We start from the raw sequence: 144,179 nt of genomic DNA on the forward strand, positions 1-144,179 counted from the left end.
ATATCCATGCTTATATTATGTGTATTATCCCATATCAATGCAGACCAGCTTCTTGTCATCTTTTTTAATTATATTATTTTTTTAATTTGCTATATATGATGGCAGAATGTAATTTATTTCATATTACACATATAGAGCACAATTTTTCAAGTCTCTGGTTGTATACAAAGTACTTTCACACCACTCATGCCTTCATACATGTACTTAGGGTAGTGATGTTTAACTCATTCCACCATCTTTCCTACCCCCATACCACCTCCCTTCCCATCCAACCCCTTTTCATTATCTAAAGTTCCTCCATTTCTCCCATGATCCCCTGCCCAAATGCCATTATGAATCAGCATCCTCATAATGGCCTTTGATTTTTTGAGATTGGTTTACTTCATTTAGTATTATATTCTCCAACTCCATCCATTTACCTGCAAGTACCATGATTTTATTCACCAATTTGCACCAATTTGCAGTCCCACCAGCAATGTAAGAGTGTGCCTTTTTCCCCACATTCTAGCCAACACTCATTGTTGTTTGTATTCTTGACAGTTGCCATTCTGATCGGAGTGAGATAAAATCTTAGTGAAGTTTTGATTTGCATTTCTTTAATTGCTAGAGATGTTGAACATTTTTTTTTGTCCATGTGATTGCAAGAGTTTTTTTTTTTATTGGTTGTTCACAACATTACAAAGCTCTTGACAAATCATATTTCATACATTAGAATCAAGTGGGTTATGAACTCCCATTTTTACCCCAAATACAGATTGCAGAATCACATCGGTTACACATCACATTTTTACATACTGCCATATTAGTGACTGTTGTATTCTGCTACCTTTCCTATCCTCTACTATCCCCCCTCCCCTCCCCTCCCATCTTCTCTCTCTACCCCATCTACTGTAATTCATTTCCCTCCATGTTTGTTATCCCACTCCCCTCATAACCTCTTATATATAATTTTGTATAACAATGAGGGTCTCCCTCCATTTCCATGTGATTTCCATTTTTTTCTCCCTTTCCCTCCCGCCTCATGTCTCTGTTTAATGTTAATCTTTTCTTCCTGCTCTTCCTCCCTGTTCTGTTCTTAGTTGCTCTCATTATATCAGAGAAGACATTTGGTATTTGTTTTTTAGGGATTGGCTAGCTTCACTAAGCATAATCTGCTCTAGTGCCATCCAGTTCCTTGCAAATTCCGTGATTTTGTCATTTTTCAGTGCTGCGTAATAGTCCATGGTGTATAAATGCCACATTTTTTTTATCCATTCATCTATTGAAGGGCATCTGGGTTGATTCCACAGTCTAGCAATTGTGAATTGTGCTGCTATGAACATCGATGTGGCAGTATCCCTGTAGTGTGCTCTTTTTGAACATTTTTTAAAAATATTTTTTGATTGATTGTATATCCTCTTCTGAGAAGTGTTCAGTTCCTTGGCCCATTTATTGACTGGGTTATTTGTTTTTTTGGTGTTAAGTTTTTTGAGTGCTTTATATATCCTAGAGATTAGTGTTCTATCTGATGTGCTTGTGGTAAAGATTTGCTCCCATTCTGTAGGTTGTCTATTAACCTCACTGATTTTTTTTTTTTGTGGAGAAGAAGTTTTTGTGTACATTAGTGACAAACCCTCAGAAATAGAAACTCATAAAACCACCCCATTTAAAATAGCCTCAAAAAAAAAAAAAACTTGGGAATCAACTTAATAAAAAAGGTGAAAGATCTACACAATGAAAACTACAGAATGCTAAAGAAAGAAATTAAAGAAGACCTTAGAAGATGGAAAGACCTCCATGTTCTTGGATAGGCAGAATTAATATTATCAAAATGACCATACTACCAAAAGCACTATACAAATTTAATGCAATTCCAATCAAAATCCCTATGGCATTCCTCATAGAAATAGAAAAAGCAGTCATGAAGTTTATCTGGAAAAATAAAAGACCCAGAATAGTCAAAACAATACTTAGCAAGAAGAGTGAAGCAGGTGGCATTACTATACCAGACCTGAAACCATACTATAGAGCAATAGTAAAAAAAAAAAAAAAAAAACAAACAAACAAACAAAAAAAAAACATCATGGTATTGGCACCAAAATAGACCTGTAGACCGATGATACAGAATAGAGGACATAGAGACAAACCCACATAATTATGGTTACCTCATATTAGACAAAGGTGCCAACAACATATATTGGAGAAAAGACAGCCTATTCAACAAATGGTGCTGGGAAAACTAGAAATCCACATGTAACAACATTAAATTAAACCTCTATCTCTCACCATGCACAAAACTCAACTCAAAGTGGATCAAGGACCTAGGAATTAGACCAGAAACCTTACACCTAGTGGAAGAAGAAGTAGGCCCAAATATCCATCATGTTGAATTTGGCCCCAACTTCCTTAATAAGACTTTTATAGCACAAGAATTAAAACTAAGAAACAATAAATGGGATGGATTCTTGATATCATTGATCCTGGGAATTTCTAAGTATGTAGGCCTATAGTTTAAGCTGAGGATTTTGAGTACTGACATTTACATTTAAATCTAATATCCATGTATTCAGCTAGAACACATAGATAACAAAATACTTTTCAGTTATTGATTACTGTTGATTGTTTTCATAGAAAGTATAAATGACTAAAAAACACTGAAGATCAAATAAAAGCCAAGGGTATCAATTAAGAAGTATCACACCTAATTTTCTGTATCTTTTTTTTCCATCTCTAAGCATTAACAATGGAATGTGAGAACCACTTTACTCAAAGGTATAAATAATTACATGGAATTTTGTAAAAGAATAAATAATCAAAAAATAACTTTTTAACCAATACAAGCATTTGTCTCCATGGAGCTTTCCAAAAGCTAATGCTTAAAAAGAAAATGTTCACTTCCCCTATGTAGAGTATAAATTTAAAAAAAAATAGATAAAACTCTACTTTTGCTTTTTATTCCTTGAGGTACAGGATTTACAAAAATGTTTAGAAAGATTTTTAATTCTGGGGCCAAGCCAATTTCAGAAATTCAAAGTTTAGTGCACTTTAGTTCCAAAGGGGAGAATTACCTGGTATATAACTTTAATTTCTCATTATTATTTTGGTTTACATCTCTAAGATATTTTTTTTTTAGTGAGAACTTTTTTAAATGACAAAGATAGTTTCATTCCTACATATTAAAAATGTTAAGTGATACTTAAAAACAACTCATTCAAATGAAATGAACTGTTTTTTTTTATGTCCAACAAATTGTGACTCTGCTTACAGATCTAATGAAGCCATATGGAATATGTAGCTCATTAAACAAAAGAACTTAATACTGAATTAATTATTTAGGGTTACATTGCCTATAATTACTTATTTGTTAATAAAGTATTATCTGAGTGACAAGATAGTAGTAACTTCAAGCAATAAAATATAATATTATAAATTATATTATTATTTTTAACACAATATCTTTATTTTATTTATTTATTTTTATGTTGTGATGAGGACTGAACCCAGTGCCTCATACATTCTAGGCAAGTACTCTACCACTGAGCTACAATCCCAGCCCCTGTAATTATATTATTAATTTGACTAGTGGTATTAGATATTGTTTATCATTTATAACACCAGATTAGGTCATCTGGACATGTAGAGAAGTAGGTTATACCAGCACTTCTTTATTGTGTACATGGATAAGTGATATGCTCTGTGAAATATACTTTAATATGTCTTCCTATGTACTAGGGAAGCTTAAATATTAGCAGGGGTTCCCAGAAGACACTTTGGGATCCCTGGTGAAGATAAATGGAATCATCAATCAAGGATATGTAGACAGCTTGAGTAATATTTATACTTATTTTGAGGTAAATAATATTTATGAGTCCCCACTACATGCCAGGTATTTTACAATGTGTCTTCACATATTTAATTTCATGGCAACTCTGTGCAACATATTATGGATGAAAAAATTGAGGTTCAAACAGTTAAATGTCCTTGCACTTAACTGTGGACACATTTTTAAATTCTAGAATCTGGCCTGATTGATTTTTTTTCTTGCTTTCTTTCTTTTTCTTTTCTTTTTTTTACTAATTTACTACTATGTATTTTGCAAGGAGGGAATATTTCTAATGAATATGTAGATACTAATAATTTTCAAGCTAGAAAACAAATGGGCCTAAGCAAAGAAACATGGTAGGTATATAACACAGGAAACCTTTATTTACAGAAGCCTGTGACTATTGTGGAATAATTTGTATATCTATAATACATATACTCCCCTATTTCATTTTTCAACATTACAAAACTACAGAAACAAAGCAAAATGTTAGATGACATTGATAACTGCCTACAGAACAGGGTTTTGTGGAAAATTATGTCTTTTCTTTTTTAAAAAATTTGGAATTATGAATGGAAAAAAATTTTAGCATATTCACCAAAGTCACAAAAAGATTTGTGTATTTCTTGGAGCTCTTCTCAAAAACAGGTTATTTTGCTTTTCTGTTATCATGTTTTATTTAGAAGTGTATTAATGATTCAATAACATGTCATTAATATCACTATTTGTTCCTCAGGCTAGATATGTGTATTCAAAGTAATAAAAAAATAGTTAAATAAAGGGAAATGACTCCCCCCATCTCAGGGATCAGTGGGCATCATCACTGCTGGATTAATGTGACTATAGATATTGACATTGATTGCGAGAACAGCTGTGAAGTCTTGATAGATGTGCCTGAGTGGCTACATGTAGGTTATGTCTGTGATAACCACATTCAGGCCAAAAGTTGAAAATGTTGAAAATTATAGAGATGATTTGCCTGTTCTTGTATCAACTTTAAAAATCCACAAAATCTTAATTGCTTATATTTTAGTCAACTTCATAATCTGGGAAGGAACCCAGTTTGATTGCCCATAGTCATATAACCATTATACTGTGACATTGATATTTACAGGCTTCCTTTAGGACACTTAAGTGTCAGTCAACCTTAAGGAAGGGCAGCTCTTTCTCTCCATGTAGACACCAATGGTGATGGATGCACAGTATAGGCTGCCTTTCTTACAGATTAAAAATATACTTGCATAATAAATTCAGTAGCCTTAGTTCTGAATTTCAGGATTTTAGCATGGAGGTTGTACTTTTAGATGCCAGGTGAAATAAATTGACCAGAACAAAATTTGAAGATACTGTCAGAAATAGAAGGCAGCAAGGCAAATTTTAACTCTGATTTTTTGGTAAGTCATCTGACACACAATGATATAAGTTCATTGATTCTGAATAGATTTTAGTATATTATAGCTGACTGGGTTTGACCAAAAAAAAAAAAATGGCTGGGTCTACTTCAGTCAGAGGTGTTCAGGAACCTATCTATGCCTTCTTTTAACATTCATGTGGCTCTCACCTTAAGGGTGGAATGGTTGACATCCAAAAAATTTAATGATGAATGATTCTCATAGAGGAAAGTGACTTTTCATTGTTCTTGTAATAAAACCCAAACTCCTTACCGTGTGTTACAGGTCCTGTATTATCTGGTCTCTGCTCACATCCTCAGTCTCATTTTTTTTGTCATTCCTTATACTCCTCCATCTACTCACAGCCACAAAGAAGCTCTTTTTAGATCCCCAGCATCCTATCTTTTATAATTAAATGGTCCTACATGACCTACATGATCTTGAACTTCTTTTTTTTTTAAAGAAAGAGGGGAGAGAGAGAGAGAGAGAGAGAGAGAGAGAGAGAGAGAGAGAGAGAGAGAGAGAGAGAATTTTTTTTAATATTTATTTTTTAGTTCTCGGCAGACACAACATCTTTGTTTGTATGTGGTGCTGAGGATCGAACCCGGGCGGCACGCGTGCCAAGCGAGCGTGCTACCACTTGAGCCACATCCCCAGCCCCGATCTTTTTGTATACTAATATTACCCAATTCTTTTAACATCCATGTCTTCTACTAGAATGCAACTTTCTTAAGAGCAGAAGTAATGTCTCAGTTACCAATGCTTGGATTCTGGTAGCTCCTTTGGGAAATATTTATGAGATCATGAATTAATGAAGGAATCAATGGAAAAATGACTGAATGGAATTGGATTCTACTTTGAGAAAAAACAAAAACAAGATGAAAAACCATCCTTGCTTGCCAGATACTGAGAGGGATCCTAGAATGTAGATCTTTCGGCTTCAAGATTGGAATAGTCCCAAGTCATCTGAAATGCTCTGGTCACTCCTGAAATGAGCTTGGCCTTCTTAGCACAGAAATGTTGAATAATCACTCAGATCTTATAGACACAGTTTTCACATACTTTTCTTGATTGCTTGCCCACACAAAACTTCACTAACCAAGCAGACAACTACAACAAAAATGTTTTTCTTCAACACCAGATATTTCAAGGCTTGAGTTTTCCACATAATTGCAAATCAAGCAATCTTTCCTTCTTTAACTCAGCCAAATTATCATGAATATTTATGATTATCTGTTTCATACAGGATTCATCTCCATGTTCCTATTTTCCAGAAATCTGGGTTTGGAACCAGTTGTTTTGCATCTCAACATTGACCTATGTCTTAAAATATTGAAAAAATTAAAAATAATCTTAAAATATGTAATAAAGATAATAGTTTTTTGATCCTAGAAGAAGTGAGTTATATGGATCAATATACAAAATTACTTTTTAAAGTCATTTTTTGAGAGGAAGTAAGGCAAAAATAAATGGTAGTCTTGACTTCAAGGTCTTTTTCTACCTCTACAAGTTCTCATAGGATGATAATAATTACTTTGTAAAATTGTACTAAAGGTGTACTTTCTAAAATTGGCTAATTAGTCTTGACCCATAATATGGGTCTTCATGGATTTCTTCATTAATTCATGGTTTCAGTATATCTTTACTAAGGGGCTACTGTGGTCCAAGCACTGAGCTAGTTGCAAAAGTAATAGGGGTAACTAAGATGTTATTTTAGTTTGATGATGCTTTGCAATACCTTTAATTTACTATGAAAATTAATACTTGGGGCAATTATATAAATTTTAATTTTCTCTATTAAATGGGGTGTATGATACATTTGGTAGCTGTTTTGGTTTTTGGTTGAAGATTTGGATTAGTTACATTAGTTAAAATAGAGCAATGTAATTTTATAGCATTTGTAAAAATTTGGCATTATAGAGAACCAACAGGAGCATTTACACAGTGAAAACATAAACAATCTTATTTTTATCCACCAAATTAAGCCATCAAGGATAAATTACAATGTTTTAGTTTATATAGTAATTCTAAAAAAGTCTTAAGTTGTCATTGAAAAAAGTCTATGGTAATATGACCTAATAAACTTCCAAAGAGTTATATTTATGATCTTCATATTTACTATTCTAAACTCCAAACTTCATGAGGTAAATATCTATAATTTTTCAATTGTCTTTTTCAAAGCCATAATTTCAGCAGATTTAAAGCCACAGGGGTAAGATTAAGTAATATATCATCAGACTTTAAAAAACAAAAACAACTGAGTAAATTAAAATATGTAGGTAAGAAAATGTTTTCAAATAAAAGATGCCGAATAATTATTTTTCCCTCCATGTTTGTTATCCCCTTCCCCTCGTAAACTCTTATATGTTATTTTGTATAACTATGAGGGTCTCCCTCCATTTCCATGTGATTTCCCTTTTTTTTTCTCCCTTTCCCTCCCGCCTCATGTCTCTGTTTAATGCTAATCTTTTCTTCCTGCTCATCCTCCCTGTTTTGTTCTTAGTTGCTCTCATTATATCAAAGAAGACATTTGGTATTTGTTTTTTAGGGATTGGCTAGCTTCAGTAAGCATAATCTGCTCTATGGAGGGAAATGAATTACAGTAGATGGGGTAGAGAGAAGATGGGAGGGGAGAGGAGGGGGGATAGTAGAGGATAGGAAAGGTAGCAGAATACAACAGTCACTAATATGGCAGTATGTAAAAATGTGATGTGTAACCGATGTGATTCTGCAATCTGTATTTGGGGTAAAAATGGGAGTTCATAACCCAATTGATTCTAATCTATGAAATATGATTTGTCATGAGCTTTGTAATGTTGTGAACATCCAATAAAAAAATAAAATAAAGTTGTGACTGACTAAAAAAAAAAAAAAAAAAAAGAATAATTATTTTTATAGCACACTTAAGAAGAAAGGCAAACAGCTGCTAATTTTCCAGCAGCTAATCCCAATATTTGGTATAAGACAGAATCACGTGGAAAACATGTTGAAAATGCATATGCCTCGTTCCATCCCAGAGCTCCTGAATCAAAATCCTTGGGGCTGCTGCTTATGTGCATTCCTGGTTAAGCAACACTGCTCACTATTGCAAACTCTTGGCCTCTAGGGGGAGAAAAGCAAAGCAATCAAACAAACAAAACAGTGAAAAGACAAAGGAAAACAACTGAAAAAGCAGGTTAGTAATGCATTTAAACAACCAAGTTACTATCCCATTCTTCTCTGCTCAGTGGTCTTTGTTGATCACCCTGAGCAAAGTCCAGGATGATGAAAACTAAGAATCCACTAGTAGAAGTGTAATTAAGAACTTTCTGTGACTTTAAAGGGAACAACTTTTAAAAACTGATGAAGGTTGATTTCCAACTGCAGAGGGCAAGGAATGGAAACAGGAGAAATTAGAATCTTCCTTTAAGAAAAGTGAAAAGCAAGGAAATAAGCATAAAAAATTAGCAGGGCTGAGCAAAGTGTTTTTTGTTTTTTTTTTTTTTTCAGGGTGATGAAAACCCAACTTAAATATCTTTTTTTTTTGTATTTGTGTCTGTGAGCTCTGTAAAGTGTTCAGTGTGAGTATTTTATCAGGATTAAATAAGAAATCAAAGTCAGGTTTATGACACACCCTATTCACCCACCAACTAGCTGCTGTTTGTTTTTATTTCATATTCTCATTGGGGAGGTTTTTTGTTTTATTTATTTATTTATTGTACTGCCACTACTTTTCATTTAATGTGTGTTACATCTACATCATAGCACTATCTTACTGATTCTAATCCCTTTTAAAATTATTTGTCTTACTCGTTAGACCTGTGATTCTCGAGTGGGGGCAACCTTGCCTCTCTTTCCTCCAGGACACTTATCAACACCTGGAGATATTTTTGACTGTAATTACTGGAAGACAGATGCTGCTTCCATCTAGTTGGTAGAGTCAGGGATGCTGCTAAATATCCTCCAATGTGTAAAGTAGTTTTCAACAACAATTATCTGCTCCAAAATGTCTATAGTGCTAAATATCTTTGTAGAAACAAGGAAGAAAACAATTGCAGTCAGGTAGAAAGGAAGGGGAATGAAGGAAGGAAAGAGAGAACAAGGGTGGGAAGGAGAGAGGAAGGAAGGAGATCTTGGTCCATTTGAAATGTCCTTTAGAGTCAAGCTTCATCACTTGCTACCATTAGCTTTGTGGCTATTAATAATTTACTTAAACTCTAAGCCTCAGTCTCCTCACCTACAAAAGGAATATTAGAGCAAGATCTACAATGCTGTTGATATGAGAATTAAATAAATCATGTAATGTAAACTACTCAGTTCAATGCCTGACACATAGTAATCACTTCATAAATGGTCACTACTTTTATTACTATTATTGATGTTGCTCAGTAATTAACATGGATCCTCCATCACCTCTGAACAAATATGAGATGAATAAATGAATGATGTTGTTAGACCACGACACAAGAAAAGACCACTGACTCCAATTAAAATCAAATTAAAGCGAGCTTATTATTTTGACCGGCCGGGCTACCTTGCCCATCAAAATCGTGGGAGCCAAGGACAGTGGTGAGGCTTCTTTGCAGCCCAGTTTTATAGCCCAAAAAGCTGAACAAAGGGGGGTTACAGATAACAACACTCTGAGGAGCATAACACAAGTTTACATTTTTTGCTGGCCCCGGCATCAGAATTTATGGAGATCTTAGAGACTCAGAGAGGGTCGTTATCTGGCCAGGGAAGGCCAGAATTTATGAGGCGTCACCAAGGTTTAGGAAAGGGTTGTTATCTGGTCAGAGAAAAACGGACATGGGTGAGTTCAGGGCACGAGCAGGCATTCCAACCAGCTTTACAACATCAACTAATGGCCAGGCCATACAGACATCCTAATATTTTTACAGAAAACAGAAATGAATCCTTCATAACTTGTGACAAGCTGGCTTCTGATCTAATGAGACAACTAGGCTAGGTATATCAATGTGAACAATCAGACCCTCTCCTTTCCATTTTGTAACAAAGGGATATTAAGAAGTGGTGACTCAAAGGAATGTGGTGAAAATGGAATCTGATTGTGTACAGTTGAGACATCAAGTGTTCACTATGATGTACTCTTTCTACTATGACCCCAATTTCTCCAGCCTATCATAATGATTGCTTAGAATGCTGCTTTTAAACATCTTATTAGTAGCTATATTTCTGTCTGCTCTTCCTCTCAACAATGTTAATATACTCCATAATACTAACACAAATAATTCTTATAATTATCAGTATAAAGTGAATATTCACCCATGCATATGCAAACGAATAGGCCATTACATACAGGCAAATAAATGAATATATGCATAAATTCCTTAAGGTTAATAGTTCTCAAACTTGAGCATACAAGAAAATAATTTGAAGAATTTATGAAAACAGAAAGTCTGAAATACATAATGCTTTAGTAAGTCCAAAGAGCAATTGAAAAAGCAAAATCTAATGGATTGAATCTTAAAATCATTCTTCTCTCAGTTTACTCAAATTCTTTTTGTTGTTTTGTTTCCCCAGGGAAAGTTATATTTATCATGCAAATTCTGAGTATTATTTCATGAACCAATTCCATGGATTGCAAATAGCCTAAAAAACTTGAAAACATTACCAGAATACTCCCTGCCTGATATATATTTTTTTTTAAAAAACTTTGAAAACAAAAGCAAGTTACCTGGACCTTTAAAACCCTGTATGGTCCTTGCATTGTTTATTGAGGTACTCTTCTATGATGGGTAATTCATAATTTGAATGTTAATGACATTTGGCATAAATTCCTGAACTTGGTAATAGATGTCAGTTTTTCTTATTTCTGTTTTCTCATGAAAATGCATTCTTGCTTCTTGTGCTTCAAATTGTAAGGGGAAATGTGCCTTGAAGCACTCAGAAATATATCAAAACTGAACTCACTTGACAGTTGAATCATAAAATAATAAGAAACTCGATGTTTCACAAAATGATTTAGTTGGTGGGCATTGTTTACCACTACGAAATGTATTTTACTGCATATGCTTAGCTACCTCACTTATCCCCAAAAGATTTTCAAAAATACCTTCTCATTTAAACCAATTTTCCTTGTTCTTGTGATGTGACCCCTAAAGGACAAATGAAAAAAAAAACCTTTATTTTGGAATATTATTACATTTTAGACTTTATATATCCAATATATCCTGATGTCCTCTGACATATACCCTAACCCCTCTAACTTTAGGAAACTATAAAATGCAGAATGCCACAGGACATAAGGAATGAAAAAAGTTAGTTTGTAGTTTCTGGGATTCAGAAGCAAGTCACTAAACTAGATAAAGGATTGAGATAGATATCTCTTTGCATTGTCCATCTACCTACACAATTTAAGAGTGATTCAAAAGGTAAGATTCAAAGACAACAGACTGGAAATTGGTGGGGGATTTGGAAAGGCTCCAGACCTAGAAAACTAGTGAGATTGAAATGTCTGTAAAAGCAGGAAAGAAGAGGACTTACAGGCAGTCATGAAGATGTGTCATTAGATGCCACCATGTCTGTCAGTCCTATTCTTTCCTGTTTCTAGGGACATTTTGCCAAATAGGGGCTCCTAATCAAAAATGAGTTAAAGAAAACTGAGGAATGCATATCTCATCTTGTGGAATTGAGACTATCATCCATCAAAATTCAATTTGGGGAAAAAATTTAAAACTTCTTATATTGAAAATACACATAAGCATGCAGACACAAGTTCTAAGTCTTCTTTGATAGTGGGCATTAAGATTGACTTTAGATAAGTGTTTTATTTACAAGTTGTACATCTTTAAAAGAAGATGGAAAATAGGCTAGATTCCATCAGATTTCATATATCTTTCAAACTTGATTCATGATTTAACCATTTGTAAATAAGATGAAAAAAATGCGCCCACCAACCAAAAACCCTAACTACAAAATAGTTTAAGTTCACCAAAGAATTGGTAACTGAGGTTTTAAAAATATGTTCTGTGTTTATTTTTTTAAGGATCTGTCTGTTTCCAAAATCCTTTATTCCCAGTCTTTCTGCTGTAGTAAGTTTAATACATGCATTTTATTTTATTAATTACCAAGGGAATGAATTGTGACTAACAAATTATTCTTCAGTAAATATGACATTTAAATAATAGTTAACAAAAAACCTGGGTCAAATGAAAATGATTAAATTCTCTTCCTTGGAGCCATGAGTTCTATAAGTTACCTTCCCTGTCCACTTCCTTAATGGGGCTCAGTGGATCTCCTGGGGCTATTTAGAACACATCTTAAAAACTATTATTCTAAATCATATTTTTAAAAAATAGGAGAATGATATTTTTAGGTGCTTATGATAACTCAAATTACAAAAACATAATGTTACCTTGTATTGGTCTCCTGGCGAATACATACAGTTTTATATAATAATTCTTTAGGTGGATGACTTTATGTAAAGAGCTACTCTGAGAGTGACTAAGGATACTGGCAGCAATCTAGCCTCTTAAAAAAGTTTAAATACCACCCCTCCTGGCCAATTTCTAAGCTAATCTTTATATAGTTAAATAACTGCCACCCAAACGTTTTCTAAAATGATGACTATGTATTTATAGCCCAAAGAGGCATTTTTTCTACTCTTATATTTAGAATTGGACTTGCATTTTGAACTAAGTTGCATTATTAATTGTATTTAATTTAGCACAAATTGCCTCTCTTTCAAGATTTATCAATTAATACTTAACTAATTCCAAAGTTAGTATCCTCAGAGTCTAGTAATTGTACATACTTCACTTAGAATTCACTGATATTTCCATGGGTAAAATCGACCACAAAAACATATCTTCTTCAAAGCTTACTATATAGTTGTCTGGTTAAAGGTGCCTACAGAAATTGGCTGATTTTCCTATCAGGCAGAAAGGTGCAGAAATTTCCCTAGAGGCTGGCCACCTTGAATAAGGAAGTAACAATGGTGTGGGTGGCCAACTCAAATTACTTGATGAATAAAAACCAGTAACTATTTCTGACCCTCAGTGGTCTGTCAAAAAATGCAATATGTCATTCATTGTTTCTCTGGAAATTGGGAAAACATCATCTCTGTACTCCAATCCCACATTGGCAACAGTTCCCTTCCCTTTGCTGTCCCTCACTTTATCCTTCCCAGCCCTACCATCTCCTGATATTCTTCTCTTAGAAAAGACCAGTTTGATTCATGGCTACACATAGCTCCCCATGGCAACATGTTCATTTTTAGTGTTGCTCTTATTTAAACCAATATTTCTGCTTCTTTTAAAGATCATTAGCAATTTATAATTTGACATGCAGTCATGTCACACTGCTTTTCTCACAAACTTTGCCCTTTCCCCCTTCTGAACTTTTTGTTTTGTTTTGTTTTGTTTGGTACCAGGGATTGATCTCAAGGGCACTTGACCACTGAGCCACATCCTCAGCCCTATTTAATATTTTATTTAGAGACAGGGTCTCACTGAGTCGCTTAGAGCCTTGCTTTTGCTGAGTTTGGCTTTGAACTCTAGATCCTCCTGCCTCAGCCTCCTGAGCTTCTGCACCACCACACTTGGCTCCCCCACTTCTGAACTTTTATGGCATAATCTGACTATGCAGAACAAAATAAATCCTATTTGAAGTGGCTAAGGAAGAATAGTGGCTCCTGAACTTTATAAATCATAGACAATCCAAGCTAGGGAAACTAGGAAAGCCCAGGGGGTCACAGCCCTATTCTCCAGAGCAGGACAGCAAGTTCAAGAGCACCTGAGAGAAGTGCTGTTGCTCCTCCAGAAAGATTTTAAGATAGAGGGAGCTAAGTACTTCTTAATTAATGCAGAACAATCAGTTACAATCTGTGGGGCCTCAATGAGTGGTCCTCAGTCATCTGACATTTGTTTTTCCAAATTCAAAACCCTTCTTTGGATACAAGGCAATGACATAGCATGTGATGACTAAGGCAAAGTGCTGTCTTTTGCTAAAAATGTAAAGTTTCATACACACTACCTAATCTAACTTTCATCATTTATTGTTTCTTTATTAATGACAAGAAACACACTTTTCTGATATTAATGTAAACATGAGTTTATCCATGAGTGCCAGTATTTCACAGTCATGAAAACTTTGTTATTCTAAACCTGGTAGTTGAAAGCTTATTGCTTTAAACAGAAATACTTTGTTTTATTTATTTAACATATACAAATTTATGAAATAGATTGTTCTCTTCTCTGGCTTTATAAAATAAGAAGAGTAGATGTTAACGATTGCTATTGCCTTAATGTATTGACTATGGCATGTCAGTTGTGATGTAATTTGAGCTCTTGGAGGTTATTGATACATAATATAAGATTATTTATCTTACATATCTTTGAAGTTTTTGGATACTGACTCACATGAACTCATTATATCCACTCTCCCATATGTTAGCTGCTTGCCCTCCTACAGATTGTGTGATCTCTCCCAGATTCATGTTTGGATCACCTGTAAAATGAGAACAATACATACATTGGAAGATCATTGGGAATATTAAAAGTGATATGTCACAAGAAGATAGTTAATATATAATAATTATTATGGGACTCATAATTGTTTTGCTTAACTTGGAAGCTAGATAAAACTCAACTCAAATCTCAACTATTTCTTTCACTAGCTGTGCAATCTGGGACATGCTAAACCTGAACATTTCTGAACCTAGGTTTCATCACCTGTAAAAAGTAGATTATGCTTACCTTTTAGTGTCATTATGAATATTAACCAAGATAATGTTTATAAAGTGCTCATTATAGTTTTTCACTCTGGTTCAGCTCTCTGAAATAATTAGCTTCTTTCTACTCACCCATTGAAGAGCAGATGACAGAGGGATTAAGAATGCATACTAACTAAAGCTTTATTACCATTGTATGCCTCGCAATGATGCAAGTCAATGACCATGAAGCCTCCTGTTATCTTACTAGGAAAATGAATACATAATGGGACATGAGATGAGGATGGAAAAATATCATGGGTAGACAGACTTAACAATATATATATTTTTTACTCCAGTACTCAGAAATAACTGATGACAACTACAATATGCAAATGCTTTGTGCCATTTCAAGCTGTAATGATTGATTCAAAAATTTTACTCAAATTAATATGGGTTTTCAAAATGTATGTAAATCACATTTCTGCTGTTATATACTCAGCCCTTGGCAACTCTCTGTTTCACACCAATGAATTTGGTCATCTGGTCACAAATAGAACAGAGAACAGTGCCCAAAATGATATTAACTTTTTTTACATTATTTTTTCAGTTTAGATAATTCTGTCTTGCAGCTGGGAAGGTCTATATTTCCCAAAGCTTAATTTTATGTTATTAAGTGATGACATGTAAATAGAACACCCAGGAAATGCTTATAAATTCAGGAAACAATAAATGTTGGTGAGAATGTGGGGAAAAAGGTAAACTCATACATTGCTGGTGGGGCTGTGAATTGGTCAACCACTATGGAAAGTAGTATGGAAATTCTTCAGAAAACTGGGAATGGAACCACCATTTGATCCAGCTATCTCACTCCTCAGTTTATATCCAAAGGACTTAAAGTCAACATACTACAGTAATGTAGTCACGTCAATGTTTATAGCAGCTCAATTCACAATAGCTAAACTACGGAACCAACCTTGGTGTCCTCCAATAGATGAATGGATAAAGAAAATGCGGTATATATGCTCAGTGGAATATTACTCAGCTTTAAAGAAGAGTGAAATTATGGCATTTGCCTGTACATGGATGGAGTTGGAGAATACAATGCTAAGCAAATCCCCCCCCCCGAAAAAAAGGCCAAATATTTTCCTTAATATGTGGATGCTAATTCACAATAAGATTGGGGGCACTAGAGAAGAATACCATTACCTTAGATTAGGTAGAGGGAATGATAGGAGGGGAGGGGAGGGGATGTGGGGATAGTAAAGAGAGTAGAATGAAACATACATTATTACTGTAGGTATATATATGACTGCATGACCAATATGATTCTGCAACATATACACTCAGAAAAATAAGAAATTATATCCATCTATGCATGATACATCAAAGTACATAAATGCATTCTACAGTCATGTATAACCAACTAAAACAAATTTAAAAAAAATTTTAAAGTCTACTGTGAAACTTATCCTGCACATGCCCTTCCATTGCTCCTGGCAGACAATACTTTTATCTTCCTGGAGAGTGTTTGAGAAAACTTTAAAATTTGATCTTCATTCTTCCTATTTCTCTCTTCTCTATTATTTTTTTTAAATTAGTATGCAATGAACATCTAGAATGACTTGTGCATCTTGCCCAAGGAGAAGGAGTGAGATGGTAGATGCTACTAGAGAAATGTATTTACCATCATTACACTTATATCAAATGATAAAACCAACGAAGAACCTTTTTGAGTGAAATGGTCTTTGAATGCATCAGAGATTTCCCTAGTGATAGGCCTCAAGAAATTAAAATGAACTCTGTGGCTGTGTAATACAGCATTCTAGGACATTCCCAAATAAATGAGTCAGTAGCAAATATGCCATAGAAAAGCAGACATTCTCCCAGGGAAAATGTTTACCTTGACCTCTCAAATAATCTTGTGTTCGTTAGTTTAAAGAAAGTTCAATTTTCTCTCCATAAATTCATTTGAAGTTATCTACTTAACTCAGTGTCTTTTCAAAAATTGGCATTATTCGTATATTTTCAAAGTTAGATTTTGGCCAAGAGAATCATATGAAATAAACTTGTCTCCTATAACCAATATTCCTTTCTGAGGTTATTGATTTTATTGCAATAAACTGTGTAGCATAATTAAAGTTTTAGGTAACTTAAGAAATTGAAATGTATTCTTTGGAGTCAGAAAAAAATGAATTCAAGTGTGGCTTCTTCACTTGTCAGATGAATCTCATTAAGTCTCAATTTTCTTTCTGTAAAATAGGGATAATACTACCTATGTGCAGGATTGTGGCTATGCATAAAGAAAATAAACATTGAAAACATTTTAAAAATAAATAACATAATTTTTCTATGTACAAATATGAAAATACCTAAGTGATCCCCACAACCGTGCCCACCCACAAAAATGGGGCACTAATTAGAATAAGATATACTCCATGCTTGTATAATTTTATCAAAATGGATTCTACTGCCATGTATAACTAAGAAGAACCAATAAAAATAAATAAATAGCACTAAAAAGCACTCAAAATGAAAACATTATTATTTTAATTACAAAAAAATGAACACTTGTTTTGAGTGCATTTCAGCAAGTATAAGTGGAGACATGCTGTACTTATGAAAACATATTATGGTGACTCTAAATTCCTTAGAACCAACTGGCTGGAGTACATTAGTCACAAATTTAGCAATTCAAAAATGAGAGGAATTTCAATATAGGATGGCTAATAGTGTATTGAACAACATTGAGGATTTTACCATGGTAACAAGGGAATGCTGAATGAAGTGAAATATGTACTAGACTTTTTGGGAATTTTTTTTTTTATTTCAGTACTTGTCCATATTTCTCTACATATGCATGACCTTTAGCAAGTCATGCCTCCAATTAGGTTTCCTGAAGAATCACAGTAATCCCCAACCCTTTTCAAGTAGGAAACTTTCAATATCTGCCATTTTGTGAGTCTCTGACAATGAAGATTTTTTTTTAAAAAAAGATGGAATTGACTTTTTTAAAGTGTGTATGTATAAAGATATTATAACAAATCCCACTGTTATGTATAATTATAATGTGTCAATAAAAATGTGTATGCTTTGGAAAAAATGGAATCCATCCCTTCCTAACAAAAATTTATTATGCTCCACCAACTATCGTAAAGGATTAATACAAGACCATTTAATAAAATAATTCAGTTATCCACCTCCTATGGAACAATTAACTCAGAATTTAATGAAACATTTTCATTTCAATATCCTTTAATTTTCATAACAAGCTGTGGAATAGATATGATTATCCATGTTTTACAAAACAGAGACTTTTCAAAGTTAAAAAATATTCTCATGATCATGGTTATACTAATCTGGTCTTCTGGTGGCAAAATTCACAGCAACATTGTATAAGACACTAGTTTTTAAAGATACCATTTGGACTATAGAGTCAGACAGTATGTGACATGGGAAGAGGGAGCAGGTGGCAGGAGGTAGAGAGGGCAGGGAGCATGGGATTGAGAACAAAGGTTTGTTAGGGTGGTTATGAGGAAGTTCTAAAATAAGATTTTTGACGCTGACTTCACAACTTCAAATATACTGAAATCCATTGAATTATATACTTTAAATGGATGAATCTTATGTTGTATGAATTACATCACCATAAAGCTGTTAAAAGATCAATTGAAGGGGCTGGAGTTGTAGCTCAGTGGAAGAGCGCTTGCCTAGCATATGTGAAACACTGGGTTTGATTCTCAGCACCACATATCACTAAATAGAATAAAAGTCCATCAATAACTAAAAAGCATTTAAAATTAAAAAAAAAAAACAATTGAAGGGCTGGGGTTGTGGCTCAGTGGCAGAGTGCTTTCCTACCATGCATGAGGCACTGTGTTCAATCCTCAGCACCACATAAAAAAAGAAAATAAAGATATTTTTAAAAAATCAACTGAATATTGAGAGGAGTAATGAACTTTTGTTATTTTGTTAAAATATTGAAAGACTAAATGAATACCATTTCAAAAACTAAAAAAAAAAAGATGGTATTGAACTCATGCAAAAAAACAAAAGTGGCGGAGTGTTAATATTTCAATGCAAATGGTACAGCACCTAATAAGCAAATGAGTATAAAACCCATCGATCAAGGAGCCCCTGTCCTACAGGTTCAACCCATTGTCTTTATGCTACATTTTCCTCTCAGTGGCCCAGAGATTTACTGCAAATGAAGATGGCATACTGTGCCTCAAAATATATATCTTTGATGGATAAAGGGTGAAGTTAGATAGCATTGAAAATTTCTAATATTTTATAGCACAGTAAGGTAACTATGGATGACAACCATTAATTGTAAAGTAGCTAATAGAGAAGATTTTCAATGTCTCCAACACAAAGAAATAAGTACTTGAGTGGTGGATTCGTTAATTATCATTACTTGATCATTACACATCGTATATACACGTATATACACATATTGAAATATCACACTGTGCCCTATGCTTCCCTAATATGATTATCAGATGTCAAATACATATATTATATATTTAAAAATTGGCATCTTCTATATTCACGTAATAAAACATATTGAGCCGTTTGAAAATCCAAGGGAGACATTTGTGTTTTGTATGGCATGAGAAATCACTCTTCATAAAGTTCTTTGTAAATACGAACTACTTTTGCATTGTCTCAAGTGAAAAAGGACCCAATCAAAGTGGCTTCAGTTTCCCATTGCCCTTTTCCCAGTTTGAACAAAATAACATCTGACTTGTGACAATGACAGTGTGATAATTAGCCTTTGCAATGGATTTTCCGTAGATTACACTTTTAAAAGATGTATTCCTTTTTGCTTCATTCCTTTGAAAGAGTTTTGAACTGGAGATTGGGTAATAAAATAGGTTGCTTTTGCCTTTAAATGTGAGAGCTTTAGCTGTTACACTTTTTGTTGAGTATAGACGATATCTTTGCTGATCTAGTACTGTATGATTTTTTTTTTTCATGAGAATTAGAGTAGCGTAAGTATATATTCTGTGGTGTGCAGGAGCCAGCTCTTCCTGCTTTAAGAGACCTGATTGTATTTTTTTTCCAACTAAACATTCAATGTCAGATTGAAAGCTTGAAATTGGCCATGCCTGAAATAATTATACCATGAAAATCAGCAAATACAATGCATTGGAATTTCCCACCCCATCCCCAAAACTAGTTGTTAAACATTTACCAATATAACATTCATTGCTTACTTCACATTTTTGTGAGAAAGTAACATATTTAAATCCCCTAGACATTGGATATTTACCAATTTAGAATGAGCTTTACAACATATCTTCCAGGGATCTCTGATGCCCTAGATCCAAGAGATAGGTGATTGTGTATAGAAGCAGTTAATCTAGAGGCTTCTGCAGCATTCAAGCTGCTATTTTAGTTTCCAACATAAAACATATCTGTGTAAAAAATATCTGGTTGTTGTAAATGTGAGGTGAGTGGTAATATTCTTTATTTGGTATTGCCAGAACAGAGCATGACTATCATAATAATAAGTAATGTGCATGGGACCACATTATTTGTGTTCAAATTGCACAACTGTCTATTAGAAAATCTGCAGAAAATAGACTTCCCAAACATCAGTAATAATTTACAGAAAAATTAAGGGAGAACAGGAGCCAAAAGAAAGGCTCAAAAGAATGCAAAAAATTGTTTGGCATTAGTCAATATTTACTAAGCTGCTAATTAGGTGTCTGAAACCAGGGATAGGGTAGGACATTAGGTGGGAGACAAAGAGTATATCAAACAGAAATGCTTTAGTATTTACAAAATTTGTAATTCCTGAGTCATTGAGATATGCAATCAATTCACCAATCAAAGAAGTTTCAAACTTGGAATAATTTCCAAACCATTAGTCAATTATAAGTTGACACAGATGATTAAGGACTATGAAGTGATTTTCAACAGAGCAAAAATTAAAAGGTTAATCAAATTTTAGAATAAAATCTCAGGAAAAAATAATAAAGAAAATCTGTACAGGACACAAAAGCTCTTAAGTCCTGTGAATGCTGAGCTCCCAGTAAACCAAAACCCAAATCAAGAAGTACTTCTTGCTTTAGTACATTGGAAGTTTCTTAAGATAAGGCTATTTTGAGGTAAATCAGCAGTAAATAAACATGATGATACAGCTCCTTCAGTTCATTTAAGTGCATTTAAAATTCAGTGGAAACAATAAAGCAAAAGTTAGACAAAGTGAAAAATTTAAGTCAGTTACATAGTCAGGTTGAATAAAACACTTGCATTTTTTAAATAGAGCTACAAAATGAAATTATATCAAATTAATTTGTAAATTTATGTGTGCAAAACTAGTTATTAACATTTACTGTATGGGTACCAGTGCTACTTTGTATTGAGCTATATGCTAAGTAGTAGGTACTTAGCACATTGTCATTCTGTCATGTGGCTCTCATAAGAAATATAAGCCAGGGCTGGGGGTGTGGCTCAAGCGGTAGTGCGCTCGCCTGGCATGCGTGTGGCCCGGGTTCGATCCTCAGCACCACATACCAACAAAGATGTTGTGTCCGCCGAGAACTAGAAAATAAATATTAAAAATTCTCTCTCTCTCTCTCTCCTCTCTCCTCTCTCTCTCTTTAAAAAAAAAAAAAAGAAATATAAGCCAGACCCAGATAATAAAAGGTTGAATTTTTTTTCTGATACACAAAATCTAGTCTAAAATAAGGAAGAGAGAGAGAAAAATGGGAGAGGAGTGAATTCCATCAAAATAAAAGAGCGAGCCCTGGACTAGATGAAGGGGATTGAGAGGAAAGGGAGGAGAGATGGGATAAGAAAAGAACAGTGAAATGAATCAGACCTAACTTTCCTACGGACATGTCTGAATACACCACACTGAATCTTGACATCATGTGCATCCACAAGACTCTAATTCAAAGAAAAATTTTAGAAAAAAAGAAATATGACACAAAAGGCATTATTTCAATTTTATAAGTAGGAAATTTAAAGCCCAGAGAGGCTAAAAAATATTAAGATCATACAGCTGGCAAAGATAAATGAACCGCTCATGTTATACTCTTTCAAGTTTACCAGTGACTAAGCCCTTTTAAATAGATTTCATTTTTCATTAAATATTCATATAAATAGAAATAAGTCACAAATTAAGATAATTCTTTATAGAGCTCAAAAAACTGCAAAGTAGAAACAAAGCATGACTTGTTTTGAGAGAAGAGTCCTACTTTCACAAACGACTAAATGGGATTGAATACTGCTCATCAACTAAGTGTAGCAAATGCTTTACCTCTTCTGCTGTATGTAGCATCCAATTCCCTAAAGTATACAATATATGTGTGATGTCATGTTTTCCTTGCCTCCTAATTTTAAAACCAAAGTGGAATAGTGTTGCTTTTCTAGTTTTCTGGCAGTGGTTTTGGGTACTTGGTAAGAAAAGGTCAGTTGGACACTTCCATCTAATACTTTGAGTCTGAAATAAATGACAGAAAGATAAAAGTTCACTTCAGGCCTTTTCATGGTAAATGTTGTGTTGCCTCTTTGGCAGTTGCAATAATGACCAAGGATGAGAGAGTTCTATGTGGCAACGTGAGGAGGATAGTAGTTGCCCTTTCTGCTTCTGAGCTCTTTCATAATTGCCTTCCTACCCGCCATTTCCCAAGCCTTGTTCTCCCAGATATTTGTTTAATTCTAATATCCTTCCAATGGCTTTCTTTGTTTTATTTGGCAAGAGTCAGTATCCATTGCTTGTAATCAAGGAACCTAAAGAGTGTATTATGCTTGAAGTGCAAAAATGAGGCTTTGAGGATAATCATATTCATCAAAAAGGTCATTATTATTTTTCCTGGATTTTTAATTATAAAAACATCTTGTAATTCAGATAACTTTAAAGATACTCCAGAGATTATAGCCCGAATACCACTGGTCCTTACCCAAACCACAAATTAATGCTGGGTAATTTGAAAAACACATAAATCTTTGTAGGGCAGAGAGTTTCAGACTGGTTGTTTTTAAAAATTGAAATACACATAAGAAAAATAAAACACTTTTAATGTACTCTATATTTGAGCTACTACATTACACACTTCATAATTAGGAAACTTTGAACCTTATGTACAGTATCAAAGAAGTTCCATTCAAGTATTCAATGTCATTCATATAATAGCTACAAGTAACAATAGTGCACAGTTTATAAAGTGACAGTACTTATTGAATGCAAGAACCCATGGCTGACAGCCAACAGATGGTCTGTCAAAGTGAAACTGATGAAAAACAAAAACAATTTTGCCTGAGAAATCAGCTTCTTGAAAATCAGAAGGCACATATATTAATTGGTCTAAATATGGATCATATTCCACAACGTTTTAAAAAGAATTCATTCAGATTCTTCCTATTTTTGTTTAGGAAAAATTATTCAATTCAAAAATTAATGTTTAACAGATGCACATAAAGCAGGTATGTGGGAAGCAGCTCCAATTAAAACAAATGGGTCTAAGAAAAAGAGAGAAAGTTGGAGTTTCACCCCAACTAGAGAATTATGGTCAAGTCCTCTCCTCTTCCTCTTTTTGGAACTTACAACCTTGCCTGAGGAAAGCAGTCCCAAAAAGCAACGTTTGAGAAAGCAAGAAACTTTTTTCTCAAAGGCCTTTAATAAATTTGGGATATAGGCCATCATTCTAGGGTTCCTCATCCTGGTCCTAGTGAGCTATTCCAGGACATGGGGGAAAAAAGTATCAGGAGGACCCAGAGGTAGATAGATTTCATGCGTATAGATAAGAACAAACAGAGTACTAAGCAATACAGACAAAAAAGAAATGACTTGAAAAACAAACAAAAGCTGAGGTATGAAATAGTAGAGGTATTAAGAATACTAGTTCACAAGTCAGTAGGCCTAGATTTCTTTTTTTATCTCTAAAATGTAAATAATTATAGCATCTACCAACTTTAAAATGTAAATAGTCATAACATCTACCAAGAGTAAATAAAATAAAAGAAAAAATATATGAGAATAGTGTCTGATGCATAATAATAACCTAATAAATGTATAACATCTCTGATCCTCAGATTCCCCATCTATAAACTGGTATGAAGCAACAGCACCCAGGTCCTTAGGAGTTTTAGCTTCATCTATTTCTTCTAAAACTTGGGGACCAGGAAATAAAGGATATATTCCGAAAGGGCAACCAATCATGTTTTGGAAGAAATTAGCAAGAACTAAGACTGTAGGCAGAATGTTGAGGGCCTGGAACACAAGCTGTGGAAGTTGAACTTTATTCAAATAATTTGAGCTGCCATATTCAGCAAAGGTTATGTTAAAAGTATGTTTCCACCACGTTTGCAGTTGTATAACTTTATCAACATGTCTAAAGAAAAGATAAAGAAGATAAAATCCATAATACAACATCCTTGTTGACGTTGATGGACATTAGTATATGCTGGAAAGCTATAACATTTCCAATATTGCAAACATTTCATTCTACTCCACTGGGACATGGGTCCTTGGTGGTCATGCTTGAAATTTTCAAACTAGCAAACATTAGATCCAGAAAATGCTTCACATAATACACTCCCAAATATTCCACCAACCATCATATCTAAAAGCATGTTGCATTTTCCTTAGGTATTATGTGCATTCTGCCTCTTGGAACTCTAGATTCTGGATTCATTCCAAGCACTGCTTTCAGTCTACTATTCAAGTCCCACCATATTGTCAGAGTATTCCCTAGGATTCTCTTAAAAATATTTTTTAAAATTAGGCCATATACCCCTGTAATCCCAGTGACTCAGGAGGCTGAGGCAGGAGGATCGCAAGTTCAAAGCCTTGCAAAAGCAAGGCTCTAAGCAACTCAGTGAGACCCTATCTCTAATTAAAATACAAAATAAGGCTGGGTATGTGGCTCAGTGGTCAATGCCCCTGAGTTCAATCCCTGGTACCAAATACATTTTTTTTAATCAGAAACTGAAAATTTACAATGAAAGATTGAAGTACTTAAGTTACTCTTTGAAAATGTGGTATTTTGGTAAAACTACAAAATAAGACTTAATATTTAGCAATCTTAATCATAAAAAACAAACACCCCTTTCTTTCTTCCTTCCTTCTTTCCTTCCTTCTTTTCTTTCTTTCATTTTGTGTTGCTGGTATTTGAACCCAGGGGCCTTTTGCATGCGAGGCAAGCACACTACCAAATAATCTATATCCCAGCCCTCAAACATCCATTTCTAATAGCACAAGAAAAATATTTTCCAAACAAATATTCTAAAGTCATCCTTCCTAGTTCCACTCAAACCTAGGGTTATTTTTATTTATCAGATTCTAATCTGAAGGAATATGTAAGGCTAAGTTATAAAACCTTAAAGTAGCCCTTAAAGATGTGGATAGAGTCTTAATTACAACAATAGTATAAGTTATAAATGTGCCCTAAGACTATGCATTACTTTTTATAAATGCTTATAATGAACTCCTTTATAGAACCAAGCCATCGCAGAGTAATTTAACTTGGTTTTCAATTAAAACTGAAGAGAACTATAATCTATTGCCTACAATCCCTTTCTCAAATACAATGCAACCAACTTTCATTTTAATTATCTGGGAGTTTATACAGAAGAAGAGTGCTAACATTTGGGAAAAATTAAGTAATCTACAACTTCATGTTATCAGCAATTTCATATAAGATTCAGGTTTTAATAGCTATTAAAGAAGGCATCTTAGTAATGGTTTAATTCCATTTCAAAAATTGTGTGTGTGTGTGTGTGTGTGTGTGTGTGTGTGTGTGAGAGAGAGAGAGAGAGAGAGAGAGAGAGAGAGAGAGAGATAGAGTTGTATGAATGCATATCTAATTAAATCATAGTATAGAGAAACATTTGGCAAACTATTGCACTTCAGCCAAATTCAGATTACTATTTTTTTTATAAATAAAGTTTTATTGGAACAAAACTATGCTTATTCATTTATGCATTGCCTATTATTACTTTTCCAATACAATGACAGTGTTGAGTAGTTTTAACAGAGACTATATATCCCACCAACGCTAAAATACTATCTGGCTCTTTACAAAGGAAGTCTATAGACCTCTGGTTTAAAAAAAAAAAAAACAGATACCACCTACTGGAAAAGTATACCCTCTATCTAAAATATATGCATGCAAATAAAATAAAAACATTAGGCAAGTAATGTTTCTGGCAAGGGATTACAGTTATAATCATAAGTAATTACTAGTACTACATGGGCACATTGATAATAGATAATATGTACCATATGTACCATATGTCTCTTGTATTTATATAGACTAGGAGAATTCATAAATCACATTTATTTTCCTCCATAGTTCTCTGGATCTATACACACAAGAGCTGCCCCCATACAGTGTACAAATATTTTTACAGAAAAACTCAGTCACTTGATCCTTTTGTGTTTAAATTAAGTGTGCCCAATATTTATTGCCCTTATAGCACACTTTGTCATCTATTGACATATGACAGAGTATTCTCAAGCAAAAGTTCAGCAGACAGTCCATTGAAGCTTTATATAAAATTTAATGATTCAAAGTCTGCCTTATTTAGTAAATAAAACTTACAGATTGACTCAGAGAGACCAAATCTCAATTCCTGATTATGCGTCTTTGTAGTTTTATAACCTTTAGCTCTCTGAGCATTTTTCTTCACCTGCTGATAATATTACCTGCTTCCCAAGATTGATATAAAGATTAAATGAGACACTGTATAAATAATACCTATCACAACACCTGACATATAGCCAGCTTTCCTTAAAAAGTCACATGCTTCCCTTTATAAAAAAAAAAACCTTTATTGTTCTCAACCATTCACTTATATAACAAACTATTGAAACCTATGAGTCTACTTTGACAATTATGACTACATAAAAATATAATCCACATAGCCAGTGAAAATTGATATAAATGTCCAAGTGACAGAGGACAGGGGGCAGTCACTGCTGCTGGAAGTGTTTACTCAAGTAAGTAGAACTTTCACATTACAGTCAGCCCTTTCAATCTGCTGGTTCTGCATCCATGATTCAATCACTGTGGATCAAAAAATAATTGGGAAAAAAAGTTTTTGTATAGAGCATGTACAGACTTTGTTTTTGTTGCCCTCATTCCATAAACCATAAAGTTTAGAGTGTAACAATGATTTGTATCACATTTACATCACAATAGGTATTATAAGTAATCTCAAGATGTTTATATATGTATATATGTGGTATATATATATATATGCATTTATATATAAAAGAGTGTGCATAGGTTTATGTGCAAATATTATGTCATTTTTATATAGAAGACTCTAGCATCTTCAGATTGAGTATCTGAAGAGGGTCCTGGAACAAATCCCCCTTGGATACCAAGGGATGATTGCATTAATTGCTTGTCTTATAAATGATACATAATAAAGAGGTTGTTTTTGTTTTTTGTTTGAAAGAGGCTACATGCCCATATATGTCATTGAGACAGAGGCCACAGTCTTGTCCAGTGATTGGAAGAAGCCCAAGTGAAATCGCTGTTTTAAATGGAGTCTGGTTTAAACAGCAAGAATAGTTATCCTGAATAATGGAAATAATTCCAGGAATAATTTGGTTAATGGTATACTGTTGAACACTTGACATATACTTTAATAATATATACAGTAGCAGAATTGCAAATTTTGAAAAGTTCTGCATAGAATCAGAAAGAACACACAATAGCACTCATGTCATTATTTTGAAACTATAAAAATGCCCCCTAGGACATAAATTATTTTGAGTGAATAGAAATATCAAAATGATGAGGAGAAAAGAATCTCCAAAGGTAAATACTTACAGCAACATCTCTTGAGAGAATTATTTTCATATCTACTCGAAGATATAGATTAATGTATTTTTTATTGGTGAATTAGAGATGCAAAAGAAGGGGAGTTTCCACTCATTTCATTCAATTATTTGAGGAAAACAAAAATAACATCTTTGGGGACTGAATAATTTGATGATAATAAAGGCAATCTCAGTTGACTGTTCACAACCATATTCATTTCATATCCATTAAAGACAAATTATACCATCCCATTTAGCAGAAAAATTAAGATTTGGAAATGCTTTCAGAAAAATAGCAGCTCTTATGTGTGGCCTCTTTTCTTCAAGTACAATCAACTACATCTGTTCATGGAAGAAACAACAAATATGTGAAATAATTTTAAGGTAGTAATAATAAAGGTTAAAATACAAAACACAAATTCCTTTCTTTTGGACATGGGTATCCAACACTCCATTTTAAAAGGAAATGTTCACATGGGACATTATTTTTGAGATCCTGTTTATAAAAAAAAGTTTAAATATGTCTATAAATTAGATACTTGGAACCATAACTCTATTTTTATAACAACATGAGAAAGCAAAAGTCTGTCACAAATTAAAATCAAGCTTGAGATTCTATTTTTGAAAACTGAGAGTACTTTCTTTTCCCTTGTTTCTTGTTTAAAACATCTCTATGGGGAACATTTTAATGAAACAACGTACTTATTCTCCTGGCTGACATTACATAAAGATGCTGTTAGAACATAAGTGGTTAAAAGTACAGACTTCTCAGTTGAATGAAATCACCTTTGCATCCCTTTTGGCTGTGATCCTTACCAAGTTTCTTTACCTCTCTGAACCAACATTTTTGTGGCATCTCTTTCAGATGCCATAGCTCACTCACTGGTCAGCACTTATAACTAGTCAAATTTTTGATATTGTGAGCTCATTAAGATGCTTCAAATTTACCTCTAAATGATCCACCTAACCAAACTACAAGCACTCATTTGTTACATACAAATATAGTTTACAAGTTAGTGGCCCTCAATGCTGTTACAAGCTCTACTGGCTATAGCTTACTGGTAGAGCGCTTACCTAACATGTGTGAGGCACTGGGTTCAATCTTCAGCACCACATAATAAATAAATAAATAAAATAAAAAGTATTTGGGTTATCAATGACAACAAAATATTTTTTTTTTAAATTCCACTTTGATGATTTTTTGATTTGGAACTTCTGAAGGAAAGATTCAAATAACTTTGTGATTTATACATTATTTCATCTCTTTATAATTAATTTATCTCTCAATTCTTTCTCTGGGAAGTCCTTAATTTAGAGTTAACACGAACCTATCTTAAGAGGTTTCACTTTTATTGCGTAGTATGATTATTTTTATCCCTTTATTCATAGTTATATCTTTTTTTTTTTTTTTGGTACCAGCAATTGAATTTAGGGGCACTTAAAAACTGATCCACATCCCCCACCTTTTTTTTATATTTTATTTAGAAATAGGGTCTTGCTGAGTTGCTTAGGTGCTAAGTCCTCACTAAGTTGCTGAGACTGGCCTTGAACTCAGGATCCTTCTGCCTCAGTCTCCCGAGCCACTGGGATTACAGGCATGAGCCACTGTGCCTAGCCATAGTTATATCTATTTTTATGGTTGAGACTTCCCCTTAAAAGTCTTAAAATGTTTATGTTATCCCAATCTTGGGTACTTATCCTAACATACCATTCTTAAATTGGTAATAAAAGTTTTATACATTATAATAGCCACTGTGAAATTATTTAAAATATAAAACAACTATGAAATGTAGTTGCAGAATAGAAAATTAGTAAAATAAATCATGACACATATACTGAAAATTTTGTGTCCATTTCAGTGATATTTATAAATAATTTAAGAATACAGAGAAATATATTTAATTCTGTATCATATGAAATATAAAATATACATATATATGCTATATGAGCATGAAATATAAAATATTTAAAGTAATAATAAAAGACCAGTAAGAATTACACTATGTAAACTAAGTTTGCTTTGGGGGTAGATGATGAATGATATTTTTCCTTCTCAACATTATAATTTTCTTTTATTTCCAATTTTTCTGAAATGAGCATGTCTTACTAAAGAATAGAAAAAAATGAATAAGTAATTTTCCAATAAGCTTTTGGAATACTCATTTCTTTCTCTTTCACAATTCGAATAAATGAAACAACTTTTCTTCCTACTCCTCCACTTACTTCTCATCTTTTTCCTTCAGGTAGGCATTAAATTTAATTTGACTTCAATTAAAAGCTACAAATAGTTGAACAAATGTATCCTATTATGTTATTTTTTATCTGATGACTAAAATTTAAACTTTCCCACCAGCTATTTTAGTATCGCACTGGCAAAGCTATTATATATCCAAACATGCAGGAGCTGCTTTGTGCTATCATAGTTTTTTTTTATTCTACAATATTGAGTTCTTAATTTTTGTGTGCCATTTTAAAATTTAGTCTTTTTGTCTTTTATAAAAGAATACTAACTACAGGCAATAATAGCTGGCATTTAGTAAGGACCATTGCCCTCATCAACTATGAATTCCAGAGTAGTTTCCTAAGGAAACTGCTACTATTTCTTCTACCCAGCCTACCTGCTCCACTCTTACCATGTAATAGTCCATTTTTACTAAGTATCCTAGGTGAGACTCTCTGGCAAGTCTTAAAGCATGTCAGGTCAGGTCATTGCTCTCCTTCAAAACTTCTCAATTATGTTCCATCTCATTCAGAGTAAAAGTGACTTCTTAATGTACTTAGCATTTAGGCTTGTTCTTTATAGGTGATAAGAATCAGTAAAAATGATGGTTAATGAGACCCCTTTGTAAAATTGTATCTTTTTTATTAGTAAAAAGAATGCTTTAATGATGTCTTCATATCTTTTTTATAATTTTTATTGGTTCTTTTTAGTTATGCATAACTTTAGGATTCATTTAGACATAATTATAAAAGCATGGAATATAATTTGCTCTAAATCAGTCTCATTCAGAATAACCTCAAAAAATAAAAATAAAATACTTGGGAATTATTCTGTGAAGGAGGTTAAGAACCTCTACAATGAAAACTATAGAATGCTGAGGAAAGAGATTGAAGATGAAAAAACCTCCCATGTTGTTGGATAGGCAGAATTAATATTCTCAAAATAGCCATATTACCAATTCAATGAAATCCTCATTGAAATTCCAATTGCATTCTTCACAGAATTAAAAAAGGACCTAAAATGCATTTGGGAAAGAATAACCAAAGCAATCCTTAGCAAGAAAAGAAGAATCATAAAACCAGACCTCAAAATATTCTACAGAGCTATAGTAACAAAAACAGAATGATATTGACACCAAAAGAAACAACAAGACCAATGGTACAGAATAGAAGACACAGAGACAAACCCACATAAATACAATTATCTCATACTAGACAAAGGTGCCATAAACATACATTAGTGAAAAGATAACCTCTTCAAAAAAGAGTGCTGAAAGAACGGGAAATTCATATGTAGCAGAATGAAACTGAATCCCTCTTTCTTTTTCGATTTTTTTTTTTTTTTAGTTATAGGTGGACACAATTTCTTTGTTTTGTTTATTTATTTTTATGTGATGCTGAGGATCAAACCCAGTGCCTCACATATGCGAGTCAAGCGCTCAACCACTAGGCTACAACCCTAGCCCCTAACCCCTATCTTTCACCATGCAAAAAAAACTCAGCTCAAAGTGAATCAAAGACCTAGCTATTAGGCCAGAAAACCTGCACATACTAGAAGAAAATGTAGGACCAACATTCCAACATGTCAGCTCAGGAACTGACTTCCTTAACAAGACTCCTAAAGTACAAGAAATAAAAGTCACTTTTTATAGCAGACCACCAAACCCTTAATGACCAAATTCCATTATCCTCTTTTGGCCTCATTTCCTACCTTTCTTCCCTCCACCAAGGTCATTCAGATGTAGCCAGGGGTGGCCTCCTTGAGCTTCCTGAAAACCTCAAGCTTGTTGCCTCAGAGTCATTACACTTGCTGTTTCTTCTGCCTGCTATGCTCCACCTAGCACACATGGCCTATCCCCTCATACTCTTGAAGGTCTTTTTCAAGTTATCATTGCAGCCACCCCTGAACACTCTATATAATTAGTATGTCCTCTAACATGTACTACTTTTGTTTGATTCTATCTCTTCCCTTACTGGTTGATTTACATATAATGTATCACCTTCTGAAATACTACCCATTTTACCTGTCTTAGTGTTGTCTTCACCACTAGAATGTAAGCTATGTGAAGTTGGAGGCTTTGTTTTGTCCATTGCAGTGAATAATAATAATAATTGTGCATATTCTGATGGTGACTAGCCAGCTTTCAAGAAGGATGTAGTTTTAGTCTCCTTTGAGAATTTTCAAAAGGAAACAACTAAACTAAACTAAGTGTTATAGACTATGTGAATGCAGGGTTTACAGAATTGAATCTTTCCTTTAGTGAGCATTATTGAGCACTCACTGTGCAGGTGTCTAGGAGAGAAAATCAAAGAAGATCTGATCCTTGCCCTTGATTCATTCACAATCAGGAAGGAAGGAAGGATCTCCTCTGTGTGTGTATGTGTGTGTGTGTGTGTGTGTGTGCACGTGTACCTTGGTAATGTGCAGAAAGTTTGTAGCATTAGGTAGCAAGTGCGTTTTGTTGCATATTATTTAATTTATAGTACTAAAACTGAGGAGAAATGATAAAACACATCTAAGGAAATTCAGTTTTATGCCTATATACTAACATGTCTCTTACAAATCATTGTGAGCAAGAATATTCTATTGTATCCTTAATGTTACAAGTATTTACTACCTTAGGTATATCATTAACCCCATAGAATTTCTTTGTCAACAGTCTGCAAAGAAAATCACTCCTACTATTAGCTCTCAGAGATTCTCAGTATAAAAATGCTCTGCCCAGAATCAGGTAGCAGCAGAAGTCACCTTTACTTTTTCTTTCTTCAAACTCAATCCGAATGGAGGCCTAACCTTTACCAAGCTTCTCCTTACTCCCTCATCTCTTCTACTTTAAAGTCTACATAAAGATGCCTGGGCCTGCCTGTTGCTGTCACCATGGCAACCCTCCCCTGCAGTTCATCTGTAGAATATCTCCAAGTTTTAGTTAAGTCTACAGTGGTGTTACGTGGGTCACTTAGCTCCGTGGAATCTACAATTAGACAAGCTCATTAATGGTAAACCATTGGCTTCAAACAATCAATTGCCTAATTATTTCCCTAAAATAAATCACATTACTCATTGTTCAGATGGAGTAAATAGATGCCAATGTTGACAAAGTTCACTTAACTTTTTGAAATTGCAACACACAAAGTCGTGAGTTTGCATTATTTATAAACCAGTTTAAAACTGTGCTTGGAGTATAGACAGTCACATTTAGTAGTTCTTGAGAATGTCAGAAAATATACCATCTCTTTCCAAATAGTATAGCTGATAGCTAAGAAAAACAAACATCCAAATGATTGGCTGAATTTTTCTGCTTTTCTTCCTGATGTTTGACAGTGTATGCACAGATAATTTTCAGAGATGCTCACTAATTCTGAAACACAGGACCAATAGACTTCCAGCAAAAGTTCATGGGATTTCTCCCTTTAAAAATACCAACAGTGCTATGTTTATAACCAATTAACTAGAGCTAGTTCAAATTTATTTACTGCTAATCAAGTGTTCTTTGTTTAATTATTCACTGTTGACATATTTGCACTAAAATACTAAATTTTAAAATAAATGGTCAAGCACAATAGTGGATTGAATCGATCATAATAGAACAGGCATTTTGTTTGTTTTCATGGCAGCAGAGCAGTCAGATCGAAGAGTCACCTTAAAGTTGTGTTTTTACACGCAATTAAGTTAGTCATCTGGACTATGACGACTTAGATCTTTCAGTATGATGTCCCTTAGTCATTGTTAATCTTGATTTTCAATAATGTCTGAAATCCTTGAAATAGGGGTTTTTCAAGGCATGTGATTACTACTGTCTGATATTATGACCTAGATGTTTAAGCCAGGGCAGTTGAACTTGGTGTCTTTACATTCTAAGAAAGTTTTTTATAAACAATGTACACTGGTCATACCTATAAATTGCAGTGCAGACTCATAATGAAGCCCTGCGGAAAATGGAAAAATCAGCAACAGTAATTCTACCTTTATTGAAAATGTTTATATTTTAACTGTGGATTTTTTGAATTAAATTTGATTTTTTAAAACATTGGATTAATATGTTATTTAACTTGTACTGAGATTTTTGGATCTTCTTTAAGTTTTGCATCCCAGGCAACTGCCTCATTCACTCTACCCTGCTTTGGGTCAGGCACCAGTCAATATAAACCTGAATCCCTAGCTTTAGGATCACTGAGTCAAAAGCGCCTTTGAGGCACTTGACCGCAGTTTGATTTATAGTCACTAGATGGAGACCTTTTCATTAGGTAGACAGACCCCTCCTCTTAATGTCTTGAGTTAAAGGGGATGACAGAGATAAAAGAACTAGACTAAAGAAAATGAAGTTTTCATTTAATTCAAAACACGAGTTAGGACAAAAAGTGGTAAACAGTAAAGGCGAAGATCTGATTCTTGCCCTTGATTCATGTTTATTGCCAGTGGAGGAGTTTGGTATGTATTGCCAGTGGAGGGGTTTGGGTTTGACTCTCAGATCTATTGCTTTCAATTCCAACTGTGTTCACCTCCCTGAGCCTCTGTTTTCTCATGTGTAAAAGGTAAATAATCAGAGAACCTACAATTTAGGGTTTTCTTAAATGCACATATAATATCTTTAAATGACTTTCATCAATAAATATTAGTTTTCTTTCCTTTATCCTTCTCTTACAGAAGATATGAAATACAACAGTATAGTAGCACCAAAGGAGCTTCAGTCAACATTTTGCCCTTTCCCAATCATTGCTACTTTAAACCTGGTTTAGGACAGCAGAGCAGTAGCAGCCCTATGAGAGCTTCCACTCTGGCTAATTTCAATTCAGAGACCAGCTCAAGACTTTTCTCATAAGCTGACCTTCTGTCTGCAGATGTTGACAAATTTATTGTGATCCAATGATATTCAGTCAGCACCAGAACTTTGTGTTCAGGATTTTGCTAGGTGTTGAGGTTATGGAAATTAGACAAAACACTGTTACAGGGAGCTCACAGTATTTACATTAGATGTGAGGTTAAATAACATAGACATTAAAACATATGATTATGAACCCCCAATTTTACCCCAAATGCAGATTGCAGAATAACCCACTTCAATCTAATGTATGAAATATGATATGTCAAGAGCTTTGTAATGTTGTGAACAACCAATAAAAAAAACAAAAAAACCCATATGATTTAATTCTATAAATATTCATTGAAATTTTATTAGATGTACATCACTGTCTAATCACTGACAGTCAGGCCAATGCTTAGTAGAGTCAGAAAAACACAGATCTACTAGAGGAAGAGATGAGCATTCAAATCTCAACTCTTGCTTATTCCTGATTTTGTGACCATTTGCAAGTTCCCAACTTTTCTGAATGTTGTTTACTCATAATTGTAAAATGCAAGTAATTGTCTCGTGATTGTTGTGAGGATAACACATTATTCTGCACACTGCCTACTGCTTCAGACAGGTACAAGACCTGGCACATACTAAAAATCAAAAAAGTGCCAGTCATTCTTATGAGTAATAATAGTAATTTGGGATCCACTAACCAACTGTGTATTCTGCAGCTTCCTGTGTAGAGGCTTTAACACAATTACTTCTATCTCATTTCCTCTCGATACAGTCTTCTCACCAGTTCAGAGAATAAGAGGAAATTGTGCTATTTTCTAATAAGCTTATGGAAGATCTTCTAAAGAAGAGTTCCAGGACAATTTTCCTTATAGCTGGGTATGATGAAGAAAGCAGTAGCAAATTAGCAAACAGGTTGGGGGTGAGTATTTTGTTACTTATGTGGATTTCCTTGGTGGGTATAAATAGCACCATCATAGCAGATTTCAAGCTATCAAAGGTTTAACAATCAGCTGTGCAATTCCTGAAAATTTAAAAATCAGTTTTCCTAGGCCAATATATACACAGCTGGCAGAAATCTTTTGGATGCCAATCAGCCTTGTTCAAGGTCTTGTGGACTTCTTAAAAAATAGAAAGGAGGATGAGGGTAGGGGAAGGTGTAGGGTATCAGGTACAAAAACACAGTTAGAAGGAATAAATTAATTCTGGTGTTCTGCAGCACAATTGGATAACTATAGTTCACAATAACTCAGTGTATATTTTTTTTACATTTTATGAAGATGTATAAGAGAGGAGCATGAAGGCTCAAAATGATGGAATTATAAAGAGATGGTACCATTAATTATCCTGATTTGAGTAGTGCACTTTGGATGTATGTGTTAAAATATCAAACTAAACTCCATTAATATGTACAATTTATACCTGTTAGTTAAAAACGAACTAAGGGGGAAAAGAAATTTAAGTCAGGTGTTTTCAATGCATTGTGAATTTTTAAGAACTTGAAATCTCTACTATAGAACCTCCCAACATTTTTTTTTTAACTAGGGATTGAACCAAGGGGTGCTTAACCACTAAACCACATCTCCAGTCCTTCTTTTTTTAAAAAAAAAAATATTTAGAGACAGAATCTTGCTAAGTTGCTGAGGGGCTTGCTAAGCTGCTGAGGCTGGCTTTGAACTTGTGATCCTCCTGCCTCAGCCTTCTGAGCAGCTGGAAATTAGGCATGCATCACCACACCCTGCTTATTTAGTTATTTTTAATTGAAAAATAATAATTGTGTGTGTTTATTGAGTACAATGTGATGTTTGGATCTATATAAACATACATTGTAGAAAGATTCTATCAAGCTAATTAACATATCCATTTTGTTCCTGATATTTTGTAGTAAGAAAATTAAAAATCTATTCTTTCATTAATTCAAAGCACACATCATTATTAACTGTGATCAACATACAGGGTAATATATCTCTGAAACGTATTTATTTTGTGTAACTGAAACCTTGTACCCTTTGATCAATATCTCCCCTTTCCCCATCCCTTCCTGTCTCTCTAGCAGCATCAGATAACCACTTTTCTGCTCTTTTCTCAGCCAACAGATTGTATTTTGAATTACTAGTCCTGAACCCCTGACTTACAATAGTGTCTACCTTGTCCATATATAGCTTGTTTGTATACTGAAAATATACATTCTTACATTCTTTCTACCCTACTCAATAAAAGAACAGAGATGGCACCATACTATATTCCAGATTGCCCAAATCTCTCCTTTAGAGAGGTCAACTCAAGATTGTGTGGTTCATGGGCTAAGGCTGTAGCTCAGTGGCAGAGTGCTTGCCTAGCATGTGTGAGGCAATGGGCTTGATCCTTAGCACCGCATGAAAAACTAAACAAAGGCATACTGTCCATCTACAATTATAAAAAAAAAAAAAAATGTGTGGTTCTTGCTCCTACAGCCAGGAGGATTTGACTACATTTTCACAGGAAAGGAAGCACTTTCTTATTTTTAATGCTGCCTCCCAGTGTAAAGGGAACCTGGATTAAATTTCTTACAATTGCAATTGAGCAAGTCTCCACGATTAAAGTTCAACTGGTAGGAAATTAATTAATTTAATGACTGTTTATCTGTTACATTTACCATCATGCTGGCTTTTGCTGATAAATACTTAAAGGGAGAAAACTGTCTATGATGGGGCTAATGATTGCTACTGGTTGTTCCCTGCCATATATTGACTAATCACAATTTATTAGGAACTACATATACATTCATTTCACTTAACCCTGATAAGATTCTACATGTTTAATAGGTATTCATATCCAATTTTTTACATAAGGAAATTGAGGTACAGAAGAACAAATTACTCCCCAAAAATCATGCAACTAGGAAATATAAATTGAATATGATTAGAAATTGGATTTAAATTCAGTCTGTTTGATTTCAAAGTCCATGCTATCAGTATTCTGTAAGAAGCTTACAGTCCAACAAATCTTTATGTACCAAAGAAAACCAGACCTCTTAGCAACACAGTTTAGGAAAATGGCCATCTTCAAACATCTGATTTTACATTTTTTTATTAACATTTATTAATTCTACATATTAATGGGGTTCAGTGGGATGTTTCTATACATGCATATAGATTTCACTGATCCAATACCTAAAAAATAGTGACAAATCTATCTGGCCATGACTTCAAGAATCTCAAACGAAATGTCTATAAACATAAGCAAGACTGCAATGTCTCAAATAGGACTTGGAGAAAAAATACAGGACACTCAGTTAAATTTGAAATTCTACTTAAAACAAATATTTATAGCATAAATATTTCACAAATATAAAATATACTAAAGAATATGTATACTTATGCTGAATTACTTATACTAAAAAATCATTCAATTATCTGAAATTAAAGTTGAACTGAGTGCCCTGACTTTTTCCTGACTAAATTAATAACTCTAGTCTCAAAGAAATATGGTTAATAATTCAATAGCCTTATAATGCTCTCTCACCTTTGTCCCAAGTTCTCAAGTAGCCTAGCATGTTGTATTTCAAGCTGCTGAGAAATATGTAAAATTGAGCTCCTTACATGTCCCAGGCAGAGAAAAAAATAAAATTTCACCGTTTACCCAACTCCTACAATTACTTCTCTAACTTGGACTGTTTTAAGACCTGGTTATGTCCCAGGTATGTTTACTTTTAGAAGTTTCATCTCATGTCATACCAAACATATGTAAATGTATTCACATTAGTATCTTTATATCTACATATTGAAATTGAGTTTAGTTATAAGTGATTAGGTTTCATAATATTAATATCATTCAATTGAATATGCATTCATTTTGATTTTTCTTTTTACTTTTTTCCTCCTCTGGAGCCAATATTTTATCTAATAAAATCCAATATTTTATCGCAACCTTTTTTATCATCCCTTGCAGAGCTCAGACTTCCTATGTGTAGTATGTTCCATACTATATGTATGAAATGAAGCTCCTCCATCTTAGAAGGTATAGTGGAGCATGGATATTCGAGCCATGCTTGATTAAATCCTACAGGTGCTTTTTGAAACATCAATAGACAATGTTGATTCAATGAATCCTTTCCAAATGCACTGGACAAGGAATCATGATACTTGACTAGGAGTAAAATCTTGGGGTTCACCTTTTACTGACTTATCCATTTATAAAACCAGTGATACAGACACTTCCCTGAGACTCAATAAAAAACTAGATCTTGCCTTATTTCTTTACATGATTATTTTAAAGATTTAATTAGATCAGTTCTGAGAAAGTGCTTGGGAAACTCTAAAATACTTAAAGGTAATTATAATGACCCTGTGTGTTTATATCAAAAGACTTTCAGGGTAATAAAATATATTAAAAACACAAATACCCATTTTATAAGCTACAAATTTAAATTTTTATAACAGATTTCCTCAAAGGAAGTCCTCTCTGTTTAAATTACAGTACCACAATCAGTAAAAATATCAGTGTCTCCATGTAGATATCTAAGTCAGTTAGTAGGGTATTTTGGTCTGATTAGACTCATTTTGAAAGCTGTTTGTGAAATATATTTAATTGGTTTGTCTGTTTTGATTTTGAGTGTGAGTCTCTGTAGCTATCCATGTAATTATGGCAGTTTTGCAACACACCACAGAAAAAAACAGTTGTTCAGTCTGAAGGCAATACAGAGTTTCTGTGTGTACATTGTATATAAAGCCTTCTGGCTGTGAGTATTAAACTCTGGTATAATGAAGACCTTGTATTTCTTGTATATGAGGCCAGAACTCTTCTTATACTGCCAGGGATCCGGCAGCCTCTAAAGACTGGGAGTAGCTGCTGCCAAAAATGACTGAGTATCCTGAAAGCCCTTGTACTGTACAGTATGATCATGGAGGGGGTCCATGGGAACAATCTGAGTTTGCAAATAAAATATTTACAGTCTCTTTAAGTAGTTCCTGGAAGCTGTGTGTGTGTGTGTGTGTGTGTGTGTATTGCACATGCCTGCCAACACACACAGGTGTGCTCATTTTAATACTGTGTATATACCAATATAAGTGAAATGCAGTATTTATATAATTTATATTGAACAATACCATCAGAGAATTGGGACTTGTGAAATCTTTAAAGGCCCTGTTGACTGCCAATAATGGATATTGTGTATTAAGGCTACTGTTTTATTTCAAACACTTGACAATTTGGCTGTTCCATTTTTAGTGTTTTCTCTGTTGTCTCAATAGGTTTTTTTTTTTAGGCTAAACTACTTAAAATAGGTTCACAGCTTTAAATTTTCCCCATCACTGAATGTGAACTTTCTTTGATTCTTTTTTAATTCCTAGAGATCCATTTGCCATTTTTATTTTTCCAAATGAAATTTCAGAGGAAGTATACTAACATTTTTGAAAATGTAGCATATTTTTAACAACTACATGTTAGATGACTTTTATGTACACTATTTAATTCCATTTAGAAAACTGTAAGGCAAGAATAATCATTACTTTCAATTTACAGGTGAGATACTTGGGCTTGAACTTCAAAACAGATGATTAAGCATTCTCTATTTTGAATAGTAAATTCATTTTTAGTTTTATTTTATATAGAAAAACTATTGTTCTTCTCTTTCTTGCCAACTGCTGTTTTTATCCATAAAAGCCATTATATTCTTAGAGACGTAATTAAAGAAAATTTGGAAAAGAAAAAAAAAACTTATAGTGTCCAAAATCAGAAGAATCTCTTAATTGGAGACAAATTTAGGTGTGGCCCTAACTAAAAACCAGGGACTGACTGAAATGTCCTCTTTGACAGATTTACAGTTCCCAAATCCAGACCACTGAGCCACCTGCATTTTCAGAGCTCTGACTCACTCACTCTCTCACTTAGCATTAAGCATTTGCTGAGCTTATAGTCTCGGGAATCACTCTGGAGACGCAGAGGACAGAATGTAAATAACAGGGCCAGACTTGCTTTCTTCATTTCTACATGAGGCCACTGATGCCAGCCTCACAGAGTGGTCATAAGGTCTCACTTAGAAAATATCTCAAGATTGTGAGTCCCATAGTGGAAAAATAAGAAAGTCACACGTTTCAGTGTGTAAGCAGTTAACTCCTCCACAGTGATTTGCATAAAGGCCTCATCTGGACACTTGTTTTTTTGATTTTTGCTTTTTGATTTGATTTTGAAAATGCCTTCATGCTGTTTTAAAACAAATTCAAGGTTTGGCTCACTTTTTAAGATAAATGTTGAAAATACAAACTTCATAATAAAAGCAGATTTTATACAGTTAGGCAGTTATGATAAAAAAATTAAGAGAGCAATAAATAAATTTGCTTTTATATTATAAAAATTATTCCCAATATTAATTTTGGAAAGAAATATAGTATTTAATATATAGAATCTAATGATCTCATTTGTTTGATAAATTTGATGATCTTGTTAAAGCGAACTCTGTTCAAATCATCCTGTGTTGCCCTATATCTTCTAAAATTATTACTGAATAATATATTAGTATAGTTATTTTCATTAATAGAGTACTTACTACCTGCCAGGTACTGTTCTAAGAACTGTATATTATTTAATTTAGTCCTCAAAATAAGTTGCTACAGCTTGGATTATTATTCCCACTATACAGAGGAGAATAAGGAGATTCATAGTAAGGTAGTTCAGCCAAATTATCAGACCTGAAACTTATACTATTAGCTTTCAGAACCCACCAATTAACTGCTAGACCATAGTAATTTAGGCTCAGATAGAACTGGTGAGTATGCTCACCCTTGAGTGTTTTGTAAGTCCCCCACCTTTCAAGAAGGTCTTTGTTTTTAATCTATAAATTGAAATAGAGAGATTTGCTAAACACTAAATAATCTTCCCAGACATCTGTGGAGAAAAAAAAAAAAACTAAAGGGGCAAAACTTCCTTAATGAAGGTAAGACGAGGGATATGTGCCCAAGGAATATATGTAGCCCATATGTGACCAAGGAGGAGGGGGTATGTGATCCTTACTGTGATATTTAGCCCAGAAGGGACATCTGGATCAAGTATCCTCAGTTCATATCCAGTCTCATGTCTATGGTTGATATTCTACTCTGACTGTACACTTTTCCTTACTGATTCTTGACTCCTCAAAATCTTTCTAAGCATAGTACCCAACATTTGTTTACCAATTTATAAGGACTACCAAATACAGGGATTTCCTTTCAAAATTAGCATGTAAAATGAAACTATTTGCTCATCCCTGAAAAAAAATTCAAATTTACTAAAGCAATGTATGTTTCTAAACTATAGTGTTCTAAGTTATAAGTGCTAAGAAAACCTGTGTTTAAGTTATGAAGGTAAAATTGAAACAATCTCTTGTAAATGAGAAACTGAATTTGATTCTTTCCTTTAAGGAAAATTTGGTCTTAAGTCCTTGTTATTTTTCACAAAGCATATGGATAATTTTGTTTGGTCACTCTAGTATCTCTCTAGGTTTCAACCCCTTTAGACACTGAAAGAACACTTGTCACCAATAAGGGATTTATATGGTTTTAAGAATGTTCTGTCTCCATGAAGACTAAGTCTATAACAGATCTACAAATGACATTGAAAGTATAGTCCATGAAGTTTCCAAATCTATGTTAAAATGTCTGTGAAGGGGATCCATACCTTCTCACAGAGTCATATAATGATTTTTTCCCAATCCTTCATGAAATCCCCTAGTATTTTCTGAGTAGATATTGAACACTAGGCACTGTAATCAAATTTAGGTATAGAGATGGTAACCAAATAATCAACAGCCTAACTGAACTCACTGATGTCAAACTTTCTGCTCTGCAGGCACTGGTTCTTCATTGGCAATACATTTTTGAGGCCCATGAGGTTAGTGTCCCCTGGCATCCAGTGAGTTCCCTAGCACAGCTCCCTAGTCAGGCCAGCAGAGACAGTCTGCTGAGAATTGCTTGTTGCATCCCTCTTAGAACACATAGCCCTACCTACTCCTCCTGGGAGATGGAAAAATGCCTTTTATCCCTTCCAGATGAGTTGCAGAAGAGGGAAACAAAGCACTAGGTAATTTCTCAATAGGTTGCCCTGCTATATGAAATTCTCAATAAATCACACTGCTATATTTATAAAGATCACAGTTTGAAAAATGGTTTGGAATGAGAAGGTATTTGAAGCAGAGAAACCAGTTAAGAGGTATTGTAGTAATCCAGGGGAGAGATTATTATGGCCTGCAATAGGGAAGTGGCACTGGGGGTAGAGAGAAATAGAAGGATTTTGAAAGCTATTTTTGTGGGTAGAACTGACAGCAGCTACAAGAATCAAGGCTCAAGATGTAGGCCTGAAAGTTTTCAAGAAGGACTTTATTTACCACATTAAGTGACTCAGATTTTATCCTAGTGGATGGATATTACAGACCTGTAGCTCATAATCCCAGGAGCCTGCAAATCCATTTTATTTTCCCTACCCCCAGAGATTTAAGAAAATGAATTACTTGTCAACATTTAACTGGAGATGAATAGTGTTTACCTCCTTTAAATAGTGTGTGGACTTTCCAGTTTGCCATTGTCTTCCCCTGAGGCCACATCTACTTAATTTCTGTTGTCTGCCTGTCCTCTATGGACACTTGATATCCCTTCTCTTATTGTAGGTAATGTACAGCAGGAGGTAGGGGCAGGGAATTTTTAAAAGATACATCACACTGGTATCATGAGTATAAATTGAAGAGAGATAAGATCAGACACAGGAAGACCATTTAGGAGACTGGCAGTCTTATATCTGAGAGAACAGGAGGCCTAAAGGAGTATACTGAGTAGTCCAGATGGCATGGAGAGGGCAGCTTCTAGAAGTATTTAAGGAGCTGAACCTACAGGGCTTAGTGATTGATAAGGATGCAGAGAATAGGGGAAAGCAGTCACAGATGACTGTCTCTCATGTCTCTGGCTATGAGTATCTGGGTTTAGGTTAAAATACAGAAGAAAAATCAAGTTGAAAATGCAAATTCCTATCTTAATTTTCAATTCACAGGGTATTTTCTGAGGGGAAATTACAGTTCTTCAGTAAATTATGTATTACATGGAAAACTGACCCAAGATATTCTAGAAAATCAACTTCAGAAAACAAAATCTAGATTCAGATGCAATTGTTTACATAATGGATCCCTTCTCCCATGTGGCCACAGATCCTGTATACTGTAGCCAAGATGAGCATACAGAATTCAAAAGCAAAGTGAAAGAGAACAAGATAAGAAAGGATAAAGTGAGAACACAAATACATTCTATTATTCCCATTATTTATTGTTCACTGAAGAAGCAGCTGCATACCATCTATAAGATGCTTGTAGACGTTTATTAAAAGATTACTAGTACAAGTTGACACATAAATTTAATTCCATTTTCTTCTATGTTAGCTAGGTCTTCCAGTGATAATGAATGTTTCCTGTGGGGGAAGATTAGAGATTAAGGCAAATGAAATTGCTGTTAAGTGATTTCTTTCTACACACACAATAATATATAGTGCTATAAAGATGAGGGTTCACACAGATTATAGAAGTGTAAATATTTACTAACACTGAGTTTAAATGACTTTAAATTATATGTCAATGGAGAGTCTTCAATTCTTTATCAAAAAAGGTTGAATCCTGGTTTGCATTTTTATCATTATTTACTATCAGTGGTAGACCCATTGTTAGGGGAAAAATACCTATCTCAAACTGGAAGATTTTGTGAAGCTGACTTAAAGTGAAATAAAATATCCACTTTATTATGACCTAGTTTTCCCTCTGTTTCACCTCTCAAAGGAAGAGATGAATGGAGGTGGAATTGAAAGAAATAAGCATATAAAAGCAACTTTTGGGCAAGTTACAGACATAAACCTTTGATCATTTATATTAAAAACTAACACTTATCAAATTCTCTTTCCAAGTCAAATAAGCAACTAGAAAGAGGTACTGCTAATTTGTCAAGCATACTTCAGACTGAATTATTGTATGTAGCATGAATTGAGAATCTTATTATGCTAAATTTGCAGCTTGATGTCTTCAAATCAAATTTGTCTCTTTTTTACTAGAAATGATGTATTCTTATCTAATAGTTATTTTTCAATATTATCTATATCTAGACGCTATTCTTCCATTTATATATCATGTTGCATGTCAACAGTTTACATTTAGCCCTTAATATCACCACCATGATCAACATAATTATACTAATTATATTGCTGTGAGACTCCATGGCATCAGACTAAGGTGATGTAATTATGAATTCCAAGCAATGACTTTTATAGTTTTTTTTTTCCTTTCTACTTACTGCATATCAAAAGAATACAATCAAGTGGAGATAGTAAAATGATACCTATGTACTAACCTTAATCCCTAAGCCTAATTTAAGATAGGGTTGTTTTAGTTCCAACAGAAGTTACATTCCTTGTGACTGTATTATGTTGTTATTATTTTCATCCAGCACTTCTATCTGATCCACTTATATGGGCTTGGAGCCTTCATACTTTCCCTCAGTTGTCTTCACTGGAATGTCATCAGATGTTCCCACTCTAACCACAGTTTTACCTTGGCAGGACCACAAGCAATTCAGCTAAAATTCTTGGAAGAACTACTCTACTTCACTGATATCCTTGTAATGTTCTTCAATTCCATTTCTGACCCCAAACCCAAAATCAAATCAGGACATGAAGTTATTTGAACACAAATATACATGAAAGACTCTTCATTTTTTCTTTTGTTATATTCTATACCACGCATTAAACCAAATAAATGTGACTTGAGACATTTGGGGAAAATGTTCTCTTGATCTGAAATGTAAGTATTTATCTTCATCCAGGATGAGAGGAGTGTGCTCATGTCACTTAGAAGTTTGCCTGCTTCAGTGATTTCTTTCGGTCCAACACTAGTTCCTTGTTTTTAATTTATGAAGAACATTCCAAGGAGCTTTTCTCCATAAAAAGAACAGTTATATATAGATAGACTCAATGAATGCTTTCTTCATAGTGTTCCATTTACTAAGGACAACAGATGGACATTCTAAGCCTTTAATAAATGCAGACGAAAGATGATATGCTAGCTGGCTGGCTGGCTGGTACATTAGCAGAGTTTTCCCAAGATGAAACGATGACTTCAGCAAAGATGAATGCTCCCCAGTTGTTTAAATAGATGGGTCAACACTTGTTTTACTAGTAGTAAACACATGTAGTGTTAAATGATAATTTATAAGCATTTAATAATCATATATATGTATTATGCACTGATTTCATTATTGGACAGTTTATTGTCATTCTCAATAAATGGTTTTGGAGGCAGAACACATAATTATTTTGTAATTCCATTTAAAAGGGTATAGGGCTAATCAAGCATGTTGCTAATAAGAAACAATCAAATGAAGAGATTGCACAGCTGCTAATTTCCATAATCTATACTGCATATTCTGGCTGCAATTTTAGAGCACAACTCTATTCTGAAGTCTTATAGCATTGTGGCTTCATACAATCTCACATTTCTGTCTCTACTTTTCAGAAATACAGTTAAGGCAAAAATGTAATATACGCCCAGACATAGACTTGAATCGATCTGGTTTACGTAAGAAGGATGATTGCCTAATCCAAGCCCATACAAGGTTAACAAATTTAGGCATGCCTACAGTAACTGGATACTTGAATGCCAAATTAGTGTAGCTATTTTCAAATAAGCTTGAGAATTAGGTTCTGAAATGTTTGACACTGCCTAATGAGCCATCATCATAAGCAATAGAGTGTTAAAATGGAAAAAGGGAAATACTATTTGAGATGCAGTTTTCCTGATTATTTTTAGATTTTCCACAGTATTATTTCCCTAATGCAAATGGCATGCGACTGACTACTTCTTCCTAGTTTAGATCTGAAATTGATGAACTGTGACCAAATAACCAGACATCAAATTTTAATCCAGATTCTTTGATCCCAAACATACTTAGGACTTTTCATATTCTTCTTTATTTAATAGGACTGATCATCTGGCATGCATAAAGGCCATTCCAAGAAAGCCCTGTGATCCTATTTGACACATGTAGGTAAATGTTGAGAGTCACATGAAAGAGGCTTTTTTATAGGAACTGATGACAGTTGTGAAGAATTTCACTGATATTTTCAATCTGACTTGAATTATTAAAAATAATCCATAACAGTCTTTGTAGTTAAAAGAGTGGGATCTGGGGAGGAATAGTACTTGCAGCAGATGGCAAGAGGCCCCGCCCCAGAATTGGAATGAGTAATTTGCATCCTTGCCTAAGGGGCCATTTCAGGGATCTCCAGAGGAATGAGAGGTTGGGGCTGTTTCAACACAGCCTGGCTTAGCAGGGCAGGCTGTCCACTGTAGGACAGAGTTGCAGTCTCCATTTTGTTTGGTTACTTCCCACAATTAGCCTTGTGTGGGTGTTCTTTCTTTAATTCCTTGTTCCAAGAAATAGCCACTTCTCTGTCAGATTGCCTTTCATGAATAGCTATTTTTTTTTTTTTGGTTTGTTTGTTTTAAATCATTTTCTTACTCCCTGCAGACCATCAGTCTAAAAATCTATCTGGCTGAAGTGTGCCAACATTAACAAAACAAGGGATAATGCTGTCAGGTTCAGTGGCCTCAGACCTCTGACCTCCACTGTTCAGCTGCTTGTTTATCAAACTTTTGATCTCCCTCCCTTCAGGACTGGCCAAGTTTATCTTTCATTAGAATTCATTTTCAATTGCATGTTCTTTTCTTTTCCTTTTTTCCTGGATAAGATGTTCCATTTCCATAACTTTGAAAATATCTATCTGATACTTTGTTTTCTTTTTCCCTAGATCCCTGAAAACATCTGCTTTGGCTCAAAATCAAAACGGATTGGTTAGCAGGGTTAATTCTAAACCAAACAGGCTTTGGTTAGGTAAATATTGCATAGGTAAACAAAATGTATTTTCCATGTTAATCCTTTTTGAATCCTGCAAGAGGGCATTTTGCACAAGCTTGTCAATCAATTAAAAAGGCAAATATCAGGGAACTATAGAATGTAAGAGCTGGAATGGAGGGTACAAGGAGGTCATCTAAAACAATGCCCTCATTTTTTCTTGGTAGAAAATCAAAGCCTAGAGCTAGTGAGTTGCCGAAGTTTTCATTGAATTAAAAAAAAAAAAAAAGAACAGAACCAAATGAAAAGTATTTATCAGGAAGTGTAATGATGTCTGTAATTTAGTTTGAAAACACCCCAAAACAAGACGGTAGAGTGATAGATGGAAGGATGGATATGGGACCAATCAAGTACAGTAAAATGTTAATCATAAGACCTTAATCGTAGGTTTATGATCAGTCACTATAAAGATCTTTCAAGTCTTGTGTATGTTTGAAAACTTTCAAAATAACATGCTGAACATTTGAATATTACAACTACTTTATAAAGCTAGTAAGTCAATAAAATTGGGAATGGATGCCTCATAGTATGCATGGGTGAATGTTAGCATCAACAGATAACGTAGAGAATCTGATGTGGACTCTTATGCAGAGAGCATACTTTTTTCAGGATTGGAGGGATTCAGAAGTAAAACAATTTTGATTTAGTTAAGATTTTTGAGATTCCAGGTGAAAAAAACTGACTGCAGACTGGCTTAATAAAATAAGGGATCTGCTTTCTTTTTCATAACTGAAAAGTCTAGGGGTAACCCTAATTTGAAATTACACATACCCAGACTCACTCCAATTTTGCAACAATTCTGTTATCATTCAGCCTTTGCCTTTGTAACTACAAGACCCTCCACACCTCCTTGTTCATATGTTCACAGATGCAAACCAAAGGAAAGTGAGCTTGACTCTCTTAACAGTAGAAGCAAAAGTCCAAAGAGTATCTTTCATTTGCTTGGCCTGAACTAGGTGGGGAGGATGATATCCTAAGGGACATTCTAATTTGTGTTCAAAAATTCTGGGGATGGTTACCAAAACCATTAACATGAAATATTGTACCACAGGTTTAGTATCAGAATATCTGGTGATTACCGAGGAAATCATCTTAAGGTCCAACATGGCAGCAAGGACTAGAGGAATAGACTCATCTTACAATTTCTAGTTTCTTTCTTATTTGAGGAATATCATTCCAAAGAATCACAAAGCAAAGGCTAAAAGATACCTATTTCAAGAAAGGTGCTCTTGTAGTTCTAAAATCAAGAGCTCTTGATTTAAGAACTAAAAGAGCTCTTTGGAGAATAATCTAAGACTTGGTGAAATCTTAGGATAATCTAAGAGTTTGAGCTTTTGGGATATCTGAATTTCATAGAGGAAGGAAAATGACATATTTCGGGTATTAAATAGGATCCTTAAGGCACAGCTACTCTTGAAGCCACTTTCTTGGATACCTTAGCTATTTTTAGAAATCAAATTGGAAGGCAATATATTGATGGTTCTTATCTCTGGCTTATATAAATTAATTTCCAAACAAATTTAACAGGGTTTATTAAGATCAGATATTTCATTAAATAAGTTTACATTAGCTATTGGAGTACTTATTCTGATTTGGTGATTATATCATCAAATGCACTGTTCAATCAAGACCATTTTTATCTTCACAATCATAAACTACATTAGATAGGGTTGTGAATGCTATAGAAAGGCAATAGCTATCTACCCATTCACGTACCCAGGGTAGAACTGCTGGACCCAGTAATGCTAGCCAGCGGAGCCAGGTTGCCATAAGCAAGCCAGAGTCTTGCCCACAGCTGTCATGTTTGGAGCCAGAAGGCAGCAGCCACACAGCCTCCAGGAAAGCTTCCCAGGCTAATGCCAGAGGAATATATCTCTAGTGGGTTATGAGAACATGCAACGCCAGAAGCTAAAGACAGAAGTACAGGATAGAGCCAAAGGTTTCAGATTGCTTGAGAAGATTAGAGCACGAGACACCAAGTCATGACTGGATACATCCTGAAGATAATGCTTCTGGCAATGGATTAGGTGAACTGGTTAATGTGTCCAGGGTGAGGAAAATTACTGACTAGTTTCCAGTAATGTCTGGCAGCAAGCTCAGAAATCTAATTTGATCCATTTAAAAATACACCTCCAGACCAAATCTGACCTCAGAAGAATAGAATGATAGCATAGAAAAGGTCTTGAAGAAAGTAGTATGCAAAATTGCAGTTTTAAAGATACTTCAATTCAGTATTTAGCCCCTGCCTTATGCCTTTGTGTAAATTGATAAATTTTGTCTTTTCTACATTTTTTCTTAGCTCTCCAGGAGGAATAGTCCATCTTTCATTTCAATATGACCACCAGGTTGACAAGCAGTGTGAATGCATAAGTTGCAAAAAACAGTACTTATTTTTCATTCATTCTAGAACTATTTGCAGAGCATATGCTATGTACTTAACCTCATGATAGGTAATGTAATGGTGCATAAAAATAGACACAATGACAGGAAGTATTTGTACATGATGTTGACAGGTTAGCCAGGATCAGGGAATCCAGAGCACTTTTCCTCCTATTAGGGTAAACCATATTCAATTATGGGAGTTGATCTTTTTTGAAAGATTAATAGAAAATCTTTGCAATATCTGAAATTTTGAAAGGTATAGTTATGACATGATCAAATCTGTTTTCAAAAAGTAACTCTGGCTGCTGTGTAAAGGATGTGTTGTTAGTGGGGAAAGGGATAAATGGGGAACTTGGAAGGTAAGCTACGGAAGAAATGACTGCAGTAGTCCAGATGAGATATGATGACAGTTTCAAGTAAGGTGTTGATTATGGAAAGTGAAATAAGATTTTAGAAGTAGGATTAACAGACTTGATGGTTAATAAGATATAGAAGATGTTGCCTAAAGACAAAAACTCCCTCCTTTGATCAAAACTTTAGTCAGCTCCTCTGAGTACTCTGTTTAGGTACTACCATGGTCTTCACTCTCTGTTCTTGTGGAATCGCATTTGAGAAAGAATCCTGCTAATATCACTCTAGGATTCTTTCAATAAGAATTCTGTTGAGTTTGTCTAGCAAGAATTCTTATTGCTAATGTCTCCTCTTTGTAATTTCCATCTATTGACTCCATTATCCCCACCTGTTAAAAGTCAGAATTGAGTATAACTTCTCTTGGCTACTGCAATACCCTATTGCCATTGTCCTCATACCTATCTCCATGTGCCCTGCTCTTGAATAAAGTCACCTTACCATCTTTAATAAGTGTTATTGAACATGTTTTTCTCTAACAGGAGAAAGTATATGTTAAGGGTATAATTGATACATTAAGGCTAACATCCATGGAATAATTTCAACTTTAACAGCCAATTGATCCTCTTTGTATGGGTTCCTATATAATACAGAATAGACCAATATCAATTTACCCTACACCTTACAAATAAACCCTATATAAGTGTTCACAATACATTATAAACACATCAGCTTTGAGAGAAGGCTTCCTGCATTTTGCAAAGATCAGAAAGGACATTCTGTGCCAACTATAGAGAAATAAGAAATGTGATATGGAAGAAGATATAGTAGTGTCTTTAATTGATGCCATGTTCAATATTCTGGTGGAAATGTAAAAAGTCCAAAGTTCTTGGTCATTAACCATTATAGATTAATTATCCATGGCTTGGTCTCAATTCTTGTTAAACCTAATTCAGAAGCCACAAAGCAGGGAATGAGAAATTGGCAGGACATTAGAACTGATGTAACATATTCCCATAGAGAAATATTTTATTATAATTATCTAGATATGAGGGAGGGAGAAAGAAAAGAGCAACAGCAGGAGCAAAGCAAAACTAAGTTCAAATCTTGGTTCTGTCACCAAGTGGGTGTGCAGACTCGGGACACATTAATTTTGAGCACATCACATCTCACAAATATGTACAAATATTATGCCAAAAAAACAGATCATAAACTTTAAAGTAATTTAGAAACATTTCAGTCACAGGTTGTGTTAAAGGTAGAACTAAATAACTAAACATACTTTCCCTGAATTCTCTTATATTAAGATTATAGCCATGCCTATCTTTCAGTATCATTTGGGGGTCAAAAGATAGAGTAATATATATTAAACACATAGAGCATAGAAGATAGTAAATAAAACAGACATATTAAGAGGAAAAGAAACCCCATGCATATCCCAGATAAACAAAATAGGAAAAAGTCACTGTTAGAGAAAAATTCTCATAATTTAAATAAAATGGACAAACTAGCTGGGGTTGTGGCTCAGCAGTAAAGTGCTCACCTAGCAATGTGCAAAGTGCTGAGTTGGATCCTTAGCACCACATAAAAATAAATAAATAAAATAAAGATATTGTGTCCAAGTACAACTAAAAAAATTAAAATAAACTGATAAACTAATTACTATCCCTTTGATTAAATTTGAATTTATTTCAAACCAACATTTCAGGCACATTTAATAATAATTAATAATAAAATTGTTTTCAAATCTTAGGATCATCTTAACATCACAATGCAAAAAATCTCAAATTTACCTTATTTTAAATGGTACCTTATCATAGAGGTCTTCTCTGATTATCCTATATAGGTTAGTACCTCTTCTTTCAGACATAACTCCATCACCATAACTTTCCTCACCCCTCCATGGCACGATTACCAACACCTGATATGTTGGATAATTACTTGTTGCCTCTTATTTTCCATCTTCCCCCAGGTAGGATAAAAACTAAATGAAGATAAAAGTGTTTTGTTTTGTTCACTGGCTTATTTTGGGCACCCAGAACTATGCCAGGTATAAAATAGGCACAGATAAACATGTATTTTTGAATAAATAGTAATATTTGTGTATGCTTAGCAAATAAATATGTGTACTAATGTGAATTGAAATGTTCACAAAGCTTTTGTGCAATCCACACGCACTTTAAAGTTTATGTGTTCATTTTTCATAACTCAAACTTCATATGATGAGGCTAAGGAAGGTCTATTGGACCTAATTCTACAGTTGAGTAAACTGAAACCTGAACAATTTTTGTGATTTTCCTGATATCACACAGGAACGTGTGATTCGCTCATTGAAACATGATTCTAGAAGAAACCAGTACAGTTGCAGTGCTATAAATGCTTCAGAAGTCACTTTGAAGATGCAAAATAACACAGTTTTCAGTGTGTGTATCTGTCATTAAATGAATTGCTTACATTCCAACTGAATTTCAAGTTTCTTGTATTAATGTAAGTATGTAAATAGTGACTTTTTCCTTAGCCCATATGACAAAGGTTAAGGGCAAAGAACAAGTACCTGCTGTGTGGTATTGCTTTTGTAGAGATAAAGCAAAAAGATTTATAAATAACCTGCATGATGACAAGGCATGATAAACAAAAATGACTAACTTCCATGTGACAAAAAAGTGACAATAGTGTACTATGTTCCTTTGAGATCTGTGTTCTTCCCCTTCCTCACAGAAAATATAGTCAAAATCACAAACTCAAATTTGCCTTCTGTGACCCGAGCAAAGTTCACTTCTCTGAATCTCAGACTCCTTAGAAAAAATGGAAATATTTCTTTCTTTCCACAATCAGATAAAGGATTTTTAATAGCATATAAACTATCTAGAATATTTTCTGATGCAAATGTCACTTATGATACTAAATATCATTATTTGCAACTTAAAAGGGAATTGTGTCATATATGAATCTATTCTAAAGTAATCAGTGGGTTAGTGGCCTTGAGGTAGTGGTATCTTTTACACCTTCAAGTTATCCTTTAAATCAGAGCAGCAATTATGACAGAAAATTATTGTTTAAAACTTTGTGTGACAGGTTGTATTTCCCAAGGAGGGTCACAGCAATATCTCCTATTTCACATACTCTTCTTACCATGTGACTTTGATATAACTTTAGTGTAGACATAGGCTATATGATCCCTTATCTTGAACTTGGATCTTTACAACTGTCTTGACCACTAGAGATGCTAAGTGACTTCCAAAACTAGGTTATGAAAATGTGATGCACACCTGTGTAATTTGGGGAATGCCAGTCACCATGAAAACAATGACATTGCCCCAAGGCTGCCATGGCATAAGGAACACCAAACTCACGCTTATGGAGAGAAACTTAGAGAGAGGCCTTGAGAACACGTGATAGACCTGAGCTAGAATTTCCCAGTTAAGCCCTTCTCAAATTCCTGAAGCTTGGAAACAGTGAAAGATAGTAAAACAACATTGTTGTTTGAAACCACTAAGCACTACAGAGAGGTTTGTTATGCAATTTTAGATCAAATATTTACTATTCAATGGTTTTCTTGTGAGTTATTCTGTGGAAAAATCTTTTATTATCCTATTTGACACAACTGCCCCCATGAAATAGATATTGTTCTTTTGTAGCTGAAGAAATGAAAGTTCTGAGAAGTTAAGTGAACTTTTAAAGGTCACACAGCCAAGAGCAGTGACAGAGCAGAAACTCAAACACAGATTTCACGTTGAAAATTATTGTATTCATATTGCCCATCTAAGAGTAAAGGGCTTTTCAGAAGACCAATATAAAACTAGTTGATGGTCCATTTTTTTTTTCTTCAGTTCTAAATACCTTTTAGAAACTGAGATTATGTAATCTATTATGTGATTTATTTCAAGTTTTGTCCAGTGTTTGGTTGACAGATTTCCATAGTTTGTACTATAATTATGAATTAGTGTTGTTTTTAGCTACTTGAAATGAAAAACTGAAGCATGTTCAATATTTACATTTCATTTTAGTAGATCTTAGTCATTTTATTGTTATTCAATTTCACGTTGCAGTTTTATGATTTCTCACTTGCATGAATATTAATCGGAATGGGAAATGTACTCACTGATTTAAATGTAGGGTTCTTTTTAAAGTATTTGAGGAAAAAAATCTAATTAGAGTAATATGTCCTAGAAAAAATATCTTTCTGCAGAAGTAGAAATTACTACTATGTTGTTGTGCTCTGTGGAACTGCACAGTGAACAAAGATAGCCAATTAAGGAGCATGATAACCACTCTCTTTAAATTCCTGCAAGTAATTAAAAATGTCATGCTTTTATTTCATTGTGTATGTTTTCAATGTACAAAATGTTTTTTATCCTCTCAATGATTCGGACTAATCTTTATTTCTGATTGGTCACATTGACTGGAGACTGTAGGCAGGGCACATCAAAATGAGCACCAAGATTCATCTGTCTTCCACACATTGCCCCATATATTTTTCAAGTCTCAGTTTATAGTGATGGTGGGGGGGGGAGTGTTAGACCAAGGACTTTATTTGATTTCTGCTTCTCAAAGTCTTCCAATTCATAATTCTGTTAATCTAGTACCCTCCATCTTTTTCTCTTCATTAAATGATTCAAAAAAGAAGTATCTTGAGGATAATATCTGTTGAAATTTTGGTTGTATAGCTATTTTTAGAAATCTCTGACATGACATTTCTTAAAATTCAGATTGACATTGCCAGCTTGCCTAGGATTACAGAATTTCAGTGCCAGAAGGGCCTCTTAAATTCATAGAGTTCACACCACCTTTGTCAAACAGGCTAAAAGAAGCTCCAAGAAAAAGGACCTTGTTTACAAGAGAGAGCTGGTGGTTGGCTGACTTTTCCTACCTCTAAATATCTGCCCTGCTGGCTATCCTTTGTTCACTGAACCCCCTCATCTACTGTGGCCATTGGGAAGTTTAATTTCTGCAGGTTCACATGAATGAATCATATAGCACCTGACCAGAACCACATATATGATTCTCAATTTCTTTTCTATGTAGTTCATGATCCAATATTCATATTACCACAAGCACAGCCAAAAGACTGCATGAAACTTACAGATTGAATTCCATAATGACTGAACTCAAAGATGCACTAGTTCCACCTTATGCAAAACATCTTTTCTGTTCTCTAAAATGCTCCTGCCAATATATGGGCAAGGCTATAGGTACTTAATGAAATAGTTTCTTCTTAGATTGAAGGCATAAGGTTCTTCCTCACCCCAGATTGCCACACACTAGAGAAGATTCATTTTGTACTTGTCCCTCAGGCTATTTTCAGTTGTAGATCAGAAACCTTCAATTCAGATTCTTCTCCCACTTCTGGGCTTAATATTTGATTTGAAAACTTCCTTTGCCTCTGGTATGGCTACTGGGAGAATCTCCTTGTCTCTACACCTACTGTCTTGAATCAGGAGTGAATGATAGCCTCTTGATCCTATTTGCTAGAGAAAGAAGTTTGGATGTTTCTTAACAACAACAACAACAAAAGATATTAAATTTGAACTATTAGTTTGATTTTAATATTAAAAATTTAGGGCTGGGATTGTGGCTCAGCGGTAGAGCACTCGCCTAGCATGAGTGGGACCCGGGTTAGATCCTCAGCACCACATAAAAATAAAGGTATTTTGTTGTGTCCATCTACACCTAAAAAATAAATATTTGGGCTGGGGATGTGGCTCAAGCGGTAGCACGCTCGCCTGGCATGCATGAGCCTGGGTTCGATCCTCAGCACCACATACAAACAAAGATGTTGTGTCCGCCAAAAACTAAAAAATAAATATTAAAAAAATTCTCTCTCTCTCTCTCTCTCTCTCTCTCTCTCTCTCTTAAAAAAAATTAAGTGGGGGCTAGGGATATAACTCAGTTGGTAGAGTGCACAAGGCCCTGGGTTCAATCCCCAGAAACACAAAAAGAAAAAAAAAAGATTGTATATATATATATATATATATATATATATATATATATATATATATATATATATATATTATTTTCATACAAGTTAACCTAGATTTTGTCATTTGTATGGGACAAATAAAATTTGAAGAATAAAATTAACTGGGTGATTCAGGAAATAAAACTTTTATTTGGGAAGGAGTGAGTACTTGAATAGACCTGAATTAGTCACACTTCTCTTCTATCTAAAGCAAGTTTAATACATATTACCTCATTTCTTCATGTGCTTAGGTCATTACCCCAGACCAAATGGAATCTGTTCAATTTAGCAGCAACCATGAATGTGACCCTGAGTGAGGTGTCAAATTTCCCACCATGAACTTCATCCCAGAGATCAACTGTCACAGCTGCAAGTTTAAGCCATGGTCCCAGGCCAGTCATCATGTATAGGAATGTCCACAATGCATGTATAATGTGCCCTTGTAAAATGGAAAACAATTAAAAAATGAACCCCACACATTACATAGAAGTCCATCAATGTAAAAACAAACTCTTGCAAATTTCTCCATATGCCCAGGACATAACAGATACAGTAAATACATCATGGTGAAAAGCAAAGAGAAAAGAAGAAATAATCATTTCAAATTTGGCATACATATGTTAGCTTCAATGAATATTGGTTATTTTAAAATTTGCACAATAATACTATAAATCAGTTATTCTCAAATTTAAAAGTACAAAGAAATCACCTGGGGATCTTATAAAAACTGATATTCGGATTCACTTGGCACAAAAATCTGCATTTGAAAACAATTTCCCAAATAATGCTTATGCTTCTGGTCCATACAGTATACTTTAGGTATCAAAGCTCTAGAGACTAGAACCACTCAATCAGTTTGATGCAATACTGTACTGAGAATGGGACACTATGGCCAGAGATATTTATGCCTACATCCCTTGATGCAGCTGAGCAAGACCTAGCCAAGCAGCTCAGGCAGTGAAGTTTACCAGTGTTTTTACAAATGTTTTTAATGTCATTTTTTAAGTGTGCCAGGATAGAGGAAAGGTTTGGGGACACATCTCTAAATAACAATAAAGATCTTCCATAATTTCCTTCATTACAATAACAATAAATTCTTAATGAAAGATAATCATCACTATAGTGATCATATTCTTTACTCTGTGCTAGGAATTTGTCAAATCCATCACAGGGGTTTAATTCCTATAACATTGCCCAAAGATACAAGCTATTATTACCCCACATGACTTCTACTATCTCCGTGGCTTTGCCCTTTAAATATTATGCATATACCTGTAATTTCCCAATTTATATCTGCAGCTCTGACTTCTCCCCTGAAGTCCAGATGCATTATCCACTGCCTGCTTGACATCCCCACTTGGAAATGGTCAAAATCTTTAATGTGTTCTAAGCAGAATACCTGGTCCTCTCCCAAGTTTCTTTTATTCAATTACTCTAGCCAGAAAGCTAGGGCACTTTTTAAAATGAAATTTATTTGTTTATTGTGGTTCTCTTCATTACTGATGCTACATACATAATCCATTAGGAAATTCTGTCAGCTTTCAAAATATAATCTGAGGGACTGGGATTGTAGCTCAGCGGTAGAGCGCTCACCTAGCATGCCTAGCACGGGAGGGGCCCAGGTGCGATCCTCAGCAACACATAAAAATAAAGGCATTGTGTTAAAAAATGTATATATAATCTGAGTCTTTCTACTTCTTTGCATCATTGTGGAAGCATCCCATGGCTTTCCTCAGTTGCATAACCTCCTGACTGTTCTCTCTCTGTTGTTCTGTTTGAGCAGCTTTAGTTGGTAAGAGGGAGGCTGCATGTTGGAAAGTGGCAGCTGGTGAGGCCCCATCCAAGCCAGATAATATTAGTGAACACTTGTGTACCCCCATGCTCCAGAAAATTTGCTAAGTTATTTGCATATAAGTAGGACATTTAAAACTCTCAATACCCCCCCCCCCGTGTTTTATTCTTATCCCCATTTTACCCATTTTACAGATGAGAAAATTATTGGATAGAGAAATCATGTAGCTTGCCTAAGTTCTTACATGTACTGAATACTAGAATCAAGATTCAAACCAAGACAGTCTGACTCTCCAGTATATGATTTGAGTTCCTCTACTATATACCCTTTGGTGAAAAGTTTTGTATGCCACATTAAGGAAGATATACTATGACCTGAGGTCCAAGCAAAGAAATATTTAAATTAACAAATCCACTAATTAAATCATGTGGTTCTTCTGTCTACAGAGTAACAGACAAAGCTGAACAAATAATTTTTTCGTAACTACATTGAGGAATTGAATACAAATAGTCAGGCTGCTTAAGCAAACAATTAGTTTACCTTGGAAACTATATATATTGGTAATTCTGTTGGTCCATTCCCATATCCTCAGGGACATGTCCTTACAGAACCTCAACTATTTTAGGTAAAGAACACTAGTTTGGTGCTTCCATATATTTAGACAAGTGTATAGTTTTATACTTTTCCTCAATGTATAATTGTAGTTTGAATAAGAAGTACAAAAGTATGAATACCAATCTCTTTCATGAATGTAACCATATCTTTCCTAGTCTGAAAAATATTTCCCAAGAGACTTCGCTTATACTTAACTCACCTCTTAAGAAATAAACCTGAAATGTTATTCAGTACATCTCTGGCAGCAATCAGTGAATGCACTATGCTAATAAAAAAAGAGATCTATTCACACCAATCACCCTGAAGGGTCTGAGAAGAAAGGCATATAACAGAAAAGGCACATATTACTTTGGATAATGATGTGCATCGCATTCCACCATCCTTGCTAATTCCCTGCCTCTTTCCAAAGTACATGTGTGAAGACACAAATTAGGTGTCAACCTACTTTATATAAAAACAGAGATATGAAAAATTGTGCTCTAAATGAGTAATAAGAATTGTAATGCACTCCACTGTTGTGTATTTAAAAATGAGATCAATAAAAAAATTTAAATAAATAAATAAATAATAAAAATTAAAAAGAAATAAAATGACCAATCCAAAAGAAAAAAAAAAGAAAAGAAAAGAAAATGCACGCATTCCTCTGGTGCCTTAAGAATGTGGCTCTTTCAGTACTGTCCATACTCTTGGCCATACCCTCAACTGGATTGTAAGCTCCTCCAGGGCAAGAACCTTCTGTTTTCAACTGTGGATCCTAGGTACCAACAAGAGTGGCTAGAAAAGAATGAGTCTTTAATAATCAATTATTGAATAAATATAGTGGCCTTTGATATAGCTGACCACTCCTTTCTTCTTAAATATATGTATTTTTATTGGTGTCTGACACACTGCTCTTTCTTTGCTTCTCTTCTCTGCTTACTGGCTATTTCTTTTCAGGCTCCTGAGGTGTTTTCTACATATGTCCCTCTTTCAAATTTACTCAGACTCATAACTTAAAATGCCATGGTGAGGGTTTTAAAATCTTTATCTTTAGCCCACACCTGTCACTTGAACTCTAGACTCATAGTCAACTGCATACTCTATATCTACATTTAAATATCTAAACACAAACTTAATGTATCCAATGTCTAGTCCTTAAGTTTTATCTCTGAGCCTTCTACTTTAGTCGTCCCCATCTTTAGTAAGTGACAATTTCAAGAAAAAATTTAGAGTCTCACGGAAAGCCCATTCTGTCATGCAAGTTGCATTGCCTCTATGTTTAGACTCTATCTCTAAATCAATCATTTTCCACCAGACACACTGCTACCATTCCAATCAAACCACCATTAACATCTTGCATCATTTATTGCAAAAACCTCTGAGCTAATCTCCCTGCTTCAACCCTTGTCTCCTTACAAATATTCCAAACACAGCAGCCAGGGTAATTCTTTTAAAACCTAAAGCAGATTATGTCACTTCTCTGCTCAAGACCATCTCATGCTTTCCAAGCACACTTAGAACAAAATCCATCTTCTGTACTCTTTCGTCCAAGCCCTACATATCCTGTCCTGTCTCTACCTGTCTGACCTCAGCTACAACTGACCACACTCCCCTGACTCATTCTTCCAGTTGCACTGGACTACTTACTGTTTTGGGACTCTACCAACAACTATTTTATTGCCTGGAATTTTTTTTTATCCCATATCTCCATCATTTCCTTTAGGTCTCTTCTTTCAAAAGAAGCCTTCTCTGATCACCCAATATAACATAGCCTAATCTTCATGTCCACCAAGCTTTTTCTTCTTTTTTATGCATTTATCTTTTCTTAGAATCCGTCACCACCTGACATGTTGTAAATATTTTTTGTGCCCCCCCAGCTGGATATAGGTTCCATGAGAGCAGGGTTTGGTGTTTTTCTAGTATGCAGAATAGCCAGTGGAACAGAGTGGGCACTCAGTTATTCTAAAAGAAATGGATGAATAAAGTAGCAGATTCTAGAATGTAAATGATACATTATAATTTATACTTGTAATTGATTAAATAAATTTCTAATCCTCAGAATCTCTCAGTTTCAAATGCACTTATCATCTAACTCTGTAACCCAATAGCCTGTTGATTCTGTCTTAATGCATCTTTTTACCCCTAGTAAGATGTTTAATGTATTCAATAAATGTTGGATGAATGAACATATTTTATTATAAGAATGAAGGCCTAGCTATTTCAACTTGTGCCCCTTGGGTTGATGTGAGGCATGCTTGTTAAGGTAATTGTAAAACACTTTACAGTTGTTGGGCACTAGGGCCATGCTTAGTAGCAGTTGGATTTTTATTTGAATGGAGTAGCCATTAGCACTGTGGTTAATTCAGTGATCTGATTTGTCCACAAGGGCTCCTTCATGTGGCTTTAACAGCCCTTCTCTTATGAGGGAATTAACCTGCTTGCCTTTGCATAATAGAAACATGGGACATTACAGATGAAATCATAGCACTGTAAATGAGTTAAGTCCTATAAAGCTTTATATTAATGCCAAAGTAGAATCAATTGGGAATGACTCAGAATCATAAAATATGAAAAAATTACTGCTGAACAACAGAAAAAATAGTTAATATTAAAATGCTTATTTTTAAACAATTATGCATCAATATGAAAAAGAAAAATTCATGCACATACTCATTTATTGGCTATATTATTGTGATTTTTATTGCTTGAATGTTATTTTCTTAAACTTCAATATTTTCTAAATGTAGGGCAACCATAAAATATATTATTCAAACTAGAACTCTTTTAGGGTGTAAGGGTGCTCTAATAATATTTTTGGCTGACTACAAGAGCAAACAGACTACCTCAGGCCATCTGTGGCATAGGGTACCTCTGCCTAAATATTGGTCAGCTCTTATGTAGATAAATTCAGTTTATCATCCAGACTTTTTAGTTGCCTGACTTGTTCAGGTTATTTTTAAGAAGTAGATTGCTGATACATTTAATCCAAAGAACTATATTGTGTATTTGTGTGTGTGTGTGTGTGTGTGTATGTGTGTGTAGTTTCTTTGTCTACATTCCATTTAATTTATGATGCACACTCACTCTATCATTTTTGACAGAGGAGAAAACAGATTATGAAATCAGTTCAATACCCCATAGATCAACTGGGAGAACCAGTATTCAAACCCAAGTATCTGGATTCCCAGGTCAGGTAATAAATGATACAGTTGAGAATAAGGTAAAAATGTGTCTCTTGTGGAAGTTCATTATACTATTCTAAATAATTTTTTGCTTATTTTTAAAATTTCCATAACAGAAATATGTGTTTTACATTGTTTTTCCTCCTTGCATTCCACTAATTCCAACTTCCCTTGCATATTAGCTTTAAGTTTTAAGCGTTTATGTATTACTATATTTTCTTCAACATTTTATGTTAATAAAAGTAATTCATGTTCATTTAAAAGGTTCTAGAAAGTATAAGAGAATAAAAGACAATACAAAAGACAATACAATTATATATATTTCATTCACCCAGAAAAGAATATTCTAAAGTATTGATGTTTCACTTTTTACTATATTTTATTGTGGTATAAAATACAAAAACACAAAGTGTATCATATAAACCATTTTTAAAAGTATACTACTTAATGGCATTAAGCATATTTACATTTTATTGCAACCATCAACACCATCTAGTTCCAGAAGTTTTGATTAACACAACAGAAATTCTAAATCCAATATATAGTTAATATTCCTTTCCTCCAGCCTTGGCAACCACTAATTTGCCTTCTGTCTCTGTGGATTTGCCTGTCCTGGATATTCTATTTAAATGTGATAATATAGTATATGCTCTTTTTTGAATGGTTTAACTTACAATTTTAAGGCTCATGGATGTGTATCATTTATTAGTACTTCACTTTTTATGGTTAAGTCTTATCCTACTTTATGAATATTCCACATTTGTCTATCCATTCATCACTTAATGGAAATAGGTCACTTTCACCTTTCAGTAAGTGTGAATAATACTGCCATCTATAATATTTATAAATCCACTTATTTTTCAATATCATTTCATTCACTTTGCTGGTATGATAAAATATTACAGAGGACATATCCTGTACTCTTTACCTGCTGTTCCCTTATGGTACCAGTGCTCAAATATATACATTATACTACCAAGCTATTGACATTGGTATAGTCAAGATACAATTACTTCATCACCACATAATACCTCATATTGCCATTTAATAGTCACACCCACCATTCTACTGCTACCATCTCCTTACCACCCCTCACAATTACTAATTTATTCTTTTCTATAATTTATCATTTCAACAATGTTTGTTAGATAAATGAAATTATATTGTATATAACCTTTGGGATTGGCCTTGACACTCAGCAAAATACTCTGGAGATCTATCCAGGATACTGTGTGTATCAATATTTTATTTTTATTGATGAATAGTATTCTAAAAGCGTTGATGTGAATTATTAATTCATTTAAACATTGATGGATATTTGAATTGTTTCCAATTTGGGACTATTATGAAGACAGCTTCTATAAACATTTGTGTACAGGTTTTTTTTGTGTGTGTGTGAACATGTTCTTACTTCTCTATCACAAATGCCCAAGAGTGTAATTACTGGTCTTATGATATCTGCATGTTTACTTTAGCAGTTTTAAAAAATATTATTTTTTTACCTGTTCAACAGATTTATTTTGCAAAGGAATGGATTGAGAGAAAAAAACATGGGACACAGAGATGGAATGAAAAATGAATACAAGATAATGCTAAGTGAAGTCAGCCAATCCGAAAAAAACAAATACTGAATGTTTTCTCTGAAATAAGGAGGTTGACTCAGTGAGATTGGGAGGGGGACCATGGGAGGATTAGATGAATTCTACATAGGGAAAAGGGGTGGGAGGGAAAGGGAGGGGCAGAGGATTAGCAAGGATGGTGGAATGTGATGGACGTCATTATACACAGTGCATGTATGAAAACTTGAATTGGGTGTCAACATACTTTATTTACAACCAGAGACACAAAAATTGTGGTATATATGTGTATTAAGAATTGTAATGCAAAAAAAATAGCATTACCTTAGATGGGGTATAGGGAAGTGAAAGGAGGGGAAGGCAGGGGATGTGGGGATAAGAAAGATAGTAGAATGAAACAGACATTACTACTGTATGTATGTATGTGACTGTATGACCAATGTGATTCCACAACATGTAAACTCAGAAAAATGAGAAATTATATCCCATCTATATAATATATCAAATTAATTAATTAATTAATTAATTAAAGATTCCTAGTAAAAAAATAATAAAAATAAAAAATGAACACAAATATAAGATTTTTTCCTAATTGTTGTATAACTACAACAAACTAGTACAGAAAATTACCTCTATGAAACATAATAAATGTTCAAATAGCAATGTGTTCCCTTAGAAAGACTAAAGATTTTGGTTTCTGGTGTTTGAAATCTGGGTTGCAGTTATTTTTGGATGGGTCCCTGGTTTTGTGGCACAGTACATGCTTTTAATCATGTTTGAAGAGAATGGCCACTTGGTCCATGAAGAAGTAGATGAAGTATTTGGTTTCCTGTGTCACATAACTACTGAAGTTCTTTCCCACAATGTAGTGCCAGATGGGATCATATTTCTTTTTTTTTATTGGTTGTTCAAAACATTACATATCTCATGAGATATCATCTTTCATACATTTGATTCAAGTGGGTTATGAACTCCCATTTTTACCCCAAATACAAGTTGCAGAATCACATCGGTTACACATCCACATTTTTCCATAATGCCATATTAGTGACTGCATATACAACAAAATGAAACTGAATCCCTTTCTCTCGCCATGCACAAAAGTTAACTCAAAATGGATCAAAGAGCTTGATATCAAATCAGAGACTCTGCGTCTGATAGAAGAAAAAGTTGGCTCCAATCTACATATTGTGGGGTCAGGCTCCAAATTCCTTAATAGGACGCCCATAGCCCAAGAGTTAATAACAAGAATCAACAAATGGGACTTACTTAAACTAAAAAGTTTTTTCTCAGCAAGAGAAACAATAAGAGAGGTAAATAGGGAACCTACATCCTGGGAACAAATTTTTACTCCTCACACTTCAGATAGAGCCCTAATATCCAGAGTATACAAAGAACTCAAAAAATTAGACAATAAGAAAACAAACAACCCAATCAACAAATGGGCCAAGGACCTGAACAGACACTTCTCAGAGGAGGATATACAATCAATCAACAAGTACATGAAAAAATGCTCACCATCTCTAGCAGTCAGAGAAATGCAAATCAAAACCACCCTAAGATACCATCTCACTCCAGTAAGATTGGCAGCCACTATGAAGTCAAACAACAATAAGTGCTGGCGAGGATGTGGGGAAAAGGGTACACTTGCACATTGCTGGTGGGACTGCAAATTGGTGCGGCCAATATGGAAAGCAGTATGGAGATTCATGGGAAAGCTGGGAATGGAACCACCATTTGACCCAGCTATCGCCCTTCTCGGACTATTCCCTGAGGACCTTAAAAGAGCACATTATAGGGATACTGCCACATCAATGATCATAGAAGCACAATTCACAATAGCTAGACTCTGGAATCAACCTAGATGCCCTTCAATAGATGAATGGATAAAAAAAATGTGGCATTTATACACAATGGAGTATTATGCAGCACTAAAAAACGACAAAATCATGGAATTTGCAGGGAAATGGATGGCATTAGAGCAGATTATGTTAAGTGAAGCTAGCCAATCCTTAAAAAACAAATGCCAAATGTCTTATTTGATATAAGGAGAGCAACTAAGAACAAAGCAGGGAGGAAGAGCATGAGGAAAAGACTAACATTAAACAGAGAAGAGTGGTGGAAGGGAAAGGGAGAGAGAAGGGAAACTGTATGGAAATGGAAGGAGACCCTCATTGTTACACATAATTACATATAAGAGATGGTGAGGGGAAAGGGAAAAAAAAAAACAAGGGAGAGAATTGAACAACAGGGATCATATTTCTTGTCAAACTCCTGAATGTGGGCTACATTATCCTTTTTATTATATATTTCTTAAATGCTTGATTACCCACTTAATCCATTCCTGTTGCATCTCTTCTGAGATGTCTGCACTTTTGATCACCTCCTTTCCATTGCAGATGGCTACCACGGGGCAGGCTGGTGGACTGCAACAATCTCTTTAGGAAGGTGCCAGGCAACTCAGGTTCATAGGAGTAACTGTCACTATTGAAGCCATCCATGGTGCATCTTATGTTTAGGTCAGCTTTTCAACTGCTGTGATCAAAAGACCTGACAAGAACAATTTTAGAGGAGGAAAAGTTTATTTGGGGCTCTCAGGTCAGGGCCTCAGTCCCCAGATAGCCAACTCCTAATCCATTGTATTCTGAGTGCAGACATTGTATATTTCTGTTCTTTAAGTTTGTTCTGATGTGTTTTTTTTTCCCAGAATGTGCTATCTTAGAAAATGTTCAATATGAGTTTAAGAGGAATATGTGATTTGCTGTCATTGGATGAGTAGCCTATAGACGCAGCTATACCCAGGTGATGAACACTATTGTTGACTTTAGCTATGTCCTTACTGATTTTCTGTTTCCTGGGTCTGTCCATTTCTGACAGGGGAATGATAAAATCTCCAATTACAACAGTGAATTCATCTAATTCTCCCTGTACATATATCAGTTTCTTTCCTCAGATATTTTGATTCTATGTTGCGAGGCATATATACATTATGGATTGTCAAGTTTTTTGGAGTATAAACCCATTTATCATTAGCAATATTTCTTTAATCTTAGTAAATTTACTTGTTCTAAAATCAATCACATCTGATAGTCAGCCCATTTCCTCTTGATTAGTTGTTAGCATGTCATTTCAGCTTTCTATAACTCATACTTTTAGTATCTATGAGTCATTATATTTAAATTCTCTATATTAAAGGACTATTATATGATTCAGCAGTCCCACTTATGGGTATTTATTCAAAATAACTGAAATCAAGATCTCAAAGAGCTACTATAATTTTCATGTTCATTGTATTTATGATACCCCAAATGTGGAGACAGCCAAAATGTGTACCAATAGATGAATGAATAAAGAAGATATAGTATATACATTCAGAGGCTGACTATTTAGCCTTAAAAAAAGAACATTTCAATATGTGAAAATTTAGATAAAACTTTAGGGTGCTACATTAAGTGAAATAAAGTAATCACAGAAAGATAAATAGTATATGATTTATTTAAAATAGGCAAATTCATTGAATCAATAATGAAATAGTGATTATCAGAGAATGGGGGTAGGGAAAGTAGGGAGGTGCAAAAGAATGGGCATAATGTTTTAGTAAAGCAAGAAGATGAAATAGTTCTAAAAATTTGCTATACAACATTGAACCTGTAGTTAAAGTAATATACATTAAAAATATGTTAAGAAGATAATTTTATATAAAACATTGTTACCATGATAAAGTTTAAAAACTAAAGTGGGAGGGGAGATAATAGAGGATAGGAAAGGCAGCAGAGTACAACATACACTAGTATGGCAATATGTAAAAACGTGGATGTGTAACCGATGTGATTCTGCAATCTGCATATGGGGTAAAAATGGGAGCTCATAGCCCACTTGAATCAAATGTATGAAATATGATATGTCAAGAGCTTTGTAATGTTTTGAACAACCAATAATAAAAATTAAAAAAGAAAAAAAAACTGGGTTTTTTTAAAAAGTGGGTTTTAGTAGACAATATATACTTAGATCTTGTTATTTGATCGATTCTGACAATATCTCTTAGTTTATTTAGTATATATCAAGGGATTATTGATATATTTAGATACATATCTAGTATATTTGTTACTGTTTTTTTTGGTTGCTCTTTTTCTTTGCTCCTACTTTTGTTTTCCATTCTTTTTTGCCCTTTTTGGTTTTAATTGAGTATTTCATTTATTTAAATTTTCTCATTTCCTGGCACATCATTTATACTTTTCTAAATCTGGTTACCCTAAATTTTACCATATTCATTTATAACTAATATAAATATATTTTCAGATTAAAATATACTGCTTCCTTACCAGTGAAAGTGCCCTATAAACTCAAATTATTCCTAATTACTCCCCTTTATCTGTTTTATCATTGTTCATTTCACTGATAGACAATCATTGTTATTATTTTGAAGAAACTCCTATCTGTTAAATCAATTAAAAATTAAAAAAAATTCCTTTGACTTTCACTTATTTTGTTTTCTTACAATCTTACTGTCTTTATGTAAATCTGAGTGTCTGGCCTATATTCTTTTTCTCCAAATGACTTCTTTTAAAATTTCTTGCAAGGCAGTCATGTTAGCAATAAATGTCTATTTCTTCTTTATTTTGAAAGAATTTCACTGGATATAGACTTCTAGGTTGATAGTTATTTTCTCTCAACATTAAACATTATGCTCTACTCTTTTTTTGCTAACATGATTTCTGAGTAGAGGTTAGATGTAATTCTTTTTTTTTTTTTTTAAAGAGAGAGTGATAGAGGAGGGAGAGAGAGAGAGAGAGAGAGAGAGAGAGAGAGAGAGAGAGAGAGAGGGAGAATTTTTAATATTTATTTTTTAGTTCTCGGTGGACACAACATCTTTGTTGGTATGTGGTGCTGAGGATCGAACCCGGGCCGCACGCATGCCAGGCGAGCGCGCTACCGCTTGAGCCACATCCCCAGCCCTAGATGTAATTCTTATCTTTGCTCTTCTCCAGGAAACATGGTTTTTCTTTTCCTCCCTTTGGCTTCTTTTAAGATTTTATTCTTTATCTTTGACATTTTGAGGTTTGAATATGGTATGCCCAAATGTAGTCTTTGGGTCCTTTGTCATATAGCATTGCTTTTTGAATTTCTGGAATTTGTCATTTTGTAATTTGGCAGAGATTTTTCAGTCAATTAGTGCTTCAAATATTTACTCTGTTTCTTTCTCTCTTATTCTTTTGATGGTCCAATTACATATATGGTGCATACTTTCCAGTTATTATTTTACATTATTTTTTTTCAAAAAATTTCCAAAGGCTTCTTAGTTTTGGAACTTTCTATTTTTGCATCCTTAAATTCAGAGATTATTTCCATAAGGGTGTTTGCTAATGACTCCATCAAAGACATTACTTACTTCTGTTATACTATTTTTGATCTCTAGAATTTGAAAAACATTCCTTTTAGAATTTATATCTTTATGCTTACATTATTCCTCTGTTATTAAATGTTACAATTTTTCCATTGGACCTCTTACCATATTAACCTAACATTTTAATTTTCTTATATAATAATTCCAATGTTACTGACATACCTAACTGTGGTTCTGATATGCCTGTTAGTCTCTTCAAAGTGTATTCAAAGTATGCCTCGCAATATTTTAGTTATTAAATGTGGGAATAGCATACTACAAAAACCAAGTTGGAGTAAATAGGACTTCAGTAATGTAGGGGTAAGATTTGGAGGGGAAAAGAAGCTTTATGTAGTCTTATGATTAAGTCTCAGTCTCTTTTTGTGCATGCACCTCTAACTTGCAAACTACACAAGTGAGACAGGATGGTTAAAGAGCATTGAAGATGAATGTTTTCATTTGCCTAGGTAAATTGGTCTTTGATAAAACTCCTGTAGATTAAAGTGGTAAAATATTTTCTCCTGATGTTTTCCTGTTAAGAAGAATAGAATATTATGGTGTATTTTCAAATGGCTAATTTTCTGGAAACTTGAAAGGATTTTTCTCCAATATTATCTCTGAAGACTCAGTAGAGCTCCTAGAGGCAAAACTCATAAGAATGTGGGACCCAGCCATGGTGAGTCTACATCATTTTTCCTCTCAGACTATATACGTGGAAACACCAGCATTTTGTTAGATACCATTTATATTTTCCTACAGTGGTATTGGGTCTCATGGAGATTTCTTTCTACCCATGGGCATCTGATCCAGAAAGTTGTGATTTTCTGTGCATTTGGCTATATGTCTCTTCAATTTGGGAGGGGTCAATAGTTTGCCCTGTGACTTTACTTCCCTGATATATCTATGAATTGTTGATTTTTTTATTTGTTCAGCTTTTTACTTGATGTTAAAAAGAGTGGATAATTGTGAACTATTTATATACTGAACCAGTAACCAGAAGTCAGATTATTTATCTTTTAATGAGGAGTCTTGAAAGTACATTATATATTCTGAATAATAGTTCTTTACTTATACATTGCTTGCAAATATTATCTCACATTATCTGGCTTGTCATTTCTTGGTATTACAAAGGGAAATTCTAGAGCAAAACTTTCCAATTAAGTCCAGGTTACTATTTTTTATCTTTTATGGATCATGCTTTTGTTATAAAATCTAAGAACTCTCTGCCTAGTTCAAGGTTATGAATATTTTTTTCTACAATTTATATATTTCTGCATGTTTCAATTGTCACTTGATTCCACAGATCATCTTGAGTTAATTTTTAAATAAAGTGGAAGTTTTATATTGTTCTGCCCCTTATGGTATGAGTTAATTGTGTCTTTAACTTCTTTCATTAATATTTTGTCAGTTTCTGAACAGATCTTGTAAATATTTTGATCACTTTATACCTGAAGTTTCATTTCCTTTGAGGGCTATGGTAAATGGTATTGTGGTTTTTAACATTTTGTTTTCAAATTTTATTTGACCTCCCGTGGTAGTCTGCTGGTCAGAAGGGGAGGTCCTGTGCCAGTGGCTAGGCTCAAATACAAATTTATTTGATTTTTATGTTTGAACTAATGTTCTATGATCTTGATGAACTCATTAATTCTTGCAGATTTTCTGCAAACTACTTGCAGTTTTCTATGGACAATCATATCATGTGAAATTAGGAGCAGCTTTTTTTCTTGAACTCCCATATTTATGCCTATATGCTTTTTATTTTCCCACCATTCTTTCCTTCCCTCCTACTTCATCCTTTACTCTGTCATCCCTTCCTTCCCTCCTTTCATTATCTTTGCTTTATTTTTTTTCTGCCCTGAATGCATTAGCTATAACTTCCAACACTGTGATGGTGGATTTCTCCAATGGAACCATCTAAGCATAGAGATTTATATTATTTTTGTTCTTTTATTGAGATTTTAATTATGAATTCCATTTCTTTAATGGTCAAAAGACTACCCAGGATACTATTTCACTTTGGCTGATTTGTTGCAATTTCTGATTTTCAAGGATTTGATCCATTTCTTCTAAAATGTTTCATTTATAAGTTTAAAATTGTTCATACCATTCTTTTAATATTTTAATGACTACAGGGTATTTTGTAGATATATCCTAATTCATGAATCGTAATTCATTCCTGAATTTGGGGACTTTTATATTTTATCTTTTTATTTCCATCAGCTTTGCTAGAAATTGATCATTTTTATAAAGATTTTTTCCAAAGACTCATATTTGATTTATTGATTTCCCCCATTACTCCATTTTCAATTCATTGATTTTTTAAAATATTTTTAAAGAGAGAGAGAGAAGAGAGAAGATAGAGAGAGAATTTTTAATATTTATTTTTCAGTTTTTTGGTGGACACAACATCTTTATTTTATTTATTTATTTTTAATGTGGTGCTGAGGATCAAGCCCAGAGCCCCGCACATGCCAGGCAAGCACATTACCGATTGAGCCACATCCCCAGCCCCATTGATTTTTATTCTACATTATTTTCTGTTTTCTTGTTACTGCATTTTTGATGGATGTTTAAAATCTCTTTAATCACTCTCATACACAAAGAAAGGAAGGCACCAAGTTGCACAACTTTATTGCCATTTGGTAGACATATAAGTTTAGCTCCTTGATAAGGTTTGACTCATATAGTTTGGTAGTTTCAGGGTAGGAATTGAAGCTAAGCTTATTGCTGAGCCCTGCTGACACAAGAAGAGGTTAAAAGGGGAATGATAATGACAATTTGTCTCACCTTCCACATCACTCAATCTTGTTGAAGCTGGGATGGAGGTTCAGCTTCCCACTGAGCACAGCTGACTTCAGAGGGTGCAAGTTGACCAGCCCTGAATTGCATAACTTTGTTCATTTTGCTGATGCCAGGTTGCTTACCAATGAACCCACTAACACCAGTGGAAATGCCTAGAGGAGAGTAATTGTGCTTCAAATCACTTCATTAAATCTTATTGCTTCTGAGTAGCACTAGAGGCTTAGCTCTTTGCTAAATCCCATTAATGCCATCCTAGAGGTAGAGGCAAAACCCCAACTGTCTCCACTGGGTGAGGGATAGAAGATTTGCTTTTTGCCAGGTGCTGCTGACACTGCTCTGCAGAAAAATCGGAGCAATGCCATGTTTACCTGCTGTGTGAGGAATAGAAGATTAGCCTACTGCTTCTCCCCCAAAATATCACATAGCAGATGAATTAGAAGTGTCATCTACTTCAGTGGCGTAATGAGGTGAATAGAATATTACCCCCTGACTCAGACCCACTAGAACCAAGGGGGTAGGTCTCTTTTTCCACTGGTGTTTGTTTGGAATAAGATGGGAATTGTTAAAATATTCTGTTATAAGGACTAGGGTTGTGGTTCAGTGGCATTGTGCTCACCTAGCATGTGTGAAGCACTGGGTTCAATTCTCAGCACCACATAAAAACAAATAAGTAGGAGACCCAGCCCAAACTGCCCACACCAACCTGCATGAGACCCAGGCTCACAGTAGCCCCATGTCCACCCCTCCACTCACAGGGCAGACACCTACTAGAGCCTAGCCTCTGGCACAGGACCTCCCCTTCAGACCAGCAGTCTACTGTGGGAGGTCAAGCCCAGTGGCCCAGATCCACACACACTGATCTGTGAGGAGTCCAGGCTCACAGTAGGCCTGGGTCTACCCCTCCACCTGCAGGCACAAGCCAGAGCCCAGTATCCGGCATAGGAACACCTCTTCTGACCAGCAAACTACCACAGAAGTCCAGGCCCGACCCAGATCTGTCCATGCTGAGTTGTGCAGGACCCAGGTTCAGGGTAGGTCAGAGTTCACTTCCCCACACACACCTGGGAGCCTAAACCTAACCCACTTCAATCTTGGGACACTGTAGTTATCACCATAGGCCTCCTCATGCGGTAGCTCCTAACTTTTGACAACAGACAGGGCCTAGAAGCAGCTGCATCTCGGAGCAGGAATCCCAAAGTGAGTGTGAGGCCCACTCTTTCAACTTCATCTCTATAAGACATCATTTCTGTCCTGGAGCATCTTAAATATTATGTCAAGTTACCTTCTGCTATTGCTACCACCAACTTTAGATGCAGTAGCATACACTGAGGGACACAAACAGGGTCTGGAAGCCCAACGCCAAGGTGAGGTACAATCTGCATGGGTACTACAAGAATATAGGGAAGAAACTGAAATATCTCAGATCCACAGTGCAAGAAAGGAAGGCACATAGACCACATGAAAAAACAAGGGAGGACAGTGCCCCAAACAAACCAGGACACTACAGTAACAGGACCCATGGACAGCGAAGTTGATGAAATGTCAGAGAAGGAGTTCAGAAGGTTCATAATTAAGATTATCTGTGAAATAAAGAATGACCTGAATGAGCAAATACAGGCAAAAATTTATCACTCCAACAGAGAGATAAGAAAGCAAATACAGGTAACAAAAGATTACTCCAAGAGAGAGATAGAGACTCTGAAAAAAAATCCTTGAAATGAAGGATACAATAAATCAAATAAAAAACTCAACAGAAAGCATCACCAACAGACTAGATCATTTGGAAAAAAAGAAGATAAGATAATGAAGACAAAGTATACAATCTGGAAAATAAACTTGATCACACGGTGAAGATAGTTAGAAAACATGAACAGAACATCCAAGAATTATGGAACAGCATCCAAAGATCAATTCTAAGAGTTATTGGGATAGAGGAAGGCACAGAATTTCAAACCAAAGGAATGCACAATCTCTTCAATGAGAGAATATCAGAAAATCTCCCAAGCATGAAAAATTAATCAGAAAACCAAATACAACAGGCTTACAGGCACCAAATGTACAAAATTACAACAGATCTACACCAAGTCACATGATAATGAAAATGCCCAGCATACAGAATAAGTATAGAATTTTAAAAGCTACAGGAGAGAAGAATCAGATCACATGTAGGGGGAGATTAATTTGTATTTCAACAGATTTTTTCAACCCAGACCCTTAAAGCCAGGAGATCATGGAACAATATATACAAAGCTCTGAAAGAAAATGGATGCCAACCAAGAATCTTATATCCAGCAAAATTAAGCTTCAGATTTGATGATGAAATAAAAACCTTCCATGATAAACAAAAATTAAAAGGATTTACAACTAGAAAGCTTGCACTACAGAACATCCTCAGCTAAATTCTCCAAGAAGAGGAAATGAAAAACAATGATGAAAATCAGCAGAGGGAGGGATTACACTAAAAGAAAAACTAATTAGAGGAGAAACCAAGTCACATTTAATACCAAAAGTAAACAAAAATGGCTGGGAATACAAATCATGTCTCAATAATAACCCTGAATGTTAATAGCCTAAACTTACCAATCAAAAGACATAGACTAGGAAATTGGATCAAAAAAAAAAAAAAAGACCCAACAATATGTTGCCTCCAAGAGAGTCATCTCATAGAAAAAGACATTCACAGACTGAAGGTGAAGGGTTGGGAGAAATCATATCACTCCCATGAACTGCAGAAGGGGTTTCCACCCTCATATCAAATAAAGTAGACTTCAAACTAAAGTTGATCAAAAACGATAAAGAAGGACACTACATACTGCTCAAGGGAACCATACACCAACAAGACTTAACAATTATAAATCTATATACCCCAAACAACAGAGCATCTACATTCATTAAACAAACTCTTCTCAAGTTCAAGAGTCAAATAGACCACAACCCAATAATTTTGGGTAACATAAACACACCTCCTTCACCACTGGATAGATCTTCCAAACAAAAGCTGAACAAAGAAACTATAGAACTCAATAATAGAATCAATATCTTAGACTTAACTGATATAAACAGAATATTTCATCCTTCAATGAAATAAGATACTTTCTTCTCAGCAGCACATAAATCCTTCTCTAAAATAGACTGTATATTAAGCCACAAACCAACTCTTAGCAAATATAAAAAAGTAGAGATACCACCCTGTATTCTATCAGACCATATGGAATGAAATTAGAAATAAAAGATAAAATGAGAAATAAAATCATTCCGGCACCTGGAGACTAAATAACATGCTACTGAATGAACAAAGGGTTGCAGAAGACATCAAGGAGGAGACTAAAAATTTTTAGAGGTGAATGAGAACACAGACACAACATATCAAAATCTCTGGGACACTATGAAAGCAGTTCTAAGAGGAAAGTTCATTGCATGGAGTTCATTCCTTAAAAGAAAAAAAAGGAAATAAATGACTTAACAGTATATCTCAAAGCCCTAGGAAAAGAAGAACAAATCTATACCAAAAGCAGGAGAAGGCAGGAAATAATTAAAATCAGAGCTGAAGTCAATGAAATTCAAACAAAAGAAACAATTGAAAAAATTGACAGAACAAAAAGTTGGTTCTTTGTCAAAATAAATAAAACTGACATACCTTTAGCCATATTAACAAAGAGAAGGAGAGAGAAAACTCAAATTACTAACATATGTGATTAAAATGGTAATATCACAACAGACAGTACGGAAATACAGAAGATAATTAGACATTATTTTGAAAACCTGTACTCCAATAAAATAGAAAATATTGAAGGCATAGACAAATTTCTAGAGTCATATAATTTGCCCAAGTTGAATCAGGATGATATACACATCTGTTTTAAACAGATCAATTTCAAGTGACAAAATAAAAGACACCATTAAAAGTCTAGCAAACAAGAAAAGACCAGGATCCGATGGATACACAGCTGAGTTCTACAAGACCTTTAAAGAAGAACTAATACCAATACTCTTCAATCTATTTCAGGAAACAGAAAAAGAGGCAGCACTTCCAAACTCATTCTATGAGGCCAATATCACTCTGATTCCAAAACCAGGCAAAGAAACATCAATAAAAGAAAAACTTCAGACCAATAATTCTAATGAACATAGATGCAAAAATCCTCAATAAAATTCTGGCAAATTGAATACAAAAACATATCAAAAAGATTGTGCACCATGATCAAGTGGGATTTATCTCAGGGATGCAAGTTTGGTTCAACATACAGAAATCAATAAATTTAATTCATCACATCAATAGACTTAAAGATAAGAATCCTATGATCATCTCAATAGATACAGAAAAAGCATTTGACAAAATACAGCACCCCTTCATGATCAAAACACTAGAAAAACTAGGGATAACAGGAATATATCTCAACATCGTAAAGGCTATCTATGCTAAGCCTCAGGCCAAAATCATCTAAACAGAGAAAAATTAAAGGCATTCCCTCTAAAAACTGGAACAAGACAGGGACTCCCTCTTTCACCACTTCTATTTAATATATTTCTTGAAATACTGGCCAGAGCAATTAGACAGATGAAAGAAATTAAAAGGAAACACATAGAAATAGAACTCTAATTGGCACTGTTTGCTGATGGTATGATTCTATACCTACAAGACACTAAAAGTTCCACCAGGAAATTCTAGAACTAGTAAATAAATTCAGCAAAGTAGCAGAATATAAAATCAATACCCATAAATCAAAGGCATTTCTGTATATCAGTGACAAATCCTCTGAAAGGGAAACAAGCAAAACTACTCCATTTATAATAGCCTCAAAAAAATACTTGTGAATCAACTTAAGGAAAGAGGTGATAGATCTACCCATAAAAACTACATAACCCTAAAGAAAGAAGTCAAAGAAGACTTTAGAAGGTGGAAAGATCTACCTTGCAATTGGATAGGCAAAATTAATTTTATGAAAATAACCATATAACCAAAAGCCTTATACAGATTCAATGCAATTCTGATCAAAATCCCAATGGCATTCCTTATAGAAATAGAAAAAGCATTCATGAAATTCAACTGGAAAAATAAGAGACCCAGAATAGCTAAAGCAATCCTCAGCAGGAAGAGTGAAGCAGGTGGTATCATTATACCAGATCTTAAAGTATAGTACAGAGCAAGAGTAACAAAAACAGTATGGTATTGGCACCAAAACAGGCTGGTAGACCAATGGTACAGAAGAGAGGACACAGAGAATAACCCACAAAATTACAACTACCTTATATTAGACAAAGGTGCCAAAACCATGCACTGGAGAAAGGATAGCATCTTTAACAAATGGTGCTGGGAGAACTGGAAATCCATATGCAACAAAATTAAATTGAATCCCTTTCTCTCACCATGCACAAAAGTCAACTCAAAATGGATCAAGGACCTATGAATTATATCAGAAAGTCTGCATCTAAAAGAAGAAAAAGTAGGCCCTAATCTTCCTCATGTGGGATTAGGCCCCAACTTCCTTAATAAGACGCCTTTGGTGCAAGAATTAAAATCAAGAATCAATAAATGGGATGGACACAAACTAAAAAATTTCTTCTCAGCAAAAGAGATAATCTGTGAGGTGAATAGAGAGCCTACATCTTGGGAGCAAATCTTTACCGCTCACACATCAGATAGAGAGCACTAATCTCTAGGGTATATAAAAAAGTCAAAAATCTAGACACCAAAAAACCAAATAACCCAGTCAATAAATGAGCTAAGGACCTGAACAGACACTTCTCAGAAGATGATGTACAGTCAATCAATAAACACATGAAAAAAATGTTCATCATCACTAGCAATTAGAGAAATGCAGATCAAAACTACTCTAAGATTTCATGTCACTCCAGTCTGAATGGCAGCTATTATGCATACAAACAACAATAAGTGTTGGTGAGGATGTGGAGAAAAAGGTACACTCATACCCTGTTAGTGGGACTGTAAATTAGTGCAACCAATATGGAAAGCAGTATGGAGATTTCTTGGAAAATTGGGAATGGAACCACCATTTGACCCAGCTATCCCACTCCTCAATCTATACCCAAAAGACATAAAAACAGCATACTACAGGGACACAGCCACAACAATATTTATAGCAGCACAATTCACAATAGCTAAACTGTGGAACCAACCTAGATGACCTTCAATACATGAATGGATTAAAAAATGCAGCATATATACACAATGGAATACTATTCGGCAATAAAAGAGAATAAAATCAAGGTATTTGCAGGTAAATGGACAGAGTTAGAGAAGATAATGCTAAGTTTAGTTAATCTATCCCAAAAACCCAAATGCTGAATGTTTTCTTTGCTATAAAGAAGTTGATTCATAGTGGGATAGGGAGAGGGAGCATGGGAGGAATAGATGAACTCTAGATAGGACAGAGGGGTAGAGGGGAAGGGAGGGGCCATGGGGTTATTAATGATGGTGGAATGTGATGGGCATTATTATCCAAAGTACAGGTATGAAGACACAAATTGGTGTGAATTTACTTTGTATACAACCAAAGATATTAAAAATTGTGCTCTATATGTGTAATAAGAATTGTAATGCATTCTGCTGTCATATATGAATAATAAATAGATAGATAAATAAATAAATGTATTGTGTCCATCTACAACTAAAAAATAAAATAAAAAAATAAATCTGTTACGTTTGTCTGCTCTTTTTGAATTTTGTTTTTGAGGGGGGCTGGACAAACTAGGATGAGGAAACCCTGGGAATTTGCCAGCTTGTTGTTTCTCAAGTAGCAAAATCAATATTCAGTCTGCCATCTTGTTTGCATATTTAAGACTCTACTTGTGTTTATTAGTTGTGTTACATCCAGAGTATTTTAGTTATAAGAAAAATACTGGGAGGAATAATGTTGGTCTATCTTTATGTAACCAGAAGTAATCACTCAGAGTCTAATTTTATGCATATAAATATATATCATGCATAAATTTGCTCAATCTAGAGTACATTTAGTTCTCTAAGAAGAATTTTTAAAAAGATATTTAAAGGAAATTTAGAAGAATATTATAAGAAACATTTAAGATATAATAGTTGGTTTGCTTGTTTCTTTAATTTTTAGAAAATTAAATTGATGACCTCTAGTATCTTTCCAGCTCTGGAAATCTAGGACTCTAAGTGCATTCTAGATATAGAATAAGTAATGGTTCCAAGACACTTAGTATACACTTTCAGTCTTCATAATTGCATTGAATATATAGACATATGATTTGACCTTTGAACTTCAGGATCTAAGATTTTCTATTTGACAATCTGTTTAGTCTACATAAAAGGTAAATTTAGTTTCTACATTCAATTCTTTAGAATCATCACAAATAAAATTTAATTGAATAAAAATAATATCAATATAATTATTGCAATTATTAGAAGAATTTTTGATAATGGAAGCACATATAGTCAGATGAAAACTTCAGCTTCCTGTGATGTTTCAGAGAGGAAGCGTCATCTCAGTTAAGGCAATATGAGCTCTAAAGTACAACACTTATGTTACTCATTGCAGTGAATTCAAACTTGCTCATTTCTTACATGTGTGAATTATATTTCTTGTATTTACTTGTACAATAATTTTGTTAACAGAGATGGAAAAGTACCTCATTTTAGAAATGAGAGATCTGTAAAGGTTTCACTTAATTCAGATCTCTCATCTCTAAAATGAGGTACTTTTCCATCTCTGTTGACAAAACTATTACACAAGTAAATACAAGAAAAGCTCTAAGCAGCTTCTAGACAAGAATGCAACTAATAATAAAAATTTTCATCAGAAAAATACATATATATAATCATCATCGTCTTTATTTCTAATTTATATTATAGATAGTGGTTAGTAAGAATAAAGGTTCCTGATTTCTGCTGTCCAAATTCAAATACCTAGTCCTTTACTATGACATTTTAAGAATACTACTTAATCTCTGTCTGCTTCTGTCTCCTCACCATCTTTCAAATAGAAATGATATGAGTACTTGCCACATAGGGCTATTGTTGAAGTGAAATAAGCATAAAGGATGAAAACTAATTAAAATCATGCTTGGCATGTATTAATTACTCAATAAACTTTCCAAATTGCTTACATCTCTAAACATATAGCAGGTTTCTGTCTACTTGATATTGGAATATTAAGACATTTCAATCAACATTAAAAGGAGCATGATTTCTTACCAAGTGGCCTGGCTATTCAGTCATGCTCCCACTCTGTCTGCTATGTAAATAATTTAAGTGGTCTGAATTACTCCAGTGAATAAAAGATATTTGCTTTAACCAGGAAAGCACTTCCCACAATCATCATGCTTAGTTTTATTAAGAAACTAACCTTTTTAGGTGCCCAGGATCTGGAAGCTCATTTGAATTCACCAATTTTTGCAAAGATACAGAGTTCAGAGCTTCTGTAAAAGATTTTCCATCAACTTCAACCTCAATGCCTTGATAAAGGTATAAAATTTCCACCTAGTTCCACAAAAATAGTGGTGAAAAGTCCAAAAGTTTTTAGAGAATATCCAAATCAAAGCCTCAATATTGTTCCTGGAAATATCTTCCTATGAAAGCAATATAGCTAAATCATATATATATAACACATAATGATTATATTGAAAATAGTGACCAAACTACATTCAGATTCCGATGATGGCAATAGAAAATTATGGTACAATTTTTCAGAAAATGATCTGCAGTTTTTTGCAAGCACCATGAAAAACTTTATTATATGAAGTTTTACTAATCATGCCCATTTTTATCATCCCACACAGGTCACCTCTGAAACCAAAATTTATGATTGGTTTATTTAAAACAAAAAATGATCACCTTTGTTCACCAATAGAAAAATAGTTAAGAAATTAATCTATCCAAGGGCATATTTTTAAATAATGAAAATGCTATCTCTGCAGAGTTTTACAGCATGGAATAATGATGGTGTTATAATGTTACAAAGCAAAATATTGTGCAAAGATGTATCCAGGCCTTGCTTTAACTAGGTAAAATGTGAATATTGTGAGCAAGTGGTAGTGCACACATCAAACAAACAGAAATGACTGATTTGAGTGACAGAAATGAAGATACATGCACTTTCATTGATTGTCATTAACAGTTATAGTGACAGCAAAGTAGAATGAAATCTTCCAAGAGATTTCTATTTATCAGTTTATTCCTGTAACCACATTTCTATCTCTTGTGTCAAGGCTACAGTGACAACACTGGGCTTTACAGATTTTCAGTGAGAACTGCAAAAACCTGGCTCTTCTGTCCCTCTGCTAGTGGAATTCTCCCCACACATTGGAGCACACCAACATATAGTGTCAATTCCCTTCCCCAGACCACCAGGTTCTGGCTATGTAACTTCCCTAAATATCATAATAACACTTCATCTATATTAGAGAACACCAGGACATTCCATAAATTCTTTCCTAGCTTATCAGTCTCTCTACACACATCTCGGCCCTACTTTCATCCTTTGTCAAATACAGAAGTACAATCTCCACATTCAAGTATGGATTTCTCACAGTTTCTTTTCTCTCCCCAAAGCTGCTTTACAAAATCCCCTACCCTTGTTCTGTCATCGATTTATACTCCCTGCTCTTCTGAATTCACAGATCTCTAATTCATAAGATTCTCTCCACACATGATTGGAAGCCTCCATATCTGTGGAATGAATTATAAGAAAAGTGTTTCCCGGTGATGCCATAAAATGTGCATAGCCATCCCATCACTTTAGCTGCAGAACCAGGTCATGGGCTGTGGTTATGCTAAAGAGCAGTGGATTTTGTGAAAAACCATGCTAACTATCCTGGAAGTTTTATAAGATGAACAATTATTCGTGTCATTATTATTTTGAGAAAGACAAGATTATTGGTCATCTTGCTGTGGACACAAAACATATACTTTTTATATAAAAGTCACCAGGTGGGTTTTCCAATTTGTTCAATTTCCTTGAAACTACTTTAGAAGAATAATAAAAGATCCTCAAGAAGAGAAAAGCTGTCAGAATCATTACTCATATAAACAACATATATACGAAGATGACGTGACACTGTCCCTCCAGGAATGTTCCTCAAATAAAAGCAAAGTCTTTGGTCATTATATACATTCAAAACCAAATTATATTCCTTATTCCATCTATAGTATAGTAGTACAAAAGTGAAAGCTTAGGATTCATGGGTTAAAATATTTTTTCCACAGCAAGTCAATTTCCTTTTCTCAACCTCACCTTTTCCATCCACAGAATGGAAAGACAGATAGTCCAAAACTCACAGGATTGTTGTAAATGAAAAATGAAATAATGTGATGTATTTAGTATAGTGCCTTGGCTATAGTAGCTTTCCAGTGAATGCCAGCAATATTAGCATTATTCCAAATAGTTGTTGAAACACATCAATGAAAGTATGCAGTCATCTAGAATGATATTATGACAAAATTTTAAATGTATTTAATATAGCTATCAAGATTGGACATACTGAAAATAAGGAAATTAAAGATTAGCATAAAAAAGAGAAAATAATACAATCTGATGACAGAAGAAAGAATTCTGTCATAAGTTACTGAAAGAAGATGGTTTTAATATATAAAAATTGATGTTAGTGCTAGCTTTACTGAAAAAGAAGGTGTAAATACTGCCATTTTGCTTTCCATAGTCTACAAAATCTGATTAAAATTCACTTCTTTCTTGAGAAGACGGATTTTATAGAGTTAACCCCAGTGAAGAATTTATGATAATGGCTAAAATTTAATGGATGTCTTCAATGTGGCACTTGCAAAAAAAATGCATATCCTATATAAAAGTATCATGTCCAGACCATCTTAAGCTAATAACCCATAATGCAGAAAGATATTTTAGACATTCTTTCTTAGTGATCAATCTTCCTAACTACTGAAAAAGCATCTAGAATAATATTCCAAATTTCTGTGTGGTTACAATTATGGTCAGTAATTTTGAAAGTTGTAATAAATGTAGGAAGAAAATAATTTTTCTCAGAGAAATATAGGATAGTCGTCTCTAGGGCAAATGTAAATAAATGAATGATATATAATTAAATAGTCACCAGGAATACAAGTATCTTATCTCCCTATCATCCCAATATGTGAATCACAAAATGTGAATGTATATTGTGACAATCTCAATCAAATATCTTCTTTTTTAGTTTTATCTTAGAAGTTGAAAGAATGAATTTATAGGAAAAAGGAAGAGCAGTAGACAGTATTTCCTAAGATTGTCACAACAATTAGTTTTTTCCTCCCAAAAGCTCTTCTTACAGTGTGAATGTATCTTGCATCTGAGTGGGAGCTTGTCACTGCCCCAAATGGTGAACTCTGACAGAAGTGATGCAATAGATTATGGCACTAGATGAAATATGCATGAATCTTCTACCTGGCTCTCTCTTTAGGGGCACACACTCTTGGAACACAGCCACAGTGTTATGAGAAATCCTGGGCTACAGGAAGAAAGATGTTGAGACAACAATTCCTGCTATGGTGAAAGCCTACATGCAGCTCAAGTTGTCAGACATGTGAGTGAACAAGCTTTCAGATGATTCCAATCTTGAGTTGTCCGAGGCTTCCAGCTGAGGTTCTAAATATCATGTAGCAGAGACAAGCTCTACCCACCATGGCCTGTCTGAACACCTGAATCAAAAATATTGAAACTAATAAATGATTGCTTTTTGATACGCAGTATTGAGATAATTTGTTATGTAGTCAATGTAATTCATATAAGAATTTAAAGTATGTTGAGGTGAAAAACTCTCTAATTTCTTGGTTATCCACTTTTATGAACACACTACCTTTGGGGAGTTGCTCTTTTTAATAAGCAACCCACCACTGGTTGTGGATTGGCTAAGGAAACTGACAACTGGCCACCTTGCTTCTTGGGAAGACTGTTTTTCACTGGTGAAATTAGCAGGAAAATTAAGCCCCACAAATGTAAAATTACAGATTCTCCTACAAATAATGAACTCAAGGCCTATGACATTGAAAATTTCCAAAGCAATATTATGCTGATTTTCATTATCATCATTATTTTTAGGGACAAAATAGTTTTAAAACAGATTTGGGGAGTGTTGCTACTTCATGACACAGCAATGTGTGTCTTCTAAAATTACTTAGTTTCTCTCCAAAGAGTCTTATCCAATTCTTGGGCCTGTGGTATGCTTACTTTCTTTCTTTACATCTAAAATGAGATTAAATTCATTCATAGTGATGTATAAATTTGGCTGATAACTAAAATGGATGCATTTCTGCTGTGACATTCCACTCAGATTCCCTTTTTTGAACCAATATACTTATTTTCTTGATTGCCAGAGTGGTTGCTGCTAGCAGATCAGAGCTGAGTTTCTCCATTTGAATTAATATTTCATGTCCAAGGTCACACCTATTCTCACGGTCAGACCAAATGCAGCAACTGATTCATGTGAGGATAAAATGATTTGGTCTTATGTGAGGACACATCCAAAGTGTCATCCCAGCTCCAGAGCTATCTATGGGCTCAACTGCAGACTCCATTGCTATTACATCAGAGTTCAATTTCTCCCTCTGCCCAATCCTGTCTTTCTACCTCCCTTACAAATGCTATTCATCAATAGACCTTCAGCACATAAATCTTTGTCTTAGGATCTCTTTCTTGGGAACTCAACCTTCAGCATATCCCCAGTGGAACATTTATCAAAAGTCAAAGACTGTATAAAAAGGAGTAAAACCTTGACTGTGAAATCTCAGATATTAGCCAGCAGGTGGAGGGAGATTCAAAGTGACTACCAGGAAAGGTCATTCTAGTACAATGTCAACTTTTGTAGTTTTTTTATTACTAGTAAATGTTTGGAATCTGTAAAATTCTGAGACCAACCTGTACTTTGGAAGACATATTCTACAATTTGCTAAGTGATGTCTGCCTTGGATAAGAGATGGGATGAGACAGCACACGTCACACGTTTTCCAGTTTAATAGTAATTATCTTCCAAATAATATTTTGAAGATGCATAATTTTGTTATTTCATTATTTGTGAAACTGCCGTAAAACTCACATGACATAAAATGAACTAATAACTAATAACCTTTTGAAAGCAGTTGAATTAAGTATATTCTCAGTATTCATCCCTTATTTCTGTCCAGTTCCAAGACATTTCATCACACCCCTAAATAAAACCTTCTACCTATTAAGTAGTCATTCTCCATTCCCCTTTTCCCTAACCCCTGACAACCAATAATCTGCTCTCAGTTTCTATGAATTTACATATATCTTAGTTTGTTATATATTCTTGGAGAGTTGACCCCATTATCATTATGTAATGCCCCTTTTTAATCCCTGAAAATTTCCCTTACTCTGAAGTCTATCTGAAATTAATATAGCTATTTCAGGTTTCTTTTGATCAGTGTTACCATGTTATATATTTCTCCAGGTTATATATATATATATATATATATATATATATATATATATATAATCTTTTAAATGTTTTTCTAGTAGACAAGAAGATTTGGTCTTGCTTGTTAATCCAATCTATCTCTTGTTTTTTATTTGCTATGGTTAGATAATTAACATTTAGAGTGATTATTGATGTAGTTGAATTAATACCTACCATATTATTTAAAGTTTTCGATTCATTGCCCTTGTTTTTCATTTCTTTTTAAAATTCTTGACAGATGATAATCACATATCCTTATAGGGTGCAATATGCTCTTTCAGGATATTTACACATTGATCAACTCAGGATTCTTAGGTTATGTTTCATCTTGTTCACTTATCATTTGCCTATGATGGGAATGTTCAAACTTCTCTCTTCTAGATATTTTGAATTACCCAATATAATATTGTTTACTATAATCATACATCTGTATAGTAGAAAAAGAGGAACTTGGCTATTGTGAATAATACTATAATAAGTATAAGGGTTCACATTTATTTGAGAATTAGATATATATACAAGTATGAGATTAGTGAATATGATATTTTTAATTTTCTGATGAACTTTCATGTGTTTTCTTTAATGACTGTACTAACAAATTTCAAGTAACAGTGTACCAGTGTTCCCTTTTCCTCATTAGAACTTGTTATCTTTACTGTTCTTTGAGAAATGACTAATCAAGTCATTTGTCCATTTCTAACTAAACTGTTTGTTTTCTTGTTATTGGGTTACATTCTTCACATTTTAAATATCAACTCCTTATCAGATGTATGGATCATAAATATTGTATCACATTCTGTGAGTTGTCTTTTCACTTTGTAATTTGTTTCTTTGGCCTATGCAGGTACTTAGTGTGATATGATCCCATTGAAATAAATTTTATTTTGTTTCTTGGTGTCTTATTCCAAAAATGTGTGCCAAAAATAATTCCCACACATTTCCCCAGTTTTTTTTCTGGTAATTTCATATTTTCTTTTCTTTTGGGGTGGGGGGGTGTACTGGGGATTGAACTCAGGGGCACTCAATCACTGAGCCACGACCTCAGCCCTATTTTTTTTTATTATTTTATTTAGATGCAGGGTCTCACTGAGTTGCTTAGCACCTCACTGTTGCTGAAGCTGGCTTTGAACTCACAATCCTCCTGCCTCAGCCTCCTGAGCTGCTGGGTTTATAGGCATGCACCACTGGGCCTGGCATATTTTCTACTCTTAACTCTGAGAAATTGGTCCATTTTGGGTTGATTTTTCTAAATGCAAGACATACGGATCTAGTCTCATTCTCTGTTCTATATGTCTTCCATTTTTCTACCTTTCCTGGTTTTAATTGAGCATTTTCTGTGATTCTATATTCTTTTTTTCTAATTATATCAATCATATATTTTTAATTTTTTTCTTTAATTTTTAATGTTTGCTCTGCAGTTTGCTATGCACACTAATAACTAATCCAAGTTCACTTTGAAATAACTGTAACTCTATACTACTTTGTTCAGATTTCAGTGCCTTAAAGTATTGCTAATTCATTCTTCTAATCCCATGTATCACTGTTGTCATTCATCTTAATTATTCATAAGATATATGTTGACTTAATTGTTGCTATTATTATTTTGAATAAACAATGTTCTGCTAGCTTAGGAATGTCAAAATTTCTATTTTATCTTTATTTTTTCCTTTTTCTAATGATCTTCTATTCATTATGTAGATCTGAATTTCTAATCTATATTATTTTCCTCCTCCAAGAACTCCTTTTAACAATCCTTGCAAGGCAGATCTATCAACAAGAAAAAAATTTTGGTTTTGTTTGAGGAAGATTTTCATTTGTCCTTCACTTTTTTTTTTTAAGGGATGACATTTATTCCTTTTCCAAATGTTACAGTAAAACCAGGTGGAAGAGAATGGTTTTAGCAATTAGAAAAAAAAAGTACAAATCTGGGGTTTGGCCATTAAAAGTTATTTACAACAATGGGAGAAAAAAAGACAACAAGAAGTTGTTTCACTGTCCTTCACTTTTAAAAGCCAATTTCACCTGATGCAGAATTCTCAGTTGGTGGTTATTTTCTCTCATCACTAAACATTTCATTTCACTCTTTTCTTGCTTGTATGATTTCTGAGAGGTCATATGTATTTCTTATCTTTGTTCCTCTCTAGGTAGGCCATTTTCTTCCTCTGCAACTTCTTTCAAGTTTTTTTCTTTTTCTATCTTAATAGTTTGCTCCTGGAATATGATAATACTTAGCTGTAGAGCTTTTTCTTTTGACATTTATCCTTCTTGATGTTCTTAAGGCTTCCTGGGTCCGATATTAATTTTGAAAAATTTTCCGTTGTCATTATTGCTACAAATATTTGTTCTTTTCGTTTTTCTCTTTCTTCTCCTTCATGATACCATTATTTTAGTTGTTTCAGAGTTATTTGATATTCTGTTCTGGTTACACATGTTTTATTCCCTGTTTTTCATTTTTGGAAGTTTATGTAGACATATCCTCAAACTAATTCTTTCTTCAAGTGTGTGTAGTTACTAATGAGCCCATTAAGAGCATTATTAATTTCTCTTGTAGTGTTTTAGATCTCTTATGTTTCTTTTGGATTCTTTCTTCAATATCTTCCTTTTTGCTTTACATTGCCCATCCGTTCTTGCATGTTGTGTATTTTTTTCCATTAGAGTTTTTAGCATATCAGTCACAGTTACTTTAAATTTTTACTTTAAATTCTAGCATTCCTTCTATATATGAATCTGGTTCTGATGCTTTCTCTGTCTTTTCAAACTTTTTTTTTGTTTTTGCCTTTTAGTATGCATTGTAATTTTTGTTGAAAGCAAGGCATGATATAGATGGTAAAAGAAACTGATAAATACAACATTTGTGTTGCAATGGTAAAGTGTGAAGGGAATTTTTCTCTGATCTGACTCTCACAAGACAACTACTAGTAAAACTCAAAAAAGTGCCACTACTAAAACTGAAAAGTTTTAAATGTCAGACTTGTCCACACTGAGTATGTAGCAATTTATCAATTACAGTTTTGGTGTTCCTACTCTGGTATTAATTAGTTCCTACAGTTTTCTGCTAATGTGTTCTCTCTTTTTTTTTCCTCCAATAAGTTGTGATGTTTTGTATCTGCCTGTCTGTCTCTCCAACTTGGGGAGCAGTAACTTTCCCTATAACATCAGTTCCTTAACAAAGCAAAGAATTTTTGGTGATTTTCAGTTTGTTCAACTTTTTAGTTGTTAGAAGGGAATAATGACTTCCAATCACCTCATAAGCCAGATGAGGTCCTCATTTTTTTTTAATTTGAATTAACTTTTAGGTATTAGGTTTTAAGGTATCTTTAAACATTCTAGAAACTAGACCCTTGTGAGATATATCATTTCCAAATATTTTTTCTCATTCTGTAGGTTGTGTTTTCATTTTCTTATTTGAGCCCTTTGATGAACCGAAGTTTTTCCTTTAAATGATGTACAACTCATCTTATTTGTTCTTTTGTTGATTTTTCTTTTTGTGTTACAAGATTTAATTGTCAAGAGAAATGTCATAAGATTTCTTCAGCTCCGGTATGCAGGTCATTGATTTACTTTGAGTTATTTTTCATACATAGTGTGTGTAAGAGTTCAGATTCATTAATTAGTATGTCTTTATCCATTTGTCACACCATTGTTTGTTGACCTAATATTATTTCTTCATTAAATGGTATCCTTGTGGAAAATCAATTATTCAATAAATGTATGAATATATTTTTGGACTCTAAATTTTACTCCACTTATCTGTATTTCTATCCTTCAGTAGACCACAATTTTCATTACTAAAGCTTTGTAGTAGGTTTTTCTGTTTGAAGATTGTTTTAGCTATTGGAGGATTCCTTCTATTTCATATTAATACTAAGATCAGCACTACATTTATATAGAAAAATCATGGAATCCTGATAAGGATTGCTTTGAATTTGTAGGTTGTTTTTCATACATTTTTATCTTAATATTTTAAGTCCTCAATTCAATGAATACTCAATACATTTCTTTTTATTTAAGTCTTCTTAAATTTCTTTGATAAGTATAATGTCATTTTTAGTGTAGAAATCTTGAAATGCCTTCTTCATATTTATTCCTAAGTAATTTATTCATTTATATGCTATTATAATTGGGATTGTTTTCTTAATTTCTGAATAGTTTGTTATCTATGATAGATTTTATAAACTCTTAGGCACCAGAATCTGGTGGAGACATCTTTGTTCATGGGACAGACCCAAGTTTTGTCCACATCAGTTTCAGATCTGGAAGAATACTTGGGTACACCCACTCTTCTCCAGAGACTGTGCAGGTCCCTGTGGCTGTGAGACTCTGATGTAACCCACATTAGCATCAATGTTGGTGGCAAAGGGACTGCCTTCACCAACAGTACCCCAACTTCAAGCAGCATAGCATGGTGCCAGACCCATTTCACTGAGTGTAGGACAGGATAGTAAGCACTACTTTGCTGCTGCTTAGTGCTGGACTGGTGAAAAGTAACATTAGACAACAGCCCCCAAGGCCTCCATCCCCAGGCCTACTTGCCAACAATGCCTCTGGGATCACTCTAGTGCCAGGAGAAATCACATGGCCACAGTCTATTGAACTATTCGGTGAGGCAAAGAACCTCACCCCCCTGCTGGTACAAAGACCTCTCCACCAGTGTGGTTGTATACTGGACCAGTAGTCAGTGACGGGTAAGATCCAATTGCAGTGGTACAAACCTAAGACAGGAGGCTGATGCCTTGAGGTCAGCTCATCCGATAATGGGTAAGAACCATATGTAGTATTGGACAACCTAAGGCAGGCACGGTCCCCAAGCCACATGCTTGTTGTTTAAACAGAGGGGGAGAGGTTGAGAGCCACAGCCGAAGGGACCCCAGCAAACTTCCAGCTGCCAGCAAACTTTCAGACTGCCAGCTGATGATTGGCTCACAGTGGCCCCAGCAACATCTAGCTGATTGGCTCCTCTGTGGTGATGCTCATTGGGCTGTTTCCCCACCCTTTCAGACTGCCAGCTGATGATTGGCTCACAGCGGCCCCAGCAACATCTAGCTGATTAGCTCCTCTGCGGTGATGCTCACTGGGGGACTTCTTTGGCTCCGCCCATGCAACCCAGCCAATCGGCCTCAAGAGCAGGAGGATTGTGGGACGTGGAGAGGCTGGTGTTGGGGAGAGAGGCTTGTGGGAAGCCGGTGGTGGCAGTTGGGCTCTGAGGGTTTTTCCTGAGGAGCTGTTTGGTTTGGCGTGTGTGGTTCTAAAAATAAAGTTAGTTTCTTTTGACAAGTGGCTCCTGAATTGTGCCTAGCCAGACTGTGGCACTATTCCAGCTAACATTGTCTGTGGCTGGTTGCATTGATCTTGGACCACCAGCTCCCCTGAGGAATAGGCATCCCATGCACATGTGTGTGGGCCTGGTTGCTAATCCAGTATGTATCTGGTCTTAGCAGGCTTTGGCCTAAGGCTGTGACACAGCTTGTAGGCATTGGTAGCCACATGTATGTTATAGGTCCCAATTTTGGTTAGGTTTTTGTTCTACTTTACATTATTTTTTCTTTTTCTTTTCACTGTACTATTAATCAGTTAATAGAAAACAAAATGAATATTTAAGTCAGCACACTTAGCTTTACAAGGGCTAGTACTAAATGAAATATTTCTTAATTTATAACAAAATATTGGTAGTAAATTTTTATTGTCTTTTCCTCTGATAACATTTTAGAAATTCAAACTTGATATAAAACACAAAGAATACCAAATTAGATGCAGAGGTTATCTAGCCTCTTGATCTCAAATCCATATTCAGGAAAAGATGATGAAAAAAATCATAGAAAATTCCTTTCCTATTTAAGGTTCTTTTGTCCTGCAATGTTCCCTAATAAATAAAAAAAGATATTTTTGGCATAGCACATTATAATACAGAATTTAACAACAAATCTTTGGAGAATGGTACACCTCAGACTTGGGAAACAATTTTGCTTCTCTGAGAGTCATTTGATCTGTAAAATGGAACTACTACTTCTCATTGTTTTCCCCTTGATAATTAAATGATAAAATTCCCCTCTAGCTCTCAGAGTAACAACTGATTGTTGGTTTATTAAGATTGGCTGGAAGTTTCTTTCTTGCATGTCAATTTTACAAAGAAGAATGAAAGTTGCTTAGTGTCATATTAAATATTACTGTGGGTAAAGAACACCTTAAAAAGGTGTAACCACAAAAATAGAAGAGTAGGGCACTCTATTCCTGATTCCCTATCCCCAGAATGCAACTAATGAGCTAGTAAAACTGAACTATCATGTCCAATCTTTTTTTTTGGTTTAATTTATAACAAATTTTTTGTTTTTGTGTTACTGAGTATTAATTACAGAGGTGTTTGAACACTGAGCTACATCCCCAATCTTTTTTTTTTTTTTTAGACAGGGTCTCACTAATTTGCTGAGAGCCTCACTAAATTTCTGAGGCTGGACTGGATCCAACTTGTGGTCCTGCTGACTCAGCCTCCCAAGTCATTGAGATTATAGGCATGCTTCACTATGCCTGGCCTGAATTAATCTTTTTTAAAAATATTTTTAGTTGTACATAGACATAACACCTTTATTTTATTTATTTTTACATGATTTTGAGGATCGAATCCACTGCCTCACACATGCTAGGCAAGCACTCTACCACTGAGCTACAACCTCAGCCTCCTGAATCAATCTTTACTGAATTCTGGAATCATGTTAAAAACTACAACAATCAGGATTAGACTTGGTGAAAAGAAGCTATTACTGTGTGAGAGAATGAGAGAGTGCTGGGATATTTCAAATAGCCTGTTTACTATCAGCCACACAGCAGATCTACAGAGTAGTGATGAAACAACTTGTACTTTATCCTTAGTGAATATTGTTAGCTCCAGAAACAGCAATACAAACTTTATTCTCAAAGAATTTAGTTGTGGATTGCAATCCGTCTAGCAGCTTCTGTAAAGACTGGCAGAAAGGTTTCTTTTGTTTTGCCCAAATTGGAATATGTCCAGGGTTTGAGCATCTTGTTTGCTGGCTTTTCCTGAAAGCATTCAGAGGAAAAACACCGATTGCTGTAATATAGAGCAAAGAACATATATGGGACAAGCATAGATCAAGAAGCCAGGGAAAGAAGATATCAGGAAAGGAGATACATATGAAAATAAAGGACTTTAAGATTCTATGTATGCTGTGGAATTCAGAAAGCCATGACTATGCACAGGGTGAGACATATACTCATAAAAGGACAGACACATACTCATAAAAAGAACTAAGAAGAGAAGACGTCAAGCTTTTGCTTCTGGTCATCCTACTTCCTGCAGAAATAGGAAGGGAAAACTAAGGCAGAGTTGTGAATAACTTGGTTAACTCCTTATTGAGTGCCACAACACAAAAATAATCTGCTGACGCTAACAAAGTATTTTATTTCCTATTTATTTTTCTTGGCTCCAGGCACTTAAGTTCACTCTGTTCAAACATTAACTGACCACAAAAGTTACAGAACAAAGACTTCAGGGACACACATTAAAAATTCAAACTTTACAAAAAGAGTTTTAAAAGTTACTAAATAAGGAGACAATAATAATCTGTTACAGGCAACAAAACAAACCATGAAGGGATAAAAATTGTACTTCTACAGTTGCCATTTTACAATACACAAATGTCCAGTTTTCAATGAAAAATCTATGATAAAGAAAAAAAAACTAAAGTATGGTTCATTCACACAAAAAACATAAATTAATAGAAACGTGCTTTGAGGAAGTTTAGGCATTAGAATTCCTGGCAAAAATTTTAGATCAACTGTCTTAAATATGCTCAAATTGTTTAAATAAAATGTGGATAAAGAACTAAAGGAAACCAAGAGAATGATGTCTCAAGATAGATAGTAAATGTAAAGAGTAATGAAATAGGAATTCCAGAGTTAAAAAATACAAAAAACAGAAAAGAAAATTTCACTAGAGGGTTTCATTAACAAATATAAACATGTTTTTTCTGATTATTTTATGGATTTCAATGAATATTTTGTTTATACCAATAAAATTTGAACTATACAAATTTAGATATAATATTATGCAAAAATCAATACTTATATTGTTTTTGTTGAAAATTTAATCTGGTATTGTTAATATCTGTTTTTTCCAGAAATACTAAGAAGGCTGCTTATTTCCTTTGAGTATAGTAACTTCCACTCTTTCAAGGCCAGATGACAGCCACATTCACATTTACCATAGTCTATGGTTAATATGTTGTTACCACTAAGTACTAAGGGCAATCCAAGCCAAAGATTGCCCCTAATATACTATTGATGTATTCTGCAGAAAGAAAGAAGAGACTACCTAGCAAGAATAGTAAGTCTGCACAAGCCTCTTCCTAGAGCTACTGTAGTCCAAACAGCCTCCTCCATCATCCAGATTCTGCACAGCTGTGAACAAAGTCACCACGGACAGACCATCCTGAAGTTCTGTGTTACACCTGTGGCTACCAATGCCTACAAGCTGTGTCACAGCCTTAGGCCAAAGCCTGCTAAGACCAGATACATACTGGATTAGCAACCAGGCCCACACACATGTGCATGGGATGCCTATTGCTGAGGGGGGCTGGTGGTCCAAGATCAATGCAACCAGCCACAGACAATGTTAGCTGGAATAGTTCAATAGACTGTGGCCATGTGATTTCTCCTGGCACTAGAGTGATCCCAGAGGCATTGTTGGCAAGTAGGCCTGGGGATGGAGGCCTTGGGGGCTGTTGTCTAATGTTACTTTTCACCAGTCCAGCACTAAGCAGCAGCAAAGTAGTGCTTACTATCCTGTCCTACACTCAGTGAAATGGGTCTGGCACCATGCTATGCTGCTTGAAGTTGGGGTACTGTTGGTGAAGGCAGTCCCTTTGCCACCAACATTGATGCTAATGTGGGTTACATCAGAGTCTCACAGCCACAGGGACCTGCACAGTCTCTGGAGAAGAGTGGGTGTACCCAAGACTTCTTCCAGATCTGAAACTGATGTGGACAAAACTTGTTTTCTCTCCACTAACTGGTTGGTATTATGGTAAAAGGAAAAAGGAAAAGTAATGTAAAATAGAACATAAACCTAACTGAAAATGGGACATATAACATACTAAAATTTTCAAGTGCATAGGAAAGATATGAAATTCTCTTAATAAAAAAATTCTGTTTTTCAGAATAACAGTCAGGAGCAGATTAATCCCACATGTAAGAAGAGCACACAGGGATTCCACCTCTTGGGTCCCCTTCTTCCTCCGGGAGAAGTCTTTTCTGCTGTCCTTTAATAAACTTCTAATTTCTACTCTGAAAAAAATAAAAAAGAAGAGCACACAGACTGGAAGACAGACAACCCTTGTGATAAATGAGACTTACCCTGTGTAGAGTGTCATAAATCAGAGAGCATGTCACACATTTATTCATATATATATTTGCCAGAACCAGTACTACATTAGTTTATATTCATAACTATTGGTTCGTGATAGTTATTCTCCATTAAACCAACTGTTCTATCCTGCAAGGGAATTTTATAAATGCATATATATTTACCAAGTAATAATTAAAATGCATGATTTTAAGTAATTTTAGGTGTCAATGCAAAAAAAGGTAAAAATCTATGATACAGGCTCTCAAATTAAAGTATGTAATACAATCCTTGAACATGTATCATGATAAAAGGATGCATTTGTTATTAGCTCTCTGAAGGTAAGTCAACCGATGATAATATTTACTATGTGCCCTCTCTCCTTCATCCTCTTCAGACAGTGAGAGAGTAAAACTATCAATGTCATAAAGTTGGTTGGGTGGGTTATATTATATTATGCATGTGAAGTGCTTGATATTTAATAAATGCTAAACAAATGTTAAATATAATTATTTGAAAATGTTAGATATTATTAGTATTAGTGCTGTTCACTGTAAAGCATTTCAATTCATGGGAAATAGTTTCAATATGTATTAGTTTGAGATTTATTGAAATAAAATTGTTTGTGGTCTTTTGAAAAATTAAGCTTGTTTAAAATGAAAGTAATGGGGCTGGGGATGTGGCTCAAGCGGTAGCGCGCTCGCCTGGCATGCGTGCGGCCCGGGTTCGATCCTCAGCACGACATACCAACAAAGATGTTGTGTCTGCCGAGAACTAAAAAATAAATATTAAAAATTCTCTCTTTCTCTCTCACTCTCTCTCCTCTCTCACTCTCTCTTTAAAAAAAATAAAATAAAATGAAAGTAATATGAATAAGGTAAATATATCTTCTCTCTATGTTTAGAACATTATTTTGGGCACAGTTCTGCCTTGATGTTCCTACTATAACTTCAGCTAGAAAGACTCATTTCATTAGCTTGGGTGTCTTGGATGTCTTTGTACTCAGATGGAATTTTTACATAGAAGTAGAAGACCCCAATTATTGATGACTAAATGTAGATTCATGGAAATAAATAATTGGGCATCACCTTAAAGTTCATTTAACTAGCCCTAGATTATATTATTAGCTATAGCCAAATCTGGTACTAGAACTATATCTAATATGAGTCACTGTCTTTTTTTCCAACTTCATATTTTCCTTCACTTACCATGCATGTACCTTCATTCAGTAAATATGTACTGGTTTCCCATTGTATGTCAGACTCAATGCTATGTCCTGATGATACTATAACAAATTGGGTCAAGTGCAAATTGTTAGGGGATAAGCAGTGAAGCTACCATATCTCCTTGCCATTGTTCAGGTTTCTCCATTACAAAATTATTTTTCAAGGGAAAACAAGCTTAAAACCACAAACTTTCTGCTTTTTGCCAGAGAAAACATAGTTGCAAATGTTAGATATTTTGATATAGAGTGACAAGTATGGTGAGATATTTATGCCTACAGGAAAGAGCATAATGTTCTCAAATTACAATTGAACATTTTCTAAATTTTCCAGATTTAACTCTTCCAAGATCAACTGTTTAATGGACTCTATTCCACTTGCGCTCAAGTTCCCTGTTGAGGTACTTCTAATCAGAAGTAAGACATTCAACAGGTCTAAGGATAGCCTGCTTCTTCATGTCCACATACATATCAGAGAGAGAAAGAAAGATTCTATGATCTCTCTTGAATCTTGTTACTCTGATTTCAATGTTCTTAGCATATTCTCTTCTCTACTCTGCCTTGTGCTCTCACAAGTCCAACTGGTATGAACCATGGTCTATATTACCAAACTGTCTTGTTCTCTAACATCTGTCTATTTTAGTCAGTGGAAGACCCCTACAGATGATTGGAAGAAAGAAAATTAAGTCAGAATATTTGGTCCTCAGGTTCCCTTCTTGCAGCATTTTTCTGGCCTTTTTCACCTTTTATCTAGATCATTACTTTTTGTCTTATAGTTCTCTCACATCTCTCTAGTTTTCTACCACTCCCTATCCAGATGGGTTGGTAGCAGATGCCCTCTTGTTTCCCAACCTAAGTTATGTCACAAGTTTTTTGGTTTCCCTATGTTCTCCCATAGCTTTGCAATTAGTCTTCTCAAATAATCTTATCTAAGTGTATAATCTGTTTCCCATAATGACCCTTCCTGATAGTTTTTTTTTTCTTTCATTTACCCCATGATGCTGTTTCAAGTCCCATTATCACCCAAATTTATTCTTGTCCTCTAATGCTCTTTACTTTGCATCTATTCCCTATAATCAGATCAACACAGTATAGGTGGAGAATGTCATCTCTTACTTGAAATACCTGTCCATTGAACTTAAAGGACTGATAGTTTTTTTACAGCCTTCTTACCCATGATTACATTAGATTTAATATTAATTGAAAATCTCTGAATTTATTTTTTATATTAATGTTAAACCAAAGAAACATGACAGTTTTCCTAAGTAAAAAAAATCTCTTTGTTCTAGTAGTAGTTCTAATAGTCCACAGTCTAGCTTATTTAAACTCATTGCACTTAGATTCTATTATCAGAAGAATCTTCCAATTCTTGTGTCATTTTCAAACTTGATACACATGTCAATATCATTTTTCTAAGGCATTATCATTAACTTTTGAAAAAGAAAAGATTGAGAACATACAGGTGGTAAATAAGCACATGAAAAATACTTTCTGCAATATTTACACTCAGGGAAATAAAAATTAAGCACAATTTAATGTTGCTACACATTTATCAAATTTTAAAAGTGACAAAATCAAATTCTGTTGAGGATACAAAGAAACTGAACTACTTATGCACTGCTGGTAGGAATATGAAATAATACAGCCCTGTTGGAAAGTTTGAAAATTTTCTTATGAAACTAAGCATGAGAACTATCATACTACCTTGAAAAAAACATCCTTGGGTAATTATTCCTGAGGTATTAAATCTTACATTCACACAGAATTCTGCATGTAGATGGTTATAGTGGCTTTATTTGTAATTGTCAGAAACTGCAAATATTCCAGATATCTTTCAACAGGAGAATTGATTAAGTAAAGTGTGGTACATCTATAGCATGGAATGCTATACTCAGGGATAAAAATGAATAAACTATTGATACATGCAACAAAATGAATGAATCCTGAGAGACTGATGCTGAGTGGAAAAATCAAATTCCAAAAGACTACTTCCTGTATGATTACATTTATGGAACATTCTCAAAATGACAAAATTATAGAGGTGAAGATAGTATGTTCAGAACATTCAGTGTTGTTATTAAAAGACAACATGACAGATCCATTTGTTGAAGAAATGCTTCTGTATCTTTACTTCTATACTACTTTGGTGAGTTGTAACTTGAATCTACCATATAATAAAATTTCACATAAATAAACACACATACACACATACACACACACACACACACACACACACACATGAGAACATATAAAACTAGGAAAATCTGATGGTTTGCATCAATGCCAAATCCTTGGTTGTGACATTGTATTATCTTTTTAAGGTGTTACCATTGGAGGAAACTGAGTAAAAAATATACTGGAATTTCCCTATTTCTTTTTTAAGCTTTATTTGAAAATTTATTTTTATATGTCGCTAAGGATCAAACCCAGTTGTTCAAACACACCAGGCAAGTGCTCTACCATTGAGCTACAACCCCAGTCCTCTATATAAATTCTTACAGTGGCATATGAACATAAAATTATCTCAAAATAGAAAGTTCAACATGAAAATCAATTATGCTTCTCTACAATAAAAATGAACATAATTACAATAATTAAAAATAAACATTAAATAACTGGGAATATAGTTTAGTTGGTTGAGTGCTTGCCTCACATGCACAAGACCCTGGGTTCAATCCCCAGCACCACAAATAAATGAATAAACAAACAGACATTAAGGTATAAATCAAACAAATCTTTCACAGAAGAGTGAAAGCAAAATTTCAAAATCAAAATATCATTCTGAAGATTTCAAAGTGAAAACAATGTATCTAACATAGTCATTTACAAAAGGAAACAGATTAGAAATATTCATAGGAGGATATATAGGTCTTCAAACCAAACCTAAATGAAACATTAAATATTCACAACAAAAACAAATTTTTGAGATGCTAACAATAATATATATTTTATTAACACTCACAAATGAAAATATATGCTGAAATACATTAGAATGATTGAGAAGAAAGGGAAGGAAATTGAAAAGTAGAAATAAGGAGAGGGAATAAGTAAATAAACAGAAGAGAGTCTTACAATTAACTCAAGGTGTAGGATTAACTGAACCCTTTGAACTCAATGTCTAAAGCACTCTACTGTACCCTGCCCCCAACAAAAACAACATCCCTCCCCGCCAAGGAAGAATATTTAATTGTAAATATTAGAAATGTTGGAGTATTGAAGTAGCTTCTACTTTTGTATATATATATATATATATATATATATATATATATATATATATATATTGCTGTAGACAATATTCCCCTTTATTGCCTACTTTGGTGGCAGACCACTCCACTGCCCTGCCCTCTTTGGCAACTGTTCCACATGAAGATTCTTAAAAAAGAAAATGTCCTTATTTTGTTGGGATTATAGTCATCAAATTCCATTATTTTAGTGTGTGGGTGCCACTAGTTACTTTCTGGAGGGTGAGATTGTTGGTCTCCCTTAAGGCTTCCAGTTGCTTAGAACACTAGTTGGATTATAATAGACACCATTGTGACATAGGCAATCTGGATATGATTTTGTTGCCTGCCTTTTGGAAAGTATTCACTGCAACTCATGTATATTACAGATCTCCCCATCTGACCCTCTCTCCTGAAATACACATACACCTTTCATGAAATACACTATTCTTTACTTCTCCACCTGTGAAGTAAAATTTTAAGAAAATCATTTTGGTGCTCTTTCCCCTGTGATTATTTATATTTGGCTATGAACCCATGCATTCATTCCCCACCCTGTGGCCTTCATTTCCTGTTGTGTCTCAAATACCTTCCCTTCTTTCCTTTCCCACCATCAGAGAACAGAAATACACACAAAAATCTTCATTTAAGACTTATTCTCACTTTATTTATCAGATTTAATTTTGTACATCTGACCATGTCTCCATAGTTTCCTGGAGATACTACAGACACATTCAGCAGTCTGGGCATTTCCTCTCAGGAGTGTTTTGAGGATCTGTAGAATTCTCAAAAGAAATCCCTTCATTTTTCTCCAGCTGACTCAGATTTCTTTTCTTATCGGACTGATAGTAAAACACGATAATTGTTGACATTTTTCTTTTGTTCAAACTCTTTTCAAGCACAACTTTTACTCTTGTAAGTATTTTCTGTATCTGGCAATGAAACAGAATGTAGAGAGCATTAGTTTTGGGTAAAATAGAAACTATGTGGCCAGGGGAGCTTTATGAGAAGTAGTGCAGACTGAATAAGGGATTCATGTCATGGAAGGACAAGGTACAAACCCTGGGGTGGGGAATCTATGGGGGAAAAAGCGGAGGAGGAAAACAACAGGGTCATCTGACCTTTTCACTTTCTCTGTTTCGGGGTTGGCCAGAAGACTCCATCTCTTTCACTTTGATGTTCACTGTTGGCTCTCCCATTTTATGGTGAGTTGTATAGCTATGTTACCTTTGTCGGATATGGGGAGTTGATGAGCTAAACCTAAATCTCTCAGCATCTATATTGGAAGGGCTCCTGCTCGCCCTTTTTATACTAGCCAGTGAGTAACCACACCCATAAGCTTTGTTTGGTTCCCCAGCAACTATTCCAGCCAATGGGAGCTCTGTGGTGGCCAAGACATCACACAGCCTTATCCCTGATGCTTCCATTGTGATGGAGGATATTGGAGAGGCCTAAAAGCTATGGTTGTTTTTTAACCACTCCCTAAATATGTGTGCCAAATTTATCTGTCACTCTTTCTTGTCTTCTGAAGTTCAATTTTCATGATATATATTGACAGAAAAAAATGATTCCTTCAAGCCTTCCTTCATAGTTATTAATATCATATGGTTCCTTTTTGTTGTTCCAACCCTTACCACTACCTATTTTGTATGGTATTTTATATATCTCATCTAAAATCCTTCCAAGATAATATAGTCACATTTTGGTATTAGTGACTATGTGAATCATCCTACATTCCTCCTACAACTCTTTTTTTTTGAGAGAGAGAATTTTTTAATATTTATTTTTTAGTTTTCGGTGGACACATCATCTTTATTTTTTTAATGTAGTACTGAGGATCAAACCCAGTGCCCCGCACATGCCAGTGAGCGCGCTACCACTTGAGCCACATCCCCAGCCCCTACAACTCTTATATACATTAAAGAACATTTATTTCGTTGATACTGTCAGATGGGTTTTTTATCTTGTCTGATTTTCTCCAATGGCAAAGTAGAACTCTTCGAAGTTTTCTGTTTCCAGTCTGAAATCACAGTCTAGTCTTTTAAGACTTCAGTGAATACTTTCTCTAATGCATATACTCATCTTATTTTGAATTAGGTAGTGTGTTTATATTTGTAAATGAACTATCTGGACATGGATTTTACCAGTGTGTGCTGTGGGGGTGGGGAAAGGAGGTATTCATATGCTAAAAGTTGTTTGGGGTGTTTATATGAGGGATATTATAACCTAAGACACCCAGGATGGCTGTTTACCTAGGTGCTAGAGATTCTGTCCAGTGTAAAAATGGGGAAAAAGGATTATGATTGAAAAGCAGAGAACATAAGAGTCTTTCGTCAAAGACTACAAGAGAGTCTTTGGAGAAAATTTAATCCATACAAACCTTCTACCATTAATGACTGAGTTTAACTAGATTTCAGGACACAAAATCAATACACAAGAAATAATTATATATAAATACAAGCTGTTTTAGTTACTTTTTTCATTTTGTAATCAACAAACCTGAAAAGAACAATGTGGAAGATAAAAGTTTATTTTGGCTCACAGTTTCAGAGGCTCAGTCCATGGTTGTCTAACTCCATGGCACTGGTCCTGAATTGAGGCAGAACATCATGGTGAAAGGAAGCAGCTCAGAACAATCAGGAAGGAGAGAGAGAGAGAGAGAGAGAGAGAGAGAGAGAGAGAGAGAGAGAGAGAGAGAGAGAGAGAGAGAGAGAACACACTATCTCTAGTCACCACGGAAAAGTATAGCCCCCCAAATATAATGCTTAGCATACTGGGACCATGGCCCACAGTGACTTCCTCCTGCAGTCAGTCACATTTTGCATACCTATACCTATATTGGTGAATTAATCTATTGATTAGGTTACAACTCTGATAATCTAATCATTTCATTTCTGAATATTCTTGCATTGTCTCACACATGAACTTATGGAGGACATTACATATACAAACCATAACATTCTTCCTCTGGCTACTGAAAGTTCATGCTCATGCCAATCTCACAATTCAAAACATATATATTCCATTTCCAAGAGTTCCCATAGTCTTAACAGTTCAGTATTACTAAAAGTTTAAGACCAAACTCTCATCTGTGACTCAAGACAAAATTCACGAGCAAAATCTCATCTGTGACTTAACACAAACTGTTACCTGATAAAGATCAAAAGCAAGTTATGTATATCCAATGTATAATGGTACAGAGTAAACATTTCTCTTCCAAAAGTGAGAAATAGGAGCATAGAAAGAAGGAATGAGATCAAAGCAAGACCAAAATGCAACTGGAAAAGCAAGTTCTGTAGCTCCACGTCCAGCATCTGAGGCAAATGGCATCATGATGTTCTTTGGAAATGGTGTGTGTAGCTCTGCCCCTATGGCCTTGATGGTTAAAGCCCACATAGCTTCTCTCCTGGATTATCTCTGCTTGATTCCTGTAGCTTCCCTTGGCACACATTCCATATTACTGGCCTCTCTTAATCTCAGGGCTCTCCACTGCAGCTTAGGTTTCCTTTTCATATCTTGGTGTATCACCCTTTTAGGGGTAGCTTGCAGAAACTTCAACCTTGCTATACCTTACCTGGTTTCTGCAGAACCAGCACCATGTGGTTGATGCCAGGGTCTGACACAATCTCAAGCAGTAGCCCAAACTCCTGGAACCATGGCTGCAGCAGTCTCTGAGTGCCTGGGAAGATAAGCATGGTGAAAAAACTTCTTAGGCCCCACTATGCAAGCAGGGTACCCTCGTGGTCTGTTTTCAAAGAAATTTTTACTTTTGCGTTCTTGAGCCTGAGATGGGTTTGATCTTCGTCAATTCCTGAGATCCCCTCAAAACATCCTTCTGATTGTCTCTGTGCAAAGTAATTGGTATCTCTTTATCTACTGTAATGTCTTTAACAACCCAAACTTCCTTACCCCCAGTTTTACTTGCCATTTTCAGGACAAACTGCAAGTTTTTCAATTTTTTTTTCTTTGCTTTATGTTCCTAAATATCACAGTAAATTTGGCTTAAAGATGCCAGCAATATCTGTACCACCACTTGAATGCTTTTCTGCCTTGAAATTTTCTCCCCCAGAATAATTAGTACATTGTCTTTAAATTCAGTGTCACAAAAAGTCTCAGGACATGGTCAAATGTAGACAAATTATTTGCCAGAACATTATATGAATGATCCAATAGTCTTTCTCCTCTGAAACCTCATAAGCCCTTTATTATCTATAGTTCTTTGAGCATTCTGGTCTTCTGAGCTCCCACAAGAATCACCTATTAATCACCACTTACTATATTCTAAAGCTTTTCCAACTTGCATCTCTAAACTTTTTAAATTTCTTCTCCCTGCAAAGTAGCTCCAAATGCTTCTGAATCACATGTTCTTTTTAGTCATAGCAATAACCCCACTTCTGGTATGATTTCTATTTTAGTCATCTTTTCAATGCACTGGATAAAAGACCAGACAATAACAATGTAAAGGAGGAAAAGTTTATATTTTGGCTCATGGTTTCAGAGTTCAGTCCATAATCAACAAATTCCATTGCTTTGGGCCTATGTGAGGCAGAACATCATGGCAAAAGGTCATTGTGGAGGGAAGCAGCTTAAAACATGGTAACCAGGAAGGGTGGGGAAAGAGAGAAGGGGGAAGGGAGGGAGGGAGAGAGGAGGAAAGAGAGAGAGAGAGAGAGATCCACTCACCAGGGACAAAATATAAACCCCAAATGAATATCCCCCCACTGACCTACCTCCTCCAGCCACATATTATATGCCTACAGTTAACACACAGTTACTCCATCAGTGGATTAATTCACTGATTCTGTTAGCCCTTTCATAATCCAATTATTTTACTTCTGAACATTCTTGAATTGTGACACATGAGCAATAACACTTGCAATGAACAACTGTATACTAAAATTGAAAACAATGCAATTTCAAGTATCATACATAAATTTGAAATAATTGGGGCAAAACTGATCCAAAGTATAAAAGATTGGTACACTAAAAACTAAAAATAATACAGAGCTAAATTAGTGGTATAAGAAAATAAATAGAGATGTGTATTTTGTTTATGTGTTAGAAGATTCAATACTGTAAAATCAGTGCTCTTCAAATTCATCTGCCTATTCAAAACAGCCCCAATCACAATCCCAGAAAGTCTTTTTAACAGAAATTGACAAGTTATTCATAGAACTCATATGAAAATTCAAAGGACCTATAATAGCTAAAAGAACATTTTAGTGAGGTGTGGTGGTACATGGCTATAATCCCAGTGGCTCAAAAGGATGAGGCTGGAAGTTCTCAAGTTCGAAGCCAGCCTCAGCAACTTAACAAGACCTTGCCTCAAAATAAAATAAATAAATAAATTAAAAGGACTGGGAATGTGCCTCAGTGATTAAGCAACCCTAGGTACAATCTCTGGTACCCCCAAAAATTTTTTAAGTGATGAAAGCTGATTATCCTTCATGGATTGTACCAATGCCAATGTTGTAATATTGGGAGTATACTGAAGATTGTACTGCTTGTGAGGGCAGGAGAGAAGATATGTAAGATTTCCCTGAACATGTATTTTAAACTTCTTGTAAATCTATAATTATTTCCAAATAAAAAGCTAAAAACTTAGAAGAAAAAGAGAGACAAAGATAGAGAAGGCATGTCCTTAGAGTCCTCCAAAAGGTTCAAACTTGTCCCATTCCCTTCAGGAATTCAGACAACTCAAAACACCAAAAAGGAAAACAAAACAGAACTAGAACTTTGTTGTTGTAGTGCTCGTTTCAAACACCAGAACATAAAGAAAGACCTACAAAAAGTGTCTTGCTGAACTCCAGACATATTAAACATGTACAGAAGGATGCTCTCAGTGTGTATTAGTCAGCTTCCTGTCACAAAAAAAAAAAAAAAAAACCTGAGGCAATAAATTTACAAAACAAAAAAAATTATGTTAGTTCACAATTCTGGAGACTCCAGTCTAAGATTGAGTAGTCCATTTCTTTGGGCCTCTAGTAAAAGCAACACATAATGATGGGAACACATGATACAACACACTGCTTACATCATGATCTAGGAAGCAAAGAGAGAGACAAGACAAGACATTTCCAACAGTTCCCTACAAGCAAATACATCAATGACATAAGGCTCTCCTATAAGGTACCTCTTTCCTAAAGGTTCTGCTACCTCCCAACAATGCCATCCTGGGTACCAAGGCTTTAACACATGGACACTAATCTAAGCCATAGCAAAAATTATATCCTTTTCTTAGTGAACCCCAACTCTTGCCTAGTGATTACTACTTCAGACTCACAAATTCTTAGTGGGGATTCCTTGCCTGAAATTAATAGTGAAAACATCACTGTGAAATGAAGAAACAGCAGAAAAACTCAGACAAGCATATTGCATGAAATAGGAAGGTCAAAAACTAAAGTTTGGGAAATAATGGGCTTTATATTTTTTAATTGGAAGAATACTGTCCCCATTCAACCCCAAAGAACACAGCAATTCACTTAATCTGAAGAATCAGCCTAAAAATGTGGTATTTTAGACAGGCATAAGCCATAGAATGAAGACTGTCAAGTCTCTCAACAACCCTTGAAGAGGCACACACTCTTGTTGAAGTACTGTGGTGGGCAGAGGAGTAAAAAGACCCCTAAGGCACAATCCATGCCTTGCACTTTTCAAAGAAAATCATTCTGCTCTGTGCTTTTCCAAATGTATATCCCATTCCTGGCACATTGAAAAAAATGCTGCAAAGTAATTTCCATTCTTATAGAAAAAAAAAACCCGCCTTCTTAAAATCAAGTAGTCTGACTAGTCAGACAGTTTGTACAATGCTCAATACATTCATGCTAAAATGCCGAAGGCTAAGAGTGTGATCCTTTATTACTATGCCCAATATGAAAAATGTTTTAATGCCACATGATAGATGGAAATAATGTGCAATGAGAAATACCTTCAACTGTACATATCAAAGGGACAGGAAAAAAGCATTGTGAGTTTTTTTCTGTCTTATTTCATAGAAAACTTGAAATAATTATTTTTATTTCAAAGAGGATATTTTGAGGATCTTTTCAGGGATCAATACAAATATCTAGGTATTTTGAGGGAGAAAAGAAAATTGTGCTATTAGAAGGTTTTTGTCTACCAAGTTTCGTACATTACATTTCTCCAATTTTAATTGGATCATGTGACAATAACACAGTTGAAATTGTAATTTTCCTATGTAGTTTTTTTTACCCCCCCCCACCATCTATCCTGAGAAGAGCTTCCCATTTTTCTCATGGTTGAGACTCAGTTATGGTTAAAACATCCTCTGAACTCTAAACAGAAAGGCTCTATCTGAAGGTCATTCAAAGACAGAAACTAAGATTGCTTCCCACAGAACCCCAAGGTGAATCCCCAAGGTCTCTGGTCCCTCTAACCAATGTATAAACTTGAAGAAGTTTCCCTTTTTACTATAAATATCACATTGTTTGACATTTAAAACATCGGTTTATCAATAGCTGCATATCTTGTTAAATGATAAATTTCAGGACATTATCATACTGAGCAGAAATGCCATAAAGCCAAAAATACACGTCAACATAACAGATGATTTCCACCCATGTTACATGTGACCCACCCACTACTGGGCCCTCCTTATTCAGGTCAGAAAAGAGCTCCTCATATTTTATCATAATTTTTTTTCCAAAAAATGGTGTTTTGAATGCTTCCACTTTGCAGATATCAACGTAGTGGAAAAGTCATGTGTGCCTTTGTTAAAGAATATAGAGGCCATTACCCCCATGATAAAAAACATTTAAGATGCACTGAAAATTTTGTTTTACAATTGCCTTTCCAATCATTGCATTATAAGCAACTTTCCCCTGCTGTTCACTTTCACATTCATGTAATATGTGTATGGCTTTACATTTATAGAACATTTGCCCATTATAAATCCTCTATTTCTTTTTTGGCAGGGAGCAGGGATACTAGGGTATGAACACGGGGGTACTTGACCACTGAGGCACATCCCCATCTCTATTTTGTATTTTATTTAGACAAGGTCTCACTGAGTTGATTATCACATTCCTGTTGCTGAGGCTCGCTTTGAACTCACAATCCTCCTGCCTCAGCCTCCCAAGCTGCTGGGATTACAGGAGGCATGCACTACTGCATCTGGCTAAAGCCTCTATTTCTAACATAGGAATTTAGAAGTACAGGGTGGATGAGGCAGTGGTGATTTCTTCCACATGTACATTGACTGGAGCACTGTTCTGCTTTGTGTAGTTAGATGAACATATACAGATGTCCATTCCTAACAGAGTCACTTTAGGTCTTCCATGGAGGACATGATCCATCTTTCACATGTGACACTCATTCGGAAGCCTTTTCAATTAAGTGACAATCAGGCACAGTTATTCACAAAACCTGCCAAGATGTCACATAGTGGAATGTGGACAGGACTCTGATGGGGTGGTGGGTGGACTCCACTAGGAGAAAAGTCAGAGCAGGGGTCTCCAGAGCTCTAAACACTGAGCTTTAGCCAAGTTTCATGTGGTCAAGCTTGGTGATGGAAAGAATGACAACCACTCTTAGTGACAGTAAAATGTGATTTTCACTAATAATGTTGTGTTTTCAGCAAATGTCTGCAAATACATATATTTTGTCTTTAAGTGAGAAAATGCAAACATTTTACTCAGATCAGTCTGATTGCTTAGAAAAATTGTGGGTGCATGGCTGAACAATAACTAAGATTACAAATGGCCATAGAATCCCATGTGGTTCCCCAATAGAAACCTCCTGTTTCAGTCACCTCTAATCACCCCTGTTTTATTTACTGCACCAGAGCACTCTGATGGGAACAGCAAAGGCATTTCAGAACATATTTCCATTTGAAATCCACAAACATCTACTGAGTTCCTTCCCTGTGCTGAACTTGCAAAGAAGCAGGGTGGGAGAGACTTTTTCCAGGGGCCAATCTTGGCAGGAAGAGGCACCTGGAAGGAAGGAATTCACATGAACAGCTTGGCAGGAAAGGAGAGTCCCCAGGTCTACAATAAAGAAGGAGGAGGGTACAGGAAGCCAGTCTAGGCCACTGTAGCCCTGGGGCCCAAGTGAAGTTGCAGGCACATATTGATAAAAGCATCAGGCTGGGCTGTGGAGGTATTTCAGTAGTAGAGCACTTGCTTAGCATGAGAAGACCCCGAGTTCTATCCCAGCACTACCAGAAAAAAAAATCTCAGAAGTGGGTGATAGTGTACAAATGTCATTTGTCTGATATGTAATTTGTAAATACTTTCTCCTAGTGTAGGGCTTTTCTTCTAATTCTTTTAGGTGGCTTTCTAAGAGCAAACATGTCCTAGCCATGAATATAAGAAGGGACAACAGGTGTGCTTACTTCAGTCTACCAGTGTTCCAGTTGAAACTCTTTCAAATGGAGAATATCAGGGTTATTATATTTGACTATAAGCATCTGGGTGATAAACTGATTCTTCACTGAAATAAGTAATTAAAAATAAATAATGTAGAACTGGGTTTGTGGCTCAGATGAAGAGCCCTCACTAATCAGCATGCATGGGGCACTGGGTTTGATCCTCAGCACAACATAATAAAAATAAAGGTATTGTGTCCACCTACAACTAAAAAATAAATGTTTAAAAAAATGACTCAACTAAAAAATTAAAAAAATGAGGGCTGGGGTTGTGGCTCAACAGTAGAGCGCTCACCTAGCACATGCAAGACCCTGGGTTTGATCCTCAGCACCACATAAAAGTAAATAAAAAATAGATGTATTGTATACAAATAAAAAACATAAAAAATGAATAAAGTAATTCTGGTAACAAATAATTTTATGATTTTATCATTGTTAAAAATGTTGAATAAATGCCTTTCATACAGCTTCCTGAATGCAAATATTGCATGTTATCTTAATAGCATCCAAAGATGCTAAAATATTTTAATCCCTAAGGATCTAATTTTCAAAGGAGCTAAAATAAAAACATGTTGTTATATTATTCACTATACCTTCAACTACGAGGAAAATTATCCATTATAACTTCCTATATTCTATGCAGTACAGAGAGCCCCCAAATCTTCCAGCAGAAGGGTTATGGATGTTATCTACTCCAGAGGTCACAAACCTGAGATATGACCCACAGATGGGTTTTCTTGGGATTTTCTTTAATCTCCAAGGTAACTGTTTTTTAAAATTGGAGGAAATATCTTAAAATATAGGATTTCACAGGGATATCTGAATGTGTAGGTTCTTACAAATGAGATAATGTGGCCACGGTGAGCATGAAGGTCAAATTTCAATCTGGGTTCTGGGGCTATGGCTCAGTGGTAAAGCACTTGCTGAACATATATAAGGCCCTGGATTCCATCCTCAGCACTGCCATAAAAGAAAAGAAAATCTGATAGTGGCCACCCTAGGTGGGCTTCAGTTCTCTCTTATCCTGATCCCATCACTAATGAGCATGGAGGCAGCCAAGGATCCTTTATCAATGTGTATCCACAGTTATTTTTTCTTATGCTCATCAGATATCATTGATTTTTTTTTTTTTGCCTGTCTGGTCTCTGAAGGCTTTGACTTTGTACTTTTGTTCTAATTTAATTTCATCTTTTTCGAGATAAGAACACAGTAGTCTATATGGAGGCATAAGGTCTATCGTCCCATTTTATGGCTGGTGGGATTATAACACATGTCCCTGGACTTCCAGTTTCATTCCCATACAGCATCATTTTGTTTCACTTTCTTTGTGAAAAATCTTTTATGCATGTTTCACACCCCTTATTTTCTTCCAAAATAATCAAGAATATATTCAAGTTCAGCAAACATAGAACATGTGCAGAAAGTCAGTGCTACCCTAGACACTATTGGGGCCAAGCTAAACAGAGCTGGCCTCTGCCAGAGGGAGATCCACAAGACACAGACGTAGGTCCAGAGAGGGAGAGGCAGACAGAGAAATGCTGCTAATGTGGACAGAATGAAGCATTCACTTAGCAGAAAGTCAGTAGGAGAATAGATGAGCCAGAAAATTTTAGTACAGATGGAAAGTCAATCATCTCCTTCTTTTTAAGTTTTTCCTAGCATAGCAATTTAAGAAGCTAATTTTTCCATGCAGATTAATATTCTGTATCCAAGCAAAATGTATACCCAAAGGTGGGGTATGGAGTGAAGTATTTGATCTCATTACTGGTCACACCAACAGAATATCTCCTCTTAAACACCTTTTAAATTCAGATCTTTAACCCTCCATCAAATTAGTAATTTTCCATCCAGTGAGAATCTGCTCTGTTAAATCACCCTCTGGTGAAAAAGGAACATCTACCTCTCAGTAGTGAATAGTGAATAGGACTACCTCTGAATGAGTATATACTGGCCAAGGTAAGTATCACAAAAAGAGAGTTCAGAAATGACTACAGATATATATGGACAATGAACTTTCAAGAAACATGCAAAGGTAAATCAAAGGAGAAAGATAATCTTTTCAACAGATGTTGTTGGAATAATAATTATGTGTAAAATAATGATAATGATAAAAGGAGAAAAAGAAAAGAAAAAATCTTCAGTCTAGACCTCAATCCTCATGCAAGAAAGTTTGCAACCTAGGACTTGATGAAGAGTTAGATGTAACACCAAAATGTGGGCTATAAAGAAAGAATGGATGAACCAAAACTAAAATATAAAAAATGCTGCTCTTAGAAATCCACCATTAAGAGGATTGGAATACTTGCCATACAGTAGAATAAATTATTTGCCAATCACATATCTAATAAATAACATTTATCCAGAATATATAAAGAATTTTTGCAAATAAATTTAAAAAGAAATTGAAAAAGGCAAAGAAATTAATATACATTTCAACAAAGAAGATATAGAGATGACAAACACATGAAAAGATTCCATTTGGAAAATGTGAATTAAGCTCACAATGAGAGACCATTGAATCTGTTAGAATGGAAACTAACAACCAGGCAATACCAAGTGCCAAACAAGGATGCAGAACAACTGGATCTTTCATCCATTGCTGATGAAATGCAAAATGGTTCAAACTGTTTTTAAAATGGTTTGGTACTTTCTTAAAGTTAAGCATATATTCACATGTATAATATGCCAAAATAGACTCTATTGTCATGTATATCTAAAAGGAACAACACCAACAAAAAGATGGTCCGCAGCTTACAATGGATCAACTTATGGCTTTTCAACTTTATGATTGTTCAAAAGTACCATACAATCGTTCTGTTTTAAATTTCCATACAATTGTTCTGTTTTAAATTTCCTGTACAGTATTGAACAAATCACATTTTATTCAACACTTTATTATAAAATGTGCTTCATGTTAAATGATTTTGGCCAACCCCAAGCTAATGTAAGTTATCTGAGCATGTTTAAAGTAAGCTAGGCATAGTAAATGCATTTTCAACTTTTGATATTTTCAACTTATAATTTATATATTGGGTTTCATACCCATTATAAGTCAAAAGAGAATCTGTATTTAGGTACTCTGATGTTGAGTACATATATATTTAAACTTGTTTGATCTTACTGTTGAATTGACCCTTTTATCATTATATACTAACCTTCTTTATATAAAAAATACTCACAATATGGACAAGCAATCCCACCTGTAATATATTTATTTATGGTCATGAAAATCCTTTATGTGAGTATTCAGTACCAGCTTTATTCATAATTACCATATACTGTAAACAACACAAAAGCCTTCAATGGGAGATAACAAAAGTGTGGAACATCTACATAGTTGAAAAATACTCGAAAATAAAAAACAAGCTACTGATATAAGCAAACTTGATTGGTTGTCTATAGAATTATGCTGAGAGGAAAAAAAAGAGAAACTCAATATACTTTAGGAGAAAATTTACATAACATTCTAGAAAACACTAAACTATGAGAAGGGGACCAGATCTGTGATTATTCAGGGTTTCTAGGTGAGGGAAGAATCTGACTCAAAACAGGAAACATTAGAAAATTTGAGAGGTGATGGAACTCTTTTGTATCCTGATTGTGTTGGCAGTTACAGAAATCTATACATGTGTTAAAATTCCTAAAATTGTACACACAAAAAGTTGATTTTAGATGATGTTGATTAAAAATCAATCACAAAGAAATGATTTGAGTTGAGAATATATAATTATATAAAGGAAGTATCTAACTCCAATAGGATTTGCCAAAGAAACAAGATCCATATAATGTATATATTTAGAGAGAGAGAGACAGAAATGATTTTGTGGTAAATAACCGTTTCATACAATTATGGAAGCTGAGAAGTCCCAAGACCTAATGGGCAAGCTGGAGACCCAGGAGAGCTCATGGGTAGTTTCTGTTAAAGTCTGCAGACCTGAGAAATAGGAAAGCAGATGATGTAAATTCCAATCCAAAAGCTGGCAATCTCAAGACTCAAGTAAAGTTAATGTTTCAGTCGAAGTCCAAAGGCCAGAAAAGACTGATGTCCTAGCTCAAGTATTCAGGCAGCATAAGTTCCCTCTCACTCAGCCTTTATTGTTGTATTCAGGTGTATAGTAGGTTAGAAGAGTTCCACCCACAGCATGGAGAGCAATCTACTTTACTTAGTCACCTGATTCAAATGTTATCTCATCCAGAAACCCCTCACAAACAGACTCAGAATGATATTTAACACATGTGTGTAGCCCAGTCACCATGACACATAAACTTAATACACTAACTTCAGGAAATTGTATGCAATATGTTATTATATGAGTTTCATGAGGGCTTACAGATGAAGCTTTAGTCCATGTCCTACTAGTGATGACTACCATCTCTGGTACAAAGTCAGTGCTCAGGCCATGTTTGTTAAATAAATGAGTGATTTTTGAAGTCTATTCAGTATTACTTTATTGTTTGTGTGCCTATTCTGAGACTGGTCAGCTCCAACAATTAAATCTACCTCAAATATGGGGGTGGTAAAAAAAAAAATACACTGGAACCGACACAAATCCCTTTACCTTCTCAGACAGCAAAACTTGCCATACATTTCCCCAGCTCCAGCAAAAATATAAGCCCTTCCAAGAATAAGGAATAGATAAATAGTTCAGAGTTTGGCAGCTTGAGGCAAAGGGACTTAAAAGAGAATCCAAGTGAGGATGTCTGAAGCAATTGAGTCTCTGGAAGAGCGGTCTGATCTGAAGATTCAGATGTGTGGATTTGGTGGCAGGGGAGGTCCAGTGAATGGTGACGTCTAAGGGTAAAAATGACAAGTGGACCCAGACCAGAAATCCAGGAAACGCAAAGTTGAAGTGCAGGCACAGAAAGAGAATTCTGCAGCAGAGCCTGAAATAGAATTTCTCTCAAAGAGAAAAAGAAAATCAGGAGGGAATGGTGTCATATAAACAAGAATGAAGTTGCATCAAGAAGAGGGTGGTCACATTGTCAAGGACTACAAAATTTCTGTAAGACTAGAGAATGAAGACAAAAGAAGGTGTCATATTCATGGATTATTTGAGAAAATTCCAACTATTTTTTTGTACCAGGGATTGAATCCAGGGATGCTTACTCACTGAGCCACATCCCCCATCCCTTGTTTATTCTTTTATTACTATTAATTTGTTATTTTGAGATGGGGTCTTGCTAAATTGCCCAGGGCCTTGCTAAGTTGCTGAGGCTGGCTTTGAACTTGCAGTCATCCTGCCTCAGCCTCTCGAGTTTCTGGAATTACAGGTGTGCACCACCACATCCAGCCCAACTACTAATTTTCTATTAGGTACCCGTTTTATCCAGGCAAGACAATGTTCTTCTAATTAGAAAGGACCAAGGAGAAAGGTAAGGTGGAATTGCAGACCCAGATGAACCAAGATATAGCCAGAATTTATTGGACTATGTACTACAAATAGAAGCCCTCAGGTTCAGTCTAACAACATTCCCAGTGTGGAAGGAACTTACAGGTGTAATTGTAGTCACTGTCAGTAATTTTTGATGGCTTGTAAAACATGAGAGAGATGTAAAGAGTGGACACAGGTAAGAGTAGTTTAAAATTTCAAGAATAGGCAGCAAATGGAGATTTCAAGAATCATAGCCAGTTTGGCCCTGAATCCTAACATGGTATGTGGTAGCAGGAGGTACCAGAGATGACTCATTTTAGAAACAGGTCACCGATGGACAGCAAAAGCATCAAAACAAACACAGCAGCTGCGCACCAGTTTTTCAGGAAAAGTGAGGATATAGCCTGAACTAATTATGTTGGGCTATGCATAGCAAATGCTGGTGACAAGACCTGTCATTTAAGAGGTATTCCATGACCCTCCCTACATGGGTGCCCATGTAGGGATGTTCTTTCAATTAATGGTATTTTTGAGAAGTTCTAAGGAAGTGGAGAGAAGAGATTCTCTAGCCACTGGGTTAACCTTGAAGAGTTCTTAGTGTGAGGAGTGAGGACACTAGGGATACTCATGAAGGAAGATGAAGAACCAGGACCATGGAGGGACAGGCGAAAGGTATGAGATTAAGGAATTACAAGAACACATTATTGCCTGGAGCACCCACTTGTGATACTGAACAAGTTGTGTCCTCCACCTGGCAACAACCCCAATCACCAGGTCAACTTATGTTCATCCTTAAAAGTGCAGCTCAGGGCTGGGGTTGTAGCTCAGTGATAGAGTGCTTGCCTTGCACATAGGAGGTACTGGGTTTGATTCTCAGCACCACATAAAAATAAGCAAGCAAAATAATAAAGATTAAAGAAAGAAAGAAAACTAAAACAAAACAAAACAATAAAAAACAAATTGCAGCTCAGATGTTCACCATCTCCAGACAACTCTCCCAGAATCTCTCGTATTACTACTTTTTCAAAGAAAAAGTAACCACCGCCACCACTTGCTTCCTCTGCTATGTTTTCAGAGGAGCTCACAAGAGTATGAATTGGCTGTTAAGAGAAGGATGTGTGCCAGGCCACTCTCGTTGTCTTATAGATTGCTGTCTTCTCCTTATATTTCTTCAGATCATCTTTCTTCTGTGAATTTCTGTGTCCCAATTTCCCCTTATTATAGGGTCACCATTCATATTGGCCCTCATTGTAACATGATTACCACTGTAAGGACCCTACTTCCAGGAGTAAAGATTTCAAGAGCTGAATTTTGTCCAAACTGTGCAAACTTATCCTTATTGCCCAGAAACATAACAACAAAAATAGTAAGTGATGATATCCTACATGGGAGAGTCCAGTCCTCAAATCTTCTGCATTTTAATTGAAAGAAAAATGGAGTGAGGGATAGCCTCATTTATACACATGTACATACAAACCAAAGAGGTTCTGGAACTTCAGCATATTCTTGAAATTCATGCCTGTGACAGACTCATCCGTGATTTCATCCATGACTCAAGTCACAGAGTTACCTATTTATCATTTGCACAGAGTCAGCAGGAATTCGGAAAAAGTGAAGTCCTCAATATGCCTGAGAGAACAAGGTCACAGGAAGCCCGCAGGCAGGGAGAGCAAGAGTGGAGTCAGACCAGCCACGGGCCAGTCACTTCCCCTTTGTTTCTGCATCTTCTCTTCAGTGACCAACATATGAAAATAATGGTAGCATCCTACTGTGGCTCTCTCAAGATTAAATAGGGTATGGAACAAAGATGTACATGGCGGTGTCTGTCATAGAGCAAGCAGTCAATAAATGCTTTAAGTCTGCTTTCCATGGACAAGTGTGACGTAAATTCTCCTCGTGTCTAGGTCACAGAATTCAACAATGACAACCAAAGGCTGCTACTTACTGCATTTAGCATCCCCTGAAGGCCCAAGTTCTAGCCCACTTCTCTGAGAGGTTTCCAGTGTGCTGAGATCGTCGCCCTCTAATGACCCCTAGTTTTATAGAAGGCTTAATTGGCGATCCGTGGGCCTAAACGGGGTTATTCTAAACACATGCAAGCAATACCGTCAAAGGCATGAAAGGGCTCTGTGAACCTCACCTCCGTCCCCATGTCCTCACCCCCTCCATTCTGTCTTCTCTCCAGCCCAAGTTCTTTGCTTCATGGTTTGGAGAGGTTGAAAAACCCAGGCTCCATTGGAATATACACCACAGAAAAGATATTTAAAAGGCAGGTGCAGGTGGCCTATGTTTGTGAATTGCTCTCAGCCTTCCCTCAGATTAATGGAGATGCAGATGAGGTGTGAAGAATGTCTGTGGAGAGGACTTTGATGGTTTATAATTCAAATGTCTGTTGAAAGAATCAGTGGGGATAGAAAATGAAAAATGCCATTCTTTTGTCAAAACGTCTGGTGAGGTACACTGAGGTGCTGCGTTGCTCTACACAGTCTTAGAGGAAGTGTTAGATCCTCTAAACTAATGGTTTCAGACCATTGGATACTCAACCTTTTCATATCTTTCTTGAGCACAGCAGCACTGGGAATGTCTTCGCAAAACCAAACCAGCCTTCCTGACTTCCTGGGTCACACCACAGAGGTCCTCAATACATGGTAGATAAACTGAACACAACAGTACATGGTGGACAAACTGAACACAGCTGAATAGACATCTCTTCACTAAAAGTAGAGTGACAGTATCACTTTGACCCTTTCCTCAGCACAAGTCACCATCAGCCAATTTTGCCGTGTACCTATCTTTGGGATCTCATCAGCCTTCTTCATATTCGCTGTCACAGCCTAATTTCAGGCTCTGATCACTCATTTGTCCTTTTCAGTCATTCAGTCCTAAAGATAAAACTAAACTTGAAATCTCTGGCATGGCATTCCAAGGCCCTCCACAGTGGAGATCGAAACTCCGTTTCCAGGGCTGTCTGTCACCACCCCCCTGTGCCCCAATCAACCTGTGGGCCACCCACAAGGGCCATCCGCCTCCCTGGCTTTGAAAATCACAGGCATATTAGTTCTTCATTGCTTTTGCTCATGCTGCTTTTCAACCTTTTACAGCGTGTCACCCCTTGCCAATCAAAGCCTACTCAACCATCAGCGACCTTCTCTGACCCCTGGGAGAGAATTAACCAATTCCTCCTCTAAACTCCCACATCCCTTTAATTATACTTTTTCTTATGACACTAGGAGGTAGTGTCCTTTGAGAAGAAGAGTGGAGTCAGATAGGTTTTGTTTAAAATCCTGGCTCTTATACATTTTAGGAGTCTGACCTTAGACATGCCATTTAACTCCTCTGAGTCTTAATTTCCTCATCTCAAAAGTAATTGGTAAGACATAAGCACATAAGTACGACTTCCCTCATTCATTCTTGGCATAATCTGTGTGCTACAGCAGTCTCTATTTCTCTTTCTCAGCACAATAGAGGTATTCAATAAATATTAGTTGAATGAATGAAAATTTAGTATATTTTCAAAGGATGCTTCCCAGATGCTCTGATTAACCCCATTAAACATTAATATTCTGTTCACTGGATGAAGCTAAACTATAGAAATGAAAGACATGTAATTGCCACTGATACCCAGTCCAGCATTCACCAACTTTGTCATTGTCATTAATGTCACCATTCCTCTGTTCTTACTGCATTCTTCTTCCTACTGAACCTTTATTCCAAAGAGATAAAAGCACCTAATCACACTAATTATTCTACCTTATAATTAATCAAAACCAACTGGGAAAGCAAGTGAAAAATTCCCAATTTTTTTCAGTCAAAATTCTTTCCTAAAATTGTATGTGGCATAAATTCAAAAGAAAATCTATAACTCTAAAAGTGCAGATCTCCGATTCTGCAAATCACAGATGTGGATCAGTTAGGGACAGATGATGGTTGTGGGCAGTGTCCAAGGACGAGGAATGCACTCAGTAAATGTTCACAGTTATGAGGAAGAACAAAGAAATGCACAAGACAAAGAGTCCATAGATAATTCATTCTAGTGTTAATCATCCAATTCATATTCCAGTGTCAAATAATTAGTAAGGGCTGTCAAGGACATTTTTACTTTTGCAAAATAATTCAGTATTTCTTAGTTACTACAAATACCTTGTGAAATAAAAAGTCGAACAATCCATGAGTCACTGAGAAGCTTATATCTTTTATCTAAATAATATCAATCCTTAGAATTTGTTCTCAAAAAATTATTTGAAAAAAATTAAAAATTTTGTATGCACAGAAATATTTTATGAAGTTTTCTTTTAATAATAACAAAGATGGAAACATTTCAAATGTCCAACTATAGGCAAATTATTATTTTTAAATGATGAGTTATGTTACCTCTTTGAGTCTTAGTTTACTTATCTGTTAAATGGGTACAATATGTACTCATAATTTTAAGAGGATTAAATTAATACAGGTACATTATGTACATTCTAACTCAGGTTCCAAGAAATTGCCTTATTAATAAATTCCTTGTTCTCACTCTGTTAAAGATTTCTGTTTCTTGTTCTTTGCAATCAATTGATCCCATATTCACATGGGGAGAGGAGTTACGGGAGAGAGGGACACAGGGACACAAACAGTTTGTTTTACATGACTGTATCTTTACGTGTGTAGAAAAATGCACTAAATATAAAACTAGAGGAAGTACCGGGTATTTTATAAAGCCTATAAAATCTCTTTTCATTATTTTTTTTGTTTTCCATAGAGATGCATGCTGACAAAGCTAGCCACTGCTAAGCATCATATGTGCAATATCTCATTCCACTGTGTATTATTAAATTCATCTTGCAAATGAGGAAACACATTCACAGAAGCTATATGTCATTAATTGAGGAGACTATATCTCCATATGGAAATGTCTAGGCTTATAATCTTTGGGAATGTGTGAGTGTGCATATATACATGTGGGTCAAGAAACAAAAATGAACAAGCTGAGGTGGCAGTTGTCCAAAGGACTTATCTGCTTTGAAGTCATATTTGTTCTGAAGTGCACCATTTTTACCCATTCTTTTGTGTGTTTTAATTTTGGAGTGTGTGTGTGTGTGTGTGTATGTGTGTGTGTGTGTGTGTGTGTGTTCACTTGCACATGTTTTCATTTAGTTTGTGGAAATTACTCATAATTAGAGTAGCTGTCTTTTTAAAGCTTCATTTGTATAACAAGCAAAGTATCTTTGCTAATGCTTAGGTATGTGTTCCTTTGGAGTACATTGTAGAGCATAATGATGTTGATATCATATGTGTGCAGTTAAAGTCCCAACATATTGTTCTCTCTGCCTCCCCAACTTGGTAAAATCTAGCTTAGCATCACGTAGAACTACCAGACTTGAAAGCCAAAATGCCTAATCACAATTATAATCTCCTGCTAGATTTTACAGGAAGAAAAACACCTGTTTTTTTTAATTCATTCTTTTTAGTTATATCATTAGGATTATAGTTATAAAAGTATGAAATATAATTTGCTCTAATTCAGTCCCTACTACTTCCCCTTTCCCTTTCCTCTACTCTAAGGATCTTTCTGTTATTTACTATTTTTTTTTTGTTAGTGTCTTGTAGATACACATGCCGGTGTGATTTACTGTGGTATATTTATATATGTACATAGGCAAGTTAGGTCAGATTCATTCCATTGGTCTTCCCTTATCCCATCCCCCCATCTCCTTCATGTAGTCCACTCATCTTTCTTCTATTTTGATTGAATCCTCCCCTTTCCATCATTTCTCTCTTTCTCCCCTCACTCCCTTATTTTGGACTAGCTTCCACATATTAGAGAAAATAAGCCAGACTCATAATACCTGTTTTTAAATCTGATATTATTGATGTGTTTAATAGTATAAAAGGGCTTTCTGATCCTTGATCTAATTTACATGTGAACACCCTTGCCAAGAAACAAGATTCTTATTTTAATTAATCTGATTTCAAACTATCTTAATGTAACCCAGATATCCCAGATCTCACCATCCTGAAAGGTCACATTTTTTTTTTCCTCATTTGAGTGCCAAACATATATTTCTGTCTCTTTTGTCTTTCCACATTTTTGTTGATGCATTATAGTTATACGTAATGATGAGATTTGTTGTTATATATTGATACATGTATACAATATAGTAATATTAGTTGGCCAATATCATCACTTTTGCTTTTCATGATCAAAGCATGGAAGCCTGAGCTTCCACTAGCCTGATTACTGGAAAAAAGGACTCAATTTCTAAAATATTCCTCAATATATCTTAGAGTGCTATCCAAGTGCTTCTTATGAGACTTTCAGTGGCAGCCATGGCCCAAAGTCCACTATTTATTCTGCTTTATCTCCTCTAGATTGCTACCAAGTCAGTGGGAACAGGCTTTCCAATTATCACTGCCCCCTTGCAATGCCTAAGGTTCACATCAAGGATCAAGGTGCCATAACAAGATGCTTTCCCAAGTTTCCATACTCAGGATATCATGACATTACAGGAAAAAAGAAACATAATTCATATTCTCAACTTAGTCAGGAAGTAGCTCTTGCTTGCAGTCACATTCTTGTTATGGAAAGCTCAGACCTCATCACTTATGCAATCCAATAATGAAGACAAGATTTTGAAGAAAAGGAAAAAAGAAAGTTTGATTGCTTTGCTAGCAAAGGAGAAACACAGGGACTTCTGTCCCAGAGGCTGTGATTCTGCCCATCAGGGGGAACAGAGGTTGTTTTTGAAGAGTGATTCAAATGCTATATTCAAGTGTGCCCTAGGTGAGGCGAGGTAGGTGGGAAGGAGGTGGGATGTCCTAGTTCACTTTTTAATTTGGGAGATTTCTTAAATCTTCAGGTGCCCCATCCCAGAAATCTGAATCACTTCATTCCTGTGGTGGGTGTGTGCTCAAGGACACAAAACTCTGACTAGGATGGGAAAGAAGAGTCATCCTATTTACCAAGATTATGGAGGGGCAAAGGAAAGGAAGAGAAAGAAACATGTCTGTTTTAAAAACAAGTCCCAGAGACAGAGCAGCAAGGGCTGCATTCAAAGCATGAAGTGGGGCACTATTACAGTCTGATAATAAGTGAAGAGTTTTCAAGGCTTCAGGCTAGAATTTCAACCCTTTCCTAGAATCTGGAAGATTATCTCATAAAAATAAAGTTCTTTACATTTTTGGTGACTGGACTTTTAACCAGAGAAGTTCAAACCCAGTTGACTGGGCCAGAGGGCAGATTGTCTTAGAATAGGAAACAGACCCTGAGATATACAGTTGTTTGCAGAAGGTTGACTGGGGAAAGTTCCTGTGAGTGACAAAAGCTCTGGGTTCCAGAAAGCAGTGACAGTTGGGAAGTCTATTGCCACCATCATGACCACGATTGTTCCAAAAGCTTGGTCCTTGTCCCCTTATGCCAATCCAATAGTGAGAAAACAGTTTTGAGAAAAAAGAAAAAGAAGGTTTATTGCTTTGCTAGCAAAGTAAAAATACAGGAGACTCCTGTCACAGGCTATGATTCTGCCCATCAGCAGAAGCATGGGGCTTTAAAGAGGTGACTCAAAGGCTATATTCCATGTGTTCTTTGTTGAAGTTGTAATTCACTTGTTAATTTTGATATTTATTTTTTTAGTTTTCTGCGGACACAACATATTTGTTTGTATGTGGTGCTGAGGATCGAACCCGGGCCGCACGCATGCCAGGCGAGCGCGCTACCACTTGAGCCACATCCCCAGCCCAGACTTGTTAATTTTGAAGATGATCATTTCTGAGATTGGGTACCATCCCCAAAGTCTGGATTACTTTATTCCAGTGGTGGGTGGGTAGGTGGGTTCCTCTGTATAGGATGGGGAAGAAAGGCAACTCTGTTTCCCCTAAGAATAGGGAGGAGGAGAGATTAGGGAGGAGCAGGGAGAGAGCAAGAGAAAGAAACATACCAGTTTTAAAATTAGTCCGAGTGGCAGAGCAGCAAGGGCTATGTGGACCACTGTTACACCATTGCAACATTTTTTTTTTTTAGTTGTTATTCTGGAAATGGCTAACAACAAAGGATCACCCCACCCTTACATGTTTTCAGGTTCCCAAATAAGACTAATTTACATCCTTCCACTTGACCCTCATGACACTCCTGGGGGATACAGATGACTCTCTGGTCTCTTACCTTCATGAAACACTAACACCTCTTCTTTGCTTTGAGAAGTTAATGCAGTCTCCATATTGCCATGACCTACATGAAAGAATCTCCGAATCTGCTAGGTACATTGACAAGAGACATGCCTGTAGGGGGCAGGATAAAGAAGGCAGGATTGAACAGTTGGTGATGATAAGTTGTGATGAGGCTGCAAACAGGGCTTCAAGTAATTGTGTGTAATTCCGTTGGAACTCCAGGGTTGAGGTGGACCTTCACAATTGTCCCAAATTGAAATAAGTTTGCTTAGCTTTAAAAAAATATTCATTTTTTATTTCTTCTAATTAGTTATACATGACAATAGATTGCATTTTGACACATCAAGCACAAATGGAGTATAACTTCTCATTTTTCTGGTTATATATGATGTAGAGTTATAAAGGTCATGTTATCATATATGCACATAGGTTAATAATGTCCAATTCATTTTACTATCCTTCTTATTCCCATACTATAAGGTCCTTGCTTAGCATCTGGATGACCACTTTAAGTGAGAGCTCCATTTTGAGGTAAAAGTTTCACTTTCCTGCCCAAGGGGATTTCTGCATAGGCTCACCACTCCCTCATATCAATTCCACCCTTAACTGCCTGCATTAGGACCTGTTTTGCCTCTCTCTCTTATAGAGAGATGGCCTTTATTTTTCAGCTCTGACAAATAAACTCCTGTGTGTATTTCTGCCTGGTCTCCGTCTTTCATTTCTTGCTCCCTTCACATACCCCCTGTTTCCTTCACTCTCCTCTTTCTAGTCCAATGTACAGAGGTACATTCTTCCCTAGCACACATACCCCCTCATGAATTAGCATCTACATATGAGAGAAAACAAAAACATTTGACCTTTGTTTTGGGGGGTTTGACTTATTTCACTTAGCATGATAATCTCCAGCTCCATCCATTTACCTACAAATGTCATAATTTTATTCTCTTTTAATGATGAGTAATATTCCATTGTGTATATATACCACAGTTTCTTTATCCATTCATCTACTTAAGGACATCTAGGTTGGTTCCCATAGTTTAACTATTGTGAATTGATGTGCTATAAACTTTGATGTGGCTGTGTCAATGCAGTATGCTGAATTTAAGTCCTTTGGGCAGCTTTTGTATCCATGTATTAACTAGTTATTGAGCCCTGTTGGAGAGGAAATGACTTAAGGCAAAGCACTTCTCTGAGTCCCAGGGCAATTTCCAGTCAGGGGAGGCTTTTGTGAGCACCAGCAGCCACATTCCCTAGCTGTGAGGATGGTACCCACACAGTGGTCTAGGTTCATGTATCCACTGCACTAATGAATAGATATCTATGAATATCAGTGAATTAAAAGGTTATACACAAATCTTGGATGCCAGTAATACTTAGAAAATAGTGAAGAGAAACTGGAGAAAGGAGATGGTGGTTTCTCTAGGAGAATTTTAGAGCTCTCAAGGAGTTTTACTAATTTTTAAATTAATTTTTTTTGTTGTTTTGGATTTTTGCAGTACTGGGGATTGAACCCCTCTAGAGTCACACACTTGATAGGCAAGTACTCTACTACTGAGCTCTATGCCTAGCTTTCAGGTAGTTTTTTAAACTGAGGTTCACAAACTTTCCTGAGATAATCTTTTAAAGCATTAAACTTGATAATGAGCCACTCCGTACACATTTTTTTCCTAAAGAAATTAACAACTTATTCAAAAATATTTAATGCAAATAAATTTAAAAATCAACTGACACTATTTGTTGCTACTTAGTCAAGTCAGCTCCAGTCTCCTCATTGATTCCAAAGAGAAGTTTTTCTTACTGGATTTCACATAACTTTGTTGCAGCTTGGGCTCAAGACAGAAATACTGCAAGTCAACTCTTTTGTTGTAATGAGCCTGACTCTTTCAGCATCTTTTTCCATCTCCTTAGAAGCATTTTCTGAGTTCGTGCTGCATGGCAAAGACATAAAAGATTTTCCCATATCTTTCTACTCTTGATGACTGCTACTTTATCATAGTTGATTCATTTATTCTCCCTCCTTTATTCACCCATCCACTAAAAAAGTTCCTTGCAAAGTCATCAACATAACCCTTGATGCTAAAGTTGATGGATACTTTGCACTCCATATTTAATAGGGCCTTGTGGCAGCATTTAACACCTTTGACCATTTCTGCCTTCTAAAGGACATTTCCTTTGGCTCTGCACTAACATCTACTAAGTCAGGTACTGTACTACTTTGTGTCAGGTACTATTCTAAGTGCTGTACATTCAGTATCTCATGTACCTATACTGTCAACAGCTCCATTTTGCAGATGAGAAAAAGATGCTCAGAGAATTTGTATTCAGCTTAAGTCACAGTTGCTATGAAATACCAAAGTCATTCCCAAGCCCCTTCATACCCAGCATCCTATTACAGCTGAGATGGAAACACTAAGACCTCATTTTTAAGAGGCAGACCCAGGCAGAAAAGTCTGGTTTTATCTTTTGTGCTGCAAATAAAGGAGCGTCTAGTTTCAGTCCCCTGAAAATGAGGATGCCTAGTCATCCATACTCTTCAGAAGGTGTTAAGAGTGGGTCCTCCAGAATTGTTGTGACAACCCACCTATATGTACTAAGGCCACTCAGGGAAACTTGGCAGTGATTGCTGCTGTCATAAGTAATAAGTACCATTCCATGATTCAGCATTTCTCTATGAATGATTCTTCTGAAGATTATAAATAATTCACACTAAATTATAGTTACTAGAAGTATATTTTAAGCTTAAAGTTGGAATTAATAATGTTAATGTCTAAAACCACCTTGAAGCGGGGAAAAGCAAACATTTTGACTATCCAAATAATACTTTCTAAGGCCATTAGGTAGCTTACTTAACATTCTTTAAAGTATTGGTGATTTCTACATGAAAGTGAAATATTATGTATAATTTTATGTTAAAATGAAATATTATAAAGCATAATTAAAGAGGCTTATCAGCATTCTCACATTTTGGGGGTAGAATTCAAAGGACAAATTCAAAAGCTTATTAAACTGAATGAGTGATTACTATATCTTTTTCTTAGTTATAAAATATTTATACTCCTGAGATGTCATGGACCATACACTATTTATGCCATATGTGCAATGAAATCTGTATTCAATATTTGGGCAATGTGACAGGGGAGAGAACCTATCCCCTAAATTGATTCTAAAATTATCTCCAATTTAAAGCATTATCTCAGAATTGCACATAAAGCTCTAATTCAAGAGAAAGTAAGATTTTTTAAACTTGTCCAAGAATTTGCTTCAGGTCTCTAGTCACTTTGCCAGTAGAATTAGCTAGTTTTATTAAACGCCTCTCCACCTGAATCATAATTTTGCCATAGACCCTCACTCTCCCCATCCCCACTTGCCTATTTTTAGAAAGAAATCCATTTGTCTTTAAACATTAAAATGCAACTGAATCTTTTATCATCAATGCCAGATTTGGAGGTCTTCCAGCAGAGATTCAATTATAATAATGAGTAAAAAAGGTGGCTTTTTATAAGTATCTTAAATTTATTCCTTTTCAAATATACAGGTGAAAATTTAAGTCATAAGACAGAGAGTTACTAAAACCATACTCTATATAGCCCACCCTCTGCATACTGAATCAGTGAGTAGACATAGGGTGAGGCCAGGGAACCTGCAGGCTAATGTCTCCTTTGAATGTTTCTGATGTAAGTGGTCCACAGATTTCACTTTGATATGATTTCCTTGACACTCAGGCACTATATTTTATTGTACCTTTCAGGTCATTTTGTATAAGAGAAGCGTTTGAATACTATAGCAAACAGCCGGGGTTGACTATAGATTCTACCATTCAGCAGCTTTAAGGCAAATGTGGCTTTAAGTAAATTACTTCACTTCTTAGATCCTGTTCCCTCACTTATAAAGGGAGGTATTAATACTTGCCATGTATCTCCCAGAGTTCTCATGAGGATTTAAAGACCTAATAGCCATGTGTGGCAGAGATGACATTATGTGTTCACTAACCTCTTTTCACTTTCTCCTGAGCACATGCTTAATCTGCCTTTCCTAGCTGCCTCCCTAGTACAGTTAATGGGGCCATGAATCTATAGAATGAGTCAAGCATTACATCACAGACTTTCCCCACAACTGATTTGCTTTCCTATTCACCATCTACATACATGTCAATATCCAGCATAATCTTGGGAGACATGTGTGGAACATGGACAACATTGGACCTGAGTGACTGTTTAGAGCTAAGCCTGCTCTCAACCTTCCTGCATTGGATTGAAGCATGGGCAAGAAAAAAATGTTGACATGTTAAACCCACTGAAATCTGGGGTTTGTTACCCAAATTCATCTACCTTGTGAACCATAAAGTTATATATAGATATAAGAGATGAAATCAAAGAACATCTGGGACAGGGAAAAAGCAGAATTATAGGCCAGGTTGGCTTTTGCAAAAGAGGTATTAGATCCAAGAGGGGCCTTGTGTTCACAAATCCATCTTTACTACATGTTTGCCTGTACCACTGAAATGAATCACAGTGACAACAAGGCATTAAGATGGGAGAACAAAGACATTAGAAGCAATGGAAAGTAGAGACCATATATGACAGCATGGATGTCTAGAAGGAGGGTGCAGGTGGAGAAAATGGATTAGAATTCAAGAAAACTGTTTCTGCTTTTTTATTCTGTATCATTTGAATGCAACCTCTTTTATTCAGTCTCCAAACAAATCTAGAGTGTTGAAACTGGAGTTCATGGATCTCAGGGGTATAAAAATGAACTTTCAAAAGATTGTTGAATTCTCTGAATTTGAATGGAAAATTATATTCACATATTTATGATGATAGAGTCCCTTCTTTTCTTCAGCTCCTATTTTCTTTAGGGAGAGTGGAAGTGTATAGTTGTTTTATGTATTTATTTATTATTTATTTATTTACTATTTATTATTTCTTTTTAAGAAATATTTTTATTTTTAGTTGTAGTTGGACACAATACCTTTATATTATTTATTTATTTTTATGTGGTGCTGAGGATCTAACCCACGGTCTCGCACATGCTAAGCGAGTGCTCTACCGCTGAGCCACAACCTCAGCCCCTATTTATTATTTCTTACTGGGGATTGAACCAAGGGGCTCTTAACCACTGACCCACATCCTCACCCTTTTTATTCATTTATTTTTAAAATTTTTAGATAGGGTCTTGCTAATTTGCTTAGGGCACCACTAAATTACCAAGGCTAGCCTTGAACTTGTGATCCTCCTGCCTCAGCCTTCTAAGCTACTAGGATTACAGGTGTGTGCCTCCATGACTGGCTGGAGTCATCAACTTCTTAGACAGACTCTATGAAGAAAAAAATGCTTAATAATTGCTTTGCTGGTTTTGTGAATATATTAAAAACAAGTGTTTCTTATAATCCATCTCTTTATTTTCATTCTCAGTATACAATAGGTGTTCAGTAAATGATTACTGAAGACAAAAATGTGTCTTTCTCTGATTTTCCAATTTGAAATTGCCCTCTGGATCTTTATGATTACCAAATGTCTTAGTATGTCATTCCCTGTGGAGTTGCTGACAGAATGCTTTGCATCTAAATTCATTGTTTACTTACACCCCCCTGCTGAGTCTATAATCACTTTAAAAGTTAGTAGGCATTGTGTTAAATTCATTGTTCTATGCTCAACATTACCTAATACAGGAAAGAAAACCACATAATTCATTATACCCATTACCTCATTTGGTTTTTGATAAAAATCTTCAAAGATATTTAGTACTATCATTCCCATTTTACAGACAGAAAACTAAAGATAAGCCATGCTTATTGTATTTTTTAGGGTCATATAGAAAGTAAACTGAAAGTCCAGAGTCAAATTCTATCTAATTCTAAAGCCTTGGACTATGTTTATATTATAATATATTTTACAATAATATATGCTCCTGTTTTTGATCCTCCAGATGGTTGGATCGAATAGACATGAACAGAGCTGAGTTGAATTTTATGAAGATGGAATAATCATGGGCTACCACACAATCAGAGAATGCTGAACTAGTCCACCCATCTAATTTACAAGTAGGTAAATGGAAACTTAAAGTGGAAGAGTGACTTGCCCAAAGTTGGGCAGCCAGTAAATGGAGTCCAACCTCCTGGATGACTTCTACTTTATCCATGATGTTCTATGCCCTCCTTGTTTTGCTGGTTCATGCTGCACAAGACAAAGATCAAAGGGTAAACAAATATAAGTAAATCTCCATAAAAAGATATGACATGTCTTTGCAGTTTCATTTAGCTCCTTAAATATTTTAAGCTATCCTTTGACAGCTGTTAATGATCATGGTTCTTGATTAGACAATGCATTTTTATGCATCTAATTTTCTACACTTTTTTTCTTTCAGATATTCTTTTTTAAATGTAAGTAGAAATGTAACAGAACTTATGATAAATATAGTCTACTTGATTCAAAGCAATTGCAGTTCCTCATTAGTAATAAATTAAATATTTAAGAGAGCAGGTCATCTTAATCTGTCACAGAGTCCTATCATTTGCCATAATTTAAGAGGTCAAAGTGTGCATTTTATAGTGATAACCTATACCCAGTATTTCTGATCCATCTCATTCTAATATTCTGTGACTCATGGGGCTTACCCAAGAAGCTTGCTGAATTACAAATACGGCCAAATACAAGGGACAAAACAGAAATGTTACTTGTATCTAAGAATTGTTAGAATGATATTCAGGAGAAGATGGTTGTTTCTATGTTATTCTAACACATCTCTTCAAATCTGACAATTTAAAAAGTTAGAATGGGATCCTAATTAGAATAAGTTATATTCCATGTGTGTATAATATGTCAAAATACACTATACTGTCATGTATATCTGAAAAGAACAAATAAAAAAAGTTTACATTTAAAAAATAAAATGGTCAATTATTTTTGTACTAATTTTGCAAAAAGCAGTTCCAATGAAAAGAAAATACCCTCAAAATACCAATTCAAAGTATTAATTTGGCTAAATTTTCTTTTAATTAGTTTGGATCTATATGTTTGGATCTATATCTTTTTGTTTCTCTTAAGGCTAAGGTCAACTGCTGGATGAGATCAACCAATCAACCATAAAAGATTAGTTTTGATGAAAAGAAAGAGAAAAATGGTGAATTTGGGGTCAAACATGTATTGACTTGATTTAAGGCAACAAATGAAATCCCTCACATAAACAAAAGTATTTGGCTTTCTATGAGAATTTTAGTAAATGCTTTTGTAATGATTTTGTTACCAAATTCAGGAAAGAAAAACCAAGAAATTCTTTAGTAGAAAACCTAATGTATTTAAATATCATAACAGCATCCAGTAAACAATGAAACCATACCAGCCAAAGGGAAAGGTGTGATACCAACACAACATAAGCTCAATGTCCATAAGTGTCATTCATTCAATAAGCTTTGGCTGAGTGTCTACTCTGAGCAAAACAACAGACTCCATAATGCATGGGGTTAAAGAGCTGATTACAGCAGGGGGTTCACAGTTCTGCCCTCCAGGAACTCTCAGCTTGTAGTCATGATAGCAATACAGAACTAACTGTAATAAAAGGAGTCCTGGGAAAGAGATAGATGAAACACAGTGTGAGTTCAGGAAAGGAAGAGAGCAACTCCAGCAGGGGAGATATTTGAAATCACATAGTGAGCATCTAGAGTTGACACTCCAGTAAAAAATACAGCCAGTCTCCCAGACATACTACCCTCTGCAATGCAGTATGATCAGATTATGCTGGTAGTCTAATGGGAGTACTGCAGGAGCACAAATAATCTGGGAAGATGCTTGAAAAAGGATACACCTGACTTAAATTGAAATAATAACAGGACATAAAGCTAAAGAGACAATAGGAGCCTGATTACTTAAGGTCTTAAACATCTCATTGAGATACCTAAATTTTGCCCTGTGGGCAGTGAAGAATCATCAAAATGTTGTAAGTACAAGAGATGTGTGGTCATATTTGCGTTTAAGAAAAATCATGCTACCTGCAGTGCAGATACTGAAGTGGAGGGGATAGGAATAGAAAGATTCAATGAATTCATTTTTAAACAAATAAACAAAAAACGATAAAGCCCCAAAAAGGTAATGGTGGTGAGGCTGGAGAAAGTGGAATTTAATTGGCAGTAGAAGTAGAAATGAAGTGATAAATCTTAGAAATACTACTAGATAGAATTGACTGGACATGGTAAGTTATTGGATTTGAGGATATAAGGAAAAGAAGAGACAAAATTATACGTCAAGTTTTAGCTTGGCTCACCATATAAGTAGAGCATTGCATTAAGGTATATAGCACAGAGGAATTGTGTTTCAATGGGAGAGGTGGCAAAGGTAGAAAATTGGGAAGAAGAAAGTAAGAAACTGTTAAAATTTCCTAGAAGCAAGAAACACCTTATTTTTCATCACTGTAGCCCAAGTGCCCGCTCAACACATACCAGAATGATTTAATGAATGAAGTGAATTCTCATTTTTGAAGTGTCACTCAAGATATCTGAATCTGTGAGCTATGCTCTAGAGTGTGAAGAAAGCCCATCGCATGCCTTGACCTAGTAATTATTGAGTACTTGCTATGTGCCGGGTAGAATTCTAAGCACTAGGGATATATCAGTAAGCCAAACAATGGCAGACTTTCTTCATGAACTTATATTCTAGCTCAGTGAGACAGATAACAAATAACCATGTGATGTTTTCACTGGTGATAAAAACTATGAAGAAAATAAAGCAGAATAATGGGGTTAGATATTGACTAGATTATTTTAAAATAAAGTGATTGGGGATGGTTTCTCTGCAAATAGAGATCTGAATAAAATGAGTGGGACATGTGGTTATCTGCGGGCAGAGCATTCCAGGAAGAAGGAATAGCTAGTGAAAAGTTCTCAAGGCAGGAGCACCTGGTTCGTGTGGAAAGTATGACTTGTGGAGAGTGAACAAGAGGAAGAGATGTGGAAGATGAAATAAATGACTGGAGGTCAGAAAAACAAATGAGATAGGACCCATCAGATGTTTTTAGGAGTGACATAATCTGACTCACATTTCTGCAGAATCAGTCTGTGCAGTAGAGAATACTTTGTTCAGGGGCAAGCGTAGAAGGCAGCAGACTAAATAGTAGATTCTTAAAGTCATCCAAGCAAGAAGTCATGAATCTTATATATTTGGCAACTAGAAAGTCACTTGTGACCTTGACAAGATCTGTTCCATGGAGTGGAGTGATGTGGTTTGGATGAAAGGCATCATTATGGTGGGTTCAAGAGAAAATGGGAAGAGAGAAAGTGGAGACCAATATTTATACATACATAATATACAACAAGGGCAGACACATATTTCAGAATATTGATGTAAATGAAATAATAGAAATGTTGCTAACCATTCAGAATGCCAGTGGAGATTTTTAGATACAGGGAACCATGGTCCTAGAATAGAATGTGGAAGAACCCCAATATCTAAAGGTTCAAGAAAGAAGAAGGCACCAGCAAAGGAGACTGAGATGCTGTTCATAAGGTGGAGGCAATACCAAGAAAGCATTATAATCAAAAACCAAGATAGGAGAGAAAATGAATGGACAACTATGTTGAATGGCACTTTGAAGTCAAGTAGTATGAGGATAATCCACTTGACTTGGCAAAAGGTAATTGTGGCATTGGGATGAAGGGGGCAATGTGATGCTACAGTGGGTGGCAGATGGTTAAAATAATCTGAGAGTAAAGTAACCAAGTCCATTGATCTAGGATGGAGGGTATCAGCCACAACAACCTATATAGAAGGAGAAACCCTGGGTGTGTATATGTGCAATGTGGGTGTGGGTGTGAGATAAACATGCATGATGGTTCCTTTAAAAAGTAACCAGCATGGAATGAGGAATTAAAGATTTAAACACTGGCCATTTGGGAACTGAGTCTGCTACCCAATAAAGATTTGAATGAATGGCCAATGTAATTCTTTTATAAAGGTATAAGATTAGTGATTAAGACATGGAACACAGTGACTGAATTTGAAAAGAAAGTGGAATTCAGATCTTAATGACTTCAGAGCTGAAATTAGTGCTTAATTGCAATAATTATATCTTCCCCTTTTCCTGGTACAATCATCTCCCCCATCTCTCTTTGGTATTTGAGCTTTTTTTGATATTTATTTAAGCCACTCCAGGTCGATGTACTTTTACTATGAGCTTCCTCATAATCAATTTCTTTTGGAAATAGGCAATTACAAATAATATTTAAATGTCCCTTAGGAGCTAGTGCTGAGCCAAAAAAAAAAAAAAAAAAAAGAAAAAAAATTCCTTTCTCTCTGCTATAAGAATGTTTTTTGAAATGTCTTATATTGGACTGTTTGGTGAATGTGGAGATATCCAGAAGGTAAAGAGCTGTTAATGTTAACAGTATTCCTTTCACTATGACTAACTCTTGAACTAGGGTTAACCTGTCAAGAGGAAGAAAATATTTTTGGATATTGGTCAAAGCAGCCATCCTCCAAGCAGCTGGATAAATGTAGAGTATTCTGTCTCCCTAAATTTCTTATAGATTACAGCTCTTTTCTGTTAACAGGTATTTGGGTAAGCTAAAATTATATATTAAATTTAGTGGAATGCTAACTTGAATAGTTTAATGTCATTTAATATTCAGAGTAAACTTCTTTGGTAGGTACAATTCTTATGCCATTTTACAATTGAGAAAATGGAAGAAAAGTATGCAGAATAATTTTTCCAATATTGAATAAATAGGTAGCCATGAAATCAGGATTCAAACCCAGAGCACATGGCTCCAAAATCTATGTGCTTAGCTACTATGTTCTACTACATTCCTTCGGATAACCTATTGCACTCAACATCTTCATTTGCATTTTAATGGAAAGGAAGTTGAGGCTCAGAGTAAAGAATAAGGAAGTTGTTCAAGACAATACAAATAGAAAACAAATAATTCCCCACCAAGGTTATCATTATTTTCACACCTATAAAACATTTAGTTTATTTAGACTTGTTTTTTTTCCTTAATTCAGTATTTCCCAAAATGCATTCCTTGATTGTTTTCAATAGGCATCATTTATAAGAAGTTCTCATTAGCAAATACATTTGGGGAATGGGGTGGGGGAGTGTTAAGCAAAGCTAAAGAGATCTTTTCTACAGGTCTTTTCTAATACCTTTGATATGCTAATATGCTTTTTGATGCTTTGGGGGATGGGTATACGTTAGCAACTTGACCATGGAACTTGTTTTTCTCAGAGTACTTTACCAACAAATATGCCCTACATACTTTATTGAACTGAATGACTGCATATCTGAGCACACATACACACTCTCTGGTGACCTTATAGGTTAAAAGTCATCCTGATTTCCGCATTCATTTAACAGATACTTTGAGCTTCATGGTAGAGACATAGAATGTAGCCTTTTCTGAATAATATCATATATATATATATATATATATATATATATATATATATATATATCATGTATTATGATAGATTATTGTGAAGTTGATCTTCAATAGTTATTTGTTCAGTTTTAGGGAGTACTTTTGTGGATTTTGTTCCAAAATCTTAGAAGTCTTTGTGGGTATTCCATGTCTATGTATTGACAACTATCTTTAAGGGTACTGCCAACAATGTATGATATAATGTAAGCATTTCAGTTATTTGTAAAGCTTATTTGAATACAGTCATTTTGGATCCTTCAAAAGAGTCTCTGCAATTGAATGAAATTACATGAGTAGCAATAGTATATGTCAGAAGTAAGAGTGTTTAAAGTGTGGGAGGAAAAGAAGGTGATAAATGGCTCATGATTGTTATCATGTGTTGACTATAATGAGGTCATTCCTAACATCATATCTATTTTCATGATGACATGGAAGTCATTATGGTGATGGCACATCTCAAATCAGAAATCATTCCATACTCCTATTATGACATAAAATGGAGAAATGGCACTAAACTTTGAGAACATGCAGGAGGGTGCAATAAATAAATGTATGAATGGACTAGAAAATAATGAGCTGAAATGCAAATACTTTTTTTTTCCCCCTCAGGGAAGTCATTAGGAATAAAAGGTCAATGTAACTTGATGCCAAATTTTTGTCTGTTAGGAAAAAAAAAAAGTAGAACTTCTATTTTCTTAAGAAGACTAATTGAAAGGGCTTGGAAAGGCCTACATAAAGTGGTTATACATTAGGCTTAGAAGAGAAAAATGAAAAATACACACGTGCACACACACACATACACACACACACACACACACACACTGATTTTGTACTTGGGCTCTACAACCTATAACAAAAGCAGAAAATCATAAAATACCAGAGTTGGAATAGATAATTTAGTAATCTGATTTATCAATCTCATCTGAAATATCTCCAACAAATTATAATCAAATATTTGCATGAATGAACTAATGAGGTTTTTAAATTGCTGTAGAGCTTACACTGGTAATCTGGGAGGCCAGATATTATGATGGAAAGAATACAGATTTGAGAAGTAGAATAAGTTAGGTTTAGCTCCAATTTATAGTTTTTATTAGTCAAAGTGTGCTGAGTTGTTCTACTGTGACAAATAACTCCCAAATCCCATTGACGAACAAGAATTTATACAATTCAATATTTACAGCTAAGATCAAGAACATAGACTAAGGATGTATATACATAGCAGCTTTTACTTGGGAGAGGTTTATTTCTTATTTACGATATATATGCAATCTCTATTGTCAGGGGACTTCTGCTTCATCTGGGCATATTTTTATTATTGCCACTGCTGAGGGAAAAAAATATGGTGAATAGAATAATGTCCATTGAAAATTATACCCAGAGGTCATGTGATCACCCTTAGTTTCAAAGAAGTTCACAAATAATTTTACCAGGCTCCCTGAAGAAAGATAAATGGAAGATTTGTAAATGGCCTTAAAAGAAGATTGAAGGGGGCGGGGCTGGGGTTGGGGCTCAGTGGTAGAGCACTCACCTGGCATGCATGAGGTACTGGGTTCGATCCTCAGCACCACATAAAAATAAAAGAAAGGTATTATATCCACCTACAACTAAAAATATATGTATATATTTTTAATAAAGGATACTGAACTGGTCATATATCCATGTGACAGTGGAAAAATGTACCCATCTGGGCCTACTTCCACATCTGTAAAATGATTCACCAATGTCTATTTCACAGATTTGTTATGAGTATTAAATGAAATAACATGCACTGAATGCCTAAAATTGTTCTTGAACTAATATGTGCCCAAGCATAGTACTTTCTTTTTTGCCTGTTGGATGTCTCTTCTTTTGTTCTAGCATATTATGCAGCAAGTCCAATATGTGCTCCAGAGGTCCCTTTTAAATATTTAAAGATAGTATTGCTGTGCACAAGCTAAACCCTCCTTATTCTTTCAACCATTCCTCATATGCCATGCATTTGAATACTGATTATCCTGATCTCTCCTCTCTGACCTTGTTCCAGTTGGACTCTGATTCTTCTTAGATTGATGACAATCTGAATACAGGGTTCCTGTTCTAGTCTCATTAGCACAGGACATAGTTGGAACAATAACCAGTCTTATCCTGGACACCAGGCTTTTCTTCTTGTTTTAAGTACATTTTAGAAAGTCATGTTGTACTCATAAGATCAAAGAATATCAGGGTTGGAAGGAATTAGAAGTTGTTTAAAGCTGGAGTTTCTGAGTATACATCCATGACACAGTAATATCATGTTTACTTATAGAGCTTTTTATATGCAGACAACCATAGGTCCCACTCCTGTACTGCCAAGGTCTTAAAGTATGAAATCCCATCTATGGACAGGATTGAGAATTCCTCTATAGTATGCCCACAGGATTTCTTGACTCTTTATTTCAGCCTCTTACCAAATGTTCACATATGGACTAAACATATGCTTCAGAGCACCTGGAGTGCTTGTTAAAAATTGTTTTTAAAATAGAAACAAAATTCCTGGGAGTTGTTTTCAGAAATCTGCACAAGTACCACACTTGGGTCTGATGTGCAGCTTGGTTTAGGAACCTCTAGTCCACTTCGACCTTCCATCTAATGCATGGAACTATCAATAAGCACCTTGAGCTCAGTTAGGAATTTATACAGTAAAAACACAGATTAGATCAGGAAAATAGTATAAAGATGTTTTTACATAAGTCTTCTTTTATGTCTTCATGGCCAATGACAGAAAGATGGAATCAGATTTGCTCAGTTAGAAGGAAATTGAGATTCAAACTAGTAAGCATTTCCCAAAGTGTGTTCTATGGCACATAATATATTTTAAACAGGAATCATAAAGTTAAATTATATTGGAAAACATGGAAACTTCTATCATACGTTTTTGTGTATTAAAATGCACAATAGCACAGTAAATACTAGAAGTTTTAAAGTAACTAAACCTGTATAACTTCACTAAAATCAATGCTTTCCAAAATTATTTGAACATAGAACTTTTAAAAGCAGATCACCCATTAGCCTTAAGAATCTGTGTTCTACAGAATAATTTTAGGAAACAGTGGTCTAGCACATTGTTAATCAGATGCATGAATACCTTATCACTTATTCACTAAAACAGAGGAGCTCACTAAAATCAAAGAGGCATGTTCATGTGTGTGAAATTCCAATTTTGCCATTTCTATTCACAAATGTATAACATATTGTGTTCTATCCCTTTTATAGCCTGAGTTTAGAACATATATACTTTAGAGATAAAACAGAAGCATGAAATACATGTGAAATTTCCTGTAAGAATGCTGTTTTTGAATCTTAGCTCTTCCAACTGCTAATTTTATGACTTTGGGTGTTATTTAGGTTTCATGAACATCATTTTTTGTTATGTAAAAATTAGAATAGCAATGTTCATCTCACAAAGATAAGTGCATGTAAAAAGCTTATCCCAGTTCCTGGAACAGAATGAGCACTAATGCAATGGCAATATTCATTTTGTTCATACATGAGATGCAATATAATTAGTTTCAAAACAGAAGGAAGAAAATCAGGTTTTGTTCTCACTCCCATGCACCCAACCTCCATTTGTAAATCCCCTCCTTTCCTCAGTGCTAGTCCTCCAGACTTATATCTGACTTGAACAGATTCATATAAGCCTGAAATTAATGTCCAGATAATTTTCATTTTAATAAACACCAATCTATGAACCCACTTATTTCCTGATATGTCATTCAGAACATTACTAATAGAATACAATGTGAACATATAAATCTCCTGAGAAGACATGATAGATGAAGAAATACTAAAACAAAATAAACCTTGTGTGTAGCTTGGAGGTATTGACAATGCTATTTTAAGAACAGGTGTATGCTGTGAAGACATATCATGGCAAATGGTAAATATCTCCCCAGATGAAATATTCAGTTGTGACTCTAGTGAGTAAAAACTACTGGTGGGTTTACTTACTCATTGGCACTCTGAACATTTATAAGAAAGCCAAGTTAATAAGATGTTGCACATAGTAAAGCACATGGCTACTATACAGGGAAATAAAGAATATGGTAGGGAGGCAATTATGGCTGTATCTATATGTTATCAAAGCAATAAAAGTTGGTATAAATCCATGAATAAATGTGTTGTCTAACAAACGGTGCAGCTGCTCTATTAAAATAAAGTAAAAGGAAAAATCAGGGAGGAGTTAACATGTCAACTCTCTTTGTAACATCATGTGAATCATTTACATTCGTTGAGACTTAGTTTCCTTCTCTGTAAAATGGGTAAAATGGGGAGGATTTTAAAAACATTTTATCTTAGAGTCAAAATTCTGGCTGTTTCTTAATAATAGGATTAATTTAAGGAAAATTTTTAATGATCAATAATTTCTAAAACCACACAAATGCCAAAGAAGATGGCAGTTAATAGAAAAAGAAATATAAATAGCTTATACACATAGGAATCACAATTAAAGACATGCAAATTAAAACAGTAATGAGCTACTACTTTCACATATTGGAATAGTAAATATGTAAAACACAATCAATAATACAGAGTTGATGTGGGTGGGAAAACTAACACTTCCATAAAATGCTGAAGGGAGAATAAAATGGTCTAACTTACTGGAGGTAAATTTGGCAATACACATCAATATTTTCAGCACATTTTCCTTTTAACACAGAAATTCTGCTGCTCAAAAATTATCTTACCAATATATTCACAAACACTGTGCAAATGTCGTATGAACAAGGATCTAACTAGCAGTAACATTTCAATAGCAAAATACTGGAAACAACTTCAGTGTGTTCTTCATTAGGTGACTTTGCTTCACTGTAATAACTTAAAGCCATTCAGTAGAATAAGGGTAAAGAAACTTCTGTGACACAAGATCTTCTTTATATATACATGTTCATGTACGTGTGTGTGTGTGCGTGCGTGTGTGTAGTTGGACACAATAACTTTATTTTATTTATTTATTTTAATGTGGTGCTGAGGATCTAACCAAGTGCCTCACATGTGATAGGCAAGTGCTTTACCACTGATGAGCTATAATCCTATCCCCCAAGATCTTCTACATATCATAAATAAAAAGAAATGAAGAAGGTATAAACTGATGTTCATTTTTGAGTGACTAATTTATATTTTTATGCATTATTTAATTTATATTAATAGTAATTGACTTACTCTGCATGAAATCCTATAAGGTAAACTTTATCTTCATTTGCACATTACAAATGAGGAACTGGAGATAACTAGAATGTAAATTGCAAGAGTCAGGCTTCCAAGACTATATTGCAATAAAGCTATATTTTGCTGTCTCTTACTAAATAGGTACTCTGTATTCTTCCATTTGATGAAAGTACAAAATAAAATATATACAGATGACTGAATATGGCTACAAAAATCCTGGAAAAGCATCTCAAAACTGATACACTAAGGATAGGTGTATAAGGGATAAGTCTGCTGATGCCAGGAAGACTTGCTTTGGGTCATATGTATCCGTTTCTTTTTATTTGTTTGTATTTATATTTTTTTCTGTATTGTTAGCATGTGTTATTTTTCATTCAGTAATGATTTAAAAAAATCTACCTTTTAGGGGAAATAAAATATAGTCAATCCTTTATGTCTAAGGTTTTTGCATCCACAGAATCAGGCAAGCACAACTTGAAAATATTTTTTAAAAATTGCATATGTATTGAACACATGTAAAAATTTTTTCTTGTCATCATTGCCTAAATAGTATAAAAGAACAGCAATTCACAAAATATTTACATTATATATAACCTAGAGATAATGTAAAGTACATGGGAGGATTATATATGTTCTATACAAATGCTACACCATTTTATATAAGGGACTTAAGCATCCTCTAATTTGGCATGTTTCAGGGGGTACTGAAAACAATTCCCCAGGAATAACAAAGGACAATTATAAACTGATACCCATATTCAACAGATTGGGTGACTGAGACCTGAATGGGGAAGGAACCCATTGATTTCAAGAAGCTAATTAATAAGTAAAGATCTTAACCCTTACCAATTTGAATTTTCTTACAGCATTCTTATCACTTTTATCTTTTAACTTTACAGAGTCAGCATGTCAGAGATAAGAGGGGGACTTCAGTTTAACTATTTTCTAATTTTTTAAACATAATGTATAAATTAAATACTTTAATATTCTATCATAATAGTAAGAAATCAAATTCAACAGCACATCCATACACCATGATCAAATGGGATTTATCTATTAGATACAAGAATTTTTTTCTTGTCATCATTGCCTAAACAATACAGAAGAAAAATTTGAAGTAATATGTCATATTAAAAGAATGAAGCAAAAAGAAAAAGAATGAAGGATAAAAAAAAACCCCACATGATCATTTTATTATACAGAAAAAGTACTTGGTAAATTTAACACTTCATAATAAAAATACTCAACAAACTAGGAATTGAATAAAATTAGCTCAACATAATAAATACCATATAAGAAAATTCCATGGCTAATACCACGCTCAATGGTAAAAAGCTGAAAGATTTTCTGTTACGATCAGCAACAAGGCAAGGATGCCTGCTCTCCACTTCTACTCAACATAGTACTGGAAGACAGCCAGAGCAACTAGGCAAGAGAAAGAAATAAAAGGCATCCATATTGGAAAGGAAAGAGTTAAATTATGTGTTTACAGACAACATGATCTTACATATAGAAAACCTAAAGAGTTCACCAAAAGCAAACAACAAAGTATTAAAACTAAAAATAAAAAATAAAAAATAAAAAAAAAATAAAGTTTCATGAAACAAAACCTACATACAAAAGTTATTTGGTTCTATGTACCAACCACAAACTATTTGAAAGGAAATTAGGAATACACTTTCATTAAATATAGTATTAAAAGGAATAATATAATTAACAATAAACTTAACTAAAGAGGTGAAAGAATTGTACAATGAAAGCTAAGTAACATTAATGAATGAAATTAAAGAAGACAAACAGAAAGACATTTCATGTTCATGGATTAGAAAACAATATTGTTAAAAGATTCATAATAACCAAAGTAATCTACAAATTCAACACAATATTTTTCTAAATTCCAATAGCATTTAAAAAATAGAAAAAATACTAAAATACTAAAATTCACATGGAACCACAAAATACAAAAACAATCTTGAGAAAGATGAATAATGTTAGAAATAGCATACTGCCTGACTTCAAAATATACTACAAAGCTACAGTAATCAAAACAGAATGGTATTGGTATAAAGACTGACACATAAGACCAACATAACAGAGTAGAAAACCCAGCAATAAATCCTCACATATATGGTCAGCTTATTTTTGACAACATTTTAAAAAGTAATGGAGAAAAGATAGTCTCTTCAACAAATGGTGTAGGGAAAACTGGCTATCTATATGCAAAAGAACTAAATTAGAGTCTTATTTTACATCATCTCCCAAAATCAACTCAAAATAAATTAAAGACTTAATATGAATCATAAAACTCCTAGAATAATATTTTTGGGAAAAGCCTCCTGACATTAGTCTTGGCAATGATTTTTTGTATATGACACCAAAAGCACAGATGATAAAAGCCAAAATAGACAAGGAGACTACCTCAATTTAAAAAGCTTCTGCCCAAGAAAGAGACAATCAACAGAGTTGAAAAGGAAACTTACAAATGGGATAAAATATTTGTGAACCATATGTTGATAAGAGGTTAATTTTGTATACATACAAAGAACTACAACTCAATGGTTAAAACAAACAAACAAACAAACAAACAAAAAACTAAAGCCAACTAATGATTAACAAACATTCTAGAGACCTGAATAGACCTTTTGCCAAATTAGAAAAGATGCTCAATGTTTCTAATTATCAGGAAAATGCAAATTGACAAGAAAGTGTGAGCTAATTGTGATGGTACATATCTGTAATCCCAGCAATTTGGGAGGCTGAAGCAGGAGGATTGCAAATTCAAGGCTAGACTCAGCAACTTAGCGAGACCCTAAGCGATTTAGTAAAACCCTGTCTCAAAATTTAAAAAGGGCTGAGGATGTGGCTTAGTGTTAAAGTGTCTCTGGGTTCCATCTTCAGTACCAACCCCCCCAAAACAAACAAACAAACAAAAAAACAAAAACAAATTATGATATTTTTACACATGTTAAGATGGTTAATATAAAAAATACAAGTATTCACGAGGAAGAAGTAAAATTGAAATGTTTGTATACTGTTGATTGGAATACAAAATGATGCAGCTACTATTTCAGTTATTCAAAATTAAAATTAGAAATATAGTATGACCCTACAATCCAAATTCTTGGCATTTAAAAAAAAAGGAACCTTTATCTCAGAGAGAGATTTACAGTCCCATGTTCATTGCAGTATTCTTCACCATATTCAAGAGGTGGAAACATCATTTCTTGTCCTCTTTGGTAAGGTTAGATTAGGATGTGGAAACAACCTAAATTTCCATGAACAGATGAATAGATAAATATCAATACTAACTGTGGTACACACATACATAGAACATTAGACAACTTTCAAAAAAAAGGATTTTCTTCCATAAAATGATAGCATGGATGATCTTGGAGAATATTATGCTAAGTAGAAGACAGTTGTAGAACCAGTACTATGTGACTCCTTACCTGAGAAATTTAAAGTTATCCAACTTATGAAAGCCAGGTGTAGTTTGATGGTTGTCAGTGGTCAGGGAGAGGGAAAATATGAGTTGTTTTTCAAGGGGAGTTGATATTTAAGTTTGACTTACAGGAATAATTTCTAGAGATCTGATATACAACATTGTGCCTGCAGTTAAAAATACTGTATGACACACTGAAAATTCTGTTAAGAGATCAGATGTGATGTTAAGCATTCTTACAGAATAATTTTTTTAAAATTCTATCATAATAGCTGAAAGATAATTTGTTCTGTGAGAAGGAGGATGTTGTGATTTGCCAGGATGTATACATCATAGAAGCCCAGTGTGGAAAATTGAGACACACCAGGGAATATTGCATCAAGGAGTTCCAATGACAATCATTATGGTGTCAATGGTAACACAGAAACTTTGACAGCATTTTGTGTTTTATTTACTTTTTTTTAGTCATGTATTAAGTGAAATAAAATTCTTGGTCTCATCACATCATGATGAAGCAAACTCCAATTCAGGTCAGATTCAGAAAATTCCAGGCACAATGTGAAAAAAATGCTAAGAATAATGAATAAAATCACACCAATAAACTCATTCATCCAAGAGCTAGGCCATAGTAGGGCTCTATAAGCATTGACTTGCATCATTATTAGATAGCACTTACAAGGTAAGCTGGGAAGGAGTCTCGTTAAATAAATCAATTAGTTGTTTTGTGCATAGAAAAATGAAACAACCAACTTGGTTACTAGTGTCACTAAATATAGTGAATCCATACTGCCAGGAATACATAGATTCTACAAAGTATCACAGGAGGCCAGAATTCTCTAAAGTTGATGAATTTTTTTTCCAGCTTGAATTACCAGATTTACTAGATAAAAATGTTCATTTTGCTCTGGCATGGGAATTTTGTGGAAGTTATTAGCCTGAGATGCTAGAATTTACTTGAGTTGGACAATTCAGTAGATTTAATCACTGTTTTTTTTTTTTTTTTTTTTTTTTTTTTTTTTTTTAGCAGCATTCCTATGGAGAGACAACAAAAAAGGAAGAAAAAGATACATCACAGAAGTAGAAAGGCATTAGCTGCACCTGACCTTTCCAGTGTTATAACACTGTTTTCTAAGCGTACATAGGTGATGTCTCTGTTGGGTAGATGACAGCAGCTCAAAGTGTTGCCAGACTGCATGCAATGTGCCCAATAATAAATGCTGGAAGAAAAACCAAAGGAACAAGTAACTGTAGGTGAACATATTAGATTACACACACAAAAAAAGTCTCAATTGGTTTTAGTGATTGAGTATGGAAGTTGAAGGCAGAAATAGAATGAGATGACAGAAATCTGGTTCTATCTTTTAGTAAAAATAAAACACAGGAAATAAATTGATTTTTCCCCTAGATTTTGATTCTTCTATAATGATGTTGACTGACTTTAAAATCCAAGTCATTTATTTATAGTCAATCTGCTTCCAAATTAATTTTACTCCCTTTTTGCTGAACTTTCCCTGCCAAACAAAACTAAATTCAGTGCCCCTCTGAAATTTCTTATTTTTACTGTGTAGAGTAGGCAATAATGTTTAATGTTAGAAAATTTTCATGACATTTTTCTTTCTTTCTACCTTAAAAATACTGATGTCCTATCCTGGGCTGTTGTAGAGGAGACCATGACTATAAACTAACTTTGAGTGTTAGCAAGTCTGAACATACAAGGGAATAAGAAGGAAAGGACAGTCATTACTGATCATAGCATGGCAATTGACGGAACACTTTTCAAAATGGTTCTCACTGAAGATTTGGCAATTCATTTGAAATCCACATGACAAATGGCATAGCAATTATTTCTGGACCTTCCCTTCTATAATATATTAAAAAAGCAAATATAAAAAAAAGCAAATATAAAACCTCAGAGGAGTGAAACAGCCAGCAAGTGTGGGTAACACCATCTAGCTTCACCAAATAGTTTGGATCCAGCTCTCCCCTGTCTTTTCAGCTTGAGTTCCTAAGCCAGGCTGCCTCCTCACCACTTTTCATTGAAGATTGAAATTTTGCCTTTGTCTGCTGCATCCTTGTGAGGTAGGGGCCATTTTGGGGACTCTTCTCTCAAAACTCATTTCCCATGGGACATGATTGACTTTCTGTCTATCAACAAAAGACCCATGTGAAGCAGGATGGGGTACACAGTGGGTCCTCCCTAGTGAACATGTTTTTTTTTTTTTTTACCAGTTTTATTTTGCATCCACTGGAGAAAAAAAATGGAACCCATAGTTAGAGTGGGCTCATTCTATCCACTCTGCTGATGTTTGACTCACAGTGCTCTACCATTTGACATCCACATGCAACTGAGTAGACCACCCAGCCTGCTGCTTTCTTTCTAAGAGGAGCACAGAGCCACAATCCAAATGCTAGCTCTGTTCACAGAAAGGTGAGAACTCATCAAGACCCTCCTTCCTTAACCAGCAGAGCAGCCACACAC

The sequence above is a fragment of the Spermophilus citellus genome (genome assembly GCF_964194105.1).
Source record: "Spermophilus citellus genome assembly, chromosome: X".
Taxonomy (NCBI): Eukaryota; Metazoa; Chordata; class Mammalia; order Rodentia; family Sciuridae; genus Spermophilus; species Spermophilus citellus.